Consider the following 136681-nt stretch of genomic DNA (forward strand, 5'->3'; position numbering starts at 1 on the left):
TGGGTCCACTTCTGGAATCCTGTCCAGAAGAAGCAGATGGAGCTGTTGGAATGAGTCCAGAGGAGGCTCCAAGGATGATGCGAGGGCTGCAGAACCTCCTGTATGACGACGGGCTGAGAGAGTTGGAGTTGTTCAGCCTGGAGAAGAGAAGGCTCCAAGGAGACCTTAGAGAGACCTTCCAGTACCTACAGGGGCTCCAAGAAAGCTGGGGAGGGACTGTTCACAAAGGCTTTTGTGGATAGGACGAGGGGCAGTGGGGATAAACTGGAGAGGGGCAGAGTTAGACTGGACATGAGGAGGAATTCCATAGGGAATGGCTGGGTTTGCAGTCCACCACGCAACAGCGCTCAGCAGGGGCCGTGCTGGATAGGGGATCCCGGAATGGTGCAGGCTGGGAAAGCCTTTCGGTTCATACCATGCAATCACAGAATGGTTTGGGATGAAGGGACCTTAAAGACCATCCAGTTCCACCCCCCCTGCCATGGGCAGGGATGCCTCCCACTGGATCAGGCTGCTCTGTTGCTCAAAGCTGGATCTGGCTGCTCAAACTTCAAACAGCCTTGAGCGGGGAAGTATCAAATTCTAAACTAGATAAAAAGAGACCTGTAGGTTACAAAATGCATCGGAGAGTGCTTCTATCCAACGGTGACTGGGAGGTTGCTATAAGGTCTCTCTGGAGCCTTCTCTTCTCCAGGCTGAACCACCCCAACTCTCTCAGCCTCTCCTCACATGGGAGGTGCTCCTGATCTCGGATCATCTTCATAGCCTCCTCTGGCCCCGTTCCAACAGCTCCATCTCCTTCTCCTACTGAGGGTTCCAGCCCTGGCCCCAACCCTCCAGCTGAGGTCTCCCAGAGAGGAGCAGAGGGGACTATCCCCTCCCTCCCTGCTGGCCACGTTCTCTGGATGCAGCCCAGGAGGTTTCTGGGCTGGGAGCGCACGTTGTGGCTCATGTGGAGCTTCTCCTCCCCCATCACCCCAAGTCCTTCTCCTCAGGGCTACTCCCAATCTCCTCATGCCGTGTATTAAGGTGATACCCCACTTCCAAGCAAATGCCTGGACTGATTTGGAGACAAAGTTCGGACCATTGTCCGTTTTGATCTGATTAGGGACGCCAAGCCATGCCATAGCCGTCAGCCAATGTTGGATGGTCGCTTTGGAGTCGGTCTTAAGGTGTTGCGTAGCTACAATGACTCCGCTATATGTGTCTACGGTTACTGCTAGCCATGCTCGAGGTTTCAGCAACTGACAGAACGTGAAATCCGTCTGCCACACCTCGGAGGCCTTAAGGCCTCTGGGGTTGACTCCACTGGACCACAATGGCGCTTTCTGACAGTGGGGACACGTGGCTACTATGTGTTTCGTGTCAGTAACTGAAATCCCGCACCTCTTTGCTAGCGCTTTAGCTCCAATATGGAGAGACTCATGCAGCTGACAGGCATCTCTTAGCATCCACAGTCCTTTCGCTGCAGCGTCTGCTTTGTCATTACCGGTTTGGAAGAACCCTTTGATTGGGTTATGGCTATTGACGTGGATGACCGATATGGTACCCTTTCGGGAAAAAAGTGCTTCTTCTGACATTAAAGCTGCTGTGGATGTTGACACGCCAGGCCCCGACATGGCTAAGCAAAGCCTGGCCATGAACATCGAGTCAGTCACTATGTTGAGGTGTTCCATTGGGAACAGTCCGCACGCTAGTACTACGGCCGTCACTTCTAGCTGCTGGACTGAAAGCGCACGATGGTCATTTTAATGCAGTGCCATTCTCCTTCCGATTGCCATACTGCTGCTGCAGTTGAGGTCACTGAGGATGCGTCTGTGAAGATCGTTGGTCCTTGTTGGGGTCGGTCCATGATTTTCCGTGGGAGGTCAATGTCGACAATTGCCAGCATCTGAGTCCTTAATATCAAGGACAGCACAAGGTTGTCCTTCCGGTATCATAGAGTTCATGGGCAACAGCGTTTGGACAGGACCCATTGGTTGAATTTTCTTGTTTACCTCACGCAGGTCATGGAGGAGACTAAACCCCTCGCCGGTTCGTTTGGGTATTACGAAAACTGGGGTGTTCCATGGGCTAGTGGAAGGCTCTATATGACCTCGCTGTAGTTCACGGTCAATTAGCTCAAGAAGAGCATCCATTTGAGGCTTCAACAGGGGCCACTGCTCGACCCATACTGGGTCGGACGATTTCCACTTCAGTTTAATTGGTGGAAGTGGGTATGTGGCAGTGGCCCTTATGGTAAATTTGTCACTCTGGCTTTTAATAGGGCTAGAGCATCCCTTCCCAGCAGGGGTGGGACTCCCGACACAACATATGGGAAGAGGGTAATAGTTTTCTCCGGCCCCTTTTCAGTGTGAAGTGTTATTGCTATCGGTTGAGCGCTCTTCCGAGCTCGGGTTAATCCCCCAACTCCACCCACCATAGGGGCGTCTTCCAATTTCCAACGTGGGGGCCAACTCGTCTCGGGAATAACTGTAACGTTTGCTCTGGTATCGATCAAAAAGGGGACACTAATGGTGGTGCCATTTAGGGTATTATAAAGGGAACAAGTCCCCCACACCACTGGTGGGTTATCACACTTCACTGCCAGGGCCACCCTGGGGTCTCGCCCCCAGAGGGTGGTCCTTGCTGTCCCTGAGATAAGGGCAGGTTCGACTGGACCACTGGTTGAGCCATAAAGTTGGTTGCTTCTCGGGGGGGCTGCAGGTTCGGGGGCGCTTCGCCCCATTCGGGGTTGGCATAGTTGGGCCGCCTGGTGTCCCAAGTGGGAGAAGGCCGTGCGCGGCCCTGGTGCCCTCTCCCCACCCCGTTTCCCTGAGTTTTAGATCTGCATTCCTTGGCAAAATGCCCTTGCTTCCCGCAGACCCAACACGGTCCTCTGAGTCGATTCTGGCGCAGGGGGAATGCTGTTGGCAAGTCATGAAACCGAGGGCAGGTTGTTACAACGTGACCCACCTGGCCACATTTAGAGCATGCCATCACGTTGGCGATTGCAGTGCTAACGGCCATCTGGATTGGGGCTAGATGCTCTTCCTTCGCAACATGCTTGATCATGTCTGCGATACTTGACCCCAGCGGCAATGACCGCAGAATTTCTTTGGTTGCCGAGTTGCACTGCTGACGCAAGCATTCTGCTACCACCGGGCCTTTTGCTTCCGCGGGCAGGCTCGGAGAGTCGACTGCTGCCTGGAGACGGTCCACGAATTGTGTGAAACTCTCACTTTCACTTTGTTTTATCATGGACCATGGTGATGGCTTGGCGATAACTCTAGAAGCCGTGCGAATGGCTTCTCTGGCCGCACGGGTAGTTGCCGTGACTTCGTGGGCCCGCAGGCCCTGGGCTTGCGCCTGAGGGGTGATCATTGCTGGGGCTGTTCCCATGAGCCGCTGCAGGCTGGAGCCGTGCAGTGGGTGATCTGCCCCAGCGACTTGGGCCGCTTGCTTCACGCAGTTGTCCTCCCATTCTTGTTTGAACACAATCATCCCTGCCCCGTCCAATATTAATCTACAAGCTTGTTTTATATCAAAGGGCAGCATATCATCTCCACCGAAAACACTGTCTATGAGGGTGGAGACCATGGCAGAATTAAGCCCTTTATCCCTAATTGCTTTAACAATTGCTTGTACGTCCTGAGGGTTTATTGGTGAGTGGACCCTCTGTCCCCCGTCTGTCACCCGGACCGGGAACGCAGCGTGGCTGATGGGGCCCAATCGGCACACGCTATCTTTATTTTTCTCCAATCCGTGAGAGGGATTTGTCCCCCTCTCGGCTTTTCTTTAATTCGAGTGGGGATGTGTCGGCTTTTAACTCTATCCACCCCCACTCCCTCCTCCTCTGAGCTCGAGTCGGTTGTGACCCACCCGCCCCGACCAGCGTCTGAGCCGGAACCGGAACTCGACTGACCGGTCACTTCCGGTCCCCGCGCTGTTTTTGTTGGGCCCCAGCCCCGCCCCTTCCCTTGCGGAGGGGCCGCCCCCTCCCCCCGGCTCGCCCCGCCTGCTGCTCGGAGCAGACGGACGCTCTGATTGGCTGATTTGTCCAGACGGACGCTCTGATTGGCTCCCCGCCCCTCGCTCCCCCCGCCCTTCTCTTTCTCGTTCTCCTCCCCCTCACGCTCGCACGCGCCATTCAATTCCCGCGCTTCCTCCCTGTTCCCGCCGCGAGCGTTCCCGCCCCGCCTTTCCCTTTCCCGCCCGGCGCCATCTTGGGGCGCAGGAGGTGCCGCTCTCCCCGAGATCTCCTCGGGCTCCGCTTTCCCAGCGGCGCCCCCGGCCTCCTCGGCCAACCCCCCCCAGAAGGATTCCGCTCGTTTCTGTCCCTCCGCGAATGGGTCGGGGTTGGGGGATTGAGGGGACGTGTCACCCTCTCGCAAACATTTAGACTCGGCATGATCATCACCACGTGGGGGGTGCAGAGTCCGCGTGGCCGCCCCGACCCCCAATCCCGGGGTGGCCAGCAAACAGTCCCTGGCCGCCCTCCAGGTCTCCTGCTCCTGCGTGGCCTCCTGCAGGGCCTGTACGACTTTCCCCCACGACTTAAGGCTTTTCGCACAACCTGAGCACATCGCCTCCTCGGCTAACGCTTTGGTGCATTCATCCCGCACCTCGGGGTGGAGAATATCCACTGGCTGGTCAATGACCCCAAGCTCTAAAAGTCTCGCAATGGCGAGAATAAAATCTTTAGGCTTACAATCTGTCTCAAATAATAGTGATACGACCTTCACAAGGGCTTCCATCTTCCTTGCGGGTCCAGGAGCGTCCTCCCCGCTGGGCTGGTCCAGCCGCACCGGCCACCGTTCACCCGATTCCAAACGACTTCCCGATTCCCGGAGCTCCTTCCCGGCTCCCGGGTTTCGGCACCACTTGTTGCCTTCGGAGGGCGTTGCCTTCCGAGGCGTGGCGACCTGGTTCAGGAACGGCACGGTGACCAAATCCAGGTCACTCGCTCCATGAGCTCACAGACACCAATGTGGTGGATGGCAAATGGCGTTTATTGATACGTAACACAGCCTTATATAGCCTGGGCTTACGACGTCACTGCCGTCCACTTACATCATGAACTAATATGTAACTGGCTACTCGGAGGGGGTCCTACCTTTCCGTACATCGCGAGATATTCCGACCGCCGGGCCTTAGCTACCCACACTTCTCCATTCCCATGTGGTTCCTTCTCCAACCCCATGTGGTTCCTGACATTCTTCTCCATTTCCCAGGCTGCTAAGAGCACCTGAGAGCTAAAGCAGAGACACAGGTGGACACCTGGGTGCCCCACAGGGTTCCTTGGCTCCGTGCTCCACACAGCGATGCCAGGTCGGGAGAGAAGGTGCCTGCCCTTCAGCCCCAAGTCTCAAGCAGGACAGTAACGAGTTTCTGGTTTCCACAGGACCTGTGGACTCCGTCCCTTGGCTTACGGCACCGGGCGAGTGGTTGGAGGCAAAAATGCACAGCTGGGTTCCTGGCCATGGATTGTGAGTGTCCAGCAAGTGTTCAAGACACACTTGGCCCCCGTGTGCGGAGGGACCATCATCCACCCCCAGTGGGTGCTGACAGCCGCCCACTGCTTCGTCAATACCCAGTAAGGAGGAGCAGGGGACAGGGAGATTCCTCAAACCCTGGCAGACGCCCTTTTTCTGCATCCAGAAAAAGGCTGGGCTTGTGTCACTGCATTCCCGATGCCTCCATCTCCATGATTCTTCTCCTTCGGGCGCGTTGGGGCAGTCGCACCCTCCCTAGATGCTCTCCTCTCCCACTTGGGAAGCAGGAGGCAGGGAAGCTGCAGCGCGTGGCTCCTCTCCCTCTCACTTCTCTCTCCATCCACCTTTCAGGCACGTCCCAGCGTGGCGCGTGGTGGCCGGAACCACCTCGTTGACTCACCCGGGTCCCGAGGAACAAGTGCGCTATGTCAGGCGGATCATCATCCACGAAGACTATTACAACATCACTCAGAGGAACGACATCGCCCTGATGGAGCTCTACGAGCCCTTCCAGTGCGGCCTCTACGTGCAGCTCGCCTGCATCCCCGACTTCTCCCTGCAGCTCTGGCAGCTGAGGAGCTGCTACGTCAGCGGCTGGGGTGTCACCACGGCCAGATGTGAGTTCCCCAGACGTATTTGTATCCTGGGAGGTGGTGGAGTCCCCTCCCCTGGAGGAGTTTAAGGGACGGGTGGACGAGGTGCTGAGTGACATGGGTTAGTGTTTGATGGGAATGGTTGGACTCGATGATCCGATGGGTCTTTTCCAACCTGGTGATTCTATGATCTGCGTCTGGGGAGGTGGGAATGAGCTGCCAACCAGAGCAGGGTGGAAGGGGAACACCACAGCGATGCCGCTGCCGATGCAAAGCCAAGCCCTGGGGAAGAGAGGAGGAGAACTGGTGGCATCTGCTGGGGGTTCATTCCTGTCTTGTCCCCACAGCTTCTGGAGCACTGCCGGTGCTGCAGGAGGCCCGCGTCCACCTCATCGACACCCAAGTCTGTAACAGCAGCGGGTGGTACGGGGGCGCCGTCCACCCCCACAATCTGTGTGCGGGCTACGCGCAGGGCGGCATCGACACCTGCCAGGTAGGAGGGTGATCCCAGTCCCTAGCAAGTCCCCCTCCCACCGCGGGGTCCCCATCACTCCGGGGGTCTCCTCCTCATCTCCAGCTGCTGCTCCATGCTCAGCGTCCAGTTGTCCCACAGCACTGTGACTCTGCAAAAAAGCTCATCCCATGTTCTCAGCATGCAGGGACCAACCCTGGAACATCCCTCTGCCCCACAGCCAGGAGAGAACCTGCCCGAGAGTCCCACAAACACCTCCCCAACCACGTTCTGTTGGCTCCAGCACTCTAGGAGAACCTTTCTGGGCAGGGAACACAGCTCTGGCAACTGCTGGCAGAGAGCAGGAGCAGATCCCTGGTGCCTACGGAGCCCCCAGCACCCTCTGAATCCTCTTTTCTTCTCCGCAGGGGGACAGCGGGGGTCCTCTGGTCTGCCAAGATCCCTCTACTGACCACTTCTGGCTGGTGGGGGTGACCAGCTTTGGGACAGGCTGTGCCCGAGCCCATCGTCCCGGGGTCTACACCGCCACGCAGCATTTCCGCGACTGGATCCTGGGGGTGATGATGCGCTACTCGGCTCGAGCGGCAGCTGCTTCGGAACGCGATTGGAGACATTTTCCGACCACGACAAACCCTGCAGAGATAACCCCAGCGACGGAGCCGAGCGCTTTCAGCTCCTGCCTGTATCAGCTCAACAAGCTGGTGGACTTTTTCACTCAGGTGATGGAGCTCCTGCAGGTCCTGACGGGTCGAAGGACCTGAGAACAGGGGGAAGAGGACGCAGGGCAGGCTGAATGATGCCACCACCACGTTGTGCTGAGACGCTGGCTGCTGCTCCACAGGCAGCCTTGAGGTCCCAGACCTGCTTGGTCCTGCCCTCCCACCTCAAGCTCCCCATCCAAGCCTACGATGGCTGGTTGTGTTTTGTTAGGATGCTGTTTCTAGTCTGTTCTCTGGGTAGGAATAAATAGTTTTCACAGCAAACTCTGCTTCAGCCTCATTCTGTCTCCTGGGCGAGGCAAGGTCTCCATCCTGGTCGCTGCACACGGTGAGAAGGGCACGAAGGGGAAGACTCACTCCAAAGGGTGACCCCGTGCCTGGTTGGACAAGAGGGAGAGAAGAAGGGAATGGTGGTTCCAGGGGCTGGAGGTCTTCAGAGAATCATAGAATAACCAGGTTGGAAGAGACCCACTGGATCATCGAGTCCAACCATTCCTATCAAACACTAAACCATGCCCCTTAGCACCTCGTCTACCCGTGCCTTAAACACCTCCAGGGAAGGGGACTCAACCACCTCCCTGGGCTGCCTCGGACAGGGATCAGTGACCTTTTCTGTGAAAAAAATTTTCCTAATGTCCAGCCTAAACCTCCCCTGCCAGAGCTTGAGGCCATTCCCTCTCGTCCTGTCCCCTGTCACTTGGGAGAAGAGCCCAGCACCCTCCTCTCCACAACCTCCTTTCAGGTAGTTGTAGAGAGCAATGAGGTCTCCCCTCAGCCTCCTCTTCTCCAGGCTAAACACCCCCAGCTCTCTCAGCTGTTCCTCATAAGGCCTGTTCTCCAGCCCCTTCACCAGCTTCGTTGCTCTTCTCTGCACTTGCTCCAGAGCCTCAACATCCTTCTTGTGGTGAGGGGCCCAGAACTGAACACAGTATTCGAGGAGCGGTCTCCCCAGGGCCGAGTACAGAGGGAGAAGAACCTCCCTGGACCTGCTGGTCACGCCGTTTCTGATCCAAGCCAAGATGCCCTTGGCCTTCTTGGCCCCCTGGGCACACTGCTGGCTCATATTCAGTCGGTTGTCAACCAACACACCCAGGTCCCTCTCCTCCAGGCAGCTTTCTAGACAGACTTCTCCTAGTCTGTAGCACTGCCCAGGGTTGTTGTGCCCCAAGTGCAGGACCCGGCATTTGGCCTTGTTAAACTTCATGCCATTGGACTCTGCCCAGCGGTCCAGCCTGTTCAGATCCCTTTGCAGAGCCTCCCTACCCTCCAGCAGATCCACACTTCCACCCAGCTTAGTGTCGTCCGCAAACTTGCTCAGGGTGCACTCGATGCCTTCATCCAGGTCATTGATAAAGACATTGAACAGGGCTGGACCCAGCACTGAGCCCTGGGGACACCACTTGTCACTGGCCTCTAGCTGGATTTCACACCATTTACCACCACTCTCTGGGCCCTCCATCCAACCAGTTTTCCACCCAGGAGAGTGTGCGCCTGTCCAGCCCAGAGGCTGACAGTTTCTCAATCAGAATGCTGTGAGAAACTGTGTCCAAGGCTTTGCTGAAGTCCAGGAAGATCCATCCACAGCCTTTCCCTCATCCAGCAGCCGAGTCACTTTGTCATAGAAGTCGATCAGGTTAGTCTGGCAAGACCTGCCTTTTGTGAACCCGTGTTGACTGGGCCTGATCACCCGGTTCTCTTGCATGTGCTTCATGATAGCACTCAAGATCACCTGCTCCATGACTTTCCCTGGCACTGAGGTCAGACTTACAGGCCTGTAGTTCCCTGGGTCCTTCCTGCGACCTTTCTTGTAGATGGGCACTACATCAGCCTCCAGTCCAGTGGGACTTCCCCAGTCTTCCAGGACTGTTGGAAGATCTCGAACCCCAACGAGAGACACCAGCCAGAACCAACAGAATCCGCCTCATTTACTCCCTGCTCGTTTTGCCTGGACAAGCTGAAGGTGTTTTTGTCCCAGGTTCAGAAGGTCCTAATGTTCCTGAGCGGTGGCACGGGCTGAGCAGCAAGAAGAAGAGGATGCAGGATAGGGTGCATGATGCCACCACCATGTCCTCCTGGGGCAATGCCTGTTGCTCCAAAGGCAGCTTCAGGGTCCCAGGCCTGCTCCATCAATCAATAATAATAATAATAATAATAATAATAATAATAATTAAAAACCAAACAGTATTTGACAGGAATGGTTGGACTTGATGACCTGATGGCAGGTAGGTTGGAACTGGATCATCTTTAGGGTCCCTTCCAACCCAAACTATTCAAGGATTCTATGACAACCTAGGTAGAAAATACGTCTTATATTGCACTCACGTGCTCTTAAACCATCCCACTTTTCCCATCTGGAAGTGGATGGGAACCAAAGTCCTCTTGGACACAAGCTGAAACCTTCCCTCCAGCACGGCCAGCTTGCTCCTTGGTCTTTCTTGCATGTATTTACACCAGGTTGAGTCAAACGAAGCTGCTAACACATAAAAAGGCTGAAGCAGCGAGAAGCAAAAGGAGTTCATAAAAAACCCTCTAATTTAGTGTTTGTTTCTCCAGAAGGTCCCATTAAAGCATCTGGGCAGGTCCAAGCGTGACTGATCTTCAAGCCTCGAAGAAGCACGGAGTAACCAGAAATGATGTGGACATTCTCACCCTCTCCTTGGCCATGATGGGGAGCAGCTTGGGCTGAGCCAAGGAGAGTCGTAGCCAAGGAGCCTTCTACAAGAAGGGGAGAGGTCCAGCCACCACCCAGAGAGGTCTCAGGGCATGAGAACAATCCCTTTCCTCCAGGAAGACCAGCTCCAGACATCTGGAGCAAAGGGAAAGGACAGACTCCAGGTTCAGGGCTAGGCAGACGGGGGCTTCTCTTCAGGGCAGCTCTCCGATAAATCCTCCTTCTTCTCCTGCAGGTCAAAGCTCTGGAAAAGAGCAGGGTGAGGAACCACTGAGAGGCACGACAGCAAGAGCTACACTCTGCTACGGCTCTTTCCGTTGGAGCTGGGGCAGCGTGGGGTCTTCAGAGGTCACCACCACATGCCTTTAGCAGGACATGAACCCCACGCTGTCACCCCCATACGGCAAATCTTTCCACGCCTGCAAAGCTTCACCCTTTGCCACAGGCTCTGAGGTAAAAGAGAGCAGAGCCGCTAATCCCCTAATCCCTCAGGAGAAGAGCAATAAGGGAACCTTTCCTTACCTCCAGCTCTCGCATGACCTCGTCCATGAAGTCCCTTGAATTCTGCTTGTACCCAACGGCCAGTTTGATGGCATCGTTGAAGAGCTGATGAGAAGGAGAACGCTCGTCACTCCAAGTTAAGGGGCACTGGGTGTCTGTAACACACGGAAACTGTTCCCACGCCCCAAAATAAAAATCCCTTTGCAACTAGAGCTCCCAGGACCTCACAAGCAGCCAAACTCAGCCTGTTCCCTCCTGTCCATGCCCACATCTCATGGGATTTCATGGATGTTGAGCCAAAGAGCAACAAAGCTGGTGAAAGGGCTGGAGAACAGGCCTTATGAGGAGCGGCTGAGAGAGCTGGGGTTGTTTAGCCTGGAGAAGAGGAGGCTGAGGGGTGACCTCATTGCTCTCTACAACTACCTGAAAGGACGTTGTAGAGAGGAGGGTGCTGGCCTCTTCTCCCAAGTGACAGGGGACAGGACAAGAGGGAATGGCCTCAAGCTCCGACAGGGGAGGTTTAGGCTAGACGTTAGGAAAAAATTCTTTACAGAAAGGGTCATTGGGCACTGGAACAGGCTGCCCAGGGAGGTGGTTGAGTCACCTTCCCTGGAGGTGTTTAAGGCACGGGTGGACGAGGTGCTGAGGGATATGGTTTAGTGTTTGGTAGGAACGGTTGGACTCGGTGATCCGGTGGGTCTCTTCCAACCTGGTTATTCTGTGATTCTGTGATTCTGTGATTCTGTGGTTTACCTTCACGACATTGGTGCCGTCTGCAGCAGAGACGAAGTAAAAGGGCAAATCGAACTTGCGGGCAAAGTTGAAGCTTTTCTGGGTCATCTTCATATCGGCTGGGGGAGAAAAAAGGGTCAGTGAGGCAGAACGCCAATATCTGCAGAAGCTATGGAGGAGATGGAGACCAGAGCCCAACAGAGCTGTCAAGGCTTCATCCCTCCAGTACAAGGCCAGGAGAATCCTCTTCAAAACTTGTAGGGTTTTAAAAGCATCAGCAACATTTTGAAGAGACACAAAAAGCAAAGTGCTTGGTGGTTTATCCATGATGCTTGATTAGACGGACGAATTCTGATATGCTTTCCATCCCTGGTCAATGTCTTTATCAATGACCTGGATGAAGACATTGAGCGCACCCTGAGCAAGTTTGCGGACGACACTAAGCTGGGTGGAAGTGTGGATCTGCTGGAGGGTAGGGAGGCTCCAAAGGGATCTGAACAGGCTGGATCCATGGGCTGAGACCAACGGGATGAGGGTTAACAAGGCCAAATGGCGGGTCCTGCCCTTGGGGCCCTGGGCAGCTCCAGCCTAGGAGAAGGCTGGCTGGAAAGTGCCTGGACGAGAGGGACCTGGGGGGGCTGGTTGAACAGGAGCCAGCAGGGGCCCAGGGGGCCAAGAAGGCCAAGGGCATCTTGGCTTGGATCAGACACGGCGTGGCCAGCAGGGCCAGGGAGGTTCTTCTCCCTCTGGACTCAGCCCTGGGGAGACCGCTCCTCGAATCCTGGGGTCAGTTCTGGGCCCCTCCCCACAAGAAGGATGTTGAGGCTCTGGAGCGAGTGCAGAGAAGAGCAACAAAGATGGGGAAGGGGCTGGAGAAGAAGCCTGAGGGCCCTGGGGGTGTTTAGGCTGGAGAAGAGGAGGCTGAGGGGAGACCTCATTGCTCTCTCCAACTCCCTGAGAGGAGGTTGTAGAGAGGAGGGAGCTGGGCTCTTCTCCCAAGGGACAGGGGACAGGACAAGAGGGAATGGCCTCAAGCTCCACCAGGGGAGGCTCAGGCTGGACATCAGGAAAAAATTTTTCATGGAAAGGGTGATTGGGCAGTGGCAGAGGCTGCCCAGGGAGGGGGTTGAGTCACCTTCCCTGGAGGGGTTTAAGGGACGGGTGGATGAGGTGCTGAGGGACATGGGTTAGTGATTGATGGGAATGGTTGGACTCGATGATCCGGTGGGTCTCTTCCAACCTGGTGATTCTGTGATTCTATGAAATGAAGAAAGTGCTGCAGCTCAGAATTCATCACTTCATTCTCTGTGCAGCAACCCTGAATGTTTTCCAGGCACGCAGAATCATGGAAGGGTTTAGGCTGGAAGAAACCTCAAAACTCATCCAGTTCCAACCACCTCCCACCAGACGAGGCTGTTCAAAGCCCCATCCAACCTGGCCTTGAACACCTCCAGGGATGGGGCAGAAGACAATCACATCTCAGCCCTGAAAGGTTGAAAGAAAATATTACACTCACCATCAATTTTGTTGGCCACCACAATGCAAGGAATCTCTGGGCGGAATTCTCTCAGCTCCTGGTACCAGTTGTTTAGGTTCTTGTAGGTGACTTTCCGCTGCACATCAAACACCTTCCAAAGAAAGAACCAGCCACCATGAGGCCAACAGCAAGCGAGCTCCAATCAGGCCCAAGCACCAAAACCACATAGAGAACGAAGAGGACAGCAAGAAAGGGAACTGGCCTTTGGTGGAAAGGACCAAAGAGAAAAGGGAGAACATCCAGCAAGGCCTGAACCAGGCAGCCAGGCCGTTTCTCTACACGATGCTGAAAACAGTCCCTTATTTTCCTTTATCAAAGGATTACAGAATCACCAGGTTGGAAAAGACCCACAGGATCATTGAGTCCAACCATCCCCATCAATCACTAACCCATGTCCCTCAGCACCTCAGCCACCCGTCCCTTAAACCCCTCCACGGAAGGGGACTCAACTCCCTCCATGGGCAGCCTCGGACAGGGACCAATCACCCTTTCCAAGAAATATTTCATCCTGATGCCCAGTCTAAACCTCCCCTGTTGGAGCTTGAGGCCATTCCCTCTCGTCCTGTCCCCTGTCCCTCGGGAGAAGAGCCCAGCTCCCTCCTCTCCACAACCTCCTCTCAGGGAGCTGGAGAGAGCAATGAGGTCTCCCCTCAGCCTCCTCTTCTCCAGGCTAAACACCCCCAGGGCCCTCAGACTTGTTCTCACTGGTCAAGCTTCTGCTGGGATGGGGATCGGTGAAAACACCATCATATCACGATGTCCTTACCATGATGCACGCGTGAGCCTTGTGGTAGTAGGATGCGTGCATGCTCTGGAACCTCTCCTGTCCAGCTGTGTCCCAGAAATCTGCAAGACACACAAAACAAGCTCAGAATGACAGCAACCCTCCACATTCTGTTCTCCTCACAGCTTAAACCCAGGACGCAAAGCCCAGTCCACCTACTCAGGGTCACAAATAAGGTTTCACCTCACTGAGCTGAAACATCCCAGAAGAAAGAGGCTGTGCAGAACTGGGCACTTGGGGCACAACAACCCTGGGCAGCTCCAGCCTAGGAGAAGGCTGGCTGGAAAGTGCCTGGAGGAGAAGGACCTGGGGGGGTTGGTTGAACAGGAGCCAGCAGGGACCCAGGGGGCCAAGAAGGCCAAGGGCATCTTGGCTTGGATCAGACCCGGCGTGGCCAGCAGGGCCAGGGAGGTTCTTCTCCCTCTGGCCTCGGCCCTGGAGAGACCGCTCCTCGAATCCTGGGATCAGTTCTGGGCCCCTCCCCACCAGAAGGATGTTGAGGCTCTGGAGTGAGTCCAGAGAAGAGAACGGAGCTGGGGAAGGGGCTGGAGAACAAGCCTGAGGGCCCTGGGGGTGTTTAGGCTGGAGAAGAGGAGGCTGAGGGGAGACCTCATTGCTCTCTCCAACTCCCTGAGAGGAGGTTGTGGAGAGGAGGGAGCTGGGCTCTTCTCCCAAGGGCCAGGGGACAGGACGAGAGGGAATGGCCTCAAGCTCCACCAGGGGAGGCTCAGGCTGGACATCAGGAAGAAATATTTCACGGAAAGGCTCATTGGGCACTGGAACAGGCTGCCCAGAGAGGGGTTTAAGGGCCGGGTGGACGAGGTGCTGAGGGACATGGGTTAGTGATTGATGGGAGTGGTTGGACTCAATGATCCGGTGGGTCCTTTCCAACCTGGTGATTCTGTGATTCTATGACCCCCAGATCTCCCTTCCCACCCCAACCATGCTGCGAGTCTGCGATCCCTTCATTTTCCCATCCCCTGCCTCCAAAGCGCTGCTGCTATCTCCTGGCTCACTCCTCAGGATCTCCCCTCGTGTGGTATTGGGTCCATATCTCGTGCCAGCACCCTCCTCGCTGTTTCCCTCTCGGGGTGCGGCCCCATCCCGTGTCCCAGGACCTTCACTCACCCACTTGGACTGGGCGCCCGTCCACCCAGGCGTGGTGCTGGTAGAGCGTCACAGCGAAGGTTGAGAGCAGCTGCGGGCGGCTGCGTGGGTTAAGGAGTCACCGGGAGAACACGGACCCATCTCCTGCTTCCATCCCATTCCCACCGGGGCTGAGGTTGCCCCTCATCCCACTCCAGAGCTCGCGCACCTCGGATCCCGGCTGGGAGAGGGTCTGGAGCACCAAGGCACAAGGATACAACGCGTCGAGCAGGAACCGCTCCAGTAGCCTGTGGGGAGAACAGCACCGTGAGGCCATGGGATCAGGACCAGGACCGAGAGCAAGATTGGGACTGAGACAGGGATCAGGGCAGGGACTGACACTGAGATCGATACTGGGACTGGGACTGGGACTGACACGGGGACCAGGACCAGAAACAGGACCAGGAGCAAGATCAGAAACAAGACCAAGACCAGGACCAAATCAGGACTAAGACAAGGACCAAGACAGGGACTAAGACCAGGACTAAGACTGGGACCAAGACAGGGACTAGGGCTGGGACTGGGATCAAGACCAGGACCAAGACCTAAACCAAGACTGCGACAGGGACTGGGATCAGGACTGAGACCAATACCAAGACCAAAACTGAGACCAAGACAAGGATGGGGACCGAGATCAGGACAGGGACCAGGACAGAGACTGGGACTGCGATCGAGACTGGGACCAGGACCAGGAATGAGACCAAGAAAAGGACCAAGACCAGGACTGAGACTGGGACTGGGATCAAGACCAGGACTGGGACTGAGACCGGGACCAAGACTGCGACCATGACTGGGAACATGCCTGAGACCAGGACAGTGACAAGGACTGCGACTGGGTTGGAGGCTGATACTGGGACCAAGACTGGAGGCCAGTGACAAGTGGGGTTCCCCAGGGCTCAGAGCTGGGTCCAGCCCTGGTCAATGTCTTTATCAATGACCTGGATGAAGGCATCGAGCGCGCCCTGAGCAAGTTTGGGGACGACACTAAGCTGGGTGGAAGCTGGATCTGCTGGAGGGTCGGGAGGCTCCAAAGGGATCTGAACAGGCTGGATCCATGGGCTGAGACCAACAGGATGAGGGTTAACGAGGCCAAAGGGCGCGTCCTGCCCTTGGGGCACAACAACCCTGGGCAGCTCCAGCCTAGGAGAAGTCTGGCTGGAAAGTGCCTGGAGGAGAAGGACCTGGGGGGGTTGGTTGAACAAGAGCCAGCAGGGGCCCAGGGGGCCAAGAAGGCCAAGGGCATCTTGGCTTGGATCAGAGCCGGCGTGACCAGCAGGGCCAGGGAGGTTCTTCTCCCGCTGGCCTCGGCCCTGGGGAGACCACTCCTCGAATCCTGGGGTCAGGTCTGGGCCCCTCCCCACCAGAAGGATGTTGAGGCTCTGGAGAGAGTGCAGAGAAGAGCAACGAAGCTGGGGAAGGGGCTGGAGAAGAAGCCTGAGGGCCCTGGGGGTGTTTAGGCTGGAGAAGAGGAGGCTGAGGGGAGAGCTCATTGCTCTCTCCAGCTCCCTGAGAGGAGGTTGTGGAGAGGAGGGAGACCGGGCCCGGGCCCGAACCCCAGAGCAGGGTGGGGACCGAGAGCTGAGCGGGCCCGGCCCCCCCCCGCACGCACTTGGACTTGCCCACGGCGCTGTCGCCCAGGCAGATGATCTTCACGGTCTCCTCGGGGCTCTCCGCGGCCTCTCCCCGGGCTGCATCCCCCTCAGCCGCCATCGCGGCCCCAACGCGGCTGCGCGACCCGGGCCCGCACAGGCCCCGCCCCCTCAGCACCAGACCCCAGCCCACCTCCATTTCGAGGCCACGCCCCCTCCCACCCGAGGCCTTTCCCTTTTATCTTTCCCTTTCCCTTTCCCTTTCCCTTTCCCTTTCCCTTTCCCTTTCCCTTTTCCCTTTCCCCTTTTCCCTTTCCCCTTTTCCCTTTCCCCTTTTCCCTTTCCCCTTTTCCCTTTTCCCTTTCCTTCTCCCTTCCCCTCTTCCCTTTCCCTTTTCCCTTTTCCCTTTTCCCTTTCCCTTTCCCTTTTCCCTTTCCCTTTTCCCTTTCCCTTTTCCCTTTCCCTTTTCCCTTTCCCTTTTCCCTTTTCCCTTTTCCCTTTTCCTTTTCCCTTTCCCTTTTCCCTTTCCCTTTTCCCTTTCCCTTTTCCCTTTTCCCTTTACCTTTTCCTTTTCCCTTTCCCTTTTCCCTTTCCCTTTTCCCTTTCCCTTTTCCCTTTTCCCTTTTCCTTTTCCCTTTCCCTTTTCCCTTTCCCTTTTCCCTTTCCCTTTTCCCTTTTCCCTTTACCTTTTCCTTTTCCCTTTCCCTTTTCCCTTTCCCTTTTCCCTTTCCCTTCTCCCTTTTCCTTCTCCCTTCCCCTCTTCCCTTTCCCTTTCCCTTTCCCTTTTCCCTTTTCCCTTTTCCCTTTTCCCTTTTCCCTTTCCCTTTCCCTTTTCCCTTTCCCTTTCCCTTTTCCCTTTCCCTTTTCCCTTTCCCTTTTCCCTTTCCCTTTTCCCTTTTCCCTTTTCCCTTTTCCCTTTCCCTTTTCCCTTTCCCTTTCCCTTTTCCCTTTTCCCTTTCCCTTTTCCCTTTTCCCTTTCCCTTTTCTCTTTCCCTTTTCTCTTTCCCTTTTCTCTTTCCCTTTCCCTTTTCCCTTTTCCCTTTTCCCTTTTCCCCTCTCCCTTTTCCCTTTTCCCCTCTCCCTCTCCCTCTCCCTCTCCCTTTTCCCTTTCCCTTTCCCGTTGGATTGTGTTGTGTCTCTTATTTTAAAGGACTCTTTACTTCATAGAATCATAGAATGATTTGGGTTGGAAGGGACCTCAAAGCCCATCCAGTTCCAACCCCCCTGCCCTGGGCATGGACGCCTCCCACTGGATCAAGTTGCTCCAAGCTCCATCCAACCTGGCCTTGAACTTGGAGAAGAGAAGGCTCCAAGGAAACCTTATAGTGACCTTCCAGTACCTGAAGGGGCTCCAAGCAAGCTGAGGAGGTTCATAAAGTCTTGTGGTGATAGGACGAGGGGAAACAGGGATAAACTGGAGAGGGACAGAGTTAGACTGGACATTAGGAAGAACTTCTTCACTGTGAGGGTGGTGAGACCCTGGAACAGGTTTCCCAGGGAAGTTGTGGCTGCCCCGTCCCTGGAGGGGTTCAAGGCCAGGTTGGATGGGGCTTGGGCAGGGAAATGGAGTTAACTCCAGCTGGAGGCCAGTTCCAACTGGTGTCCCCAGGGCTCGGTGCTGGGTCCAGCCCTGGTCAATGTCTTTATCAATGACCTGGATGAAGGCATCGAGCGCACCCTGAGCAAGTTTGGAGATGACACTGAGCTGGGTGGAAGTGTGGATCTGCTGGAGGGTCGGGAGGCTCCAAAGGGATCTGAACAGGCTGGATCCATGGGCTGAGACCAACAGGATGAGGGTTAACGAGGCCAAATGGCGGGTCCTGCCCTTGGGGCACAACAACCCTGGGCAGCTCCAGCCTAGGAGAAGTCTGGCTGGAAAGTGCCTGGAGGAGAAGGACCTCGGGGGGGTTGGTTGAACAGGAGCCAGCAGGGGCCCAGGGGGCCAAGAAGGCCAAGGGCATCTTGGCTTGGATCAGAGCCGGCGTGGCCAGCAGGGCCAGGGAGGTTCTTCTCCCTCTGGCCTCGGCCCTGGGGAGACCCTCCTCGAATCCTGGGGTCAGTTCCAGCCCCCTAGCTCTGTGGATTGCTGCATTTCCCTGTGCAAGGACAGTCAGAAGGGTCCTGCAGCCACAGAAGAACCAAGATGTGATTTTCGTCAGGGTACAACAGCAGAGGTTTATTCCTACTCCATGAAGAAGAGCCCTGCGAAGGGCTGGAGGGTTGGGAGGAGTAGAGGGATGGAGGGATGGGAGGAGTAGAGGGATGGAGGGATGGGAGGAGTAGAGGGATGGAGGGATGGAAACTGTTGCTATGGGGCAGTTTTTCTACCTTTCAGTTACGCGTGTTCTTCCCCAAACTGTGTCAGACAAGCAGGATATTGTAAATAACCACAGCACTTTTCAGATCTGGAAGCTCAAGCCTGCACACCTCTTAACAAATAATTTACTCCTTCACTAATTAAAGTGGAAACCTGTAAATCACAGAATCATGGAATGGTTTGGGTTGGAAGGGACCTCCAATTCCCCTTCCAATTTAAAGACATTCACCTCATCCTACCCCTGTAAAAAGTCCCTCCCCAGCTTTCCTGGAGCCTCTTCATGTCCTCAAAGGCTGCTCTAAGGTGTCCCCAGAGGCTTGGCTTCTCAAGGCTGAACAACCCCAACACTCTCTTCTTCACGATGAGGGTGGTGAGCCACCGGAGCAGGTTTTCCAGGGAAATTGTGGCTGCCCCATCCCTGGAGGGGTTCAAGGCCAGGTTGGATGGAGCCTTGGGCAGCCTGGTCCAGTTGGAGGTGTCTCTGCGCACAGCAGGAGGTGGAACTGGATGATCTTTAAGGTCCCTTCCAACCCAAACTATTCAAGGATTCTATGATTCAATGGCAGCCTAGGTAGAAAACGTGTCTCATATTGCACTCATGTACTCTTAAACCATCCCACTTTTCCCATCTGGAAGTGGATGGGAACCGAAGTCCTTTTGGACACAGAATAAAACCTTCCCTCCAGCACGGCCAGTTTGCTCCTTGGTCTTTCTTGCATGTAGATACTCCAGGCTGAGTCAAATGAAGCTGCTAACACATTAAAAAAAGGCTGAAGCAGAGAGAAGCAAAAGTTTGGAAGGAAGCAGCTTGGGGACGATGCTGGTTTTACTGCAGAAGCTTCACATAATTTGCTGGGAAGAGGCCAACTCGGCCCCGGCACTGTCCCCGCCACCAGCCTTCATCTACCATCTCGATGTTTGTGATTGTGTCGTCAGGATCGAATGAAATCTCATCGTCTCCTTCTGCAAAAAATTGTTCATAAAAGATAGTCACAGCGTGAAGGTCACCCTAGTTTTTCATCCCTACTTCCCAGGAGGAAAATACAGAATCAGCTTTCTGATAACCCTCAACATTCATCTCATCCAACCTCCAGAGAACAGAACAGGTAGAGGGGAGAAAGAACAAGACTTCAAAGATGGAAAAGGAAGCTTCTGCCTTTCCAGGCCAGGTCTTGTTCTGCTTTCCAAGAGGAATAAATTGAACCCCCCAACTAGAAATCTTTTCATCGCTACTGATGGTGTAAGTCACCACCTCCCTGTTGCACCAACCCAGGGAGCTCCCAGCACCTCTCCAACAGCCCAGGTGGAAGTCTTACCTCCTTGGTAATCGTAGAGAGCAACTGCACAGGTCCCAGGGCTCTCCACGTCATAAACATGGTCCATTTCCCCTGCAGAAGACAGGATGGGAAGGTGAGGAAGTTGGTGAAACTGCCATATAGAGTCATAGAACCATAGAATCACCTGGTTGGAAGAGACCCACCAGATCATCGAGTCCAACCATTCCCATCAATCACTAACCCATGTCCCTCAGCACCTCGGCCACCCGGCCCTTAAACCCCTCCAGGGAAGGGGACTCAACCCCCTCCCTGGGCAGCCTCGGACAGGGACCAATCACCCTTTCCTCGAAATATTTCATCCTGATGTCCAGCCTGAGCCTCCCCTGGTGGAGCTTGAGGCCATTCCCTCTCGTCCTGTCCCCTGTCCCTTGGGAGAAGAGCCCAGCTCCCTCCTCTCCACAACCTCCTCTCAGGGAGTTGGAGAGAGCAATGAGGTCTCCCCTCAGCCCCCTCTTCTCCAGGGCCCTCAGGCTTCTTCTCCAGCCCCTTCCCCAGCTTCGTTGCTCTTCTCTGCACTCGCTCCAGAGCCTCAACATCCTTCTTGTGGGGAGGGGCCCAGAACTGACCCCAGGATTCGAGGAGCGCTCTCCCCAGGGCCGAGGCCAGAGGGAGAAGAACCTCCCTGGCCCTGCTGGCCACGCCGGGTCTGATCCAAGCCAAGATGCCCTTGGCCTTCTTGGCCCCCTGGGCCCCTGCTGGCTCCTCTTCAACCAACCCCGCCAGGTCCTTCTCCTCCAGGCACTTTCCAGCCAGACTTCTCCTAGGCTGGAGCTGCCCAGGGTTGTTGTGCCCCAAGGGCAGGACCCGCCCTTTGGCCTCGTTAACCCTCATCCCGTTGGTCTCAGCCCATGGATCCAGCCTGTTCAGATCCCTTTGGAGCCTCCCGACCCTCCAGCAGATCCAGCTTCCACCCAGCTTAGTGTCATCTCCAAACTTGCTCAGGGTGCGCTCGATGCCTTCATCCAGGTCATCGATGAAGACATTGAACAGGTCTATGTTGTTTGCTTATGTGCTTGGAGGAAGACCACCCTGCATTCCTCAGGCCAAGGAGACACCCCCAGGTGAGGTCTCATGAGCACCAGCCGTGGAGCGAGAGGCTGAATTAAGAAGGTTCCCCTAGTGCTCAGTGCAGCACCAAGACTCTCAGTCCAAGCCAGTGAGGTGACCAGACAGACACAAGCTCCCCTAGACATTATTTCTTCCCTCAGTACTCACCCAGGTGGGGCTGGCTCTGGCTGGGCTCCCCTGGAAGGATGTTCTCGTAGTCCTCACCTTCATCTCCTCCGTAGTCATAGGTAGCATCTGGCTTTTCCAAGGGTTCTGGCAGCTCCTCATAGAGAGCACCTCCACTGGTGCTGTCGCAGTAGTCAGAGGGCTCTATGAGCTCCTCATAGTCTCCACCGACATCTGGATCTTCATTGTAGTTGGGCTGATCTTGGCTGGGGATCTTGCACAGCTCTTCGCCAAGATCTGCTGGTCTTGATGGCAAAGCGGGTGGTGTTTCCTCATCCTCCCTTTCTGTCTCCTGCCACAAAGTGAGAAAGCGACTGGAAGGTCACCTGCAAAGCATCCACTGCAAGCAGCTCTCCCATGACCACAGAGCTTCTGACACAGCCCGCTCTACTGCAGGTGCCTTTCATGCTACCAGGACACAAATGGAACGTCCTCCTCCGCACAAGGAGGCAACAGCTCAGCCATTAGGGTCTGTGCTGAACTGGGATTGCCATGAAGACCCTCATGGCTTGTGTATTTCAACTTCTCCCATGTGCTTAGCTACAGCTCACTGTCCCACCACCACGCTGTCCATCTCTAAGAGCCCATCTCGCAGCGCAAGGTACTGTGGAGCCCTGTTTTAGCATCGAAGAATCATAGAATCATAGAATCACCAGGTTGGAAAAGACCCACTGGATCATCGAGTCCAACTATTCCCATCAATCACTAACCCATGTCCCTCAGCACCTCGGCCACCCGGCCCTTAAACCCCTCCAGGGAAGGGGACTCAACCCCCTCCCTGGGCAGCCTCGCACAGGGACCAATCACACTTTCTGTGAAGAATTTCATCCTGATGTCCAGCCTGACCCTCCCCTGGTGGAGCTTGAGGCCATTCCCTCTCGTCCTGTCCCCTATCCCCTGGGAGAAGAGCCCAGCTCCCTCCTCTCCACAACCTCCTCTCAGGGAGTTGGAGAGAGCAATGAGGTCTCCCCTCAGCCTCCTCTTCTCCAGGCTAAACACCCCCAGGGCCCTCAGGCTTCTTCTCCAGCCCCTTCACCAGCTTCGTTGCTCTTCTCTGCACTCACTCCAGAGCCTCAACATCCTTCTTGTGGGGAGGGGCCCAGCACTGACCCCAGGATTCGAGGAGCGGTCTCCCCAGGGCCGAGGCCAGAGGGAGAAGAACCTCCCTGGCCCTGCTGGCCACGCCGGCTCTGATCCAAGCCAAGATGCCCTTGGCCTTCTTGGCCCCCTGGGCCCCTGCTGGCTCCTCTTCAACCAACCCCCCCAGGTCCTTCTCCTCCAGGCACTTTCCAGCCAGACTTCTCCTAGGCTGGAGCTGCCCAGGGTTGTTGTGCCCCAAGGGCAGGACCCGCCATTTGGCCTCGTTAACCCTCATCCCGTTGGTCTCAGCCCATGGATCCAGCCTGTTCAGAATCATTCAGGGTGGAAAAGACCTCTAAGATCATCAAGTCCAACCATCATTGTGTCTACTAAATCATGTCCTGAAATGCCACGCCTACGTGGTTTTTGAAGGTCTGTAGGGATGGAGACTCCACCACTCCCTTCAGCGGCATATCCCATCGCCATCCCAATGTTTCTCCTTCATCCTTCCAAAGCCTCTTCCATGCCGTGACTGCACCAAGCTTCCTCCTTCAGCAGGACAATCTGTAAATCACAGCTCCCTCTGCCTGCTCCCCTTCTGGCTCTCCTCAGCCCCTCTCGGTACCTGCAGCCCCCATGACGTAGGTCTCTCTTGCTCAGCTCTCCTTGCTGGCACGGTGGGCGGCGCTGCCTCTGTGTGCTCCTTCTCTCTTTGTGGGATTTCCTGCTGGAAAAGAAGTTGAGATTGCCTCAATCCCTTCATAGAATCAGAGAATCATCATGGTTGGAAAAGACCTCGAAGATCATCAAGTCCAACCATCCACACAACCCCACGGTGTCTACTAAACCAGGTCCCAGAGCACCACATCTATTTTTTTTTGAACACCTCCAAGGATGATGACTCCACCGCTTCCCTGGGCAGCCTCTTCCAACACTTCACCGCTCTTTCTATAAATAATTTTTTTCTAATATCCAATCTAAACATCCCCTGCCACAACTTGAAGCCATTTCCTCTCATCCTATCGCCTCTGACTTGGGAGAAGTATGACTTTCGAATGAGGTCCAGAGGAATGGAATCATTAAGGTTGGAGAAAAGCCTCTAAGATCATCCAGTACAACCATGTAGACTGAACATTAGGAAAAGATTTTTCCCAGAAAGGGTGATTGGTCCCTGTCCGAGGCTGCCCAGAGAGGGGGTTGAGTCCCCTTCCCTGGACAGGTTTAAGGAACGGGTGGCCGAGGTGCTGAGGGACATGGGTTAGTGATTGATGGGAATGGTTGGACTTGATGATCCGGTGGGTCTCTTCCAACCTGGTGACTCTATGATTCTATGATACTAGAGGCAAGAGGGAGCCTTGGCTAAAGCACAGGAGATCATGGCTGGGTGAGGGCACACCCTTAACTGGTGCTGGAAGGGAAAATCTGGTGACAACTGTGAAGTTCAATAGAATCAGAGAATCAGAGAATAGTCTGGGTTGGAAGGGACATTAAAGATCATCCGGTTCCAACCCCCCTGTCATGGGCAGGGACACCTCCCTCTGGATCAGGCTGCTCAAAGCCTCATTTAACCTGGCTTTGAACACCTCCAGGGATGGGGCAGCCACAACTTCCCTGGACAACCTGCTCCAGGGCCTCCCCACCCTCATGGTGAAGAAATTCTTCCTGATGTCCAGTCTAACTCTGCCCCTCTCCAGTTTATCCCCATTGCTCCTCGTCCTATCACTCCAAGCCTTTGGGAACAGTCCCTCCCCAGCTTTCCTGGAGCCCCTTCAAGTACTGGAAGGTCAGTACGAGGTCTCCTCGGAGCCTTCTCCTCTCCAGACTGAACAACCCCAACTCTGTTAGCCTGTCCTCATATGGAAGATGCTCCAGCCCTCAGATCAACATTGTAGTCTCCTCTGGTCCCGTTCCAACAGCTCCTTCTTCTGTTGAGGATTCCAGAACTAGACACAGTCCTCCAGATGAGGACTCACAAGAGAGGAGCAGAGGAGCAAAGACCCTGGCAGCTGCGGGGAAGCACTTTAGGCAGGAGGTTACTGTAAAGAGATCAGGTGGAAGGAGATGGAGCTGAAAGGAAAAGTCTGCTTCACAAGCCCTGGAGGACACCGCAGGATGGCCATGGCTCACCTTCCACCGAGCTGGCTGGCTCTCCCGAACCTGACGCCTCACTCGCTCCTCCTCCGCCTGCCTTCTGCTCTCCTCCTCTGCTAACTTAGCCATGTTCTCAAAGCGTGATCGCAGGCTGCCGGTGCCGCTGGAAGCTCCTGTGGAGAAGACAAGACAGCTGATCAAGCCTGTGCAGCGGCTCCCTTCCACCAAGCATCCAGGAGAAACCCAGATCTCTGCCTCTCCCGGAGAAACACGCAGCTCAACCACCTTCTTCTGCCCCTCCAAGCAAGTTAATCCACATCCCACCACAGCACGTGCCACAGGGGGACCACGGGGCTCACAGCTTCCCACCAAGCCCAGGGTTGGTTATCAGTTGTCTCACCTGCCTCCACTGGTCTCGTTTTCTCATACGAGGAGGTGGGAGCTGCCATCTCATTAAAGCCAGCAGCACTCTGCAAGGGGAAGCAAAAGAATGGTCCAGCTTGATAGGCAAGGACAGTGCTGAGATCGTAGAATCATAGAATCACCAGGTTGGAAGAGACCCATGGGATCATTGAGTCCAACCATTCCCATCGATCACTAACCCATGGCCCTCAGCACCTCGGCCACCCGGCCCTTAAACCCATCCAGGGAAGGGGACTCAACCACCTCCCTGGGCAGCCTCAGACAGGGACCAATCACCCTTTCCATGAAATATTTCATCCTGATGTCCAGCTTGACCCTCCCCTGGTGGAGCTTGAGGCCATTCCCTCTCGTCCTGTCCCCTGTCCCTTGGGAGAAGAGGCCAGAACCATGGAATGTCGTGAGTTGGAAGGGACCTGCAAGGACCATCCAGTCCAACTCCTGGTTCTGCACAGGACAACCCCAACATTCACACCATGAGCCTGAGGGAGTTGGCCAAATGCTTCTGGAATATTATCAGGCTTGGAGCCGTGATGGCTTCCCTGGGCAGGTGTTCCAGTGCTCCATCACCTATGGGAGAAGAACCTTTTCCTAATATCCAACCTAACCCTCCCCTGGCATCTTCCTGCCATTCCCCCGTGTCCTGTCAACAGTCACCAGAGAGAAGAGCTCAGTGCCTGTTTCTCCTCCTTCCCTCATGAGGAAGCTCTAGACCATGACAAGGTCTCACCTCAGCCTCCTCCAGAATGAACAGACCAGGTGATTTTAGCTGCTTCTCATACGATTTCCCTCTAAACCCTCCACTGACTTTGTGGCCTCCTCTGGACCCTGGCCTTGAACACCTCCAGGGAGGGGGCAGCCACAATTTCCCTGGGCAACCTGTGCCAGGGCCTCCCCACCTTCCTCATGAAGAAGAGAGAGTTGGGGTGGTTCAGCCTGGAGAAGACAAGGCTCTGTGAAGAACTTAGAGCAGCCTTCTAGTACCTGATGGGGCTCCAGGAAAGCTGGGGAGGGTCTTCTTACAAGGGCCTGGAGTGGTAGGATGAAGGAGAATGTCTTTAAATTGGAAGAGGGAAGGTTTAGATTAGTCATTAGGAAGAAATTCTTCACGATGAGGGTGGTGAGGCCCTGGTAGAGGTTCCCCAGGGAAGCTGTGGCTGCCCCATCCCTGGAGATGTTGAAGGCCAGGTTGGGTGGGGCTTGGGCAGCCTGATCTAGTTGGACGTGTTGGAACGGGATGGGCTTTAAGGTCCCTTCCAACCCAAACTATTCTATGATTCTATGATCCCTGGGGCGTTTGCAGCAAAAAAAGAAGTGGGATCAAGGGGTTTTATCTACTTTCATACAAAAAGGAAAGTGCGGGTGGGATCCAGCCTTCAGTGATCCAGAGAAAGAGGTGGGTGATGGTTCAGTCTGAGAGTGGAATGGTTCAAAAGCAGCTGAGTATGGAAAAAAAATCTGTTCCCCCAGTCTGGACTCCTCCACACCCTCTTCTATTTAAACCACACGAGTTCCCTTTCCCTCGCAGTAGTGCACATGCAGCACTGGGGTCACATCTCCAGCTTGGAAGCTTCTTCCCTTGTAGCAACGCAAAGAGCATTGATGAGCAGGAAACAATTTCAAGCGGCAGCACGCAGTCTTACCTTATCCACCCTGTCCTTCTGGACCCCATAGCGGCCTCCAAACCCCTTGGAATAGTCTGTATGGGAAAAAAAAAATGAGGTTGGACTTCACGATAAGTCTGATGAGGCACCGGCCCAGGTTGTCCAGTGAAGTGGTGGCTGCCCCATCCCTGGAGGGGTTCAAGGCCAGGCTGGATGGGGCTTTGAGCAGCCTGATCCAGTGGGAGGTGTCCCTGCCCATGGCAGGGGCTCGGAACTGGATGATCTTTAAGATCCCTTCCAACCTGAACTATTCTATGGTTCAATGACTTGATGATCTCAAAGGTCTTTTCCAACCAAGCAATTCTATGATTCGACTCTTATCACACATGGAACTAAACAGAGATAACACACACAAAATTATATGGACAAGAGCTTTTAAGGCTTATTCTTAATTCTTTTGCGTGAAATTTTTACCCCATCCCTGGAGGTGTTCAAGGCCAGGTTGGATGGGCTTGGAGCAACCTGATCCAGTGGGAGGTGTCCCTGCTCATGGCAGGAGGTGGAACTGGATGGGCTTTGAGGTCTCTTCCAACCCAAACCACTCCGTGATTCTATGAAGTGCACAGGTTTCAGTGCTGGAGGTTGGCAAATCTGCTTCCAGGAACTGGGATGAGAAGCCAGTCAAGCTGCTCCTAGAACCTGCTTTGCTTGGTTCCCATGTACTCACCTGTCTGATGAGCTTATAACCAGGAACGAACCTATCTGAGAAAGCACAATATGGTCTAGGAAGCTTGGATTCAGGGTCTTGCATTCAATATCCCCCACCGATCCAAGCATGCGCCTTCTCTGGGAAAGCTCATGCTTGTGTTTTGGTGGTTCCACAACGTGGTGTCCACATTCAGCTTTCAGCAGGAGGAACTCTCTCAGGTATGAACCACTGGCTATAGGTCTGTGTGTGCTCCAAGGAAATCGTGCTCTTGCAGCATTGTCCTACCTGTTTGGGATGCATGGGGTTGAAGTTCCTCCTGGTGGTCCCAGCCAAGGGCACTCTTGTCTTGACGATCCCTCTGGACCCCGAACTTCCCACCAAAGCCCACAGAATAATCTTCAGCCGCAGGCATCCAGGTCGTGGCATGGAACAGAACAAACAAGGGAGGGAAAGAGAGAAGTAGCAGCACTGTGAAGCTCAGGTGTAACAGTTTTCCCTGCCCAGGACTTAGAGAAAGACATGGAGCAAGTCCAGGTTTCCCCACTGGTGGCTGCAGTGATAGCTTTTTGGGATGCCACCTGCTATGAGCAGCCACCTGGGCTTCCCTGCACCCTCCCTTTGGTGACTACGGAATCATAGAACCATAGAATCACCAGGTTGGAAAAGACCCACCGGATCATCGAGTCCAACCATTCCCATCAATCACTAACCCATGTCCCTCAGCACCTCATCCACCCGTCCCTTAAACCCCTCCAGGGATGGAGAATCCACCACCTCCATGGGCATATAGTCTCTATACTGCCCAGGAGATCCCTGTGCCCATAGAAATCTGCTGCTCCTCTTCATCCAGCGGCTTTCCTCACCTGTCCCATCCCCTTGCTCCAAGCATTGAGCAACCAACATCCCCCTGTGGTTTTTCCACCATTCATGGAAACCTCAAGTGCTCCACAACCCCACTAAGAAGAGTCCCAAGCTCCAGTCCTGACGTTGCCTGCAGCACTGGGCTCCCCCAGCTCACCTTTCTGAGAGTCGTGCTTCTCCGCCTGGCTCTTGTAGTCAAAACCCACGGCTGCTTTGTCCACCTTGTCCTTCTCCACGCCGTAGCGGCCACCGAAGCCCTTGGAGTAATCTGAGGTGGTGCACGGAGTGAAATGGTGCCCTGAGCATGGGGTGGGTGAGGGAAGGGGGAGAAGATGGGGAGCAGCACCGGGGAGGAGCTCCAAGGAGGAGGAAGAGCAGCAGGGACATAAGAAAAAGCTAGGAAATGGGGTTTGGAAGGGGCACAGTGGATGGTAGGAAGCACCGTGAGGACCATGGAGGATGACAGTCTATTAGAATGGGCGCACAAAGCAAGTGTGAGTCATGGGGGCTGTGGCAGCAGGAGACAGAGGGGACGAGAGGGCAAGGAAGAAAAGTAACATGGCAAGGGTGGTTGGGGAGACAGTGGGAGCTCAGCCAGGCAAGGACATAAAACCAAAGCAAGACTCATAGAATCATAGAATCACCAGGTTGGAAAGGACCCACTGGATCATCGAGTCCAACCACTCCCATCAATCGCTAACCCATGTCCCTCAGCACCTCGGCCACCCGGCCCTTAAACCCCTCCAGGGAAGGGGACTCAACCGCCTCCCTGGGCAGCCTTGAACAGGGACCAATTACCCTTTCCGGGAAAGATTTCATCCTGCTGTCCATCCTGACCCTCCCCTGATGGAGCTTGAGGCCATTCCCTCTCGTCCTGTCCCCTGGCCCTTGGGAGAAGAGCCCAGCTCCCTCCTCTCCACAACCTCCTCTCAGGGAGTTGGAGAGAGCAATGAGGTCTCCCCTCAGCCTCCTCTTCTCCAGGCTAAACACCCCCAGGGCCCTCACGCTTCTTCTCCAGCCCCTTCCCCAGCTTCGTTGCTCTTCTCTGCACTCACTCCAGAGCCTCAACATCTCAACATCCTTCTTGTGGGGAGGGGGATGACTCGGGCAATGACAGCTTAGCCACCCCCCTACTCAGGCATCTCCAGATCAAAGACTTCAACCTGTGGTCTTCCAGTCTCTAAAAAGGTCTGTGAATGAGAATATTGAGCCCTTGAAAGCACAGAAGAAATGGGAAACCTGTTGTGGGATTTACCTTTGTTATAATGAAAACATGAAAACCACGGACTCTGGGAGCTGCAGAAAGGGCTGAAACCCACATTTCAGAGGATCATGGAATGGTTTGGGTTGGAAGGGACCTTCAAGATCATCCAGTTCCAAGCCACCTGCCATGGGCAGGGACACCTCCCACTGGATCAGGGGCTCCAAGCTGCATCCAACCTGGCCTTGAACACCTCCAGGGATGGGGCATCCATGATTTCTCTGATCAGCCTGTGCCAGGGCCTCCCCACCCTCACAGGAAAACATTTCTTCCTAAGATCTTATCTCAGTCTCTCCTACTTTAGCTTAAAACCATCCACCCTTGTTCTATCCCTGCACTCCCTGATGAAGAGCCCCTCCCCAGCTTTCAGTCCTGGAAGCTGCTCTAAGGTCTCCTCGGAGCCTTCCCTTCTCCAGGCTGAACAAACCCAATTCTCTCAGCCTGTCCTCATACAGAAGTCCATCAGAGACCTCATCACCAGTCTCTGCTTGGACTTTGAGCCATTGACCACGACTCTTTGAGTGCGACCATCCAGTCTATTTCTTCTCCACCAAGTGGTTCATCTGTCATCTCCTTATCTCTCCAATTTAGAGACCAGAACGTGGAGCTGGACAGTGACAGTTCCCGTCAAAGCCAAACGTAGACCAGTGGAGGGTACAACAAGAAGGGTGGTGATGGGACAGCAGGGAATGGAGCTACAAGAGTGACCAACTTGGAACTGGACTCTGAAAAAATTAAGAGGAGGGCGATAGCAAAAGGAGCTGCCCCACAGCAGACAGTACAGGGTATGGACTTGCCTTTCTGGGATGAGTGTTTCTCCACCTCACCCTTGTATTCAAACCCCAGCGCTGACTGGAAGAAGAAGAGAAGGAATGTCAGTTGTCCTGAGGGACAAGACTGGTCCCACCAACCCTCCTCCTGGGGCTCAGCTGGGCTCCTGCTCCTCGTCTGGTGGTGCAACACGCAGGTGCCTCCCCACTCCTGGACTGATAGAGGCTCCTCAGCCCTTCACACCACCCCTGCTGCCCACAGAATCATAAAGTTTGGAAAAGACCTCCAAGATAAAGTCCAACCATCAGCCCAACACCACTAAACCGTGTCCCAAAGTGCCACATCTGCACGTTTTTTGAATCGCAGAATCATAGAATAAGTAGGTTGGAAGAGACCTATTGGATCATTGAGTCCAACCATTCCCATCAATCACTAACCCGTGTCCCTCAGCACCTCGGCCACCCGGCCCTTAAACCCCTCCAGGGAAGGGGACTCAACCCCCTCCCTGGGCAGCCTCTGCCAAGGACCAATCACCCTTTCCAGGAAAAATTTCATCCTGATGTCCAGCCTGACCCTCCCCTGGTGGAGCTTGAGGCCATTCCCTCTCGTCCTGTCCCCTGTCCCTTGGGAGAAGAGCCCAGCTCCCTCCTCTCCACAACCTCCTCTCAGGGAGTTGGAGAGAGCAATGAGGTCTCCCCTCAGCCTCCTCTTCTCCAGGCTAAACACCCCCAGGGCCCTCAGGCTTCTTCTCCAGCCCCTTCCCCAGCTCCGTTGCTCTTCTCTGCACTCGCTCCAGAGCCTCAACATCCTTCTTGTGGGGAGGGGCCCACAACTGACCCCAGGATTCCAGGAGCAGTTTAGGGGCAGGACTAAGCAAAGGGACACATCGTGGCCACCTTGTCCAACACACCTTGTCAGCTCGGTCCCGCTGGACTCCGTACTTCCCTCCAAAGCCCTTGGCTGCATCCGTCTGCGAGGAGTGCTTCCCGACCTCAGCAACGTACTCGTGGCCCACCGCGCACTGAGAAGAAATTGTTGCAAGAGAGGGTGATGTTCTGATCATCACACTAAGCAAACTAATATTTCACAGAATCACCACGTTGGAAGAGACCCACGGGATCATCGAGTCCAACCATTCCCATCAATCACTAACCCATGTCTCTCAGCACCTCGTCCACCCATCTTTGAAACTCCTCCAAGGATGGTGACTCAACCCCCTCCCTGGCAGCCTCTGCCGATGCCCAAATTTCATAATATTAAATCAAACATCAGGGCAAACTTTGTGCTGATCAAAAGAATGAAGCGCCCAGGGAAGCTGATCAAGCACCTCCTGAAAAATTAGGTCCTGCGCATACAATCATCAAATCTTTAAACGGTCTGAGTTGGAAGGGACCTTAAAGATCATCCAGTCCCAACCCTCCTGCTGTGAGCAGGGACACCTCCCACTGCACCAGGCTGCTTGAGACCCCATCCAACCTGGCCTTGAGCACCTCCAGGGATGGAAACTCCATCACTGCTCCTCAAGGCAGCCTCTTCCAATGCTTCCCCACTCTTCCAGTAAAGAAATTTTTCCTAATATCCAATCTAAACCTCTCCTGGAGGAACCTGAGGCCATTTTCTCACGTCTTAATCCTTGTTCCTTGTTACTCGCTGCTGAAAAAATTGAAGTCTTGAATGCTGAAAGGCATGGGAAGAAGTGTAATGAGGATTATTAGAAAAGATATGATGTGAGAACAGGGAATATGAAGAACGGCTCCACCCTGGGGAGATGATAGAGATCTGGAATGGAGAATTTGAGGGGGAGTTAATCATTAGTTCTCCAAGCACAAGTAGGAAGGCACCAGATTTAATTGTTACGCAGCAGGTTGAAAACAAGCCAGAAGAAAGTTCTTCTTCACTAAGGGGAACTTTGAGTGGAAGCTGAAGAGATAAATTACACCCATGGGTTCAAATAGATCGCAGATACAGATTATGGGATGGTTAGAATGTGCGAATCTGTGAAGTCATGGAAGGTCTCCAGGACACAATTCAGGGAAGCTCCTTCCTTTGTGAGGAAAAGATCTTCCCACTAGGACCCAAGGAAGCCTCCTATGATTGTTACCTTATCCATCCGGTCTCGCTCTGTTCCAAATTTCCCCCCGTAGCCATAGGAAGCCTTGGGACCAGTCTCCAGCTCCTTCTTCTTGATGACCTCATGCTCCTCTGACACCTTGCTCCTCAGCTGATGGATGCTGGTGAGACACAGAGCCAGGGAAGGTCACGGTGGGATCGTGCAGAGCTACATGGAGCATCTATGTGCCACCAGAGCCCAGCACAGAGCAGGGCACCAACCCTCCACCTGTCAGTGTGCCCACACTGGGCTCTGCTGGGCAGCACTGAGGCACGAGGTAGAATCATGGAATCATAGAATCGCCAGGTTGGAGAAGACCTCTTAGATTATCAAGTCCAACCATTCCTATCAAACACTAAACCATGTCCCTGAGCACCTCGGCCACCTGTCTTTTAAACACCTCCAGGGATGGGGACTCCACCACCTCCCTGGGCAGCCTCGGACAGGGACCAATCACCCTTTCCGGGAAAGATTTCATCCTGATGTCCAGCCTGAGCCTCCCCTGGTGCAGTTTGAGGCCATTAGCATTGTCCTATCACCTGTCACCTGGGAGAAGAGCCCAGCTCCCTCCTCTCCACAACCTCCTCTCAGGGAGTTGGAGAGAGCAATGAGGTCTCCCCTCAGCCTCCTCTTCTCCAGCCTAAACACCCCCAGGGCCCTCAGGCTTGTTCTCCAGCCCCTTCCCCAGCTTTGTTGCTCTTCTCTGCACTCGCTCCAGAGCCTCAACATCCTTCTGGTGGGGAGGGGCCCAGCACTGACCCCAGGATTCGAGGAGCGGTCTCCCCAGGGCCGAGTCCAGGGGGAGAAGAACCTCCCTGGCCCTGCTGGCCACGCCGGGTCTGCTCCAAGCCAAGATGCCCTTGGCCTTCTTGGCCCCCTGGGCCCCTGCTGGCTCCTGTTCAACCAACCCCCCCAGGTCCTTCTCCTCCAGGAATGATGATGCTGCCCTGAGATGGAGACCCAGGTGAGGAAATTCCAGGTATGGGAAGCTCAGAGGAGGAAGCCCCAGGCGAGTTGATCCAGAAGAGGAGCCCCAGATGTGGAGCCCCAGTCACAATAGCCCCAGGTATAGAAGCCCCAGGTGACAAAGACCCAGGTGACAAAGACCTAGGTGAGGAAGCCCCAAGCCTGAGAGCCTCAGGTGAGGGAGCTCCAGGCATGGAAGTCCCATATGTGGAGCCCCAGGTGCAAGAGCTCCAGGTGCAGAGCCCCAGGTGTGAAGCCCCATGCACAGAAGCCGCAAGCGTGGAAGCCTCTCTGCATGCCCTGATTCCCACACTCACTTGATGTGCTCGGCACGGCCGGAGCCCTCGATGGTTTTGGCTCCCCAGCGCTGCTCCTTCTCAGAGATGTCGTTCTGCAAGAGCAAAGCACAGATATCAGTCCCCACCCCAAGGAAAGGGGCTCTGTCCCCAGAGAAAAGCCATGGACAACCTCCAGGCATGGCGAGGAAGGAGGTGTCTGTGGGGAACCCCAACCACTGCCTTGGAGACGGTGGCAAGAACTGCTGTGGGAATTAATGGCTCAGGAAAATGCTGGAGGAACAGTGAAGTCAGTGTCTTGCTTGAGGTCATAGAATCATTAGAGTTGGAAAAGAAGTATATTTTTAGCTTTAAATTAGGAAAGAGTTTGCTGATGCTCCAGTTTCTCAAATAGATGTTTGGACTTTCCAAAGAGAAAACAAAACGAGTGTTGCTGTAACAAAGCTGAGGTGGAAGAGTGGAGCTGCTGTGGGTGTTGGTCTCTTCTCCCAAGTAACAAGGGACAGAGGAAACGGCCTCGTTTCCCTAGTGGAGGTTTAGATTGGATATCAGGAAAAATTTCTTTACTAAAGAGTGGTGAAGCGCTGGAAGAAGCTGTCTAGAGGAATGATGGTGTCACCATTCCTGGAGGGATTCAGAAAGCTTGTAGATGTGGTGCTTCAGGACATGGTTTAGTAGGTGTGTTGGTGTTGTGTTCAACTTGATGATCTTAGAGGGCTTTGCAACCTTAATGATTCTATGAGGCACCCCTTAAGTGGTGTTACTTGTAGTCAAATGTGGGAACGTGGGTGTAGGATGTTGTGGAGACAACACGTGGATATAATAGAATCATAGATTCACCAGGTTGGAAAGGACCCACTGGATCATCGAGTCCAACCATTCCTATCAATCGCTAACCCGTGTCCCTCAGCACCTCGTCCACCTGGCCCTTAAACCCCTCCAGGGAAGGGGACTCAACCCCCTCCCTGGGCAGCCTCGCACAGGGACCAATCACCCTTTCTGGGAAAGATTTCATCCTAACATTCATCCTGAACTTCACCTCATGGAGCTTGAGGCCATTCCCTCTCGTCCTGTACCCTGTCCCTTGGGAGAAGAGCCCAGCTCCCTCCTCTCCACAACCTCCTCTCAGGGACTTGGAGAGAGCAATGAGGTCTCCCCTCAGCCTCCTCTTCTCCAGCCTAAACACCCCCAGGGCCCTCAGGCTTCTTCTCCAGCCCCTTCCCCAGCTCCGTTGCTCTTCTCTGCACTCGCTCCAGAGCCTCAACATCCTTCTGGTGGGGAGGGGCCCAGCACTGACCCCAGGATTCGAGGAGCGGTCTCCCCAGGGCCGAGGCCAGAGGGAGAAGAACCTCCCTGGCCCTGCTGGCCACGCCGGCTCTGCTCCAAGCCAAGATGCCCTTGGCCTTCTTGGCCACCTGGGCCCCTGCTGCCTCCTCTTCAACCAACCCCCCCAGGTCCTTCTCCTCCAGGCACTTTCCAGCCAGACTTCTCCTAGGCTGGAGCTGCCCAGGGTTGTTGTGCCCCAAGGGCAGGACTCGCCATTTGGCCTCGTTAACCCTCATCCTGTTGGTCTCAGCCCATGGATCCAGCCTGTTCAGATCCCTTTGGAGCCTCCCAACCCTCCAGCAGATCCAGCTTCCACCCAGCTTAGTGTCACCCGCAAACTTGCTGAGGGTCAGAAACACCTTAGACACACGACCTGGCTGGAACCCTGGAGGGCTGGTGGCACTTAGCTGCTCCTGTATGGCCAGTGTTGCTGTATTGTACATGGTGCTGTGCTAAACACCTCGTCCCAGCCCAGCTGACCAGCAGATGCCATGGGCCAGCGAACCCTTCATACCACCAACCAGCACGGATTGACACCCCAGATACTCACCACAAAATCAGGGTCGGTGTCCCAGTCATCTCCCTCAGCCTCCACCTTCACGGACACGTCATGTCCCACGACTGCTTTCCACATCTGGACAAGGACATGGTGTCATCCGGGTGCTGCGGGCGCGTGGCCACGGGCACCTCCAACCTCTCCAGTCATGACCCAACTCGGACTGGAAGGGACCTTTGCAGGATGTCCCCCCTGCTGATCTCTCCATCCCTCATACAGCGTGGGGCACCCCATAATAGGTGCTCTAGAGCCCTCTTGCAGCAAAGCACAAGAGGATCTTATGTGCAAACCACAGGTTTCATGCACGTCGTATTTTAAGGTGAGTTCATGCAAGCATCAAGCAGCCAGAGTCCGCTTTTCCAAGATATGGAGGGTTTCCGAGCTCATAGAATCATAGAATGATCTGAGTTGGAAGGGTCCCACGAGAACCATAGAGCAGTTTGGGTTGGAAGGGACCTTAAAGCCCATCCAGTTCCACCCCTGCCATGGGCAGAGACACCTCCTGCTAGATCAGGGTGATCAAAGCCCCATCCAACCTGGCCTTGAACACCTCCAGGGACGGGGCAGCCACAGCTTCCCTGGGCAACCTGTTCCAGGGTCTCATCACTCTCATTGTGAAGAATTTCCTCCTTATGTCTAGCTTAAATCTTCTCCTCTTCAGTTTATCCCCATTGCCCCTCGTCCTACCACTACAGGCATTTGGAAAAAGTTCCTCCCCAGCTTTCTTGGAGCCCCTTCAGGGACTGGAAGGTCTCTCTAAGGTCTCCTCAGAGCCTTCTCTTCTCCAGGCTGAACAACCCCAACTCTCTCAGCCTGTCCTCGTACGGGAGGTTCTCCAGCCCTCTGTTCAACCTTTTAGCCTCCTCTGGCCCCGTTTCAACAGCTCCATCTCCTTCTTCTGGTGAGGATTCCAGAACTGGACACAATCCTCCAGATGAGGTCTCTCCAGAGAGGAGCAGAGGGGACAATCCCCTCCAGCTCCTGTCCTTGAATAAGGCAGCCCCAATATTCACACCATTTGGCAGAGGGTGTTGGTCAAATGCTTCTTGAATGCTGTCAAGCTTGGTACCATGGTCATTGGTCCCTGCCCGAGGCTGCCCAGGCAGGGGGTTGAGTCCCCTTCCCTGGAGGGGTTTAAGGGCCGGGTGGCTGAGGTGCTGAGGGACATGGGTTAGTGACTGATGGGAACGGTTGGACTCAATCATCTAAGGATTTTGTAGACCTTAGAGCAGCCTTCCAGTAGTGAAAGGACACCTGGGGACAGGCTCTTTGTCGGGGAGGGCAGGGATAGGATGAGGGGACTGGTTTTAAGATGAAAGAGGGGAGATTGAGAGGAGATCTTAGGAAGAAATTCTTTAGTGTGAGGGTGGGGAGACCCTGGCCCAGGTTGCCCAGAGAAGTCGTGGCTGCCCCATCCCTGGAGGTGTTCAAGGCCAGGTTGGATGGGGCTTGGAGCCCATGATCCAGTGGGAGGTGTCCCTGCTCGTGGCAGGGGCTTGGAACTGGATGGGCTTTGAGGTCCCTTCCAACCCAACCCATTCTTTGATTCTATGAGTTAATCACTGCCTAAAGAAGGTTCAAAGAGCTACGTCCTAGTCTGATGCTGCTGGTAAACGATGTTCTTGGGTTTTTCTGGCTGTCACAGGGTAAAAACATGAACTGGGGCTGAAATCGTTGAGCGTGCTGGGCTGAAAAGGCTGGAGCTGTGGTGGTACGGCTGGTTCAGGCTGTCCAAAAAGGCCTGGGGGAAGTGATAGACCCAGGAAGAGGAAGTTAAAGAAAAGTAATGCGAAATCTACAACTCTTTCAGTTTGTTTTCAAGGTGACGGTGGAAAAAAAGATGATGAAAAAAAACCCTCCTGAACATGCTTTCAACAAAATAAGAGAGAAAAGAAAGATTCCATGTCTTGCGTGACCTTATGCAACAGAGGAATGGTTATCGGCAAAGCTTTTCCATCCCACCTGGGGTGTCAAGGAGCCCCAGATTGGTGCAGAGGAGCCTCAAATTGGTATCAAGGAGCAAATCAAGGAGGGAAGGGAACTTCTTCAGACTGGATCCTCATTGAACAACACGTTTCTCAGAGGCACTAACCCATTCCTGTCCCACAACTTCCATCCAGGGGGCTACAAGAAAGCTGGGAAGAGGCTCTTGATCAGGGGGTGCAGGGGTAGGATGAAGAGTATGGGTTTAAGCTGAAAGAGGGGAGATTGAGATGAGATCTTAGGAAGAAATTCTTTACTGTGAGGGTGGGGAGACCCTGGAAGAGGTTGCCTAGATAAGTTGTGGTTGCCCCATCCCTGGAGGTGTTCAAGACCAGGTTGGATGGGGCTTGGAGCAACTTAATCCACTGGGAGGTGTCTAACAGCAAAGAGAAGCAGGAGCAGCAGGAAGGCTCATATGGACATCATTGCACTATCTAACAATATCTTCCTTCTCCTTTTCCCCTCCCTAATTTATGAACGTCCAGAGATCTTTAAAGTTTGTGCCTCATTTCTCTTAACGATAAAACTGCAGCATTGACCAGCTTGCAAGGGGCTGTTCAACAGGGCAGATGATTTGAGCTGATTTGAGGTTCAGGGTTGTAAATCCTGCTGGAAATGGTTCTTGACCACCTACTCTCCAAAGCCACCCACCACGTATCCTGGGAAACACAACAAACCACAGGCTGTGATCCCACCACAAGGCTCCAGACACAGAATCACAGAATCACTAGGTTGGAAAAGACCCTCGGGATCATTGAGTCCAACCATTCCCATCAATCCCATGTCCCTCAGCACCTCAGCCACCCGTCCCTTAAACCCCTCCAGGGAAGGGGACTCAACCCCCTCCCTGGGCAGCCTCGGACAGGGACCAATCACCCTTTCCAGGAAAGATTTCTTCCTAACATTCATCCTGAACTTCACCTCATGGAGCTTGAGGCCATTCCTTCTCGTCCTGTCCCCTGTCCCTTGGGAGAAGAGCCCAGCTCCCTCCTCTCCACAACCTCCTCTCAGGGACTTGGAGAGAGCAATGAGGTCTCCCCTCAGCCTCCTCTTCTCCAGGCTAAACACCCCCAGGGCCCTCAGGCTTCTTCTCCAGCCCCTTCCCCAGCTTCGTTGCTCTTCTCTGCACTCGTTCCAGAGCCTCAACATCCTTCTTGTGGGGAGGGGCCCAGAACTGACCCCAGGATTCGAGGAGCGGTCTCCCCAGGGCCAAGTTTGTTGCTGCTTCTCACTTTCCACTCTCAAAACACACTCGGCTTTCTTACCTTAAAAGTTTCACCAGCTCCTGCTAGAAAACTTGCTGGTTTTTGCTCAGGCACTTGTTGCCAGCGACAGCTTTCGGACTGTTGTGAGCTCCGAGTTCCTCTTTTAACTTCAGTTCTTCACTTCCTTCCTCCCAGCCCCCAGCTCTGCTCGTGTCCTGATACCAAAACCTGCCCCAGCGGAACGCTGGAGATTGCTGACGGCATGAGAAGTGCTTGATGGAACAACTCTGTCTCTTAGTGTGCAAAACCAGGTTGTCATCTCCATTTTCAAGAAATCCTTCTGCCATAAAAGCATGAAAAAGATAAAAAGCTGAAGCCTCTGGGCTTGATGAGGACCTGGGGGTGGTGGTCAGCAGTGGCCCAGGTGGCCAAGAAGGTCAGGAGCATCTTGGCTTGGATCAGTCATGGTGTGGCCACCAGGAGCAGGGAAGGGATCATGCACTCGACTTGGAACTGCTGAGGTCGCACCTCGAATCCTGGGGTCAAGTTTGAGCCCCTCAGTCCAAGAAGGACATTGAGTGTCTGGAGCGTGTCCAGAGAAGGGAATGGAGCTGGGGAAGGGGCTGGAGAACAAGAGTTCTGGGATTGGTTGAGGGATCTGGGGTTGTTTATTCTGGAGAAGGAGGCTGAGGGGAGACCTCATCGCTCTCCTGATCTCATCCAGATCTCATCCTGAAAGGATGTTGGAGCCGTGCAGGATTTGGACTCTGCTCCCATGTAACAAGCGACAGGATGAGAGGAAACAGCCTCCAGCTGCACCAGGGGAGGTTTAGATGGGATATTAGGAAAAAATTCTTTACTGAAAGAGTGGTGAAGCCCTGGAAGAGGCTGCCCAGGGCAGTGGTGGAGTCCTTATTCCTGGAGGGCTCCAAAAACTTGTGTCCATGGCACTTCAGGACTTGGTTTAGCAGCCTCAGAGGGTTGGGATGATGGTTGGAGTGGGTGAGCCTGGAGGTCTCTTCCAACCATCACGATTCTATGATTTTATGATAATTGCAATGAGTTCCAAAGAAAGCAACCTACTGCTTACAGAACTCATGATAAAATTTGACTCATTACTTGACAGTACAATTAAAAATACATAAAACCACGCAGACACACACATATCTGTACGTACAAATATGAAAGGGCTTCCAGGACCATAAAAATCCCCACAAATACCTTGAACTAGGAAGATGGAGAACACGTAGTTAATGAATCCTAAGCACTTACAGATCAAGCGCTCTGGTACGTTGCTTGTTGGTGGGAAGAGCAAATACTTGGAGTGAGGAGCACGAATCACACTAGTTTGATAGTCGAAAAGCATCTCAAACCAAAATAACTTCCTTTCTGAAAAAAGCTAGTGAAGCAAAAAAGGCTCCTAGAGCAGCCACTTCCGTTTGACACAACAGCAAGACACACGGGGCTTAGAGTAGAATAGTTCAGCTGGAAGGGACCTGCAACCACCATCCAGTCCATCTGCTGGACCACTTCAGGGCTGACCAGAAGTCAGAGCATCTTCTTAGAATCACAGAATCACCACGTTGGAAAAGACCCACCAGATCATCGAGTCCAACCATTCCCATCAATCACTAACCCATGTCCCTCAGCACCTCGGCCACTCGGCCCTTAAACCCCTCCAGGGAAGGGGACTCAACCCCCTCCCTGGGCAGCCTCGGACAGGGACCAATCACCCTTTCCAGGAAAAATTTCTTCCTGATGTCCAGCCTGAGCCTCCCCTGGCAGAGCTTGAGGCCATTCCCTCTCGTCCTGTCCCCTGTCCCTTGGGAGAAGAGTCCAGCTCCCTCCTCTCCACAACCTCCTCTCAGGGAGTTGGAGAGAGCAATGAGGTCTCCCCTCAGCCTCCTCTTCTCCAGCCTAAACACCCCCAGGGCCCTCAGGCTTCTTCTCCAGCCCCTTCCCCAGCTCCGTTGCTCTTCTCTGCACTCGCTCCAGAGCCTCAACATCCTTCTGGTGGGGAGGGGCCCAGCACTGACCCCAGGATTCGAGGAGCAGTCTCCCCAGGGCCGAGGCCAGAGGGAGAAGAACCTCCCTGGCCCTGCTGGCCACGCCGGCTCTGATCCAAGCCAAGATGCCCTTGGCCTTCTTGGCCCCCTGGGCCCCTGCTGGCTCCTGTTCAACCAACCCCCCCAGGTCCTTCTCCTCCAGGCACTTTCCAGCCAGACTTCTCCTAGTCTGGAGCTGCCCAGGGTTGTTGTGCCCCAAGGGCAAGACCCGCCATTTGGCCTCGTTAACCCTCATCCCGCTGGTCTCAGCCCATGGATCCAGCCTGTTCAGATCCCTTTGGAGCCTCCCTACTCTCCATCACATCAACACTTCCACCCAGCTTAATGTCATCTCCAAACTTGCTCAGGGTGCACTCGATGCCTTCATCCAGGTCATTGATAAAGACATTGAACAGGGCTGGACCCAGCACTGAGCCCTGGGGAACCCCACTTGTCACTGGCCTCCAGCTGGATTTCACACCATTTCCCACCACTCTCTGGGCCCGGCCATCCAACCAGTTTTCCACCCAGGAAAGCGTGCGCCTGGCCAGGCCAGAGGTGACAGTTTCTGAAGCAGAATGCTGGGAGAAACTGTCTCAACGGCTTTACTGAAGTCCAGGAAGATCCATCCACAGGGCATTAAGGGTATTGCCAAACCCTGACAGGCTTGAGGCATCAACCACCTCTCCAGGAAGCCTCTTCCAGGGTTTCACCACCCTCTTGGTAAAGAAACGCTCCCTCATGTCCAGTTTGACCCTCCCCAATGCTCCAAGCTGTCTTGATCCCTCTACAAAGTCTCTTGTCAACAGAAGTCAACAGAACATCCCAGTCTATTCCCACCAGCAAACTCCTGCATCCAGATCATGGATGAAAATATCATAGAATCATGGAATGGGTTGGGTTGGAAGGGACCTCAAAGCCCATCCAGTTCCAACCCCTCTGCCATAGGCAGGGACACCTCCAACCATACCAGGCTCCTCAAAGCCTCATCCAACCTGGTCTTCAACACCTTCAGGGACGGGGCAGCCACAGCTTTCCTGGGCAACTTGTACCTCACCACCCTCAGCATGAAGAATTCCTTCCCAATGTCTAATCTAAATCATCCCCCTCCCAATTTAAAGCCACTCCCCTTCATCCTATCACTCCAGGCCCTTGGAAAAAGCCCCTCCCCAGCTTTCCTGGAGCCCCTTCAGGTGCTAGAAGCTGCTCTAAGGTCTCCTTGGAGCCTTCTCTTCTCCAGGCTGAACAACCCCAACTCTCGTCTTCTTACGGGAGGTTCTGCAGCCCTTGGATCATCTCCGTGGCCTCTTCTGGTCTCCCTCCAACAGATCCGTTTGGCTTTCTGGGTTGCAAGAGCACAGAAAGCATCGTTCAAGAAGCCACCTGGTGGTCCTGTAAAAGATAGAGCACTACTCTACCTTTCAGACCTCTGACATGACAGCTCTACACAAATTTCATCTGAAAAATAATCTTTATTATATATACAGGAGCACAAGCCCCGGGAAGCTACAGGCAAATTATTTGGTCTCTGATTTTGCTATAGTTGAGGAAGCCCACCCAGACAACCCAAGGTAGTGCAGAAACGGAGACGTTAGTGTCGATGTTCTGGATCTACCAGAGATCCAGCTAAAAAGCGACCGTGATGAAATCGATCCATCCTCAAGTAGGCTAAAAAAGTCTTTAGTTTATCAGCAATAGCAAAAGAATTACCTCTTTCCCATGGGAAAAACGTGCCTGTTGGTGCTCGAGCAAGAGGCAGATACAATCCTTCTGGTGAGTGCTCCGAAGAGAATGACCATAAGGAGGAACTCAACTGGAAGCATCTTCTTTAGAAGAGGCAGTCTTAATTCTAGGAGTCCTTTAGAAAACAGCTTTCCATATATCCCATAAGCTCCAATCCGTTTGCATCAGATTCAAACAAATCCAATGACCAGCACCAGCTTTCTACACCAGCTTTTTCCTGAAGCAGAGATGCCAGAAGGTTTCAGAGCGTCGTTCCCTTCCTCAGCACAAGGGAAACCGTTAATTTCTTTGATTTGGACCCAAATCCACATCACGGAACCCTCCACCACAGCTCATACAGGTTTAATCCTGGGATGGGTTCAGAGGAGGAGGATGCGGGAACGTAGTCGCTCTCATTTCAAGAGGGATGCAAGCACCTTCCATCACGAGAGGAGCACAAATGCTGTAAGCAGCAAGGTTATTAACTTAAGAGTTAAAAAGTTTGTTTCTTCTTCCTTTTCAATAACTAAATTACATTAATTTACAAGTTGTCAGGGCAGACATAGGATTGTTTTTAAATGGAATGCTGAGCAGGTCCAGATATATCAATTTTGGTCTTCAACAGGAGATGCAACTGAGCAGGAAATGATTTTGAAGCACAATTCACGTTCTTTAAAGTGTTCACAACTCTCTTAGGATGCGCATTTCCAACAGCACTGAGCCACGGAGCAAATTGAAGGGATAGAAGAGAGAAAAAACCAGCTTCTCTTTCCTATATCTACCTACAGGGTTTCCCCGAGACTGATTTCAGTCCAAGAGGGAGAAGATCCTACAGTTCCTGGAAGTGTTGAAGCACTGCAGCAACTCAAGAATGTTTTTTGGATTCCTACCACAGCACAACCCTGTAGAAAATGAGTGGTGCTACCTCCAGCTACAGGAACAGATGCTGCTCTTGAAGCATCAGGATCCTGGCTTGGAAAACGAACCATTCATTAAAAAATATTGAAGTAACAGCAGATCCCAAGCACCAGCACTGGTTTCTGCATCCTTAGCAAGCAACCGAGGTGCAAGTTGATGGATGTAGCTTCTCCCTAAGGGTTGATCTGGAAGAAGAAGGCAGCTGGATGAAGTGCGACCCTCTCGATATGGAATGTGGAGCTGTGGCTCAAGGAAAGGCTGGTATTCCTGGTTCAGAGGTGGCCTGTAAAGCACAGGAAGAGCAGGACGTGGAGAGCAAGCAAATACGTGGCTGCTAGCAGAGGCAAACGGGTCCGGGAATGGAAGAGAGAGCGGAACAGGCGCCGTAATCCAAGGATATTCCGAGTCTGGAAGAGTAAAAGAGAGATCAGTCAGTACCACGAAAGGATGTGACCCCAGATGCCTTCACCCCGACCATGAAAAGAAGATTGTTTAAGCTAACAGAATCATAGAATCATAGAATAGTTTGGGTTGGAAGGGACCTTCAAGATCATCCAGTTCCAACCCCTCTGCCATGGGCAGGGACACCTCCCACTGGATCAGGGTGATCAAAGCCCCATCCAACCTGGCCTTGAACACCTCCAGGGATGGGGCAGCCACAACTTCCCCGGGAAACCTCTTCCAGGGCCTCACAACCCTCATGGTGAAGAAATATCCTCCTAATGTCCAGTCTAACTCTGTCCCTCTCCAGTTTATCCACACTGCCCCTCGTCCTATCACTCCAAGCCTTTGGAAAAAGTCTCTCCCCAGCTTTCTTGGAGCCCCTTCAGGTACTGGAAGGTCACTATAAGGTCTCCTCAGAGCCTGCTCTTCTCCAGGCTGAACAACCCCAACTCTCTCAGCCTGTCCTTGTACGGGAGGTTCTCCAGCCCTCGCATCACCCTTGTAGCCTCCTCTGGTCCCGTTCCAACAGCTCCATCTCCTTCTTCCGTTGAAGATTCCAGACCTGGACCCAACCCTCCAGCTGAGGTCTCACAAGAGAGGAGCAGAGGGGCAGAATCACCTCCCCTGACTTGCTGGCCACGCTATTTGCTCACCACCGAAGCCTCAAATATTTCAGAAGGAACCTGGGAGCACATTTTTGGCACAGATAACGCTGGTCTATGGTTTAGTAACCTCTGAAATTCAGTCTGTTTATGCAGGGCCACAATCATAGACTCATAGAATCACCAGGTTGGAAGAGACCCACCGGATCATCGAGTCCAACCATGGAATCATAGAATCATCGAACCACAGAATCATAGAATCATAGAATAGTTTGGGTTAGAAGGGACCTCAAAGATCATCTAGTTCCAACTCCCCTGCCATGGGCAGGGACACCTCCCACTAGATCAGGCTCCCCAAGGACCATCCAAGGAGAACAACACGTGGCTCTTGGCATGGAAAACAGAGCAAGACAAGAGCGGAAACCTAGACAAACCCAAGCAGATTTAAATGTTCCTACAGAAGGATTCGGCTGCTACAGGTTCACAGGAAGGGACGGGTGGACGAGGCGCTGAGGGACATGGGTTAGTGATTGATGGGAATGGTTGGACTCAATGATCCGGTGGGTCTCTTCCAACCTGGTGATTCTACGATTCTACGATCAGCCAGGGCTGAGATCATCGGCAACTGTGAATGTGAATTCTTACTTTGCTGAAATGATTATCCACGGGATCCATCAGCAAGGGATGCTCATGATCCGGAGTCATATCGATGCTGGCGCTCGAGGAAGACGTCCACTCACTCGACTGCAACCTGCCACAAAGAACATAAAATGAAATTCAGTTTCTTATGGTCTAAATTCAGTTTCACGATGAGGATGGTGACACCCTGGAGCAGGTTTCCCAGGGAAGTTGTGGCTGCCCCATCCCTGGAGGTGTTGAAGGCCAGGTTGGATGGGCCTTGAGCAGCCTGATCCAGTCTTGGAAAAGACCTTTGACATCATTGAGTCCAACCGTGCCTGTCCACTACTAAATAATATCCCTAAGCACTTCATCTCCCCGTCTTTTAAACACCTCCAGGGACTGGGACTCCACCACCTCCCTGGGCAGCCTCTGCCAGGACCTGAGAACCCTTTTGGTGAAGAAATATTTCCTGATGTCCAATCTGAACCTGCCCTGGTGGAGCTTGAGGCCATTTCCTCTCATCCTATCACCTCTCACTTGGGAGAAGAGATCAACACCCACCTTTCTACAACCTCCTTTCAGATGGTTGTGGACAGTGATGAGGTCTCCCCTCAGCCTCCTCTTCTCCAGGCTAAACAACTCCAGCTCCCTCAGCCGCTCCTTACTCGTTCTCCAGCTTCTTCACCAGCTTTGCTCCTCTTCTCTGGACTCGCTCCAGAGCCTCAATGTCCTTCTTGTAGTGAGAAGCCCAAAACTGAACCCAGGATTCAAGATGCAGCAAGGTTGGAGGAGACCTCTAAGCTCATCCAGTCCAACCATCACCTGAACCCCACTGTGCTACTAAACCACTGCTGGCAGTGGTTCTTCTTACCTAATTTATACCTCATCACTTCAAAACTCGTATTTTTTTTTTGGTGCTGCTTTGTTCCTTTTGTCTTTCAGGAATTTCAAACTCTTGAACTTAACTGAGGTCTCTGTGTTCCACGTGGGAGAAGAAGCAGCATTTTCTCTAAGCGTTTAATTGCTTCTCAGTACTCAAATGAATTAAAAGTTTATGTTAATGGGCATCACATTCAAATTGAGTGACATTCTTCAAGCCAAGACTGGTTTCCCCATGACAGACAGGTGCTAACTTAAGAGACAAATCCCTTGGAAGTATGAAAACTCCTCTTCTGCCTCCACCTAATTCCCTGTCTCCAAATATATTTTCCACTAGTTAATTTAACTCATTGAGAAAGCCGGCATCTCATTTCTAGTCAGAACTTCTCTTGATGGCTCAGCGGTTGTCCCATTCTATCTTCATCTACAACTGAAGGAACATCAGGAAATGCTTCCTTTACTGGGAAGGTGACTGAACGTGGGCACAGGTTGCCCAGAGAGGTTGTGAAGTCTCCATCCTTGGAGATATTCAAAAGTCACCTGGACATGGTCCTGGGCTTTAGGTAGCCCTGCTTGAGCAAGGGTATTGGACCAGATGACCTCCAGAGGCCCCTTCCAACCTCAACCATTCTGTAACGGACACGTTATAGAATCATAGAATCACTAGGTTGGAAGAGACCCACCGGATCATCGAGTCCAACCATCCCCATCAATCACTAACCCATGTCCCTCAGCACCTCGGCCACCCGGCCCTTAAACCCCTCCAGGGAAGGGAACTCAACCCTCTCCCTGGGCAGCCTCGGACAGGTACCAATCACCCTTTCTGGGAAAAATTTCTTCCTGATGTCCAGCCTGAGCCTCCCCTGGTGGAGCTTGAGGCCATTCCCTCTCATCCTGTCCCTTGTCCCTTGGGAGAAGAGCCCAGCTCCCTCCTCTCCACAACCTCCTCTCAGGGAGTTGGAGAGAGCAATGAGGTCTCCCCTCAGCCTCCTCTTCTCCAGCCTAAACACCCCCAGGGCCCTCAGGCTTCTTCTCCAGCCCCTTCCCCAGCTCCGTTGCTCTTCTCTGCACTCGCTCCAGAGCCTCAACATCCTTCTGGTGGGGAGGGGCCCAGAACTGACCCCAGGATTCGAGGAGCGGTCTCCCCAGGGCCGAGGCCAGAGGGAGAAGAACCTCCCTGGCCCTGCTGGCCACGCCGGGTCTGATCCAAGCCAAGATGCCCTTGGCCTTCTTGGCCCCCTGGGCCCCTGCTGGCTCCTGTTCAACCAACCCCCCCAGGTCCTTCTCCTCCAGGCACTTTCCAGCCAGACTTCTCCTAGGCTGGAGCTGCCCAGGGTTGTTGTGCCCCAAGGGCAGGACCCGCCATTTGGCCTCGTTAACCCTCATCCCGTTGGCCTCAGCCCATGGATCCAGCCTGTTCAGATCCCTTTGGAGCCTCCCGACCCTCCAGCAGATCCAGCTCCCACCCAGCTTAGTGTCATCTCCAAACCTGCTCAGGGTGCGCTCGATGCCTTCATCCAGGTCATTGATAAAGACATTGAACAGGGCTGGACCCAGCTCTGAGCCCTGGGGACACCACTTATAGTCATTTCTACGCCCCCAGTGACACTGGAGACAAGGCCGGAACAAAATTCAGATGAACACAGAGCTAGGATCACCACACTTTTACGGTCAAGCTCCCTCACCTCCTGATTTGATCCTGCGCTGCAGAAAGCGCCTCCTCTACAGCGAGACGACGCTCCCGTTCTTCCTCCAGCTGCTCCTCTAAATACCTCAGATCCTGCTTTGTGCTGCTGTGTAAATGTTCCGTTTCAGACAACCTGTCAGAGAACAACCAAGTGTACGTCAAAAAAAGAGTTAACTCGTGGACTATTTCATTTCTCTGTAGGTGTAGAGACTTCAGTTCCCTTCCACTTCATAGTCAACTTTTATTAAAATATATAAATTATTTGGAGAGCAAGAGAGAAGATAAATCTCTTGAAGCTTCCATGTCACACAGAAGGAGTTCCTTGGCTCTGCCTTCCACACCTCCTGAAAATTACTTTGAGTGGTGTGAGGAACCATGTGGTAGATCCTTGTTCCAGAAGGTTACAAGGAATCTCGTGCTGGGTCTCAATTCCAGACACTTTTGGGCTAGTGGCCTTGGGACCAGGACCACTGATATAATTAAAGCAGCTAAGAAGGACCCAGCCCATCAAATCAAAGATGTTAGTTTGGCTGGTGATGATCAACTGGAATTGCTGCTCTGTGTTGTCTTGTCATTTGTGGAAGATCTATCCAAAGAGAAAACTCAAAACAGCTTCTCAAGTGCATATTACAGCTCCTCCACTTCCACAAGCGTGGAATGAAGTTCTTCCAACACTTTGATAGAGAACAACAGAACCAGGCTCATCACCACCCCAAAGATCTCCACCAGGAGTAACATCCCCACCCCTGTTTCCTCAGGTTTTCTTTACCTCAGCTGCAACTCCTGCAGTTCTGGTGTGTAACTCCCTCTCGGAGGCTCGTTCTTTTCTTGAGGTGCTCCTGGAGCAGCATCTGTTGCAAACAACTCCTGCAAGAAATGGATGGGAGACAGCACTGAACGAAGAGGACAGAAAGTAGCTACGGGGCTGCACAATTAGTGGAACCATCTACAATAAGCTCTTCCCTCCCTTAGACCAAGAAGACCACCCCTACCATGCCCTTGTCTGCCGAATGCAGCTCCTGGAGTTGCTTCTCAAGCTCCAAGCAGCGGTTCAGAACCTCATTGTAGTGCTGATGGCTCTCGCAGATGCTCCGACTGCTGCTACGTAGCTGGAGGGAGAGGGCGTTCTTCTCCTCAAAGACTTGAGAGAGCTGAGGAGAGAACACAACTGCTAAGTCAAGAACTCCTCAGGTTTCCAAAACAAGAGTTTCCAAAACCTCAACACAATGTACAGAACGACACGCTTCCAAAACAAGATTTCTACAGCGCTGAGGTTGACTTAAACCTTTCAGCAAGAACCTCCTAAATGCTTCTCAAATGGACAAAGAGATGGGAAGGAGACCAGGAAAAGGCTGTGAAGAATGTTGAGGGGTAGGAACATGATGCTCGTGAGAGCTGGGCTGCTTTAACAGAAGGCTAAAAGGTTATTTTACAATAGCTTAAACCCATAAAATAGCATCTCCCACCCGAGGACAGGCTGAGAGAGTTGGGGTTGTTCAGCCTGGAGAAGAGAAGGCTCCAAGGAGACCTTAGAGTGACCTTCCAGCACCTGAAGGGGCTCCAAGAAGGATGGGGAGGGGCTGTTCCCAAAGGCTTGGAGTGATAGGACGAGGAGAAATGGGGATAAACCGGAGAGAAGCAGATTTAGACTGGACATCAGGAGGAATTTCTTCATGAGGAGAGTGGGGAGGCCCTGGAACAGGTTGTCCAGTGAAGTCATGGCTGCCAAATCCCTCAAGGTGTTCAAAACCAGGTTGGATGGAGCCTTGGGGAGCCGGATCTAGTGGGAGGTGTCCCTGCCCATGGGGGGTGGCTGGAACTAGATGATCTTTAAGGTCCCTTCCAACCCAAACTACTCTGATTCTATCATCTCCAGAAGTCCACATGAACAGAAAGACTCATTCCTGCTCTCCAAGCCTTGTTCAACTCTTCCCCGGTCTCCTCATCCCAAACTATATGAAATTATAAGATACAATCAGTACCTTGCTGTTTAACTGCTGAATTCTGAGCTCTTTTTGGTGCAGTTCTTTCAGGCTGTCACTTAGCTGGGTCTGGAGATGTTTGGTCTCCGTTTCTAGGCTTGAAAAGTCCCCTCTCAGAACTTCTGAAGGAATCTGCCAGGTTAAAAAAAAATAAAATGAAAAATACACTGCAGACACAGCAACTTGCTCTCATATTAGTCCCCACCCAACGTGGACAATCCAGGGCTCACCAGGGTAAGACCCTGGGTCTTTCCATAAAATTTATGGGTTCAACACCCAACAAAGGCAAAATGATGTCAAACAATTGGTCAAAAATGGAATTTATATGTTCCGGAACTCTCAGGAATAAGATCAGCATTGACTGCAAATTCTGTGCTAGGGGAGAAGAATGAAAGAGAGAAAGGGAGGAAAGGGAGAAAGAAAGAGAGAGAGAGAAAAAGAGATAGAGAGAAGTGTGGAGCAGGTGTCACACCAGAAGGATGAGATGTCATCCAGAGAGACCTGGATGAGCTGGAGAAGTGGGGCTGGGAGAACCTCATGAGGTCCCACAAGGCCAAGGGCAAAGTCCTCCATCTGGGTCAGAGCAATCTGCGGTTTCAGTCCAGGATGGGGGATGGTGTGATTGGAGCAGCCCTGAGGAGAAGGACTTGAGGGGCTGGAGGAGGAGAAGCTCCACAGGAGCCACAACGTGCGCTCACAGCCCAGAAACCCCCCATGTCCTGGGCTGCATCCAGAGAACGTGGCCAGCAGAGAGGGAGGGGATTGTCCCCTCTGCTGCTCTCTTGTGAGACCTCAGCTGGAGTGTCATGTCCAGTTCTGGAGCCCCCAACATAAGAAGGAGATGGAGCTGTTGGAACAGCTCCAGAGGAGGCTACAAGGCTGATGCGAGGGCTGAAGAACCTCCTGTATGAGGACAAGCTGAGAGAGTTGGGGTTGTTCAGCCTGGAGAAGAGAAGGCTCCAAGGAGACCTTAGACCAACCTTCCAATACCTGAAGGGGCTCCAAGAAAGCTGAGGAGGGACTGTTCACAAAGGCTTGGAGTGATAGGATGAGGGACAACGGGGATAAACTGGAGAGGGGCAGAGTTAGACTGGACGTAAGGAGGATATTTCTTCACCATGAGGGTGATGAGGCCCTGGAAGAGGTTTCCCAGGGAAGTTGTGGCTGCCCCATCCCTGGAGGTGTTCAAGGCCAGGTTGGATGGGGCTTTGAGAAGCTTGATCTAGTGGGAGGTGTCCTTGCCCATGGACTTGGAACTGGATGATCTTGAAGGTCCCTTCCAACCCAAACCACTCTATGATTCTATGATAAAAGCCCAACGACACCACCTGGGCTCTGGTCCTTCTCCTCTCTTCCACGATGGTGGCTGCGCTGCTGCAAATGCCCCCCTGGCACAGTATTATTTATAATTTTTTGGTGGTCCTGCACAGAGCTTCTCCTAGGAAAGTTTTGGAACTGAATTTGCAGGGAGGGGAGCTTAGGGGAGAGCTCTGAGGTCCAAGGTGAGTCCGAGCTATCATCCAAAGTATCTTTCTGCCCCTGCTCTCCCTACCAGCAAGACTGCAGCAGGACCTCTCTGGGCACCACACGCTGCATCCGATTGCGCTTCAGCTGAATTTCAAGCCTTGATTTTCCATGAATTAAAGAATCTGTGTATTTCCACCCACCTTCGGTTGGTCCCGCTCCTCTCCAACTCGAGGCTTGTTCTGGAGCAGCTTCATTTCTTGCACGATTCTTTGTAAATGGTTCAGTTCCTTGTCTTTGTCTGCGATGACCATCAGGTATTGCTCCTTCAGGCCACTGTTCTGCTTTTCCCAGGTAGTTTTCTCTTGCCTGTCCAGTACAACACAAAGGAAATTACCAGTATTACTTATGGTATAGAATCACAGAATGGTTTGGCTTGGAAGGGACCTTCAAGATCATCCAGTTCCAACCCCGCTGCCATGGGCAGGGACACCTCCCACTAGATCAGGTTGCCCAAGGCTCCATCCAACCTGGCCTTGAACACCTCCAGGGATGGGGCAGCCACAACTTCCCTCGGAAACCTGTTCCAGGGCCTCCCCACCCTCATTGTGAAGAAATTACACCTTATGTCCAGTCTAAATCCGCTGCTCTTCAATTTAAAGCCGTTCCCCATTGTCCTATCACTCCAGGCCCTTGGAAACAGTCCCTCCCAAGGTTTCTTGGAGCCCCTTCAGGAACTGGAAGGTCGCTATAAGGTCTCCTTGGAGCCTTCTCTTCTCCAGGATGAACAACCCCAACTCTCTCAGCCTGGCCTCGTACGGGAGGTTCTCCAGCCCTCGGATCACCCTTGTAGCCTCCTCTGGCCCCGTTCCAACAGCTCCATCTCCTTCTCCTGCTGAGGATTCCAGCCCTGGACCCAACCCACCAGCTGAGGTCTCACAAGAGAGGAATAGAGGAGCCCTTACCACCATGTACCAGTACATAAAGTGTGTCTTCCAAGAGGATGGAGACTCCTCTTCTTACAAGGAGTCAAATGGAGAAGACAAGGTGCAATGGTATAAGTTGCTCCTGGGGAGACTCTGATTGGATTCCAGAAGAAAATGTTTCACCATAGAAGAGTTAAACATTGGAATAATCTGCCTAGGGAAGTGGTGGATTCCTCTACTTTTAAGGCTCAGCTTGACAGGGTGCTGAGCCATCTCTTTCAAACTACAGATCACCTCAAAAGGGTGGACCTAGATGATTCTAGAGGTCCCTTCCAACCTGGCATTCTATGATTCCTTTCAGGTTGTTGTAGAGAGTGATAAGGTCTCCCCTCAGCCTCCTCTTCTCCAGGCTAAACACCCCCAGGGCCCTCAGGCTTGTTCTCCAGCCCCTTCCCCAGCTTCGTTGCTCTTCTCTGGACTCGCTCCAGAGCATCAACATCCTTCCTGTAGTGAGAGGCACCATGTTCTACGTTGTAGAAGCTGGAGAGGAAATAAACATCCTTTTCTTTGGCTACAGATTGGAGAGGGGAAGATTTAGACTGGACATAAGGAGGAATTTCTTCACTCTGAGGGTGGGGAGGCCCTGGAACAGGTTTCCCAGGGAAGCTGCAGCTGCCCCATTCCTGGAGGTGTTCAAGGCCAGGTTGGATGGGGCTTGGAGCCCCTGATCCAGTGGGAGGTGTCCCTGCCCAGGGCAGGGATGGAACTGGATGGACTTTGAGGTCTCTTCCAACCCAAAACATTCAGTGATTCTATGAATTACTGACTTCTTTAAAATAGAAGACACAGAGCAAGTGAAATGGAGGTTTAGACAGTTTCCTCTCAAACAGATGACATTGGCCACCACTGGATGAAGGAGATAGAAATTAAAAGGTCATTATCTATTTCACGCAGGCATTTCCTTCACCTCTTCGGGGCTGTAACCCTTCCCCTGAATTTTGAGGCCAAAGCTGAACAAGGGAAAGGCGTTCCCACTCCTGAACACGGCAAAGGGGTTTAGAGACAGCCAAGGCTGAAGTTCCCAACGCTTTCTGTGTCTTCTGCCCACAGTTGCTCTTTGAATGAAAGAAATAGTAGAGAGGAGAATAGAATCATAGAATCATGAGGTTGGAAAGGACCCACTGGATCATCGAGTCCAACCATTCCCCTCAATCACTAACCCATGTCCCTCAGCACCTCGGCCACCCGGCCCTTAAACCCCTCCCGGGAAGGGGACTCAAACCCCTCCCTGGGCAGCCTCGGACAGGGACCAATCACCCTTTCCAGGAAAGATTCCTAATGTTCAGCATGATCCTCCCCTGGTGGAGCTTGAGGCCATTCCCTCTCGTCCTGTCCCCTGGCCCTTGGGAGAAGAGCCCAGCTCCCTCCTCTCCACAACCTCCTCTCAGGGAGTTGGAGAGAGCAATGAGGTCTCCCCTCAGCCTCCTCTTCTCCAGCCTAAACACCCCCAGGGCTCTCAGGCTTCTTCTCCAGCCCCTTTCCCAGCTCCGTTGCTCTTCTCTGCACTCGCTCCAGAGCCTCAACATCCTTCTGGTGGGGAGGGGCCCAGAACTGATCCCAGGATTCGAGGAGCGGTCTCCCCAGGGCTGAGGCCAGAGGGAGAAGAACCTCCCTGGCCCTGCTGGCCACACCGGGTCTGATCCAAGCCAAGATGCCCTTGGCCTTTTTGGTCCCCTGGGCCCCTGCTGGCTCCTGTTAAACCAACCCCACCATGTCCTTCTCCTCCAGGCCCTTTCCAGCCAGACTTCTCCTAGGCTGGAGCTGCCCAGGGTTGTTGTGCCCCAAGGGCAGGACCTGCCATTTGGCCTCATTAACCCACATCCCGTGTCTCAGCCCATGGATCCAGCCTGTTCAGATCCCTTTGCAGAGCCTCCAATTCTCACCTAAGCTGCTGGAGCTCCTGCTGGTAGGAAACACTTTCCTGCTTCAGCTCTTCTAAGAGAAGATGCTCTTTATCCATGTCTTGCTGATACTCCTGCAGTTGAGCTTTTAAGCGAGCGTTTTCAGCTGATTCCACCCCAACCAGGATGTATTGCTGCTGCAGGTTCTTCAGCTCTCTTACCTTCAAATAAAGGGAGATATTAGAGTGTGAGACAACTGAGCAAGCCCTCCCCAGCTTTCCTGGAGCCCCTTTCAGTACTGGAGGCTGCTCTAAGGTCTCCCTGGAGCCTCCTCCTCTCCAGGCTGAACAACCCCAACTCCCTCAGCCTCACGTGACTGGGTCACTGGGTGGCAACTCGATTACCTTTGAAAGGTCCTGGTGACTTCAAGAGGTTCCTGAAGACTGGATGAAAGCAAACGTCATCCCTACATAGAGAAGGAGGAGGAACTGGGGAACTGCAGGCTGATCTGTCTCACCTCCATCCCCAGGAGGGTGATGAAGCAACTAACGGTGGAAGCTGCCCAGGGAGGGGGTTGAGTCCCCTTCCCTGGTGGGGTTTAAGGGACGGGTGGACGAGGTGCTGAGGGACAGGGGTTAGTGACTGATGGGAATGGTTGGACTCGATGATCTGGTGGGTCTCTTCCAACCTGGTTATTCTATGATTCTATGATTCTAATTTTAAGCTATGAAGGCCCAAATCTCCTGTGGGGCTTTAAATAAGAATAGGAAGAGAGAGCAAGGACTTACTACTCTGTCTCTGTCATCTTGCAAGGAGGACAGCGCCTTCTTTAGACTCTGCACTTCTGGAAGAGTGGTGGACGTGCTCCCTTCTGCTTGTTGCTTCACTTCTTCCGTCTTACGTGTTTTGTCCAATTCATTCAGCAGCCGGTCACGCTCGTTCTGCAGGCTTCCCATAGCCTTGGAGAAGGATTTGAGTTGGTTGGAAGAGCTTTCCAGTTCAGAAGACAAACGGAGAAGCTCATCTTCTTTGGCTCTGAGCTTCTGATTAAGTTGCTCAATTTGAGCCAAGAGGCCTCTTTCATCAGTGGTTTTCTGCAGTTCTATCAGCTCAGACCTCACCGTATCTCGCTCTCTGGCAGTGGATTGTTGCTCCTCTTGTAGCTGAACCATCTGTTTCTGAAGATTTTGCACCAGACTCTTCTGTTCCTCTAAGTCCACAGAGTATTTCTGTTTCAAAACATGAAGCTCTTCATTGGCCTGGTCCCGGCTGTCCTGAAGAGAGCTCATGGACTTCCCAAAAGACTGAATTTGAGCTCTGAGATCTTTGTTTTCATCTGTGACTTCGAGAAATTTCTGCTCCATTTCCATCAAGTCCCGCGCCAACTCTGCTACTCTCTCTTCTGCTGTTTCTGTTTCATTCCTCATGATCCCCGCATCGTGATGTAGGTGCTTCAATTCCTTTCGAAGCTTGTCCTCAGCCTCTCCCACCTTCTTGGACGCATCGTTTTGAACGCATAGAAGTTGCTCCTCAAGTTCTGTTATTCTTTGTTGTGAAAGGGAAAGTTTATGACTCAGTTCTTGGGCCTCTTCCTCTCGAGCCTTCAGCTGCGCTTGACACTCTACGATAGGAGTCCCCTCAAGTAATGCTGCCATCTCATTCTTCACCCGAGACAAAGAAGACGTAAGCGTTTCAATCTCTTGAGACACAGTGACTTTCTCCTCTCTCAAGGCTTCCATGCCCTTCCTGAGATCATCCTGAGCATGTTCAGACTCTTTCAGCCGCGTTTCTACCATTGTCTTCTCCTTTTCCAGAGTCTGGATGCGCTGAAGCTGCGTTTTGAGAAGCTGCTTCTGCTGAGAGTCCTTTATTGAAATCACTTGGTTCAGGTCTTCTCTATATCGCACCAACTCCGCACTCAGCTTGGCGTTCTCAGAGTTGAGATCATCCATCCGGCTATGAAAACTTCTCATTTCTTCCTTGAGCTTATTGTTTTCAGCAGCAGCCTCCTGAATCAGCTGGTCTTTCTCCAAGATGATCACAAGATGACGTTCCTCAAGCTGCTTGTAGTCTCTGAGGACGCGGTCCCTGTCATCTTGCAACGAGGACATGGACTTGGTGAAGGAGTCCAGTTGTGCCTTGTGTTTCTTACTTTCTTCTCTGCTTGTCTTCATCTTTTCGGTGAGATGATCAAGTTGGCCAAGATATTTGTTCTTCTCCTTTTCCAAAGCTTGTTTAGCTTCTTCCTCCTTCCTCAGCCTCTGCTCCAACTCTTTCATCTCTTCAGCGTGTTGCTGCTGTAGTTCAGATAGAGCAGCCACAACCGCTTCCTCCTTGGCCGACAACAAACTCAGGATCTTCTGCTCCTTGGCACTAATTTCTTCATGCAGCTTATCCGTTAGGTCCTTGGAAGCCTGCAGATCAGCCTCAAGCTGTTGGCAGCTGAATTTAAAGTTCTGGATACTGGTCTCGTGTTGCTTCACCAAACTGCTCAGCTCTTCTCTGGCCAATTCACAGTCGGTGAAGGAGCTCTGGAGGTCAGCAAGTTGGTGTCTCAGGCTGCTGATTTCTGACTCCAGTTTCTGCTGCTCATCCTGAGACTGGCTGGACAGCCTCTGAGATTCTTCAAGCTGCATCAGAAGTTCCTTTTTTTCCTCCCGCAACATTTGACATGTTGTTTGATGGTGCTGAATCTCCTTCTTGGATTGAGACTCCAAGTCTTTCTTGCTGTGTTCCAGCCTAAAAAAGAGAAGAAGAGAAGAGGAGGAGAAGAAGAGGAGGAGAAGAAGAGGAGAGGAGGAGGAGGAGAGGAGGAGAAGAGGAGGAGAAGAGGAGGAGAAGAGGAGGAGAAGAGGAGGAGAAGAGGAGGAGAAGAGGAGGAGAAGAAGGAGGAGAAGAAGGAGGAGAAGAAGGAGAAGGAGAAGAAGGAGAAGGAGAAGTCACAAATTGATCTCAGTATCCAAAACCATAGATATCATTGATTATATTGACTTTGCTAATCCCATATCACGTTTAGCATATTTACATACTCAAAATTCTTTCCTTCTAGAACACAGCAAAAGGAAGAGGAATCCCACCCCACCTCTGGCTTGTCAAAAGGCAATACGACACCAATGGGGTCACCATCACCTTCTTTACCTGGATATCTGAGCCTGAAGTTCTTCCACGTGCAGGGCCATCTGCTTCATCTGGTCCTTCAGCACGATGCAAGTTTCCTCTTTGGAACGTATTTCTTCCTCCTTCTTTTGAATAGTTTCCGTGAATTTCTTCTCCCAGGTCTTCGCTTCATCGATCACTCGATCCCGGTCGTCCTGAAGAGACGACATGCTCCTGGTGAAGGCTGCAAGCTGGGCCAGTGTTTTATTCAGGTGGCCTTCCAACTGCTTGGCTTCTTGATCCTTTCTTTCCAACGCGTCTTGAAGGTCACCAAGAGCACTTTCCACGTGGTCTTTCTCCCTCTGCAAAGCCACCAGCCTCTCCTCAATGTTTTTAACTTCCTTTGAGTGCTTCTCTCTTTCTTCTTCCAGTCTCCTCTCCAAGTCCTCATCTTTTTTCTTCAGTTGAATGACAATATTCTCTTTGTTCGCCTGCAACTCTTCCTTCACTTTGACTCCCTCTGCTACAACCCTTGCTGCCTCGCTCTGGGTATCGTCCAACGTCACTTTGCAGAGAGCAAGCTCCGCTTGGGCTTTCTTGGTGTCTTCAACTGCTTTAGCTAAAGCCTCTTTGGCTGCTTCTACCTCTTTCTGAGCCTCGCTCTGCACAAATTCCAGAGCTTTAATAGTTCTTTCTAAACTACTGTTCTTCTCCTGGCTTTTAATACATTCCTTCTGCAGCTGCTTAATCTCCTGCTGCTTCTGTTTCAGCAGCTCTTGAAGCTCCTTTACGTGTGTGCTGGTGTCTCCCCTCCAACTGCACTTCAGCTTTTCTACAAATTCCTTCTGCTTTTCTGAACCGGCTTTGCTTTTCTCCATCGCCATGTGACGTTTCTCCTCCTCCAGCTCATGCACCACTCTCTGCAGGCTCTGAAGCTCACGTTTCAGCTGCTCATTTTCCATCTGGGAGTCCGTTGCATCTTGCTGATAGTTTCCGATACTCCCATTAAGCTCTGCCAGCTGATTCATGAGCCTTTCTTCCAAATCATCCTTCTCAGCCTCTAGCGCGTCCTTCAATTCCGTCATCCTGACCAGGTCATCTTTGGTTTTTTGGGCTGTTTGCTCCATCTTCGCTAGTGTGTCCTGAAGAACATCCAATTCATGGAGTTTCTCTTCCATTTGGGTCTCTAAAGCCTTTTTCTCGCTTGCTAACGTCTCAACACGCATGCGGATGTCACCCAGCTCTTGCTCTGAAGCCCTCCTGTTATCTTCTAACTCTCTGATTCGCTCCGTGAGCTCGGCTACCTGCTCTATGTAGGTACCAAGATCTTCACGTGGGCTACTACCATCCAATACTCTTTGTTCCAGCTCTGCAGGAGGAGACTCTGGTCCAAAACTTATATCCACTTGGTTTTCAGTCCTCTCCACCGGTGGTGGTGCCCCAACTGCTTGATTAGCCACCTCCTCTGTTGTCTTCTGAGCAACATATTTGTCTACCAGTTCTCTGCTTTCCTTCAGCTTCGATTCTGTTACCTGCAAGTGACACTTTAAGTCTGTGATCTCTTGATTAAGACGCTCCTTTTCAGCAATTACCACCTCAAGTTGAGTAGAAAGAGACTGGCAATCCCTCCTAGAGCTCTCCAGATCCCTCCTAGAGCTCTCCAGATCTTCCTTCAAGCTACTATCTGTACTGACATCTCCAGTTCTGCGAAGCTCTCCATCTGCTCTAAGCTTCTCATTCTCCTCCTCCAGTTCCAGGATCTTTTGTTGCTTGGATTTGGCGAATTTCCTCATTTTCTCCTTCATTCCATCAATTTCTTGCCCGGCTTCCTGGAGCTGCTTCTCCGTTTCCTCTTTTTTCGCTTCCGCGCTTTTCAGCTTCATGAAAACGTCCTGCTTCTCCTGCCTCACCGTCTCCAAAACCCGCTGAATCCGCTCAGCCTCGTTACTCACATTCTCGTACGACTGCAGGAGCGTTTCGTATTCTTTCTGAAGGTCCCCGTATTTCTCGCGCCACTCGGAACTCTCAGCAGCTTGAAAGCTCTTCAAGGATTCCACCTCCTTCTCCAGCTTCTCCTTCTCTAGAAGAAATCCATCTAGAGTATTTTTCAGGTTTTTACAGCATCCCTCAAGATTCTGGTTTTCTCCAAGTACTTTATCCACCTCTGCAATAAGTTTTTCTCGCTCTTCGGTGAGTCTTGCTGACTTCTCAGTTAAAGCATCTCTATCTTTAACATGACCCCATATTTGGGTTTCCATATCTGCCACCTTCACAGAAAGGTTTTCAATAGTGATTTTAGCACCAGCCAGCTCCTCTTTGAGAGATTTGCTCTCCTTTAGTGCTTCTTTTCTAGAAATAAGAGCAGCTTGCAACTTTCTCTGCATTTGATGCTTCTCTTTAGCTGCTTCTGCACCGTCATCCTGCTTCTCCTGAACTTCAAGCAACTCCGTTTGCAGCCTCTTGCTTTGCTCCTCGTGCGCCTGAGCTTGAGCTTCCAACTGACGACACAGGCTCTTGACTGAACCCTCTTTTTCCAGCAACTCTGCCTGCACGTTAGCAAGAGCTTCGCTTTTCTCCCTTAACTGCAAGTTAAGAAACTTGATTTCTTCATCCTTTTGGTCCATAAGTGTTTTCAGGTCTTCCAGAGCACCTTCTCTAGAAATCCTTGCTAGATTCTCCTCCAGTTGCGTTTGAAGACTCGCTGCCTTAGCTTCAGCTTGCTCAGAGCTTCTCTTCAGCCCCTCTATCTCCTCAAACAACCGTGCTACGTGCTCTTGCAACTGGAAGACTAATTCTGATTTGCAAGCAAGTTCGCTTTGCATGTGGCTAACGATATCTTCCAATTTCTCCTTCTCCATCTGCAGCTCCTCAAGTTTCTCAACCTCTTCCTCAGAAACACCTGCAACTCGCACAAGTGCGTTATTCGTTGTATTTTCTGCTCCCACGCATGAAGAATCCAACCCAGCTCGATTCCCAAGAACAGTCTCTGTCGATGCTTTTTCTTCTTGGAGCTGTCTGAGCTGAGCTTGGATGCTCTCCTTCTCTTTGCTTTGCTTATCAAATTGTTCTTGGAGGACGTTATAATCATCTTTCTGCTGTTTCAGCTGCTCCCTGTGGTGTCTGTCCTTTTCTTGAGCCTTTTTTATAGTGTCTTTGCGAGACACCAGAGCTTCTTGAAGTTTCTTTTGAAGTTGTTCTTTTTCTTGCTCCAGAGTTGAAATTCTCTCTTTCAGGACAAACTTTTGGTTTTCATCGAGATTTACAGCCGACAAACTATTTTTTTTGTTTTCTTCATCATCTTTGAGGCTTTTATTGGTTTCGGTGACCTTGTCATCATTTGTCTGTCTCTCCACGAGTTCATCTTTACCCGAAATATTCGTTTCACCTTGCAAACTTCGCCTCATTTCCTCAATCACCGCCTGCAATTGTGCTTCGGTGGCTTCTTTCTCCACCAAGTCCTTCCTGATGCTTCGCAGCTCAGATTCCTTTTCAGAAAGCAACTGGATTAGATGCTCCTCACTGGGTTGGCTTTCAAGATTCACGTCTTTGCTTATCACGCTCATCACATTTTCCTCCCCTTCAGCATCTCGAGCCACCAAGGTCTCCGATCCAGGTTCTTTTTTCAATCGTACTAATTCATCCTCCAATTTTCCAACCTTCTTCAGAAGCTCCTTTCTGTTAACAAGCGCCGCTTGTAGCTTCCGCTTTACTTGCTCATTTTCTTTTTTCAGAAGCTCAAGTTGATTTACTAAAACCTCATTTTCTTTACTCGCTGGCTCAAACTGCTGCTCAGACTCCTCACGTTTCTGAGATGCATCTTTTTCTTCGATGTCTTTATCCTTTTCTTCCTGGGCTTTTACTAACAGTCTTGTTTGCTCTTTAAGACTCTTCAGCTCGTTTTCTAGAGAAAATTTCTCTTCATTCAGCAGAACCATCTTCTCAGACATGCTGAGACTGACCTCTGTCATCTGCTGGTCCTTCTCCAGCAAGGTTTGTTGCAGGTTCTCTATGGACCTGGTCTGTTCAGCAACAACCTGTTCTAGGTTTGCTGCTTCATGTCCCTTAGAGGTTAATTTTTGGGAAAGCTCCTCTCTCTCAGCTGTGTTCCTCCTCAGAAGTTCTTCTAGATCAAGTACTTCACATTCCCTCTTCTCAATCTGGCTTCTCAGACCTTTCAGCTGCATGTCCTGGTTGGAGAGTTGAAGTTGCGCTTCATCCAAGTCTTTTTGCAAAGCTTCGATTTTATTCTCCTTGGATTTAAACTCATTTTTAAGGCTCTGGATTTGCTCTTTCAGAAGGTTGCTTTGATTGTCTGACAGTCTCTGCCTTTCTGAGAGAGCCAGATTTTCCTCAAGCTGCTTCACTTGCTCTTTCAGTTCTGTTAGAGCAGAAAGTTCCTTCATCTGACACAGGAGCTGATCTCGTTCTTCACTCAAAACACAAAAAGCATCATCCGCATCCTCTATTTTTTTTCTGTATTCCTCAGCCAGCTGCTTTAACCTATTTATTTCTGCACCTTTTTCTCCTAGATCTTTCTTATAGGATTCTTCTGATTGCTGAAGAATTATTTGCAGCTCAGCAATTTGGTTCTGTAACTTCAGCAGCTCTTGAGATTGACAGACATCAGATTCGGGATCTGCTGTAGGAACTTCTCGCACCTCTTGAAGGCGGCTTCCCTGAAGCACCCCGATACGCTGAATTTCTGTGCCTCCCTGCAATGAGCCACTACCCAACTCATTTTGTGTATCCGAAACCTTTTGCTCTTCCCTCTCAAGAAACCGAACCTGGGAACCATCTTCCAGTTGGGTCGTTGCTTCTCCTGTTTGGCTGCCTGTAGAGGTTTGGCTGCTTGGGTCCTTGAGCTGGCTTTTCAGAAAATCTATTTCTTCTTGGGCTTCTTTCAGTTCCAGCAGCAAGACTGACAGCTCCTTCTGTTTCTCTGCAGCAACATAGTCTAGAATTCCAGGCTGACAGCTTTCTATTCTTGTCTAAAAAGAAAATAATAGGTTACAGAGTGAATTCCGTGAAAGGGTCACTTTTGGAAGCATCTGCTTTCCATATTCTGTAGTTTAAAGATGTTCCTTCTTAGGAGAAATTAGTAGCCTAACCAAGAAGAAGACAACTCCTCAGGGTCATTCCTGCTTATTTTGGATTCTGAAGTTCATAGAATCATAGAATCACCAGGTTGGAAAAGACCCACCCAACCATCAAGTCCAACCATCTCATTAATCACTACCCCATGTCCCTCAGCACCTCGCTCACCCATCCCTTAAACCCCTCCAGGGAGCACAAAAGATTTTGGCTTTAGGATTAGACCATAAATCTTACTTAGAAACAGAGAATGTTTTAGAGGTTGGAAGGGACCTTCACAGGGACGCTTTCCACTGGATCAGGTTACTCAGAGGTCCATCCAACCTGACCTTGAATGTTTCATAGAATCGTAGAACAGTTCGGGTTGGAAGAGACCTTAAAGATCATCCAGTTCCAACCCCCCTGCCATGGGCAGGGACACCTCCCTCTGGATCAGGGTGATCAAAGCCCCATCCAACCTCGCCTTGAACACCTCCAGGGATGGGGCAGACACAACTTCCCTGGGAAACCTCTTCCAGGGCCTCCCCACCCTCATCGTGAAGAAATATCCTCCTTACGTCCAGTCTAACTCTGCCCCTCTCCAGTTTATCCCCATTGTCCCTCATCCTATCACTCCAAGACTTTGTGAACAGTCCCTCCTCAGCTTTCTTGGAGCCTCTTCAGGTACTGGAAGTTGCTCTAAGGTCTCCTCAGAGCCTTCTCTTCTCAGCTCCATCTCCTTCTTCTGTTGAGGACTCCAGCCCTGGCCCCAACCCTCCAGCTGAGCTCTCCCCAGAGAGGAGCAGAGGGGACAATCCCCTCCCTCCCTGCTGGCCACGTTCTTCGGATGCAGCCCAGGACACGGGTGGCCTTCTCTGCAGATACACGGTCATCTCCATCACCTTGAAGACTGAGAATAAAGCAAAGCAGCAGGGATCTCATCCTGTACCCTCCTCCTGACTGCAATTGCACCTTGAGGCTGTTCACAGTGGAAAAGCCCAAGGTTAAAGCCTTCTTGTCTCCCACTTAAAGAGAACTCGGCTTCCTCCACTCTGTCTGAGGGATCCCCATGAGTGGAAGTGGGTTGGGTTGGTTTGACAGGTGTCCTGTGACAGTTGAGCCTTTGGAACTGTGTTTTTTAAGAATTCCCTCAGCTCAGCCTGTGGTTTTGCTGAAGAACTAACTCCCAAGAGGGAGAAAATAACATGAATATGGACTGGGTGGATGAAGGACACAAGAATTCCATGCTGCCAGCAAAGAGAAATACAGTCCAAGCAGTATTTGGAAGCTATTTCTGTCTTTCCTCATTAATCCAGTTAATAATAACCTTCCAAAGAGGATCGTTAAAAAAGGCTGCAACAGCTTAAGCTGTTTTAAAGACCAGCCCTTGACCTATTTTAGTTCTTGCTTAATTCAGCTGCTTAATCGTTACCTGCTTCGCGTTTTCGGCCACCACCACGGCTTCCTGCTGGGGCTCCTGGAGAAGAAGTTGCAAGTGGGGTGTTTCTGAAACATTCAAACACAAATAATTTGTTTGACAATTAAAACATTGGATTAGAGAGCAATGGGATGTTCTTCCAGGAGCTTTAGAGAACAGGGCACGTTGCTGTTAGTAACATCAGTTGGACTCGATGATCTGGTGGGTCTCTTCCAACCTGGTGATTCTATGATTCCATGATCTAGAACATTGTCATTGGAAAACATGTGTTCAGGGGTTTTTTGAGGGCTGGAGAACCTCTGCTATGAGGACAAGCTGAGAGAGTTGGGGTTGTTCCACCTGGAGAAGGCTCCAGGGAGACCTTAGAGTGACCTAGTACTAAAGGGGCTCCAGGAAAGCTGGGGAGGAGCCCTTGATCTGGGAGAGGAGGGATAGGTCGAGGGGGAACGGTTTTAAGCTGAAAGAAGGAGAATGAGATGAGATTTTAGGAAGAAATGTTCTCCTGTGAGGGTGGGGAGGCCCTGCAACAGATTGCCCAGAGAAGTCGTGGCTGCTCCATCCCTGGAGGTGTTCAAGGCCAGGTTGGATGGGGCTTGGAGCAACCTGATCCAGCGGAGGCATCCCTGCCCATGGAACTGGACGGGCTTTGAGGTCCCTTCCAATCCAAACCATTCTATCATTCAACGATTCTATGATTAATTCCCATTGTGTCACAGAATAACAGAATGCTTTGGGTTGGAAGCGATCTTAAAGGTCACCTAGCGACTATCAAAGATCATACCAAACATATGTTAATTCATAAGCAAAATAAAATACTGGATGAAGTAAAATAGTTCTGTTAGGAATAGAAATTTTTCTACATTCCAATTCAGAGCACGCAGAGCGAATGCAGCAATCACTCTGCCCCTCGTCCTATCACTCCAAGACTTTGTGAACAGTCCCTCCCCAGCTTTCCTGGAGCCCCTTCAGGTACTGGAAGGTCTCTCTAAGGTCTCCTCAGAGCCTTCTCTTCTCCAGGCTGAACAATCCCAACTCTCTCAGCCCGTCGTCGTACAGGAGGTTCTCCAGCCCTCGCATCATCCTTGGAACCTCCTCTGGCCCCGTTCCAACAGCTCCATCTCCTTCTCCTGCTGAGGATTCCAGCCCTGGCCCCAACCCTCCAGCTGAGGTCTCCCCAGAGAGGAGCAGAGGGGACAATCCCCTCCCTCCCTGCTGGCCACGTTCTCTGGATGCAGCCCAGGACACGGGGGGTTTCTGGGCTGCGAGCACACGTTGTGGCTCCTGTGGAGCTTCTCCTCCCCCAGCCCCCCAAGTCCTTCTCCTCAGGGCTGCTCCCAATCTCATCATCCCCCAGCCTGGATTGAAACCACGAATACTAAAATAGGTTGAGATAATCACACCACCTTCACTCTGCTGCTTTTCCAAGGTTTCTGTGGGTAGAAGTGAAGTTTCATTCTGCTCTTCACAATCTACTATTTTTTCCAGTGTTGTTTCATCCTGTTTAAAAAAGGGACGGAGAGGACAAAGATAAATTTCAATACAGTTTATACACGCATTAGTCTTTGATCTTTCAGTTAACCTTTTAATAAATCAATTAGCAACTTTTAAAGGACTCATATGGACTCCTATTTCTTCCCAGGCTTCTATAGTCATGTCATATCTGCCCACCAAAGAGAGAACCCATCAAAGCCTTTGTCATGCACATTGGGGAGCGAGAGGCTGGAGAGCAGCCCTGCAGAGAGGGGTCCAGGGGTTCTGGTTGATGGCGAGTTGAACGTGAGCCAACAGTGAGCCCCGGTAGCCAAGAGGGCAACCGTGTCCTGGGGTGCATCAAGGGAGGTGATTCTCCCACTCTACTCCACGCTGGTGCAGCCCCACCTTGAGTTCTGGGGGCAGCTTTGGGCACCACAGTATAAAAAGGATCTAAATCTACTGGAGAGGGTCCAGACACAAAGTTAATCAAGAATTTAGAGAAGTCGTATGAGGAGCGGCTGAAGTCACTCAGTCTCTTCAGCCTGGAGGAGACTCAGAGGAGACCTCGTTGTGGTCTAAAGCTTCCTCAGAAGGGGAAGAGGAGCAGATGCTGAGCTCTTCTCTCTGGTGACCAATGATAGGACCTGGGGGAATGACAGGAAGATGCTCCAGGGGAGGGTTAGGTGGGATATTAGGAGAAGGGACTTCATTCAGAGGGTGGTGGAGCACTGGAAGAGCTCCCCAGGGAAGTGGCCATGACCCCAAGCCTGACAATATTCCAGAAGCACTTGGCCAATGCCTCTAGCCACATGATGTGAATGTTGGGGTTCTCCTGCGCAGGGACAGGAGTTGGATTCGATGATCCCTGTGGGTCCTTTCCAACTCAGGTCATTCTATGGTTCTAGGAAGCAACACATTAAAAAAAAGAATTCCAAATGCTTCACTTAGTTTTGCTTCCTCAACATACGGGAAAAACACCAGGAGATTCATATGAAAAGATCATACCTGCTTCTTCAATTCAGCGTCCTGCACAGCCTGGGAGCTCAGCTCATTCTGACAGTAGACAAATTCTTCAGGTTTCTGTGCAAGTTCGTCTAACAGAGGAGAAAAAAAGAAGTGAAGGTGCGTTCCTCACCTTTCTTGGTGTCTACATGTAGGCACAACAGTAAATGAGACATATCTCTCAGTCTCTCCTTCTGTTCCAGGCCATAAAGGACCTGGAAGTAAATCAATTTGAAATAATATCTTGAGGCAAGATGGTTCTAAATGGTTTCAATACATACAAGCCTACAGAGAAAATGGATTGGTTTGTTTTCCTTGGTTGTTTCACTTCTAAGTTCAGTAGGAATTAAGACTCTGAAGAACGTGGCACATCTAAAAGGATCATAGAACGGTTTGGGTTGGAAGGGACATTAAAGATCATCCAGTTCCAATGCCCTGACATGGGCAGGGACACCTCCCACTGGATGAGGGCGATCAAAGCCCCATCCAACGATAACAAGGCCAAATGGCGGGTCCTGCCCTTGGGGCACAACAACACTGAGCAGCTCCAGCCTAGGAGAAGTCTGGCTGGAAACTGCCTGGAGGAGAAGGACCTGGGGGGGTTGGTTGAACAGGAGCCAGCAGGGGCCCAGGGGGCCAAGAAGGCCAAGGGCATCTTGGCTTGTATCAGAGCCGGCGTGGCCAGCAGGGCCAGGGAGGTTCTTCTCCCTCTGGCCTCAGCCCTGGGGAGAACGCTCCTCGAATCCTGGGGTCAGTTCTGGGCCCCTCCCCACCAGAAGGATGTTGAGGCTCTGGAGCGAGTGCAGAGAAGAGCAACGAAGCTGGGGAAGGGGCTGGAGAAGAAGCCTGAGGGCCCTGGGGGTGTTTAGGCTGGAGAAGAGGAGGCTGAGGGGAGACCTCATTGCTCTCTCCAACTCCCTGAGAGGAGGTTGTGGAGAGGAGGGAGCTGGGCTCTTCTCCCAAGGGACAGGGGACAGGACGAGAGGGAATGGCCTCAAGCTCCACCAGGGGAGGCTCAGGCTGGACATCGGGAAAAAATCTTTCCTGGAAAGGGTGATTGGTCCCTGTGCGAGGCTGCCCAGGGAGGGGGTTGAGTCCCCTTCCCTGGAGGGGTTTAAGGGCCGGGTGGCCGAGGTGCTGAGGGACATGGGTTAGTGACTGATGGGAATGGTTGGACTCGATGACCCAGTGGGTCCCTTCTGACCTAGTGATTCTATGATTCTATAAGGGATTGGCTGGATGGTCACACTCAAAGAGTTGTGCTCAACAGCTCGATGTCAAAGTGGAGACCAGTGATGAGCGGCGTTCCACAAGGGTCGGGATTGGGATTGGTGCTGTTTAACATCTTTATCAGAGACATGGACAGGGGGACTAAGGGCACCTTCAGCAAGTGTGCTCAGGACACCAAGCTGTGTGGCACGGTTGATATGCTGGAGAGAAGGGATGCCATCCAGAGGGACGTGGGCAGGCTGGAGAGATGGGCCTGTATGGACCTCCTGAGATTCAACAAGGCCAACTGCAAAATCCTACGCCTGGTTCATAGAATCATAGAATCACCAGGTTGGAAAGGACCCACTGGATCATCGAGTCCAACCGTTCCCATCAATCACTAACCCATGTCCCTCAGCACCTCGGCCACCCCTCCAGGGAAGGGGACTCAACCCCCTCCCTGGGCAGCCTCGGACAGGGACCAGTCACCCTTTCCCTGAAAAATTTTTCCCTAATGTCAAGTCTAAACCTCCCCTGGTGGAGCTTGAGGCCATTCCCTCTCATCTGTCCACTGTCACTTGGGAGAAGAGCCCAGCTCCCTCCTCTCCACAACCTCCTTTCAGGACAATCCCCAGAACCAGTACTGGAGGATGAATGAATTGAGGGCAGCCCTGCTGAGGAGGACTTGGAGGCACCTGTGGACGAACAGCTGGACATGAGCCAGCAATGTGCACTCCCAGCCCAGAAAGCCAACCGTGTCCTGGGCTGCATCCAGAGAAGCGTGGCCAGCAGGCTGAGGGAGGGGATTCTGCTCCTCTACTCTACTCTGGTGAGACCTCACCTGGAGTCTCATGTCCAGCTGTGAGGCCCCCTAACAGAAGAAGGACATAGACCTGTTGGAGTGAGTCCAGACAAGGGCTACAAAGGTGATCAGAGGCATGGAGCACCTCTGCTATGAACCTCTCCGAGACTGAGAGAGTTGGGCTTGTTCAGTCTGAAGAGAAGAAGACTCCAAGGAGACCTTATAGTGGCCTTTCAGTACCTGAAGGGGCTACAGAAACGCTGGAGAGAGACTTTTTCCAAGGGCCTGGAGTGACAGGACAAGGGGAAATGGCTTTAAATTGGAAGGGAGAAGATTTAGATTAAATATTAGGAGGAATTTCTTCACCGTGAGGGTGGGGAGGCCCTGGCCCAGGTTGCCCAGGGACGTCGTGGCTGCCCCATCCCTGGAGGTGTTCAAGGCCAGGTTGGATGGGGCTTGGAGCAACCTGATCCAGTAGGAGGTGGCGCTGCCTGTGGCAGAAGGGCTGGAAATGGATGATCTTTGAGTTCCCTTCCAACCCAAGCCATTCCATTGACTTTCTTATGAGCTACTGAAAGACAAGGCTAAGTAGAAGGCAATCCAACAAGCCTCAGGCTCTTGAGAACCTCCTTCACCAAACTTCTGTGCTTGCTCACCTTGCAGTTTCTGTATCGTAGCGCTGTTTTCAGCAGATAAGACCAACAGTCGATCAACATCCAGCTTCAGCCGATCATTTTCACCTACGAGTGCAGCAACGCTTGTTTGCAGCTCTTGCTCAACCACCTTAAGACAACTGATCTGCCGGTTTTTCTCTTCCACCTCCAGCTTCTGTTCCTGCTCCAGGTCTTTATACTTCACCTCTAATCCAGTTTGTGCTCTTCTTGCCTCTTCCAGCTGCTCCGAGAGACACTGCACCTCGTCCTGCAAGCGATGGGTGAACATCTTCCTCTCAGCTAGTTCCAGCTCCATCTTCTCTCTGAGATCCTGAGATTCTCGTCTCTCAGCATCCAGTACATCCCTGTGGGAGCTTAGCTCCACTTCCATCTTCTGGCACTGGTCTCGGAGCGTCTGGAAATGGATATGGAAATTAATTTAACTCTTGAGATTCCCAAACGGGTTGAAGGACCACAACAAAGAGGTGGAATTCAACAATTATACAGTACAATTAAAAAATCAGAAGAAAAGAGCGTAAAGGAAAAGGGGTCAAAAATGCTGAAATAGGAAACCAGAGGGAACACAGTGTCCACTGCTTCAAGAAAGATCCCTAAGTTGGTCAACGCTGACTAGATGTAAGAGACAACGAAGGAACAGAAACAAACCCTACACTTGTCAAAATTCCTCCTCCTGGAGCTGCGGATGGTCAGCATAGATAGTTTCAGAAGGCTGGTGAGGAGCTTTCTGTGAGTAGGAAAAGAAGCTTCAGCCACATGGCCTCCAGTTGATACAGAATCACAGAATCACCAGGTTGGAAAAGACCCACCGGATCATCGAGTCCAACCATCCCCATCAATCACTAACCCATGTCCCTCAGCACCTCGGCCACCCGGCCCTTAAACCCCTCCAGGGAAGGGGACTCAACCACCTCCCTGGGAAGCCTCGGACAGGGACCAGTGACACTTTCCATGAAAATTTTTTTCCTTATCTTCATCCTGACCCTCCCCTGGTGGAGCTTGAGGCCATTCCCTCTCGTCCTGTCCCCTGGGCCTTGGGAGAAGAGCCCAGCTCCCTCCTCTCCACAACCTCCTCTCAGGGAGTTGGAGAGAGCAATGAGGTCTCCCCTCAGCCTCCTCTTCTCCAGCCTAAACACCCCCAGGGCCCTCAGGCTTCTTCTCCAGCCCCTTCCCCAGCTTCGTTGCTCTTCTCTGCACTCGCTCCAGAGCCTCAACATCCTTCTTGTGGGGAGGGGCCCAGAACTGAACCCAGGATTCAAGAAGCGGTCTCCCCAGGGCCGAGGCCAGAGGGAGAAGAACCTCCCTGGACCTGCTGGCCAGCTGCTCAGTTGATTCCATGTTGGAAAACTGGTACCAGAAATAGGCTAATCTGGTAATTTTGGAGCTACTGAGAAAGGCCCCATCCACCACTTGCACATCAGAGTAGGACAACATGCAAAGCATGAAGAAGTACCTGGTTTTGCTGTTCAGCAGCACGTAATTCCTGCTGCAGCAACTCCACCACCTGAGTTCGTCCTAGCAGAGCTTCTTCCTGCTCCTCCAGCTTCCTTTGAAGCGTACGCAGGTTCTGTGAGAGAGACAGTGCTGTACCAGTAGAGTCACAGAATGGTTTGGGTTGGAAGGGACCTCAAAGCCCATCCAGTTCCACCCCCCTGCCAAGGGCAGGGACACCTCCCACTGGATCAGGGGCTCCAAGCCCCATCCAACCTGGCCTTCAACACCTCCAGGGATGGGGCATCCATGACTTCTCTGAGCAACCTCTTCCAGGGCCTCCCCACCCTCACAGGAAAACATTTCTTCCTAAGATCTCATCTCAACTTCCCCTCTTTCAGCTCAAAACCATTCCCCCTTGTCCTATCCTGATCAAGAGCCCCTCCCAGCTTTCCTGGAGCCCCTTTCAGTACTGGAAGGTGCTCTAAGGTCTCCCTGGAACCTTCTCTTCTCCAGGCTGAACAACCCCAACTCTCTCAGCCTGTCCTGGTATGAGAGGTGCTCCAGACCTTGGATCATCTTTGTGTCCTCCCCTGGACAGTCTCCAGGAGGCTAACATAAGGAAGCTTGATATCCTGGTTTCATCCATACATCTTATTTTCATAACACAGTTACTTTAATAGCCTGAATAACTTAATTTTTGTTGACATTTATTCTGGAATCCTGGTGGAGTAGGAAGATCTCAATACTGCTTCAAAAATAGGGAACTGGAACAAGATCATAGAATCATAGAATCACCAGGTTGGAAAGGACCCACTGGATCATCGAGTCCAACCATTCCCACAAATCACTAACCCATGTCCCTCAGCACCTCGGCCACCCGGCCCTTAAACCCCTCCAGGGAAGGGGACTCAACCCCCTCCCTGGGCAGCCTCGGACAGGGACCAATCACCCTTTCCATGAAATACTTTTTTCCTGATTTCCTGATGGAGCTTGAGGCCATTCCCTCTCGTTCTTTCCCCTGTCCCTTGGGAGAAGAGCCCAGCTCCCTCCTCTCCACAACCTCCTCTCAGGGAGTTGGAGAGAGCAATGAGGTCTCCCCTCAGCCTCCTCTTCTCCAGGCTAAACAACCCCAGGTCCCTCAGCTGCTCCTCTTAACACTTGTTCTCCAACTCCTTCCCCAGCTTCGTTGCTCTTTTCTGGACACACTCCAGGACCTCAATGTCCTCCTTATAGTGAGGGACACAAAATCGCAACATTTTTAACTAATAGCAAATCAGCAGATTAAATCTACGACTCTTAAAGTTCAAACTACCATCCCCAAAACCTCCAACCAATCAAATCACGTCTCTTCTCACCCCTTCTGAGACACTTTGATGAGAACTCGGGGTGTCTTCAAACTGGTCAAATCTCTTTTCCCATAATGAGATTATTAGATCAAATATACCTGCTGCATCTCTACTTCCAGATCTGACTGAGCTGTTATCTTGAGCAATTCAGCTTGGTGTTGGTGAGCTTGCTCTTCTAGGAGAGCTTCCTTCTCCTGAATCGCTTCCTGCAGGGAGCTCACCTGAAAATATAAGCCATAAAATATAAAGAAGCAAAGTTATGAACCTGATAGACCTGCAGGCTTGTTTTCAATGTTATATGTGTGATGAGGTCTTCATCTTGACCTCAATCCTATTGTCACCTTGGTCAAAAGGTACCTTTGTTTTTTTATCAGGCTTTGAGCAACCTGATCCAGTGGGAGGTGTCCCTACACATGGTGGGGGGTGGAACTGGATGGGCTTTAAAGTCCCTTCCAACCCAAACCGTTCCATGAGGTTATGATTTATCCTACTATGTGTATTTTAAGGGCTAACATTTCAGCCACAAAGAGTATCCAAGAGCTAGAGCACCTCTGCGATGAGGCCAGGCTGAGAGAGTTGGGGTTGTTCAGCCTGGAGAAGGTTCCAGGGAGACCTTAGAGTAGCTTCCAGGAAAGCTGGGGATGGACTTTTTCCAAGGGCCTGGAGTGATAAGATGAGGAGAAATCGCTTTAAATTGGAAGGGGGAAGAATTAGATTAGATGTTAGGAAGAACAACGCCCTATTTAACTTTCAGTCAGTCCTGAAGTGGTCCAGCAGATGGATTGGATGATCCTTGTAGCTCCCTTCTTCTTCTATCCATGCCAGGGGAAGCGGCGCAGTGGGAAACACAGATCGATGAATAGAAACATTTTTTCCATACCTGTGTTGTGTGCTTGATTTCAGCATCTTTGAGATTCACGTTGGCTTGAGCCAGCTGCTCCTTCAGGTCCTGAACAGCCTCCTCTCGCTCCCTGAGCTGCTCCTTGAGTGCTTCGACTTCCTCGCTTTGCCCTTCACTTGTATTTTGGTCATTCTGACACTAGGAGTGGAGAGAAACGGGAAGAAAAGGAACAGAAAATAAAGTGATTGCTATTACTGGTCACTTAAAAAAATTAGTTAGAATGCTACAGCACTTCGGACTTGTAACAAGATGCTTATTTCTACCACAATTCTTAAATTTCATAGAATCATAGAATCACCAGGTTGGAAAAGACCCACCAGATCATCGAGTCCAACCATCCCCATCAGTCACTAACCCATGTCCCTCAGCACCTCGGCCACCCGGACCTTAAACCCCTCCCGGGAAGGGGACTCAACCCCCTCCCTGGGCAGCCTCGGACACGGACCAATCACCCTTTCTGTGAAGAACTTTTTCCTAATGTCCAGCCTGAGCCTCCCCTGGTGGAGCTTGAGGCCATTCCCTCTCGTCCTGTCCCCTGTCCCTTGGGAGAAGAGCCCAGCTCCCTCCTCTCCACAACCTCCTCTCAGGAAGCTGGAGAGAGCAATGAGGTCTCCCCTCAGCCTCCTCTTCTCCAGCCTAAACACCCCCAGGGCCCTCAGGCTTCTTCTCCAGCCCCTTCCCCAGCTTCGTTGCTCTTCTCTGCACTCGCTCCAGAGCCTCAACATCCTTCTGGTGGGGAGGGGCCCAGAACTGACCCCAGGATTCGAGGAGCGGTCTCCCCAGGGCTGAGGCCAGCGGGAGAAGAACCTCCCTGGCCCTGCTGGCCACGCCGGCTCTGATCCAAGCCAAGATGCCCTTGGCCTTCTTGGCCCCCTGGGCCCCTGCTGGCTCCTGTTCAACCAACCCCCCCAGGTCCTTCTCCTCCAGGCACTTTCCAGGCAGACTTCTCCTAGGCTGGAGCTGCCCGGGGTTGTTGTGCCCCAAGGGAAGGACCCACCCTTTGGCCTCGTTAAACCTCATCCCGTTGGACTCAGCCCAGGGGTCCATCATATCATATCATATCATATTGTATCGTATCGTACCGTATCATAATCTAAGTCCCTGCCCATAACAGGGGCGTGGAACTGGATGATCTTTAAGGTCCCTTCCAACCCAAACCATTCCATGGCTCTATGATCCCTCAAAAGATGCGTCACCAGCACTGAAGGTCTTTGGAAGGAGGCAGAACAGACACACAAGGAAAGCTTTAATTGCACTTAAGCTTAGAAGAAGAACAGGGAGAAAAAAAAGAAACAACAGAAGTGCTGGAAGCTTTAGGAAGCTAAGGATATACCCAAGGCCGGGGCAAAGCAGTTGCTACGACTGGAAGACGGGTGGATTAGTTTACTTACTTGGGATTAGCTTTCAGGATTGGTATTTACAGTCAGATTTGGAAAAGCTTCTAATAAAGTCCTTGCACATTGACCACTCCATGTAGTATTACATGGAACGAGGTGCCCAGAGCTCAAGCTCCACGTTTTCCCAAAATTTACAAACGCTCATATCTGAAGATTTTGAGGCACAACAACCCTGGGCAGCTCCAGCCTAGGAGAAGGCTGGCTGGAAACTGCCTGGAGGAGAAGGACCTGGGGGGGTTGGTTGAACAGGAGCCAGCAGGGGCCAAGGGGGCCAAGAAGGCCAAGGGCATCTTGGCTTGGAGCAGAGCCGGCGTGGCCAGCAGGGCCAGGGAGGTTCTTCTCCCTCTGGCCTCGGCCCTGGGGAGACCGCTCCTCGAATCCTGGGGTCAGTTCTGGGCCCCTCCCCACCAGAAGGATGTTGAGGCTCTGGAGCAAGTCCAGAGGAGAGCAAAGGAGCTGGGGAAGGGGTTGGAGAAGAAGCCTGAGGGCCCTGGGAGTGTTCAGCCTGGAGGAGGCTGAGGGGAGACCTCATTGCTCTCTCCAACTCCCTGAGAGGAGGTTGTGGAGAGGAGGGAGCTGGGCTCTTCTCCCAAGGGGCAGGGGACAGGACGAGAGGGAATGGCCTCAAGCTCCACCAGGGGAGATTTAGGCTGAACATTAGGAGAATATTTTTCATGGAGAGGGTCATTGATCCCTGGCAGAGGCTGCCCAGGGAGGGGGTTGAGTCCCCTTCCCTGGAGGGGTTTAAGGGACAGGTGGACGAGGTGCTGAGGGACATGGGTTAGTGATTGATAGGAATGGTCCTTTCCAACCTAGTGATTCGATGATTCTATGGCTTTTAAACCCCTCCAGGCATGGGAACTCCACCACTGCCCTAGGTAGCCTCTTCCAGTGTCTACCACCTCTTTCCATATAAGAATATTTCCTACTATCCAATGCAAACCAACCCTGGGCCAACTTGAGGCTGCTTTCTCTTGTCAAATCACTTCTTACTTGAGAGAAGAGACCAGCACCCACCTCACCACAGCCTCCTTTCAGGGAGCTGCAGAAAGTGATAAGGTCTCCCTTCAGCCTCCTCTTCTCCAGGCTAAACAATCCCAGGTCCCTCAGCCACTCCCAGAGCCCTTGCTCTCCAGACCCTTCCCCAGCTCTGATCCCCTTCTCGGTACACACTTCAGCCCCTCAATGTTTTTTTTGGAGTGAGGGGCCCAGAACTGAACCCAGGATTCAAGGTGCGATCCCACCAGCACCAAGTCTATGGGGATTATCTCTTCCCTGCTCCTCCTGGCCACCCCATGGCTGATTCAAGCCAGGAAACTGTTGGCCTTCTTGGCCACCTGGGCCACACATGGCGCTGCTGGGTTTGCTGCTGTGGGATCTACCACAGGGCCAGATAGATTCACCATAAGACTGAAGCTCAAAAAAAATTCAGAAGCCTTCTCGGAACATAATTCATGCCTACACAGTGTTAAAATGGAAGAGCTTTTAGTGCCCCTCTGCTCCTCTCTGGCGAGACCTCAGTTGGAGGATTGGGTCCAGATCTGGAATCCTCAACAGAAGAAGGAGATGGAGCTGTTGGAACAGGTCCAGAGGAGCCTACAAGGATGATGCAAGCGCTGGAGAACCTCCCGTACCAGGACAGGCTGAGAGAGTTGGGGTTGTTCAGCCTGGAGAAGAGAAGGCTCCAAGGAGACCTTAGAGCGACCTTCCAGTACCTGAAGGGGCTCCAAGAAAGCTGGGGAGGGACTGTTCACAAAGGCTTGCGGGGATAGGATGAGGGGCAATGGGGATAAACTGGAGAGGGGCAGAGTTAGACTGGACATAAGGAGGAATTTCTTCCTGATGGAAGTGGTGAGGCCCTGGAACAGGTTTCCCAGGGAAGTTGTGGCTGCCCCATCCCTGGAGGTGTTCAAGGCCAGGTTGGATGGAGCTTTGATCACTCTGATCCAGTGGGAGGTGTCCCTGCCCATGGCAGGGGGGTTGGAACTGGATGATCTTTAAGGTCCCTTCCAACCCAAACTATTCTATGATTTTATGATTCTATGATAACAAGCCAACACCCTTGAGGAGACCAAGTTGTGTCCTCCAAGGGCACATGCAGTACAAGGAAGCCGGACAGACTGGTCTCCTACAGCACAGACACCCTTGCTGAAACTATGAAAGTCCTGCTAACGAGAGAGACGGGACCAGGTGGCTTACTGGGACCTAAAACGTAGGGTGGCACCAGATTATCAGTAGAGGTGAACACCTTTTAAGTAGCCCTGCTTTCCCAACCTTGGGGCACGTTTGCTCTTCTGATGAGGTCGGGGCAGGCAATGACGATCCTTTCTCCGTCAGCTCCTCAATGCGTTTGTTCAGAGAGGCCAGTTTGGCTTTGGCTTGAAGTTTAAGCTTCATGAGTTTCGCATCTGCAGCTTCTCGTTCTTCCTGTAAAAGCAGGACACAAATTGATTGGACTCGATGGCCCAGTGGGTCCTTTCCAACCTAGTGATTCTATGATTGCACTTAAAATTCCAGTGCTATCGCGCGGAAAGCATCACTTGAGAAGTTCCACAATTCATCAGGCTATCTTTGTTCAGACCTGCCTCCCCAGTAACTGCGTTAATTAAAATGCATCCTGGAAACAAATTAACTCTGAAACACTAGATAGTTTGCTTCTGTCTGAGTCCTTTCTCTTCAGGAGTTAGAAGGGACCCACAAGGACCACGGAGTCCAGCTCCTGTCCCTGCATAGAACAATCCCACCGTTCACACCGTGTTTCTGAGGGTGTTGGCCAAATGCTTCTGGAATACTGTCCAGCTTGATGCTGTGATTGCTCCCCTGGGGAGCTCTTCCAGTGCTCCACCACCCTCTGGGTGGAGAACCTTTTCCTAATATCCAACCTAACCCTCCCCTGGAGCATCTTCCTGCCATGCCCTGAGGTCCTATCATCAGTCACCAGAGAGAAGAGCTCAGCACCAGCTCCTCTTCCCCTTATGAGGAAGGTGTAGACCACAACGAGGTCTCGCCTGAGCCTCCTCTTCTCCAGGTTGAACGGATCAAGTAACCTGCAAGGAGGTTGTGGAGAGGAGGGAGCTGGGCTCTTCTCCCAAGGGCCAGGGGACAGGACGAGAGGGAATGGCCTCAAGCTCCACCACGGGAGGCTCAGGCTGGACATTAGGAAAAAATATTTCATGAAAAGGGCCACTGGACACTGGAAGAGACTGTCCAGGGAGGGGGTTGAGTCCCCTTCCCTGGAGGGGTTTAAGGGCCGGGTGGACGAGGTGCTGAGGGACATGGGTTAGTGATTGATGGGGATGGTTGGACTCGATGATCCAGTGGGTTCTTTCCAACCTAGTGATTCTGTGATTCTATGATTAGTGGCCCCTCAACATTATGTCAGGTAATTGCACTTTCATGTCCTGCATCAGAGTAACAAATACGTATCTTTGGTTACAGACCATAAACCCACCGGACTGCCTTGTGACTGCAGCACAACCTACTCTTTGCCTCAAACACTCTGGAGTAGCGAGAGGAAAACCTCACACAGGAGATATTAGTACTTATTAGAGCCACCAGGAATCTGCACAGGCCTTGAGGAGCTCCAAGACAAAACGTTGCAGAACGTCGATGTAACTTCTCTACTCTAGAAGGAATCAGCCCTAAGCAAACTGAACAGGAGCTACAACTCTGGGGTTAGGGTTCATTCTTTGCGTTCCAACAATTGAATGAATACATTGTGACCATGACATGGTGGAGTTCAGGATCCTGCATGGGAGAAGCAGGATTAGAACCCTGCTTTAGCAGGATGAGCTCCAGAGGGCCCTTCCAATCCCCACCATTCTGGGATTCTATGATTTAGTAGCACACGTGTCTCAGATTTCAAAAGAAACCAGAGACTGGTTGGCACAGAAAGCTGAAGCAGCATTCTGGAATCTTCAAAATAAGAAGGAGATGGAGCTGTTGGAACGGGGCCAGAGGAGGCTACAAGGATGATGCGAGGGCTGGAGAACACCCCATCCAAGGACAGGCTGAGAGAGTTGGGGTTGTTCAGCTGGAGAAGAGAAAGCTCCGAGGAGACCTTAGAGCGACCTTCCAGTACCTGAAGGGGCTCCAAGAAAGCTGGAGAGGGACTTTCACAAAGGCTTGTGGTGATGGGACGAGGGGCAATGGGGACAAACTGGAGAGAGGCAAGAGTTAGACTGGACATAGGGAGGAATTTCTTCACGATGAGAGTGGTGAGACCCTGGAACAGGTTTCCTAGGGAAGTGGTGGCTGCCCCATCCCTGGAGGTGTTCAAGGCCAGGTTGGATGGAGCCTTGGGCAGCCTGATCCAGCGGGAGGTGTCCCTGCCCATGGCAGGAGGTGGAACTGGATGGGCTTTAAGGTCCCTTTCAACTCAAATGATTCTATGATTTTACTCTTCCTCCCAGGTCCTTAGTGAAAGAAATCGTACCTTGAGCACCGTTTCTTTTTGCTGAAGGAGGGCATCCTTTTCTCGGATCAAATCCTTCAGCTGAACAACAAGTTTTTCCGTTTGGGCTAGGCGCTCCAAGAGGTCCTCAGGTGCCTCCTCCATGCTTTCCACTTCTGGCTCTAAAGCCTGTACCTGAAACAGTGAAACAACATAGCATCCAAATTATATTTTCAGCTCTACATCTAAATGTTGCACTTCATTCCTTGCAAGCATTTCATGTAGCCTATAGAGCTCACAGAATAAGGATATGGAGCTGTTGGAGGGAGTCCAGGGGAGGCCACCAAGATGATGTGAGGGCTGGAGCACCTCCCATATGAGGACAGGCTGAGAGAGTTGGGGTTGTTCAGCCTGGAGAAGAGAAGACTCCACAGAGACCTTACAGCAGCTTCCAGTATCTGAAGGGACTCCAGGAAAGCTGGGGAGGGACTTTTTCCAAGGGTCTGGAGTGATAGGATGAGGGGGAATCTCTTTAAATTAGAAGGAGGAAGAATTAGATTAGACATTAGGAAGAAATTCTTCACGATGAGGGTGGTGAGGCGCTGGAAGAGGTTGCTCAGAGAAGATGTGGCTGCTCCATCTCTGGAGGTGTCCAAGGCGAGGTTGGATGGGGCTTGGAGCAACCTGGTCTGGCGAGAGGTGTCCCTGCCCATAGCAGAAGGTTGGAACTGGACGGACTTTAAGGTCCCTTCCAATCCAAACCATTCTATGATGCTATGATTCTATGAATTAAGTGAAAGGAGGAGAAAAGCCCAGAACACCCACGAGCCGATATCTAACAGCACCTTTGCCAAATACAACCTCAGAAATACGAGACGAGAAGCACTGGAAAGACTCCACTGCTCCCATGCCGCCCCTTGTCTCAGTAACAAAGGGCAACAGATGGATCGTGCCTTCCACCAAATCATAGAATCATAGAATCACCAGGTTGGAAGAGACCCACCGGATCATCGAGTCCAACCATTCCCATCAATCACTAACCCATGTCCCTCAGCACCTCGGCCACCCGGCCCTTAAACCCCTCCAGGGAAGGGGACTCAACCCCCTCCCTGGGCAGCCTGGGCCACTGCCCAATCACCCTTTCCATGAAAAATTTCATCCTGATGTCCAGCCTGACCCTCCCCTGGTGGAGCTTGAGGCCATTCCCTCTCGTCCTGTCCCCTGTCCCTTGGGAGAAGAGCCCAGCTCCCTCCTCTCCACAACCTCCTCTCAGGGAGTTGGAGAGAGCAATGAGGTCTCCCCTCAGCAGAGCTTCCCCTTCTCTCACACAGAATCATTAGTCCTCTTAAAAGTCTTTCTTCCCCCTAATTCTAGTTGGTTTTCTAGGATCACCTTGAGCGGCGGAAAGTAAGGAGATTATGGTCTGTCCCACAAAAGCGCTGACTTAAGGGGTCAGGAATACAGGAGAAGCAGAGCGGAACGACAGCTCGGTCTCATGCTCAGCAAAAAAGAAGCAGAGAACAGTTCTCACTGTAGTTACATGATTCACACTCCCCAAATTAACTCCCAACAAGATCTAAAAGTCATAGTATCATAATAGTATCATAGTATCACCAGGTTGGAAGAGACCCACGGGGTCATCGAGTCCAACTCTTTTGATTAAAGACTGTACTTACAGCAGCAGTGGATTCAGTAACCGCATCCCCATCGTCACCCGAAAGCTCTTGTAGAACGGTACTTGCCAAACCAGACAAACGGCTCAGCATCTTCAGCCTAAAGGAAAACAAAGAGTCAAAATCCAGTCACAGAGTCAAAGCTGCTAAGAAGAAGCATCTCTTCACGCTGATCTCGACGTCGGGGCAATTCCCAGGCCAGGGATGATGAGATTGAGAGCAGCCCTGAGGAGAAGGACTTGGGGTGATGGGGGAGGAGAAGCTCCACAGGAGCCACAATGTTCACTCACAGCCCAGAAACCCACCGTGTCCTGGGCTGCATCCAGAGAACGTGGCCAGCAGGGAGGGAGGGGATTGTCCCCTCTGCTCCTCTCGGGGAGACCTCAGCTGGAGGGTTGGGGCCAGGGCTGGAATCCTCAGCAGAAGAAGGAGATGGAGCTGTTGGAACGGGACCAGAGGAGCCTACAAGGATGATGTGAGGGCTGGAGAACCTCCTGTATGAGGACAGGCTGAGAGAGTTGGGGTTGTTCAGCCTGGAGAAGAGAAGGCTCCAAGGAGACCTTAGAGCGACCTTCCAGTACCTGAAGGGGCTCCAGGAAAGCTGGGGAGGGACTGTTCACAAAGGTTTGTGGGGATGGGACGAGGGGCAATGGGGATAAACTGGAGAGGGGCAGAGTTAGACTGGACACAGGGAGGAATTTCTTCACGATGAGGTTGGGGAGGCCCTGGAACAGGTTTCCCAGGGAAGCTGCAGCTGCCCCATCCCTGGAGGTGTTCAAGGCCAGGTTGGACGGGGCTTTGGGCAGCCTGGTCTGGTGGGAGGTATCCCTGCTCATGGCAAGGGGTTGGTATTAGATGATCTTTAAGGTCCCTTCCAATCCAAACTATTCCAAGACTCTATATTTGAAGTCCAGTGCCCGCTTTTCAGCTCCCCAGTACATAAAAATGACAGGGACAAAGTGAAGCAAGTCCTGTTGAAAGCTCCAAGGTGGCCTAGGGGGTGGATTAGAAGACATCTGGAGAGGCTAAGAATGCTGGGCTTGTTCAGCTTTGAGGGGGATATAATTCCTGTCTTCCCTATAATCACCTATTAGGAAGCTAAAGATGGAGCCAGACGCTTCTTAGGAGGGATGCCCAGCAGATAGACACAAGGGAGCAAACATGAGATGCAGCAAGAGAAATTTCAGTTAGGAAAAACAAATGCACAGGGAAGATGATAAAAACCACTGGAATAGATCCACAGCAACCTGATTTGACTTTGAAATGGGCCTTGCCAAGAGCAGAGAGTTTGATCAAATCAACTCGCAAGGTCCTTCAGACCCAAGTCATTCTAATGTTCTTTGAAGAAAGGTCATGGGTGATACTTGACAGATTTTTTGAATGAAAAGCTTTGGATCTCGCTCAGCTCTAAGTCCGTGCCTGTAAATGGCAACGCGAGTCGGAAAAATGTAAAAAGAGCTTCAAGAGTGCAACTTTTCATAGAACAACCAGGTTGGAAAAGACCCACTGGATCATCGAGTCCAACCATCACAATCAAAACTCGAAAATAGGCAAACTCACGTTTGGACTCTGAGGGGCTGGAGCGTGTCCAGAGGAGGGCAATGAAGCTGGAGAAGGGTCTGGAGAACATGGGTTAGGGGAGCAACAGAGGGAACCAGGTTGTTTAGCCTGAAGGAGGTTGATGACATTGAGCGCACGCTTAGCAAGTTTGCGGATGACACTAAGCTGGGTGGCAGTGTCCATCTGCTTGAGGGTCGGGAGGCTCCAAAGGGATCTGAACAGGCTGGATCCATGGGCTGAGACCAACGGGATGAGGGTTAACGAGGCCAAAGGGCGGGTCCTGCCCTTGGGGCACAACAACCCTGGGCAGCTCCAGCCTAGGAGAAGGCTGGCTGGAAAGTGCCTGGAGGAGAAGGACCTGGGGGGGTTGGTTGAACAGGAGGCAGCAGGGGCCCAGGGGGCCAAGAAGGCCAAGGGCATCTTGGCTTGGATCAGACCCGGAGTGGCCAGCAGGGCCAGGGAGGTTCTTCTCCCGCTGGCCTCAGCCCTGGGGAGACCGCTCCTCGAATCCTGGGGTCAGTTCTGGCCCCTCCTCACAAGAAGGATGTTGAGGCTCTGGAGCGAGTGCAGAGAAGAGCAACGAAGCAGGGGAAGGGGCTGGAGAACAAACCTGAGGGCCCTGGGGGTGTTTAGGCTGGAGAAGAGGAGACTGAGGGGAGACCTCATTGCTCTCTCCAACTCCCTGAGAGGAGGTTGTGGAGAGGAGGGAGCTGGGCTCTTCTCCCAAGGGACAGGGGACAGGACGAGAGGGAATGGCCTCAAGCTCCACCAGGGGAAGCTCAGGCTGGACATCAGGAGGAAATCTTTCCTGGAAAGGGTGATTGGTCCCTGTGCGAGGCTGCCCAGGGAGGGGGTTGAGTCCCCTTCCCTGGAGGGGTTTAAGGGCCGGGTGGCCGAGGTGCTGAGGGACATGGGTTAGTGATTGATGGGAATGGTTGGACTCGATGATCCAATGGGTCTCTTCCAACCTGGTGATTCTATGACTCTATGATGGGAGACCTTACCACCCTCTACAATTGAAAGGAGGTTGTAGCAAGGTGAGAGTCGATCTCTTCTCCCAAGTAACAAGCAGTAGGAAGAGAGGAAATGGCCTCAAGTTGCACCAGGGGAGGTTTAGATCGGATATAAGGAAAAATTTCTCTACTGAAAGAGTGGTGAAGTGTTGGAAGAGGCTGCCCAGAGCAGAGGTGGAGTCTCCATGCCTGGAAGGCTTCAAATAACATGTGGACACGGTACTTTGGGACATGGTTTAGTCGGCTCAGTTGTGTTGGGCTGTCGGTTGGAGGTCTTAGAGGTCTTTTCCAACCTTAATGATTCTATGACACCAGCCATAAGATCAAGGTAACTTCACAATAATTGTCTCCATCAAATGGAATCTTCCAACATGAAAAGATTTCTCTGTTTAGTTTCTCAGTTCCAACCCCCATCCAGTTCCACAGGCAGGGACACCTCCCACTAGACCAGGTTGCTCCAAGCCCCATCCAACCCGGCCTTGAACACCTCCAGAGATGAGGCAGCCACAACCATCCTGGGCAACCTTTTTTAGGGCCTCACCACCCTCACAGTAACAAATTTCTTCCTAAGATCTCTTTTAAACCTCCCCTACTTCAGCTTAAAACCGTTCCCCTTGTCCTATCCCTGCCCTCCTCGATCAAGAGGCCCTCCCCAGCTTTCCTGTAGCTCCTTTCAGTGCTGGAAGCTGCTCTAAGGTCTCCCTGGAGCCTTCTCTTCTCCAGGTTGAACAACCCCAACTCTTTCAGCCTCTTAGTAACAGTCTCTTTTAATTAAAAGCAGTTCCTTTTAATCACTTCATTCTCCAGAAGCAGAAAATGTCACAATTAGCCTATAGACAGCAGAACAGGGCACGTGAACACCAACCTCTTTTATGCACCAAGTAGCTCATCGGTCTCTTTACTCAGTAACAAAGAGGTTTCCAATGCAGAGCAGACGTAGGCAGGTCCTTCACGTCATTCTTTATCTCTTGGGTCCTGCAGGAACCAAGACTCTTGATGAGAGAAAAAAAAAAGAGGATAGAATCACCAGGTTGGAAGAGACCCAACGGATCATCGAGTCCAACCATTCCCATCAGTCACTAACCCATGTCCCTCAGCACCTCAGCCACCCGGCCCTTAAGCCCCTCCAGGGAAGGGGACTCAACCCCCTCCCTGGGCATGAATTCGATGAAGGACAACCAAGACAAGGCTTAGGGAGGATCTTATCACAGAGTGGGTGAGGACAGAAGAAACATCAGAGGTCCGGCCCAGCCTCCCTGCTCAATCCAAGCCACGCACAGCCAGTTATCCAGGACCACATCAGATGGCTTTGGAATATCTCCAAGGATGGAGGCTCCACAACCTCCCTGGGAAGCCTATGCCCATGCTCAGTAATCCACGCTGCAAAAAAAAAAGAATTTCCTGAAGCTCAGATGGAACCTCCTGTGTTTCAATTTGTGCTCGTTCCCTCTCAGCCTGTCATTGGACACGTAGAATCATAGAATGGTTTGGGTTGGAAGGGACCTTAAAGATCATCCAGTTCCAACCCCCCCACCATGGGCAGGGACACCTCCCACTGGATCAGGCTGCCCAAGGCTCCATCCAACCTGGCCTTGAACCTCTCCAGGGATGGGGCAGCCACAGCTTCCCTGGGAAACCTATTCCAGGGCCTTCCCATCCTCAGCATGATGAAATTCCTCCTTATGTCCAGTCTAACTCTGCCCCTCTCCAGTTCATAGACACCACGACAAAGAGCTTGGCTCAGGTTTCTCTGAACCCTCCCAGAGGATAAATCCAGGAACAAGCCCAACACAGCTTTAAATACTGTCCCAAAGCCAACAGTCCCCACACAAGGTGGTAGTCATCTTCAGTGTTAGCCGCAAGGACTCGAGCACCTCGAATACGGTGTGCACCTCGAACCCTGGGGTCAGTTCTGGGCCCCTCCCCACCAGAAGGATGTTGAGGCTCTGGAGTGAGTCCAGAGAAGAGCAACGGAGCTGGGGAAGGGGCTGGAGAACAAGCCTGAGGGCCCTGGGGGTGTTTAGCCTGGAGAAGAGGAGGCTGAGGGGAGACCTCACTGCTCTCTGCAACTCCCTGAGAGGAGGTTGTGGAGAGGAGGGAGCTGGGCTCTTCTCCCAAGGGCCAGGGGACAGGACGAGAGGGAATGGCCTCAAGCTCCACCAGGGGAGGCTCAGGCTGGACAGCAGGAGGAAATCTTTCCCGGAAAGTGTGATTGGTCCCTGTCCGAGGCTGCCCAGGGAGGGGGTTGAGTCCCCTTCCCTGGAGGGGTTTAAGGGCCGGGTGGCCGAGGTGCTGAGGGACATGGGTTAGTGATTGACGGGGATGGTTGGACTCGATCATCTGGTGGGTCCTTTCCAACCTGGTGATTCAATGACTCGTGGCAGGATACTCTGGGGCTTGCACTTCATATTTACTTCCGAGCTCATGGCAGGAAAGCTTTATACAATGCTGACCAGTTCACTCAGAAGGTAGACAAACACCAAAGGGCAGGTTATTGAGTCCTCCACTGCCTCACCCAAATAAAGTAAACAGTATTGAGGCTGAGACAGGCTGAGAGAGTTGGGGTTGTTCAACCTGGAGAACAGAAGGCTCCACAGAGACCTCAGAACAGCTTCCAGGACCTGAAGGAGCTCCAAGACAACTGGGGAGGGACTTTTTCCAAGGGCATAGAGTGATAGGATGAGGGGGAATGGCTTTAAATTGGAAGGGGGAAGATTTAGATTAGACATCAGGAAGAAATTCTTCACAAGGAAGGTGCTGAGGCCCTGGCACAGGTTGCCCAGATTCTGTAGATTACCCCTTCTTGGAGGTGCTCAAGTCCCCATTGGATGGAGCTTTGAGCAGCCTGGTCTGGTTAGAGGGGAGACATTAAAGATCATCCAGTTTCACCTCCTGCCATGGGCAGGGACACCTCCCACTGGATCAGGCTGCCCAAGGCGCCATCCAACCTGGCCTTGAACACCTCCAGGGATGAAGCATCCACAGTTTATCTAGGCAACCTGGGCCAGTGCCTCACCACCCTCACAGGACAACATTTCTTCCTAAGAGCTCATATCTCAATCTCCCCTTTTTCACCTTTAAACTATTCCCTCTCTTATCATTCCTACACTTTCTGATTAAGAGCCCTCCCAACTTTCTTGGAGCCCCTTTCCACACTGGAAGCTGCTCTAAGGTCTCCCCAGAGCCTTCTCCAGGCTGAACAACCCCAACTCTCTCAGCCTGCCCTCATCAGGGAGGTTCTCCAGCCCTTGGATCATCTTTGTGGCCTCCTCTGGACTTGCTCCAAAAGCTCCATCTCCTTTCTGTGCTGAGGAGTCAACAGCTGAATCCTGGGTGAGATCGCGGCGGTGCCTGAGGCTGCACCAGCGCCCGGAATGGCACCCCCAGTTGTTCTAGGACCCGGGGCCGTGCTGGTGCAAGGGGACTGCACTGGTGCTCGAGGTTGCGCCGGTGCCCAGGGTTGCATCAGTGCCCAAGGTTTGATCCAAGGTGGCACTGGTGCATGGGCATGAATGGTGTACTGGGCTGCACTGGTGCTCAAGATCGCACCAGTGCTCAAGGTTGTGCAGGTAGACGGGGTCACACTGGTGCACGGAGTCACGGCGGTGTATGGGGTTGTGCTGGTGCATGGGGTTCTTCTCCCTCTGGACTCAGCCCTGGGGAGACCGCTCCTCGAATCCTGGGGTCAGTGCTGGGCCCCTCCCCACCAGAAGGATGTTGAGGCTCTGGAGCGAGTGCAGAGAAGAGCAACGAAGCTGGGGAAGGGGCTGGAGAACAAGCCTGAGGGCCCTGGGGGTGTTTAGCCTGGAGAAGAGGAGGCTGAGGGGAGACCTCATTGCTCTCTCCAACTCCCTGAGAGGAGGTTGTGGAGAGGAGGGAGCTGGGCTCTTCTCCCAAGGGACAGGGGACAGGATGAGAGGGAATGGCCTCAAGCTCCACCAGGGGAGGCTCAGGCTGGACGTTAGGAAAAAAATTTTCCATAGAAAGGGTGATTGGTCCCTGTCCGAGGCTGCCCAGGGAGGGGGTTGAGTCCCCTTCCCTGGAGGGGTTTAAGGGCCGGGTGGCCGAGGTGCTGAGGGACATGGGTTAGTGAGTGATGGGGATGGTTGGACTCAACAATCTGGTGGGTCTCTTCCAACCTGGTGATTCTATGATTCCATGATCCTTCTGCACCCACACATCCCTGTTCAGCCCCCAGCACTGGTGCATCCCCGGGCACCCACATATCCCCGTGCACCGGTGCAACCCCATGATCTGAAGCAACCCCTGTGCCCTGGTGTGACCCCATGCACCAGTGCAGCCTCTGGCACCGGCGTGACCCCGTGCACCGGTGTGATCACAGGTACCGGTGCAGCCCTGTGCACTGGTGTGACCCCATGAATCAGAGCTGCCCCGTGCACCAGCACAACCCCAGGCATCGTTTAGCCCCGGGCGCCCACGCATCTTCAGGTACCTTTCAGCCCTGGGAACCAGCGTGACCCCGTGCCCTGGTGTGACCCCGTGCACCAGCGCAACCTCTGGCACCGGTGTGACCCCAAGCAGCGGAGCAGCCCTGGGCACCGTTCAGCGCCGTGCACAGGCGCATCCCTGTCCACCCATTCAACCCTGTCCACCTGTTTAGCCTGATCATAGAATCATAGAATCATAGAATCACCAGGTTGGAAAGGACCTTCAACCTATCACTCCAGGCCCTTGGAAAAAGTCCCTCCCCAGTTGTCTTGGAGCTCCTTCAGGTCCTGGAAGCTGTTCTGAGGTCTCTGTGGAGCCTTCTGTTCTCCAGGTTGAACAACCTCAACTCTCTCAGCCTGTCTCAGCCTCAGTACTGTTTACTTTATTTGGGTGAGGCAGTGGAGGACTCAATAACCTGCCCTTTGGTGTTTGTCTACCTTCTGAGTGAACTGGTCAGCATTGTGTAAAGCTTTCCTGCCATGAGCTCGGAAGTAAATACGAAGTGCAAGCCCCAGAGTATCCTGCCACGAGTCATAGAATCACCAGGTTGGAAAGGACCCACCGGATCATCGAGTCCAACCATTCCCATCAATCACTAACCCATGTCCCTCAGCACCTTGGCCACCCGGCCCTTAAACCCCTCCAGGGAAGGGGACTCAACCCCCTCCCTGGGCAGCCTCTGCCAAGGACCAATCACCCTTCCCGGGAAATATTTCATCCTGATGCCCAGCCTGACCCTCCCCTGGTGGAGCTTGAGGCCATTCCCTCTCGTCCTGTCCCCTGGCCCTTGGGAGAAGAGCCCAGCTCCCTCCTCTCCACAACCTCCTCTCAGGGAGTTGGAGAGAGCAATGAGGTCTCCCCTCAGCCTCCTCTTCTCCAGCCTAAACACCCCCAGGGCCCTCAGGCTTCTTCTCCAGCCCCTTCCCCAGCTTCGTTGCTCTTCTCTGCACTCGCTCCAGAGCCTCAACATCCTTCTGGTGGGGAGGGGCCCAGCACTGACCCCAGGATTCGAGGAGCGGTCTCCCCAGGGCCGAGGCCAGAGGGAGAAGAACCTCCCTGGCCCTGCTGGCCACGCCGGGTCTGATCCAAGCCCAGATGCCCTTGGCCTTCTTGGCCCCCTGGGCCCCTGCTGGCTCCTGGTCAACCAACCCCCCCAGGTCCTTCTCCTCCAGGCACTTTCCAGCCAGCCTTCTCCTAGGCTGGAGCTGCCCAGGGTTGTTGTGCCCCCAGTGCAGGCCGCGCCGGTGCCCGAGGCTGAACGATGCGGGGGGGGTGGGACGGGGATGAACGGCGCCCGCGGCGGCCCCCGAGGTCGCTCCGGTGCCCCGAGCCGCTCGATCCGGCTCGGCCGCTCCCCACGGGCCTAGCAGAGCCCGCTCCCTCCCGCCGAGCCCTACGGAACGTGTAACACCGAGAGAACGCACTAACCTGCCGCAATCCGCCCCCTTCCTCCTCCTCCTCCTCCTCGTCGCCGCCGCCACCTCATCACCGGAACGGGCGCCGCTTCCGCCTCCCGCCAGGCCCCGCCCCTCCTTGGGGAGCAGCCAATCAGGTGCGAGAACGCTGAGGCGGGCGAGAGCAGCAGCCAATCAGATGTGAGGGAGGCGGGACTGGCGCGAGTATCAGCCAATCAGACGCGAGAGAGGCGGGACTGGCGCGAGTATCAGCCAATCAGACGCGAGGGAGGCGGGACTGGCGCGAGCCGCAGCCAATTGCGGTGAAGGAGCCGCCGCGGAGCCGCGTTGGTCCTGCCACACGGCACCAAAGGGCCTGTTGCGAACGGGGCGAGGGGTTCTGAGGCATCAAAAGCGAGGAAAAAGGGTTTAAGAGACGTCAGGGGCGGGATTAGAGGGGGATGGGGCGGTGTGGGCTTTCAGGCGGCTCCTTCATCCATCCAGACAGCCCCTTCGTCCCCCCTCCAGGCGGCTCTTTCATCTCCCCTCCAGGCAGCCCCTTTATCCTCCTCAGGCAGCCCCTTCATCCCCCTCCAGGCGGCTCCTTCATCCCCCTCCAGGCGGCTCCTTGATCCCACCAGGCGGCTCCTTCATCCCCCTCCAGGCGGCTCCTTCATCCCCCTCCAGGCGGCTCCTTGATCCCACCAGGCGGCTCCTTCATCCCCCTTCCAGGCGGCTCCTTCATCCTCCTCCAGGCGGCTCCTTCATCCCCCTCCAGGCGGCTCCTTCATCCCCCTTCCAGGCGGCTCCTTCATCCTCCTCCAGGCGGCTCCTTCATCCCCCCTCCAGGCGGCTCCTTGATCCCCTCCAGGCGGCTCCTTCATCCTCCTCCAGGCGGCTCCTTCATCCTCCTCCAGGCGGCTCCTTCATCCCCCTTCCAGGCGGCTCCTTCATCCTCCTCCAGGCGGCTCCTTCGTCCTTTCCAGGCGGCTCCTTCATCCCCCTCCAGGCGGCTCCTTCGTCCCCCTTCCAGGCGGCTCCTTCATCCCCCTTCCAGGCGGCTCCTTCATCCTCCTCCAGGCAGCTCCTTCATCCCCCCTCCAGGCGGCTCCTTGATCCCCTCCAGGCGGCTCCTTCATCCTCCTCCAGGCGGCTCCTTCATCCCCCTCCAGGCGGCTCCTTGATCCCCTCCAGGCGGCTCCTTCATCCTCCTCCAGGCGGCTCCTTCATCTCCCCTCCAGGCGGCTCCTTCGTCCCCCTCCAGGCGGCTCCTTGATCCCCTCCAGGCGGCTCCTTCATCCTCCTCCAGGCGGCTCCTTCATCTCCCCTCCAGGCGGCTCCTTCATCCCCCTTCCAGGCGGCTCCTTCATCCTCCTCCAGGCGGCTCCTTCATCCCCCCTCCAGGCGGCTCCTTGATCCCCTCCAGGCGGCTCCTTCATCCTCCTCCAGGCGGCTCCTTCATCCCCCCTCCAGGCGGCTCCTTGATCCCCTCCAGGCGGCTCCTTCATCCCCCCTCCAGGCGGCTCCTTGATCCCCTCCAGGCGGCTCCTTCATCTCCCCTCCAGGCGGCTCCTTCGTCCCCCTCCAGGCGGCTCCTTGATCCCCTCCAGGCGGCTCCTTGATCCCCTCCAGGCGGCTCCTTCGTCCCCCTCCAGGCGGCTCCTTCGTCCTTTCCAGGCGGCTCCTTCATCCCCCTCCAGGCGGCTCCTTCGTCCCCCTTCCAGGCAGCTCCTTCATCCCCCTCCAGGCGGCTCCTTCATCCCACCAGGCGGCTCCTTCGTCCCCCTTCCAGGTGGCTCCTTCGTCCCCCTCCAGGCGGCTCCTTCATCCCACCAGGCGGCTCCTTCGTCCCCCTTCCAGGTGGCTCCTTCGTCCCCCTCCAGGCGGCTCCTTCGTCCCCCTCCAGGCGGCTCCTTCATCCCTCCAGGCGGCTCCTTCGTCCCCTTCCAGGCGGCTCCTTCGTCCCGCTGGGTAGGAGCCCTTATCCCACCAGACAGCACCTCAAGCCCCTCCACAAGTGCCCTCACTCACCGATCTCCACTTGGACATTGAACCGTTGACCACAATTCTCTGAGTCCAGCTGTCCAGCCAATTCTTCATCCACCAAGTCGTCCATCTGTCAAATCTGTGCCTCTCCAATCTCCACTTGGACATTGGGCCATTGACCACAACTCTTTGAGTGTGACCATCCAGCCAATTCCTCATTGGCCACGTGGTCTATCCATCAAATCCACATCTCTCCATCTCCTCTTGGACACTGAGCCGTTGACCGCAACTCTTCGAGTGCGACCAACCAGCCAATTCCTCATCCACCAAGTGGTCCATTGGTCAAATCCCTGTCTCTCCAATTTTATGGGTTGATGGTCCTGGGTTCTGTGGTGGTCCTGGCATAAGCCAGGTCAGGGGATTATTTGTCCTCCCCACCTGCTGTTGTTTCTCTGTGTCCCTTTGTCTGTGTGAAGATGAGCTTGTTCCCACGTGGTCTAACATTTGCCCCATCCCTGCAGATGTTCAAGACCCGGTTGGACGAGGCTTTGAGCGACATGACCCAGTGGGAGGTGTCCCTGCCTGTGGAAGAGGGGTTGGATGGGTTTTGAGGTTCCTTCCAACCCAAACCATTTACGATTTAGGATGTGCTACTTCTTTAATGCTTTCTGCTCCTGTACCCCCAGTTATGCAACATTTCTGTCTGAGACAAGAGCCTCTCAAATCCAGTTAGAGGAGCAAATCTTTACTCCACCTCAAATCCACATCTTGTAGCCTTTTGCTCTTATCTTCATGTATAATTATATCAAAGTTAAAAATAGAGTAATGTACCGAGCCACTAGAGCTCCTGCTGCCAGCGTCTGATTAACCTTCTCACCCTTTCTGATTTGGCTCCTGAAATAGGTCTAATTTCCTAGATTATCTGGCACCTCTTTTCTATTCTAAGATGCCTGTTTGTATCATTTCAGCATTCAGGTTTGTAAATCAGCCTCTGAGCAGATTAACATTTATAATTGGCTTGTGGAAAGCTTGATCCCTCATTTAACTGACATTGATGTTGACCGTGGGCAGGAGCAGGTGGGCAGTGCGGCGAGAGCTACGGGAGGAAGAGAGTCATCCCTGTAACATCATCCTTCTGCCCACGCACACGCATGGGGAGCAATAGCAGCTCCACAGTGGATGATCTGCAAGCTGTTGAGATCCACCACTGGTATAAAAAGTTCATGACGGAGTGTCCTTCTGGGCAGCTGACGGAGCATGAATTTAAACAGTTCTTTGGGCTTCGAGGGCTGGATCCAGAGGCCAATGAGTACATCGAGCAGATGTTCCGCACGTTTGATATGAACAAGGTGAGTCCTCCAGCAAGGCAGGTGGCCAAGAAGGCCAAAGGCATCTTGGCTTGGATCAGACCCGGCGTGGTCAGCAGGGCCAGGGAGGTTCTTCTCCCTCTGGCCTCGGCCCTGGGGAGACCGCTTCTCGAATCCTGGGGTCAGTTCTGGGCCCCTCCCCACCAGAAGGATGTTGAGGCTCTGGAGCGAGTGCAGAGAAGAGCAACGAAGCTGGGGAAGGGGCTGGAGAACAAGTCTGAGGGCCCTGGGTGTGTTTAGGCTGGAGAAGAGGAGGCTGAGGGGAGACCTCATTGCTCTCTCCAACTGCCTGAGAGGAGGTTGCGGAGAGGAGGGTGCTGGCCTGTGACAGGTGATAGGACAAGGAAGAATGGCCTCAAATTCCTGGACAGCGAACATATGGACAATGCTGATTGCTCCAGTAGCTGGCTCTGGGTGCCTGGTCTTCTCCGCTACTTCTCTTCTTCCAAGAAACAGGTGATAGGACGAGAGGAAATGGACTCAAGTTGCACCAGGGGAGGTTCAGACTAGACATCAGGAAAAAAATTTTCACAGAAAGGATCATCAGGCCCTGGCAGAGGCTGCACAGGGAGGTAGTGGAGTTCTTATCCCTGGAGGAATATAGAAGACAGGTAGACAAGGTGCTCAGGGACTTGAAGAGACCTTGGTCCTCTCTGACAATCGGTGGTGTGGAAAGCTGCCGAGGGACACTCCTGTAAAGTAGCTGAATGCAAGGAGCAAATTAATGTGCATAGATAATGGCTTAGATAACGTAAATAACGTCTTATCTACCTTGTGCAAGTTCGTCTTTGAATTTTGAGACTGCCTTCTCGTGTATCAATCGACTTGGCCTCAATTAGAAATAGGTGACTAGATTAGAAAGGTGAATAGATGTGTCTCAAGAGAGAAGTGACTTTTATGATGGGAGGAGGGACATTGGCCTTGATTAGAAAATACTGATGCAAGGAGATTTCATTCTTATTATTCAAATATTATAGAAACAGAGAATAGTCTGGGTTGGAAGGGACCTTGAAGATCATCCAGTTCCAACCCCTCTACCATGGGCAGGGACACCTCCCAGTAGATCAGGGGCTCCAAGCCCCATCCAACCTGGCCTTGAACTCCTCCAGGGATGGAGCAGCCACAACTTCTCGGGGCAGAAAAATACACCTGTATTAGATAGTAGAGACTGCAGCATCCAAACATGATAGAAATCATGAGATTCAGAAAAGAAATAATTTCTAGGTGTTTGGCAGCTGAATTTTGTTTCAGTGACACAGAAATTTGGGTTTATGGCAGCTCCAGGGGTCTGAAATGGTTGGAGCAGTTGCCTGAGAGTCAAGGAGGAGCCAGTCACAGAGATGTGAAGTAGGTGGGAAATCACAGGGTCAGTTTCGAAGGAAAGTCCAAGGCCTGAGCAAAGAACATTGGTTTTGACGACACGTGAGAAGGCATAGAAAGAGTTAAAGAATTAAGGAACTTAAAGCATTAAGGAATATTACAAAATTCTTAAAAGGAAGAGTGGAGCAACCAGGCTCTGTTAGGGTAGCTGAGGTCTTGTGGTGGATGTAAGGACTGGAAATGACCGCAAATCTCAGAGAAGATCCTTTCTCATCCTCAAGTTCTCTTTGCCCTGGGTGAGGATTGCATTGAGAAGCAGTTTTATAAACTAAACCCACATATTTACAGCTCGTGAACAAGTCTTTCCCTGTCATCTTAAGGGAAATGAGGAGATATGATAAATATACCCATATAGGACTTCGATATTATTGATAGTTGATTGTGATAAATAGGGTATCGTATTAATAAAAGAATAAGAGTAAGTTTGGGAAATTAGCCTTTATGGCAACTACAAGAATCCTGCTCTGTTGTCCCATGGGCAGCCCCTTCCTTGGCTGGTTTGAAATCCAGTCCAGCTGAATCAACAGATTGTTTAAGAAATATCAGAACATCGAATCATAGAATCACCAGGTTGGAAAAGACCCATCGGATCATCAAGTCCAACCATTCCTATCCTATAGGTTTTAGATGTGATGGTGATTGAAAGGTCACCTACTTTTGAGTATGGTCGTAGACTACATGTAGGTATAAGAACAGCTTGACATTTATATTTGAAGTTTGAAGGTGTATAGATGTGTCTCAAGAGAGAAGATAATTGACTTTGATGACCGGAGGAGGACCGTGACCAAGACCAGGGAAGGTTCAGATTGGAAATTAGGAAAATTTTTTTCACCTAAATGGTTCTCAGGCCCTGGCAGAGGCTGCCCAGGAAGGTGGTTGAGTCCCCATCCCTGGAGGGGTTTAAAAGATGGGGAGATGAGGTGTTTAAGAGTATGGTTTAGTGGCAGATAGGTATGGTTGGACTCGATGACCTCAGAGGTCTCCAACCTGGTGGTTCTATGACCTGTTGAAGCATCATTCTGAGGAAAAACCGAAATGAGACAGGGGAGATGAATTATCAAGGTGGACTTCCAAGTTAATGAAGAATAAAGAACTAGGAGCATGTGGAAAAACACCAAGAACTTTTCAAATTAGGTACCTATTGTACAATGCTCTATAAATATCTGATGATTTTGTGGGGGCCTTTGCCACTCACTGAGGTGATGGCCCTACTCTGAGTTGTAAATAAAGCAAGCTTAGAGTTACAAAATCCTTTGAGAATCATTTCTTGGGGTGTTTAAGGACTTAAAACGTTGTTCAAGGCTGTTAGGCTTTCCAAAGTTCTCCTGTGAGCCTCATGTTATGCAGTAAACAATGTTTTAAGAAGACAAATTTGAGTTTGTATTGAGATAAGAAGGTATCTTCTAACTAAAGTGACAGTGATCTCAAGGGGAATGAAGTAAGAGTGTGGAGATGGACCCACATTCGTTAATCTTAGCCTGTTAAGAGGCAGCCACTTAAGAAACAAAGCTCCTTTTGTAAACAAGGGCAAGGAACAAGAGCGCCCGGAGGAACAGCCACCCTGCAGGAACACAGACATTGACCATGGATGGAAACATCAGCCCTCTTGACCTTCAGAACCTGAGAACTCAGCTGAGGACAGAGAAGATGAATTTTCAGTAGAGTTCTTTTATAAATTGCAATCGTGCCCTCCTTTCTGCCTTTCGAGCTGGTCAGATTTGTTTTCTGTGACTTCGCTCTACAAAGTTATGAAAACTCGGGTAAGGAGAGTACAGCAATGATGCTGAATTAATATTTTAGTGCTCTGCTAGTCCACCTACATTTGCTTTTTACATATATTGATTTGCATCTGTTCCAGAAAGGTGCCTGACTTTGTTTATATCCCTCAATAAATGAAAGTTTCACTATTTTTTGCTCCATAATTTGATGAAGCGGTTATTCATAATCTTTGATAGAGTTGGGGTTGGTCAGCCTAGAGAAGAGAAGGCTCTGGGGAGACCTTATAGCAGCTTCCAGTACGGAAAGGGGCTCCAGGAAAGCTGGGGAGGGGCTCTTGATCAAGGAGTACCAGGATAGGACAAGGGAGAGCAGTTTGAAGCTGAAAGAGGGGATATTGAGATGAGATCTTGGGAAGAAATATTTTGCTGTGAGGATGGGGAGACCCTGGCTTAGGTTCCCCAGAGAATTAGTGGCTGCCCCATCCCTGGAGGTGTTCAAGGCCAGCTTGGATGGGGCTTGGAGCAGCCTGATCCAGTGGGAGGTGTCCCTGCCCATGGCAGGGGGGTTGGAATTAGATATCTTTAAGGTCCCTTCCGACTCAAACCGTTCTACGATTCCAAGTATTTAGGAGATCGTGAAGGTACCAGAGAAATTGTGTGTGTGTGTGACTTTTTTCTAAGTCCAAGTCTCCATGCTCTTGTTTTTCTTTCTCATGTAGCTGTGAATCTAAAGAGCAATAAAAGCAGCTCCAAAACCATAACTCCCTCCATTTGTTCCTGTCACAATTTAGTTCTCCTTTTTCCCCCAGGATGGTTATATTGACTTCATGGAATATGTGGCTGCCCTCAGCCTCGTTCTCCGCGGGAAGATGGAGCAGAAATTACGATGGTATTTCAAGCTCTATGATGTAGATGGCAACGGCTGCATTGATCGACATGAATTGCTCAACATCATTAAGGTGAGTCTGTAGAGACCTCTGTGTTCTTTCTTCTTTCCTTAAAGATGAATTCCACCACACAAGTAAGAATTTCACTCTTTTCCATCTGGATGATCATGGATGAGACCTGTTTTAACAGCACTTTTGCTTTTAGCAGCACGATCACAGCATTCTGCTTGAGAAACTGTCACCTCTGGCCTGGCCAAGCGCACACTCTCCTGGGTGGAAAACTGGTTGGCTGGAGGGCCCAGAGAGTGGTGGGAGATGGAGTTAACTCCAGCTGGAGGCCAGTGACAAGTAGTGTCCCCAGGGCTCAGTGCTGGGTCCAGCCCTGTTCAGTGTCTTTATCAATGACCTGGATGAGGGCATCGAGTGCACCCTTAGCAAGTTTGGGGATGACACTAAGCTGGGTGGAAGTGTGGATCTGCTGGAGGGTCGGGAGGCTCCAAAGGGATCTGAACAGGCTGGATCCATGGGCTGAGACCAGCGGCATGAGGTTTAACAAGGCCAAATGCCGGGTCCTGCACTTGGGGCACAACAACCCTGTGCAGTGCTACAGACTAGGAGAAGTCTGTCTAGAAAGCTGCCTGGAGGAGAGGGACCTGGGTGTGTTGGTTGACAGCGACTGAACATGAGCCAGCAGTGGCCCAGGTGGCCAAGAAGGCCAATGGCATCTTGGCTTGGATCAGACACGGCGTGGTCAGCAGGGCCAGGGAGGTTCTTCTCCCTCTGGCCTCGGCCCTGGGGAGACCGCTCCTCGAATCCTGGGGTCAGTTCTGGGCACCTCCCCACAAGAAGGATGTTGAGGCTCTGGGGCGAGTCCAGAGAAGAGCAACAAAGCTGGTGAAGGGGCTGGAGAACAAGCCTGAGGGCCCTGGGGGTGTTTAGGCTGGAGAAGAGGAGGCTGAGGGGAGACCTCATTGCTCTCTATAACTACCTGAAAGGAGGTTGTTGAGAGGAGGGTGCTGGCCTCTTCTCCCAAGTGACGGGGGACAGGATGAGAGGGAATGGCCTCAAGCTCCGCCAGGGGAGGTTTAGGCTGGACATTAGGAAAAAATTCGTCACAGAAGGGGTCATTGGGCACTGGAACAGGCTGCCCAGGGAGGGGGTTGAGTCCCCTTCCCTGGAGGTGTTTAAGGCACGGGTGGACGAGGTGCTGAGGGACATGGTTTAGTGTTTGATAGGAATGGTTGGACTCGATGATCCGGTGGGTCTCTTCCAACCTGGTTATTCTATGATTCTATGATTCTATGACCCACCATCCCATAGTCCAGTAAGCAGACTTGATAAGTTCTTCTCTACCATCACGGCGCGTGTTACATCACAGCTAACTCCGTACAACACTTTTATCTGCCTAGGACCTAAATAGCACATTCCAAGATTTCAGGCTCCATGACTGGATTAATGGATTGAGAGCAGTCCTGAAGAGAGAAGGATTTGGAAGGGTTGGTGGCTGAGAAGCTCATCAGGAGCTGGCAATGGGCACTCTCAGCTCAGAAAGCCAAAATAATCCTGGGCCTGCGGCCAAAGCAGTGCGACCAGCTGATTGAGAGAGGGAATTCTGCCCCTCTGTTCTGCTCTGCTGAGACCCCACCCGGAGTCCTGAGTCCAGTTCTGGAGTCCTCAGCACAGGAAGGGCATGGAGCTGTTGGAGCAAGTCCAGAGGAGGCCACAAAAATGATCTGAGGGCTGGAGCACATCTAATATGAGGACAAGCTGAGAGAGTTGGCGTTGTTCAGCCTGGAGAAGACTTCAGGAAGATCTTCTAGCAACCTTCCAGTCCTTAAAGGGGGTCTTCGGGAATGCTGGGGAGGGGCTCTTGATGAGGGAGAACAGGCAGAGGGCGAGGGGGAATAGTTTAAAGCTGAAAGAGGGGAGATTGATATGACATCTTAGGAAGAAATATTTTACTGTGAAGGTGATAAGGCACTGGTCCCGGTCGCCCGGAGAAGTTCCCTGGGAAACCAGGGCCTCACCACTCTCATCATGAAGAAATTCCACCTTATGTCCAGTCTAAATCTGCCCCTCTCCAGTTTATCCCCACTGCCCCTCGTCCTATCGCCACAAGCCTTTGGGAACAGTCCCTCCCCAGCTTTCTTGGAGACCCTTCAAGTACTGGAAGGTTGTTTTAAGGTCTCCTCGGAGCCTTCTCTTCTCCAGGCTGAACAACCCCAACTCTCTCAGCCTGGCCTCTTATGGGAGTTGCTCCAGCCCTCACATCATCCTTGTAGCCTCCTCTGGACCCGTTCCAACAGCTCCATCTCCTTCTTATGTTGAAGACTCCAGAACTGGACACAGAACTCCAGCTGAGGTCTCACAAGAGAGGAATAGAGGGGCAGAATCACCTCATATACAGCCTCCTACCAATAACTTGCAACAGAAATAACGAGACATCATAGTGAAGCAGCAGATACTCATTGCTCAGCACAAAACTCTTGAGAAAATGGTCCTATGGGTGACAATTGGTGGCACCCTATTTACCGCTCTTTGATTTTTATGAGTGTAGTTCAGTGTGGGTTTTTGCAGCCATAGGGGGTTGCTGAGGTGGTGCTTAGTTTTAGTAAAACAGCATTTGAAAAGGAACGAAGAGTCTTGTCAAATATCAGAAGGTAAGAGCTAGAAAAGGAATAGTCCTAGAGTGAGTATGAAGGCTCTCGAATCACATATTTCATGGACATCCATTAAAAAAAAAAAAAAAGGAACAATTAAGCATGGAACTGTGTATGGTTATGGATAAGCTGACTTGTACTACACTTGTACTACATTTGTTTGGTGAAGGTACAAGGCAAGACTGACTTGTTGCACCTCTACACTGTCAGGCTGCAGGAGCCACGAAGCAGCTTCCTATTCTTGCTCTTTTCTTTTAGGCTATTCGAGCTATTAACGGTGGCGACCATGAAACTAGCGCAGAAGAGTTCACCAACCGAGTCTTCAACAAAATTGATGTGAATGGAGATGGTAAGATGGTCTTTGTCATCCAACTCAGATGGTCTCTGTGCGACAGAGAGACATCTGTGTCTTCCTCTCTTAGAATCATAGAATAGTTTGGGTTGGAAGGGAACTTAAAACCCATCCAGTTCCACCCCCTGCCATGGGTAGGGACACCTCCCACTAGATCAGGCTGCCCAAGGCTCCATCCAAGCTGGCCTTCAACACCTCCAGGGATGGGGCAGCCACAACTTCCCTGGACAACCTCTTCCACTCTCTTACCACTCTCATCAGGAAGAAATTCTTCCTTATGACTAGTCTAAATTTGCCCCTCTCCAGTTTAAATGCGTTTCCCCTCATCGTATCACCACAAGCCTTCGCAAAAAGTCTCTCCCCAGCTTTCTTGTAGGCCCCCTACAGGTACTGGAAGGTCGCTATTAGGTCTGCTCCTTTCTATGCCTTTTCATTTTGTATTTACTTTTTACATGAGCCATCAGGGGCCCAGGTGGCCAAGAAGGCCAATGGCATCTTGGCTTGGATCAGACACGGCGTGGTCAGCAGGGCCAGGGAGGTTCTTCTCCCTCTGGCCTCGGCCCTGGGGAGACCGCTCCTCGAATCCTGGGGTCAGTTCTGGGCCCCTCACCACTAGAAGGATGTTGAGGCTCTGGGGTGAGTCCAGAGAAGAGCAACGGAGCTGGGGAAGGGGCTGGAGAAGAAGCCTGAGGGCCCTGGGGGTGTTTAGGCTGGAGAAGAGGAGGCTGAGGGGAGACCTCATTGTTCTCTTCAACTCCCCAGGATTTGAGGAGCGGTCTCACCAGTGCTGAGTCCAGAGGGAGAAGAACATCCTTGGACCTGCTGGCCACGCCGTTTCTGATCCAAGCCAAGATGCCCTTGGCCTTCTTGGCCACCTGGGCCACTGCTGGCTCGTGTTCAACCAACCCCCCCAGGTCCTTCTCCTCCAGGCAGTTTCCAGCCAGACTTCTCCTAGGCTGGAGCTGCCCAGGGTTGTTGTGCCCCAAGGGCAGGACCCGCCCTTTGGCCTCGTTAACCCTCATCCCGCTGGTCTCAGCCCATGGATCCAGCCTGTTCAGATCCCTTTGGAGCCTCCCGACCCTCCAGCAGATCCATCTTCCACCCAGCTTAGTGTCATCTCCAAACTCGCTCAGGGTGCGTTCGATGCCTTCATCCAGGTCATTGATAAAGACACTGACCAGAGCTGGACCCAGCACTGAGCCCTGGAGACACCACTTGGAACTGTTGGGGTTGTCCTGTGCAGGGACAGGAGTTGGACTCAGTGATCCTCGTGGGTCCCTTCCAACTCAGGACATTCTATCATTCTAAGTGCTGTGTCAGTCAAACGCTGGTCAACACCAACAGCAGTTGCTGTATGTCCATGAGAGATAAACCTTCCCTTGCTACTCCGTGTGCTCGTTACCTTAGAATCGTAGAATCATAGAATCACCAGGTTGGAAGAGACCCACCGGATCATCGAGTCCAACCATTCCTATCTTTTCCTATTCTTGCATGCTCTTTTGTTATTCCAGAAGAACTCTGCTGAGCTGCTTCCTTGCACCAGGGCGTTGTGGCCTGGGACAGTAAAAACTATTTCTATCTGTCACAGCTTCCATCAGCTGCTTTTTCTAACCATGAAAAGCAGCAAGTATGGGGCAGGTGAGGAGCATGACGAGTTAGACCAGAAGGAAGTGGCTAATCCAGCCTTATTTACAGGGCAGATTTAGATTAGACATTAGGAAGAAATATTTTCTTGTGAGGGTGTTGAGACATTAGGACAGAGAAGTTGTGGCTGCCCCATCCCTGGAGATGTTCAAGGCCATGTTGGATGGGGCTTGGAGCAACCTGATCCAGTGGGAGGTGTCCCTGCCCACTGCAAGGGGGTGGAACTGGATGATCTTTAAGGTCCCTTCCAACACAAACCAAGCTGTGATTCTATGATTCTCAGCTATGATCCCACTCTGAGATGGCCTCTGAGATCATCCAGTCCAACCATCAGCCCGATACCACCGTGCCTTCTAAACCATGTCCCAAAGTGCCATATCTACACATTTTTTTTTAACACCTCCAGGGAAGGAAACTCCACCGCTTCCCTGGGCAGCTTGTTGTGATGTTTGACCACTATTTTGGTAAAGTAATTCGGTAAAGAAAGACTCTCCGAGGCCTCCTGGTGGTTTCGAACAGTGCTTGTAGAGTCAGCGTATCTCTGAAGTTGGCACCAAGCTGAGTGGTGTAGTTGCCACAGTGGAAGGACAGGATGTCATCCAGAGGGACCTGGACAGGCTGGAGAAGTGGGGCTGGGAGAACCTCATGAGGTTCAACAAGGTCAAGGGTAAAGTCCTACACCTGGATCAGAGCAATCCCTGATTTCAGTACACGGTGGAGGATGATGTGATTGAGAGCAGCCCTGAGGAGAAGGACTTGGGGTGCTGGAGGAGAAGCTCAATATGAGCCATCAACATGTGCTTACAGCCTAGAAGGGCAACCGTGTCCTGGGCTGCATCCAAAGCAGCGTGGCCAGCAGGGCGAGGGAGGTGATGCTGCCCCTCTATTCCTCTCTTGTGAGACCTCATCTGGAATCCAGTGTCCAGTTCTGGAATCCTCAATATAAGAAGGAGATGGAGCTGTTGGAATGGGTCCAGAGGAGGCTACAAGGATGATGTGAAGGCTGGAGAACCTCCCACGTGAGGACAGGCTGAGAGAGTTGGGGTTGTTCAGCCTGGAGAAGAGAAGGCTCCAAGGAGACCTTAGAACAACCTTCCAGTACCTGAAAGGGACCTACAAGCAAGCTGGGGAGGGACTGTTCATAAAGGCTTGTGGTGATAGGACGAGGGACAATGAGGATAAACTGAAGCAGTTTTAGGAACAGATTTAGGCTTGAGATAAGGAAGAATTTCTTCATTATGAGAGTGATGAGACTCTGGAACAGGTTTCCCAGGGAAGTTGTGGCTGCCCCATCCCTGGAGGTGTTGAAGGCCACGTTGGATGGGGCCTTGGGCAGCTTGATCCAGTGGGAGGTGTCCCTGCCCATGACAGGGGGGTTGAAACTAGATGACCTTTAAGGTCCCTTCCAACCCAAACCGTTCTATGATTCTAAAGTTAGATTGCTCTGCTCCTTTTTCTCTTTAAATTGTGGATTGCAATGAGTCTGATGCCTTCTGTCCGCGTCTGCCACAGGTGAACTTTCTCTGGAAGAATTTGTGGAAGGAGCGAGGAAAGATGAGGAGTTCATGGAGGTTCTGATGAAAAGTTTGGACCTGTCGCACATCGTGGCCATGATCAACAACCGTCGGCACAGTGTCTAAACCGAGGTGGGAGAAAACGCTCTGCCAAGAGACAGAAGGGTGTGCACGGGCCAGAAGGAAGAGACGGTGTTTTTTTTAAAGCAAACAAAACGTCTGTAAACACGGATTTGGAATTAGGACCAGAAAGACGCTGCCGTGTTTGTGTGTCTGAGCGCATGTTCCTGTATAAACACTGAGGCTCAGCCACAACCATGCAGAGCGGGTTCAGAAAAACTGGATCCGGGTGGTGGTATTTGACTTGATTTCATATTTAAAGGCTAAATTTCCGGGCACAAATTTCCCCTTCGCTCTGTGTCCCAGACTGCCACCTTGCAGCAGGCTTAAAAAAGTCACGCAAAGTTTGTGAAGAGCACCAGCAGAGCTGGATGACGGAGCGTGGAGGACTTCTAGTGTGTACAAAAGAAGACCTTCAAACGGTTATCAGCGTGGAGAACTATCAAAAGAACGTGACCTCCATGGTTCTTATGGTATTTGATCATAAACACCAGCATATTTGCCCATACTGGATGTGTTTAGATTTGGTCAGCTCTACAGGAGCAGCTTTGTCTGGAAGATCTCAAGAGCTGAAAGAAAAATCAGTCGTTAAGGCTGAGAGTGATCAAGCTGTTCCCAGCTGCTCTGTCAGTAATTCTGCTGTTTGCAGCTTTTAAAATACAATCCGAGCGTGTCCTGAGTTGGAAGAGACCCACAAGGATCATTGAGTCCAGCTCCTGTCCCTGCATGGGACAACCCCACCCTTAACATCGTGAGACTGAGGGCGTTGGCCAAATGCTTCTGGAATATTGTCAGCTCAAAGAACTCTTTAGCAAACAAGTCAACACTTTAGGAGCCGCTTTTTTATCCGGAGAAAATATGCTCCTCAGTTTCCTGAAGCAGATGGACTTCCTGAGAGCTCAAATCTTTTTTACACTTATCCTGCTCCTCCCCTTTCTTCCAACTGAATAAATGAAGTGTGTGGAGATGATCCTAACGTTGTTGCTTCACCCCTCCTTTATTGATCTTTCTTTTTATTCTTGGGGAGAAAACCTAAGAGGCAAAAGAAACATCTCAGCAAGGTGACTTGTAAAGTTTGCTGTTCATGTGAACCCTGGCGTGAAGTTGGTATTCGAGATCATAGAATCATAGAATCACCAGGTTGGAAGAGACCCACCGGATCATCGAGTCCAACCGTTCCTATCAAACACTAAACCATGTCTCTCAGTGGTACGTGATGGGAGGAGGGATGCAGCATGGATAGAAACCAAGCAAAACATCTCGTTCAGTAACGTTGGGTAAGGTCATTGTGGGAAAATAAGGGAAGATTGGTGAGGATGATTGTAAACACGCTCAAGTGACTCAAGCCGGGGTGGAGAAAAACCCATCTAGCGCACTGATTGTTGTTTAGCCTTGTGTGTTGAACGAGTAGAACATCCACATTTAGATAACACGGGGCCGTGATAGACTCGGACGCGCCCCAGCCAACCTCCTTGAGATTCCTGCTCTGCGCTGTGCGAAAGGTCAAAGCACAGCGGGAAACTCTGGGTGAATCCTTGAGATAGAGGCAAACCCAGGAGGTCTGGTGATTCTTTAGCATGAACCGAGCTCCACGGTGCCTGCCTCCTCGCTCTGTGCCTCTGCCTGGGTGATGCTTCAGGGATCCCCCGGTTGGCAAGGTAATGAAAATAAATTTACTCTTTGCATTCTGTCTGTGGTTCGTGGTTGTTCCTGCGCCAGACGCTCGCAAGAAGCTCATTTGAAGCTGTAGAGAGAACCAAGAAGGTAAGAAGAACGCAGGAGAAGTTCAGCAGAGCGCCTGTGATGCAGCTGGGAAGGGTTTTCATGTGCAGGAGGAAGAACACTTCAAGGTGGACTTAATCTTGCTTATATTTAAGCTACAATGATGTTCTTATCTACAGTGAACAAAGTGTCCAGGCTTTCATCTAGGTCAAGGGAGATTCAGCCTGTGTCCATGGAGCTTGGAAGAGTGAGAGATTGTTTTTAGAGTAGAATCATAGAATGGTTTGTGTTGGAAGGGACCATAAAGATCATCCAGTTCCACCCCGCTGCCACGGGCAGGGACACCTCCCACTGGATCAGGGGCTCCAAGCCCCATCCAACCTGGCCTTGAACACCTCCAGGGATGGGGCAGCCACAGCTTCCCTGGGCAACATGTTCCAGGGCCTCCCAACCCTCACAGGAAAACGTTTCTTCCTAAGATCACATCTCAATGTCTCAATGTCTCTCTCAGCTGAAAACTATTCCCCTTCACCCTATTCCTGCTCTCCCTTATAAAGAGTTGCTCCCGAGCTTTCTTGTAGCCCCCTTGAAGAAAAGACCTCCAAGCTCATCCAGTCCGACCATCAGCCCAACCCCACCGTGCTGACTAAACCAGGTCCCAAATTGCCATGGTCACACATTTTTTGAACCCCTCCAGGGATGGAGACTCCACAACTACCCTGGGCAGCCTCTGCCAGGGCTTCACCACGCTGGGGTGACACACGCCAGGGGAGGGTCAGGCTGGACATCAAGAAGAAATCTTTCCCGGAAAGGGTGATTGGTCCCTGTCCGAGGCTGCCCAGGGAGGGGGTTGAGTCCCCTTCCCTGGAGGGGTTTAAGGGCCGGGTGGACGAGGTGCTGAGGGATGTTGTTTAGTGGTGAACACGTGCGGATGGACTTGATGATCTCAAAGGTCTTTTCCAACCCAGTGATTCCATGGATGGCTTGGCCCCTGCTCACTGCTGGCACCTGGTGGCCAAAATGCGGTACTGCACCTCGGGGGGGCTTGTGCCCCTCACGCCTCGGTGCTGCCACCATGTGGTCATATGGTGGAACTGCAGCCCAAGGGGAATCATAGAATCACCAGGTTGGAAAAGACCCACGGGATCATCGAGTCCAACCATCCCCATCAATCACTAACCCATGTCCCTCAGCACCTCGGCCACCCGGCCCTTAAACCCCTCCAGGGAAGGGGACTCAACCCCCTCCCTGGGCAGCCTCGCACAGGGACCAATCACCCTTTCTGTGAAAAACTTTTTCCTGCTGTCCAGCCTGAGCCTCCCCTGGTGGAGCTTGAGGCCATTCCCTCTCGTCCTGTCCCCTGGCCCTTGGGAGAAGAGCCCAGCTCCCTCCTCTCCACAACCTCCTCTCAGGGAGTTGGAGAGAGCAATGAGGTCTCCCCTCAGCCTCCTCTTCTCCGGCCTAAACACCCCCAGGGCCCTCAGGCTTCTTCTCCAGCCCCTTCCCCAGCTCCGTTGCTCTTCTCTGCACTCGCTCCAGAGCCTCAACATCCTTCTGGTGGGGAGGGGCCCAGCACTGACCCCAGGATTCGAGGAGCGGTCTCCCCAGGGCCGAGTTCAGAGGGAGAAGAACCTCCCTGGCCCTGCTGGCCATGCCGGGTCTGATCCAAGCCAAGATATAAGGTTTCCTCAGAGCCTTCTCCTCTCCAGGCTGAACAACCCCAACTCTCTCAGCCTGGCCTCGGACGGGAGGTTCTCCAGCCCTCGCATCATCCTTGGAGCCTCCTGTGGCCCCGTTCCAACAGCTCCATCTCCTTCTCCTGCTGAGGATTCCAGCCCTGGCCCCAACCCTCCAGCTGAGGTCTCCCCGAGAGGAGCAGAGGGGACAATCCCCTCCCTCCCTGCTGGCCACGTTCTCTGGATGCAGCCCAGGACACGGGGGGTTTCTGGGCTGCGAGTGCACGTTGTGGTGCATGTGGAGCTTCTCCTCCCCCAGCCCCCAGGTCCTTCTCCTCAGAGCTGCTCCCATCACATCACCCCCTATGCTGTATTAAACCCTGGGATTGCCCTGACCCAGGTGTAGGACCTTGGCCTTGGCCTTGTTGAATTTCATTCTGTTTGCTGCTGACATCTGCTGGCCCTTAGAAGAAGGTCCTCGTGGTCCTCACACAAAACTTGCCAGCCTAAAAGCCTTTCACAACCTCGGATGGTGTTATTACCTCTAACTATCTCATGGGATGATGTCACTGTTGGAACCGGTCTTTAATCTCCAGGTATAGGTGAATGATTGCATCCCTCCCAGTACCCTTCCCATCCTCTTCTTGTTATTCCCAGTTCATCCAGATGTCCTAAAACTCAAAACCTCTTCTCTGCTCTCATGAGACCTCACCTGGAATCCTGTATCCAGTCCCTTGCCCTGCTGGTCCCGTTTCTTTGGATGCAGCCCAGGACACGGGTGGTTTCTGGGCTGTGAGTGCACGTTGTGGCTCATGTTGAGCTTCTCATCCACCTGCACCCCAAGTCCTTCTCCTCAGGGCTGCTCCTAATCCATTCTCCACCCAGTCTGGATTTGTGATTGGGATTTTCTTGAGACAGATCCTCCAGAAAGGCGCTGAGGGACATGGTTTAGTGTTTGAGAGGAATGGTTGGACTCAATGATCTGATGGGTCTTCTCCAGCCTGCTGGTTCTATGATTCTATGAAAGCCCAAGATGCACGATTCTATTCTGAAGAAAGGGAGAGCAGTTCAAAAAGGTAAATTAGACCTTCTGAAGTTATGTGTAGGGCTCAAAGATCAATCTAGAAAATGCCCAGGACCCTGTGAGAGAGCAGGAGGTGATGAAGAATAGATGGGGAGAGGGCAGAGGGGACAAGTGAGGCACCAGGAGCACCAGGAAGCCTCGGTCCAGCATGGGTCGCCCCTTCCCATTTCCTTCTGAATCGCTGAATACTTATTTTGAGAGGATGAGAGACGAAGAGGACCACAAACCATGGGCTTGCTCACCCTTTCCATGTGATTGTAGAGACTATCGTGTGGCATCTTGGTTGCAAGAACCTTTTTTAGACAGGAGACACCAACAGAGGATCCAGACCTTACAGGAAAGGACTGACTCCCCCATCACAGGGGGGTTGGAACTGGATGACCTTGAAGTTCCCTTCCAACCCAAACAATTCTATGTTTCTGTGACTAAATCTGATGACTTTTAAGACCTTTCTAGTTGGCGGGGTGAGGTTCATATCCATTCTGTCCCTCCATCAATGACAACACAGGCAAATTTTAGGTCGGTATCGCAATTATAAGCAACAAGACGAAGCTTGGTTAGATGAAGTTCATTTAATGTGTCACTAAGGTGTTTGTGATTCGTTATAGACTCATAGAATCATAGAATCACCAGGTTGGAAAAGACCCTCCAGATCATTGAGTCCAACCATTCCCATCAATCACTAATCCATGTCCCTCAGCACCTCGTCCACCTGTCCCTTAAGCCCCTCCAGGGAAGGTGACAACACCTCCAGGGAAGGTTATGTGATACCACAGCCTCTTAGGACTGTGCAGAGCATCTGTCCCCGCCCAGATTAATGTGTCAGGGCCCCGAGAGCACTAATTGTCCCAACTGAGCTTGTGTAGGACACACACCCTCCGCCCCCTGATGTCAGAGCTGCCTTTAAGCCGAGGCCGTTTAGGTTTGGGCCCTGTTTGAGCTGCAGTGAGCGCACGGTGGACTCGTCGTTCTTGACATCCTGGCTGTGGACCTGTTGCATCACTTACCTGAGGACCTGCATGTGGCCGTCCCTGGTCAGTGCCATCAGACCTGCTCTGCTCCTCTAGTTTGGGTCCCGTGGGCTGTGCTGCTTGTGGTGAGCTCTCTATCCCTGCCTTGCTGTCAGCTTCAGCTTCTGGCTTGCTGGGGTGGTGCATCCCTGCTCCGGCAGCTCCTGAATTTGCTCAGGTGCTTCAGCCTGTGAAGGGCTTCACACATAGGACTTACTCTGTGAATTGTAGAATCGTAGAATCATAGAATAACCAGGTTGGAAAAGACCCTCTGGAGTCCAACCATTCCCATCAATCGCTAACCCACGTCCCTCCTCTCCACAACCTCCTCTCAGCGAGTTGCAGAGAGCAATGAGGTCTCCCCTCAGCCTCCTCTTCTCCAGCCTAAACACCCCCAGGGCCCTCAGGCTTCTTCTCCAGCCCCTTCCCCAGCTCTGTTGCTCTTCTCTGGACTCACTCCAGAGCCTCAACAGGTTCTGCTCAAGGCTGTGGTTCAAGGCTTGATCCTAGCTTGAGGCCTTGAGCAACCAGATCCCATGGGAGATGTCCCTGCCCATGGAACTGGATGGTATTTAACGTCATTTCCAATCCAAACCATTCTATGATTTTATGATTCTATGTTCTCCAGACCCTCCAGGATCTCATGGCTACAGGAGGAGGTCACAGTGCTGCAGGATTCTCTAGGGAAGCCTTCAGCAGGGATTGGGGGTAGGTTCAAAGGTTTGAGTTTAAATGCAATTCCTTAACTGCAATGGGTGGAGGCCCCAGAGGAGGCTGGTCAGGGCACTTGGAGTTGTTGATGTGCTTTACACCCTGACGTCATGTTTGGCGAGATCTCTTGGCAGCCTGCAAATCCCTGCAGGATGTAGCATGAGTAATGAAGCAAGCTATAATTTCACCCTAAATTAAGTCCCTCTTTCCTGTTTTCAAAGAGCGAGCCTGTCGGTGCCTTGTAGAAAGTTGAAGGCCATAAGCTACAGGTGGGATTTGGTTTCCACCAGAATTATTGTGGTGCCCGAAGCTGGGAAATCTCACAGAATCATGGAATAGTTTGGCTTCCAACCTGGCCTTCAACACTTCCAGGGATGGAGCAGCCACAACATCCCTGGGCAACCTCTTGCAGGGCTTCACCACCTTCATCGTGAAGAAATTGTTCCTTATGTCTAGTCTAAATCTGCCCCTCATCCTATCACCACATGATGGTTTCCATCTCTTAAGATCATAGAATAGTTTGGGTTGGAAGGGACCTTCAAGATCATCCAGTTCCCACCCGCCTGCCCACTAGAGATAAACTTAAGTTGAACGGTTTATATTGAGGGGAGTGGAGATCTTGTTTCCCCAAGACTGGGTTATGTTCAACCTCGAAGACCTGGGGACTCGCAGGAACATCCTTAACTCCCTGCAGAGTGTACATTATCCTCCTCACCGTGCCTCCAAGTGACAACAACTGCAGGATGACTAATTCCTATATGTCAAAGCAAGGAGAATCCCTGCCTGAGGCTCCTTTTGTTCCCCAAAACACGAGACTTGTCCGTATAAAAGGCTTACCTGGAGTCTGCTGGAGAAGCCCCTGTCCCAGCCGTAGAGGGAGGCTCCTAGGAAGGTGCCGACAAATGTTGAGAGTGGCTGAGATCCTCTGGGAATTGTCAGGCTTCCTTTCCTAAGGAAAAACTTCTTCAATGAAAAGGTTCTCAAGCACTGGAACAAGCTGCCTGGGGAGGTGGTTGAGTCCCCATCCTGGAGGTGTTTAAAAGGCAGGGAGATGAGGTGCTTGGGGACATGATTTAATAGTAGACAGCTACGGTCGGAGTTGATGATCTCAAAGGTCTTTTCAAATTTAATGATTTTATGATCATAGGGAGGCTCAGGCTGGACATCAGGAAAAAGTTTTTCACAGAAAGGGCGACTGGTCCCTGTCTGAGGCTGCCCAGGGAGGGGGTTGAGTCCCCTTCCCTGGAGGGGTTTAAGGGACAGGTGGCCGAGGTGCTGAGGGACATGGGTTAGTGATTGATGGGGATGGTTGGACTCGATGATCCCGTGGGTCTCTTCCAACCTGGTGATTCTATGATTCTATGAGTCTATGATGATCGCTGTGGTGATAGCACGCAGACTCTGGTTCCTCCCTGCTGCACAGCAAGTTCTCTCTGATAGCCTAGGCCAAGCCCATGCTATAAATTCCCTCTTATATACAAGTTATGCACTTATAGATAGAAGCCAGATGCTTGCGAACCCTTTCATTGAAGAAGTTTTTCCTAATATCCCTTCTGAACTTCCCCTGACCCAGCTTAAGGTCATGCCCTCTTGTCCTATCACCTCTTACTTGGGTGAAGAGACCAACACCCACCTCACTACAACCTCTTTTCAGGGAGTCGTAGACAGTGATGAGGGTTCAGCCTCCTCTTCTCTAGGCTGAACATCCCCAGGTCCCTCAGACTTGTTCTCCAGCCCCTTCACCAGCTTCGTCACTCTTATCTGGACATGCTCTAGGACCTCAACGTCTTTTTTATAGTGGGGGAGGCAACTGGTGGAGCTCCTCACCCCATTGAAAACTGGGATGATGCTCAGTTTGACTCTGTCTTCCTCTGCGTAGAAGAATATGTAGAAGGACACTGAGGAGCTTTGTCAGCAAAGCTTTGAAAACAACTCCCACCTTACAGGTTTAAATGTGTAAGTGGAAAATACTTTTTTTTAGAGGTGAAATCAGCCTCCTAATCTCTTGGTTGCCTTGAAAGCGCTGATAAATCTGAGAACGTAGTCACATGGAATGCAGATGCGTGTTATCAGAAAAAAGGGTTTCTTAACAATTTCTGTATAAATTCACCTTCGCTAGGCTGAGTTGAACTCCATATCAACCATGAAGCTGATTTTGATCTTCAGTGCCCTCCTCGGGGCTTCCTTGTGCTTGGAAACTTTTGTCGGGTGAGTTGTGCTTTTGGGGGAGATCTTTTCTTTAAGGCCACGTTTTCCAGTTGTTTTTCACGATCTTAACTTTACAAAACCCTCCTGGGGCATATTCTTTGCATTTTTTATGACTGACTTGTCTTGCAGCTTTTGTACTCCAGTGTTTGAAGGAACCTTCTATGTTCATTTGAGGTTTGTAAGGAGAAGAATCTGACTTCCTAAGCTCATGTTCACCCAAGGCTTTGTTCTGGCTTTGATTGTACCTAGAAAATGGTCTCAAGACTTGATCTAGAGCTGAGCTTCTCTGCAGAACTCGAGTGGTCAGCTTGACAGAGCAGGTCTGGCACAGATTAAATCAGAATCTGCCTTCAGATCAGACAGGTCACTAGTTTCTCTCAGCATTTGAAGTTGCTTATTTCTCTTTAAATGCTTAATTCTCACTTTTTGAAGCCATTTGAATCCTCATTTCCAACCATTGTCTGTATGGTGCATTGTAAATTTATCTTCTTCCACTGTAGTTAGAATCATAGAATCATGGAATGGTTTGGGTTGGAAGGGACCTTAAAGCCCATCCAGTTCCACCCCTGCCATGGGCAGGGACACCTCCCTCTGGACCAGGTGGCTCAAGGTCCCATCCAACCTGGCCTTGAACACCTCCAGGGATGGGGCAGCCACAACTTCCCTGGGAAACCTGGGCCAGGGCCTCATCACCCTCATAATGAAAAAATTCTTCTTGATGTCCAGTCTAACTCTGCCCCCTCCAGTTTATCCCCATTGCCCCTCGTCCTATCACTCCAAGCCTTTGTGAACAGTCCCTCCCCAGCTTTCCTGGAGCCCCTTCAGGTGCTGGAAGGTCACTCTAAGGTCTTCTCGGACCCTTCTCTTCTCCAGGCTGAACAACCTCAACTCTCTCAGCCTGTCCTCATACGCCAGGTGCTCCAGTCTTAGTTATTTCCTCGCAGTCTTAGTGACTGCGTAAAAAGCTCCATAGAAGACAATAAAAACATGTATGTAGTTCAACAGAAGACGGTAAAAAGCCCTAATAGATACTTCCAAAAGATGTAGTAAGTGAGCATGAGAACCTAGTCAATAAATCTGTAAATGAAGATGTAATGATTGAGAAAAAGAAATAATATACATAATTTACTAAAAACCTAGGGTTTGTAAAGCCAGAGGAAGCCAGAGGAAGTTGTTTTGATCATTGGTTGAGTCCCCATCCCTGGAGGTGTTTAAAAGGTGGTTAGATGAGGTGCTAGGGGACATGATTTAGTAGTAGACAGGAACAGTTGGAGTTGATGATCTCTAAGGTCTTTTCGAACCTAATGAGTCTATGATTCTGATTTAATCTGGGCTCTGATATAACATAGGCTGGATTCTCATTAATTCATTAGCATAGAATCATAGAACAGTTTGTGTTGGAAGGAACCTTAAAGATCATCCAGTTCCAACCCCCCTGCCATGGGCTGGGACACCTCCCACTGGATCAGGGGCTCCAAGCCCCATCCAACCTGGCCTTGAACCCCTCCAGGGACGGGGCAGCCACAAATTCTCTGGTCACCCTGTGCCAGATCCTCACAGGAAAACATTTCTTCCTAATCTCTAATCTAAATCTCCCCTCTTTCAGCTCCAAACCGTTCCCTCCTGTCCTATCACTGCACTTTCCGATAAAGAACCTCACCCTAGATTTCCTGTGGGCTGTGATGAGATCAGTCAAAACAAGCCTGAGCTCATCAGCCTCTCCTCATGGTGCTGTTTGTTTGTAGCTGTTTCACCAACAGCCTGAAACGCTACGTATTTGGGTGGGAAATATGGTTTTAGTGATCTAAAAACCATTCTAGAGACCTTAGAGTAGACTCATAGAATCATAGAATAGTTTGCGTTGGAAGAGACCTTCAAGATCATCCAGTTCCAACCCCCCTGCCATGGGCAGGGACACCTCCCACTGGATCAGGTTGCCCAAAGCCCCATCCAACCTGGCCTTGAACACCTCCAGGGATGGAGCAGCCACAGCTTCCCTGGACAACCTGTTTCAGGGCTTCACCAACCTCACCATGAAGAAATTTCTCCTTACGTCCTGTCTAACTCTGCCCCTCTCCAGTTTATCCCCGTTGCTCCTCATCCCATCCCCACAAGCCTTTGGGAACAGCCCCTCCTCAGCTTTCCTGGAGACCCTTCAGGTGCTGGAAGGTCGCTCTAAGGTCTCCTCGGAGCCTTCTCTTCTCCAGGCTGAACAACCCCAACTCTCTCAGGCTGTCCTCGGACAGGAGGTTCTCCAGCCCTCACATCATCCTTGGAGCCTCCTCTGCCCCGTTCCTTACATCGTTATCACCATCTGCTGTACAACACATAGTCTGAGTTAATCACTGAATTTACCTCTGTAATGAGAAGAATGAGGTGATTCCAGACTATGATTCATTCCACGGAATTGTGCAAGCCACCCTCTGATGGTATCAGCTTCTGACAACATGGGGAAGTTCATCAACTGTCTGAATGAAGAAAGGTGGAATGAAACAGGACATTGAGGCACTGGAGCTCGTCCAGAGAAGGGCAACAAAGCTGGCAAAGGGGCTGGAGAACAAGGGTTATGAGAGGTGGCTGAAGGAATAGGGGTTCTTGAGCTTGGAGAAGAAGAGGCTGAGAGGAGATCTCATCGCTCTCTGCAGCTCCTGGAAAGGAGGTTGTAGAGAGGTGAGTGTTGGTCTCTTCTCCCAAGTAACAAGATGTAGGATGAGAGGAAACAGCCTCAAGTTGCACCAGGGCAGGTTCAGGTTGGACATCAGGAAAGATTTCTTCACCAAAAGGGTTCTCAAGCCCTGGAAGAGGCTGCTAAGGGAAGTGGTGTAGCCTCCATCCCTGGATGTGCTGAAAATATTGTAGATGTGTTGCTTTGGGGTATGATTTAGTGGGCATGGGTGTGTTGTATTGATGGTTGAACTGGATAACCTTAGAGACCTTTTCCGACCTTAACGATTCTATGATTCTATTGCAGGCACCAGGTTCTCCGAATCAAGACAAAAAATGAGGAAGAGGTTAAGAAGTTGCAGCTTTTGGAATCACTGGAACATCTTAAGGTATGTTCTTCCCATGAAGCTGGTTTCTAACATTTTGTATTGATGTAGGACTTACTAAGGTAGGACTTTGCGTCACGTTTACAGGGTTCATACCAAACCGTGGCAGCTGCCATGAGTACATTTACTGTCTCAAGCTTGATCTGCAAGTTCAAGTACCAGCTGGGCATTCAGGAGTTCCTGCACTTGTATTTTCTTCCTGCTTGGATTACAATCATGTTCTTAGAATAGTTTGGGTTGGAAGGGACCTTCAAGATCATCCAGTTCCAACCCTCCTGCCATGGGCAGGGACACCTCCCACTGGATCAGGGTGATCAAAGCCTCATCCAGCCTGGCCTTGAGCACCTCCAGGGATGGGGCAGCCACAACTTCCTTGGACAACCTGTTCCAGGGCCTCTCCATCCTCATCATGAACAAATCCCTCCTTATGTCCAGTCTAAATCTGCCCCTCTTCACTTTATCCCCACTGCCCCTCGTCCTATCCCCACAAGCCTTCATGAACAGTCCCTCCCCAGCTTTCTTGGAGCCCCTTCAGGTACTGGAAGGTCGCTATAAGGTCTCCTCGGAGCCTTCTCTTCTCCAGGCTGAACAACCCCAACTCTCTCAGGCTGTAAAAAGAATGTTTCATATTCGCTAATACTGTAATACAGAGCTTTTCTTGAAACTGTATCTGGTAAAAGAGACGCTTCCCAAGATCCGTTCCCTTCCATGGACGCGCTCCAGCCCCTCATGGTCTTTCTTGGAGTGAGGGGCCCAAAACTGAACCCAGGATTCGAGGTGCAGCTTCCCCAGCACCAAGTTCAGAAGGACAATCCCTTCCCTGCTCCTGCTGGCCACCCCATGGCTGATCCAAGCCAAGATGCTGTGGTCCTTCTTGGCCACCCGGGCCACTGCTAATTCACGCTCAGCCACTGTGAACAAGCACCCTCATCACAGAAGACTAAAATTTCCTCTTGCTTATGTGACTGAAGCTCTGAAGTCTGTGAAGAAGCTGACTTGAGCTTCCTGTGGATCTTGATCACATTAGAAGATACAAGGTTGTGGTGAGGCCAAGCTAAGGGTCATTGGTCCCTGTCTGAGGCTGCCCAGGGAGGGGGTTGAGTCCCCTTCCCTGGAGGGGTTTAAGGGACGGGTTAGTGATTGATGGGAATGGTTGGACTCGATGATCCCATGGGTCTCTTCCAACCTGATGATTCTATGGTTCTATAAAGAAGGGAGCGTGCTGTAAGCTTGATGAGACACAACACTGCAGGAGTTGTTCAATCTAGGAGAAATCAGCATCTCTAAAGCTTTAGAAGAGCTCTTTGCAGAACGTTTTCCCCAAATCAAATCCATTTTCCTTTCTCTTTTCAGCTTGATTTCTGGATACATCCCGCCACCCCTTCCCTCCCTGTGGATGTGCGAATCCCCGCTAACAGTGTCCAAGCAGTCAAAGCCTTCCTGGAGTCCTGCGGGATTGAGTACTCCATCCTGATTGAAGATCTGCAGGTGGGCATCGCCGTTGGCTCATGACTGGCTTTTATATCCTCTGGAAACAAACAGTGATTCATAATTTGGCCTCATTCATTCATTCATGGACTCTTTTATATTCCACTTTCATGGAATTATAGAATTGGCAACCTGATCTAGTGGGATGTCCCTGCCCATGGCAGGGGAGTTGGAACTAGATGATCTTTAAGGTCCCTTCCAAGCCAAACAATTCTATGTTTGCTCCATAGCTGCTTGAAGTTTGGAGCCAGTACGCAGCGCACCATTTCGTTTTTTGAGATAAATGTTTGCTTAGAAGTTTACAAATCGATCAGGCTTTTCTCAACATTTGGAGGTCTCCTTTTAGGTTGTGCTGGATAAAGAAAAGCAAGATATGGCCTGCGATCAACAAAAGGAGCGCACCAGAAACACCTTCAACTATGGAACTTACCATTCTTTAGATGAGGTGAGTACCTCAGCTTTGGGAGAAGAGGATTCTCTTTTCTTGCCTCTTCTCATGGTGTCTTCAACCCAACATCCTAGATTAGGATCTGAAATATCTTTCCAGTTTCCTTCAGCACGTGGTTTCATTGTTAAATGGATCAATTTTGTGGTCAGCACAATGAGCCAGTTCTTTCCAGGACAGACCGCTGGAATCATAGAATGATTTGAGTTGGAAGAGACCTTGGATCATGTCGTTCCAACTCCCCTGTGATGGGAAGGGACACCTCCCACTAGATCAGGCTGCCCAGTCATAGAATCCTAGAATCCTAGAATCCTTGAATCCTAGATCCTTGAATCCTTGAATCCTAGAATCCTAGAATCCTTGAATCCTAGATCCTTGAATCCTTGAATCCTAGAATACTAGAATCCTTGAATCCTAGAATCCTTGAATCCTAGAATCCTTGAATCCTAGAATCCTTGAATCCTAGAATCCTAGAATCCTTGAATCACAGAATCCTAGAATCACAGAATCCTAGAATCATACAATCATAGAATCACAGAATCATAGAATGGTTTGGGTTGGAAGGAACCTCAAAGCCCACCCAGTTCCAACCAGAGAGTGAATTTGGAGCACACCAGAGTGGATTCTACTCTTTCATAAGGTCTTCTGCAGAGCTCTGGCAAAACCCTTCCTTCTGGCCTTCAGAAGATATCGAGAGACAAATGAATCTTGAAGTAAGGAAATACAGGAAGCCAGTAACCATCAAATAGAGCAGAGGATAAAGTGGTTTTACTACCAGAAGTTCATAAAGAGGGGTTTGAACCTGAAATAAGTGGATCCTGATGACACAGTGTTGCTTCCTTCTACTATGTGACATCAGGAACAGCATTGACTACGCTCTAAGGCGAGATGGAGCTTTGAAGAGGTCACAGTAATGAAGGCAAAGGAGAGAAGAGCAGGTTTAGTCAAGTCCTACAGCTGATCTGGGCAGGGCTATATGGAAGCGAAATGTGGTGTCATCGCGGCTTTTCATTGCAGATTTATGCGCAACTGGATAATCTTGCATCTGAGTTCAGCAACGTTGTCAGTAAGATCCAGATTGGGGAATCCTACGAGAAGCGGCCTTTGTACGGGCTCAAGGTACGACACAGGTCACAGGGCATGTGTGTATCATAGAAAGGTCAGAAAGGACCTTAAAGCCCATCCAGTTCCACCCCTGCCATGGACAGGGACACCTCCCACTGGATCAGGTTGCTCCAAGCCCCATCCAACCTGGCCTTCAACACCTCTAGGGATGGGGCAGCCACCACTTTTATGAGCAACCTCTTCCAGGGTCTCACCATCCTCACAGGAAAACATTTCTTCCCAAGATCTCATCTCAATCTCCCCTCTTTCAGCTTTAAAACCGTGCCCCCTCGTCCTACCCCTGCACTCCTTGATCGAGAGCCCCTCCCCAGCTTTCCTGGAGACCCTTCAGGTCCTGGAAGGTCTCTCTAAGGTCTCCCTGGAGCCTTCTCTTCTCCAGGCTGAACAACCCCAACTCTCTCAGCCTGTCTACACGCACTATAGATACAATTCAATCTAAAGCATCCCAAGGTGTTCTTGACTCAAAGGTGTCAGTGAGAGTTTTAACACTTTCTCTTCTGTTTGACAGTTCAGCACCGGAGGAAGCCACCGTCCTGCGATCTGGTTGGATGCCGGTATCCATTCCCGAGAGTGGGTAACCCAAGCGAGCGCGATGTGGATAGCTCAGAAGGTCATTTCAGCAGGGATTGAGTCTTCTTTTCCCTTGGGAACACCTCTAACTAATTAAAAGTAGAATAATAGAATGTCCTGAGTTGGAAGGGACCCATAAGGATCATCAAGTCCAACTCCTGTCCCTGCACAGGACAACCCCAACATTCCCACCGTGTGGCTGAGGGCGTTGGCCAAATGCTTCTGGAATATTGTCCAGCTTGGTGCCGTAACTGCTTCGCTGGGGAGCTGTTTCAGTGCTCCACCACCCTCTGGAGAGGAGGAGACCTTATAGTGACTTTCCAGTACCTGAAAGGGGCTACAAGAAAGCTGGGGAGGGATTGTTTATGAAGGTTTGGAGTGATAGGATGAGGAGCAATGGGTATAAACCAGAGAGGGGCAGATTCAGACTAGATATAAGGTGGAATTTCTTCACCATGAGGGTGGGGAGGCCCTGGAACAGGGGAATGACCTCAAGAGGGAATGGCCTCAAGCTCCACCAGGGGAGGGTCAGGATGAAGATAAGGAAAAAATTTTTCATGGAAAGGGTCACTGGGCACTGGCAGAGGCTGCCCAGGGAGGGGGTTGAGTCCCCTTCCCTGGAGGGGTTTAAGGGCCGGGTGGACGAGGTGCTGTGGGACATGGGTTAGTGATTGATGGGAATGGTTGGACTCGATGATCCAGTGGGTCTCTTCCAACCTGGTTATTCTATGATTCTATGAAAGAAACGTGCTGATACTTCATGGTATGTCATGTTGTCTCTGCTTAGATTGCATCAGACTACGGGAAGGATCCTTCCGTCACGTCTCTGCTGAATAAAATGGACATTTTCCTGCTTCCAGTCGCAAACCCCGATGGATACGTGTTCACACACACCCAGGTGAGTGAGCGTGCTCTGTGCCTGAACTGATTTAGAAAGCTGTCACGCTCTTCCAAGTGAACAATAAATGCAAGGGGAGTAGGCTCTCGAAGTTCATTTTTTCATGGAATTGTAGAATGGTTTGGGATGGAAGAGACCTTGAAGATCAGGAGGAATTTCTTCACTATGAGAGCGATGAGGCCCCGGCCCAGGTTGCCCAGGGAAGCTGTGGCTGCCCCATCCCTGGAGGTGTTCAAGGCCAGGTTGGATGGGGCCTTGGGCAGCCTGATCTACTGGGAGGTGTCCCTGCCCATGGCAGGGGTGGAACTGGATGATCTTTAAGGTCCCTTCCAACCCAAACTATTCTATGGTTCTATGATTGTTCAGTTCTGACCGTCCCCTGCCACGGGCACGGACACCTCCAACTGGATCAGGTTGCTCCAAGCCCCAACCCTCTGCCACGGACAGGGATACTTCCCACCAGACCAGGCTGTTGAAGGCCCCGTCCAACCTGGCCTTCAACACCTCCAGGGATGAGGCAGCCACAACTTCCCTGGGCAACCTGTGTCAGGGCCTCACCACACTCATTGGGAAGAACATCTTCGTAACATCTAATCTAAATCTTCCCCCTTCTGATTTAAAGCTGTTCTCCCTCACCCTGTCACTCCATGTTCTTGGAAAAAGTCCTTCCCCAGCTTTCCTGTTGCCTCTTCAGGTACTGGAAGCTGCTCTAAGGTCTTCCCAGAGCCTTCTCTTCTCCAAGCTGAACAACCCCACCTCTCTCAACCTGTCCTCATAGCAGAGACGCTCCAGCCCTCGCATCATCTTCATAGCCCTAGAATTTCAAGCCTTGTGCTTGTGCCTAGATTCGTTTCTTGGTGGACGGCAACTATTTCTGGGTGGCGGCTTTAACACAAGGACTGAGAGCTGCTCTTCTTCACACTCACAGGTTGGTTTTGTTCTAGAATCGCATGTGGCGCAAGACCCGCTCCAAGAATCGTCGCAGTCTGTGTATTGGAGTTGATCCAAACCGCAACTGGGATGCAGGTTTCGGAGGTAGGAAGAAAATTCCTGGTTTCTGGCTGCAGCTAAGAGGAAAGTTCCTTTTTGCGTTCCCAGATCCTGTTATACTGGATCAATTGCCTTCAGAAATGGGATGAAGAAAGGAAATGGTCAAACTGGATGGTTCTGTCTTTTGCAAAGCCAACTAATTAAATTCACTTAAACATATTAAATGTATTAATTGCTAGTGAACACAAGATGAAGGTAGTAATCTCTACCACCTAGAAATTTGCCCCTTGAGTATTCGTGCTCTTCGAGCACTTCTCAGCACTTGTGAACTTGCCTTTGGCTGAAGATCTAGTCTTAGGGAACCATAGAATGATAGAATCATAGCGTGTTCTCAGTTGGAAAGGACCCACAAGGATCATCAAGTCCAGCTCCTGTTCCTGCGTAGGACAATCCCGACATTCACACCTTGTGTCTGAGGGCGTTGGTCAAATATATTAGGCTTGGCACCTTGACTCTGCTTCCCTGGGGAGCTGTTCCAGAGCTCCACCACCCTCTGAGTGAAGAACCTTTTCCTAATACCCAACCTAACCCTCCCCTGGCATCTTCCTGCTATTCCCTCAGGTCACCAGAAAGAAGAGCTCAGCACTTGCTCCTCCTCCTCCTCCCCTTGTGAGGAGGTTGTAGACCGCGATGAGCCCTCCCTACAGTCTCCTCTTCTCCATGCTGAACACACCAAGTGACTTCAGCCACTCTTCTTAGGGCTTCCCCTCTAAATCCTTCACCAACTTTGTGGCCCTCTCTGGCCACTCTCATAGACTCATAGAATAGTTCGGGTTGGAAGGGACCTTCAAGATCATCTAGTTCCAACCCCCCTACCATGGGCAGGGAAATCCCACTAGATCAGGTTACCCAAGGCTCCATCCAACCTGGCCTTGAACACCTCCAGGGATGGGGCAGCCACAACTTCCCTTGGCAACCTGTTCCAGTGTCTCCCCACTCTCATGGTGAAGAAATTCTTCCTAATATCTAGTCTAAACCTGTCCCTCTCCAGTTTATATCCGTTCCCCCTTGTCCTATCACCACAAGGCTTTATGAATAGCCCCTCTCCAGCTTTCTTGTAGGCTCCTTTCAGGTACTGGAAGGTTGCTATAAGATCACCTTGGAGCCTTCTCTTCTCCAGGCTGAACAACCCCAACTCTCTCAGCCTGTCCTCGTACGGGAGGTTCTCCAGCCCTTGGATCATCCTTGTAGCCTCCTCTGGACCCGTTCCAACAGCTCCATCTCCTTCATATCTTGAGGATTCCAGAACTGGACACAGAACTCCAGCTGAGTTCTCATAAGAGAGGAACAGAGGGGCAGAATAACTTCTCATGACCTTCTCTTCAGCAGCTTTAGATCCTTTTTATCCTGTGGTGCCCAAAACTGCACCCAATACTCCAGGTGGGGCCACAATGTGGAGCAGGACAATCACCTCCCTTGACTAGCAAGCAAGGGGAAGCCCAGCTTTGTGTTGCTTTGCTTTGACCTTTCACGAATGGTTGGACTCGATGATCCAGTGGGTCTCTTCCAACCTGGTTATTCTATGATTCTATGAATGTCAATTCTTACAGGTTTCCCTTTGTCCCCCCAACAGGTCCTGGCGCCAGCAGTAATCCCTGTTCCGACTCTTACCATGGGCCCAGCGCCAACTCAGAGGTGGAAGTCAGATCCATTGTTGACTTTATTAAGAACCATGGAAACATCCAGGCCTTCCTCACCCTCCACAGTTACTCTCAGCTCCTGATGTATCCTTATGGCTATAAATGCACTGAACCTGCAGACTACGCCGAGCTGGTGAGACATCGTAATTTGGCTTTAGTTTCGTCTGTTCTGTCTGGTTTTCTGTACTCAAGGGTTACAATGAGATATCAAAATAAAACCAAGAGGCAAAACTCTGCTGTCCAAACCGACAATCATCCATGAGAGCCAAACGAATCCCAGTGCGATGAGAAAGTCTTCAAAAGAGAAGTGTTTGTCCTACAACAGCAGCACCTGGGGCACAACAACCCAGGGAAGAGTGGCTGGAAAGTGCCTGGAGGAGAAGGACCTGGGGGGGTTGGTTGAACAGGAGCCAGCAGGGGCCCAGGGGGCCAAGAAGGCCAAGGGCATCTTGGCTTGGAGCAGACCCGGCGTGGCCAGCACGGCCAGGGAGGTTCTTCTCCCTCTGGCCTGGGCCCTGGGGAGACCGCTCCTCGAATCCTGGGGTCAGTTTTGGCCCCTCCCCACAAGAAAGACCTTGAGATGTTGGAACACGTCTGGAGAAGAGCACCGAAGCTGGGGAAGTGGCTGGAGAAGAAGCCTGAGGGCCCTGGGGGTGTTTAGGCTGGAGAAGAGGAGGCTGAGGGGAGACCTCATTGCTCTCTCCAACTCCCTGAGAGGAGGTTGTGGAGAAGAGGGAGCTGGGCTCTTCTCCCAAGGGACAGGGGACAGGACGAGAGGGAATGGCCTCAAGCTCCACCAGGGGAGGCTCAGGCTGGACAGCAGGATGAAATTTTTCCTGGAAAGGGTGATTGGTCCCTGTCCGAGGCTGCCCAGGGAGGGGGTTGAGTCCCCTTCCCTGGAGGGGTTTAAGGGCCGGGTGGCCGAGGTGCTGAGGGACATGGGTTAGTGATTGATGGGAATGGTTCGACTCGATGATCCAAGAGGTCTTTTCCAACCTGGTGATTCTATGATTCTATGATATGGGTGCCCATGCCATTTCCACCCCTTCTCAGCCCTCTTTGCTCATCCGTGTTTCCGTCTTTCTGCTGTAATGACAGCGTCACATCTGCAGTGACGTGGCTTAGTCGGCACGGTGGTGTTGGACTTGATCTTAGAGGTCTTTTCCAACCTTCCATGATGTCTTTGAGGTGATATGGATCTCACAATTTAAGTGGGAAGGACCCCGGAGGTCTCCAGACCAACAAGCAGGAAGGTTTTGAAGGCAGAACCGACTTCAAGGTTGGCTTGGGTTGCTCAGGGCCTTTCCCAGCTGAATTTTGCTTAATGGCTTTGGTATTTCTAATGAAAAATCCCACAGCTTCTTCAAGCTTTTCCCAAAGTTTCCCTGCTGTCATGGGGATTTTCTTTTTCCCTAATACCTAAAAGCCTAAATACCTAAAACACCCCTTGTGACAACTTGTTTGTCACCCCTTATCTATTTACCCTACACCTCCAGGCAGGGCCTGGCTCTGTTTTCTCCACAACCACTCGTTATGTAGATGAAGTGAGACCAACACTGGCCATTGAGTATCAGAAGATCTCCAGCTGCCTTTGGATTTTCTGCTCTCTCTTCAACTGTCTCGTCAAGAGAAGGTTCATGAGATGAAACCCAATGATCAGCTATAGAACCTGCTGTGATTTAATCCACCTACAGTGTCACCTCCCAAAGATACCGTGGAAGCTGAGTGTTGTCCCTAGTGTGAGTGATTGACTCATGGATTGACTCAAGGCCACGTTGGATGAGGCTTTGAGCAACTTGATTCAATAGAAGGTGTTCCTGCCCATGGCAGAAGGTTGGAACTGGATGATCTTTAAGGTCCCTTCCAACCCAAACGATTCCACGATTCTATGATTTTAGTTTTTTGAGGTGTGTGAAAGATTGGGGGGGTGGTTTGGAAGACTGTGGAGGTTTCACTGAGGTTCAGGTTGGTGAAATCATCTTCTCCTCTCCAGGATGCTGTGGGAAAAGCTGCTGCCAGGTCCATCCATTCCCTGTATGGAACCACCTTTAAAGTGGGGAGCATTTGCACGACCATCTGTGAGTATTTTGCTAGGCTGAGCTTTTCTGGGATGTCCCAGGGCAACAGTCCCTGTCCCTAACCATGTCCTCTCCCTCTTGGAAGCAACGATGCTTCTATACGGTGGCACCACCAGTCAAATACCAGAGCTGAGGTTCACAGAAGAGTCCAAAATGTGTCCCTCACAAATACAAAAAGTAGGGCAGCAGAACTCTTCACCCAAGTAACAAGCAGTAGGATGAGAGGAAATGGCCTCAAGTTGTGCTGGGGGAGGTTTAGGTTGGATATTAGAAAAAAAAACCTTCACTTAAAGAGTGGCGAAGCAGTGGAAGAGGCTTCCCAGGGCAGCGGTGGAGTCTCCATCCCCAGAGGGGCTCAAAAAGCATGGAGATGTGGCACTTTGGGACATGGTTTAGTAGGCACAGCGGGGTTGGGGTGACTGGATGATCTTAGAGGTCTTTTCCCATCTTAATGATTCCTGGGCTGCATCAGAACCTCAGGAGAAGCGTGGCCAACAGGGCAAAGGAGGGGATTCTGCTCTTCTACTCTTCTCTCATGAGACTCGACGTGGACTCCATGTGTCCAGTTCTGGAATCACCAAGAGAAGAAGGATACGGAACTGTTGGAACGCGTCCAGAGGAGGCCATGGAGATGATGCGAGGGCTGGAGCACTTCTGCTATGAGGACAGGCTGAGAGAGTTGGGGTTCTTCAGCCTGGAGAAGAGAAAGCTCTGGGGAGAACTCAGAGCAACTTCCAGTGCCTCAAGGGGCTCCAGGAAAGCTGGGGAGAGACTTTTTCCAAGGACCTGGAGTGATGGGATGAGGAGGAATGGCTTTAAATTGGAAAGGGAAGCTTTAGATTAGACATTAGGAAGAAATTCAAGGTGTTCAAGGGCAGGTTGGATGGGGCTTGGGCACCCTGATCTAATGGGAGGTGTCCCTGCCCATGACAGGGGGTTGGAACTGGATGGTCTTTGAGGTCCCTTCCAACCCAACCCATTCCACGATTCTAACTCAGATCAACCCTCTGTTGACCCCTCTGGCTCTTCCCCCTTTCTCTTTCAGACCAGGCCAGTGGAGGCAGCATCGACTGGAGCTACGATTACGGCATCAAATACTCTTTCGCCTTTGAGCTGCGAGACACGGGTCGCTATGGCTTCCTCCTGCCAGCCAACCAAATCATCCCAACAGCAGAGGAGACCTGGTTGGGTCTGAAAACAATCATGGAGCACGTGCGAGACAACTCATATTAAAAGCTGGGGTGGGAATCATCTGGCTGTAGCAGCAAGCTCAGAACTTCTCTTCCCTTGATGCGCTTGAGATAGATGTGGCACCTGGCTGAATAAAAACCCCACAAGCATTTCTCCTACAGCAACGTGTGTCTGGTTCTAAGAGGTTCTTCGTGCTTGTCTTGTTCACTGCATGCATGGTAGATCCCTCAGAAGGTGGCACACATCAGAGAATTTGGTTGAGGTCCACTTCAAGGAGACATAGTAGGAAGACGGACATGGTTTAGTGTTTGATAGGAATGGTTGGACTCGATGATCCTGTGGGTCTCTTCCAACCTGGTGATTCTATTATTCTATGATTCTAAGAAGGCAAGAGGAGGATGGATGATGCACCCACTGATATGGCTATAGAGATCATAGAATAGAATCATAGACTGGTTTGGGTTGGAAGGGACCTCAAAGCCCATCCAGTTCCAACTCCCTGGACACTTCCCACTGGATCAGGCTGCCCAAGGCCCCATCCAACCTGGCCCTGAACACCTCCAGGGATGGGGCAGCCACCACTTCTGTAGGCAACCTGGGCCAGGGCCTCCCCACCCTCACAGGAAACAATTTCTACCCAAGATCTCATCTAAATCTCTGCTCTTTCAGCTTAAAACCGTTCTCCCTTGTCCTATGCTGGTACTCCTTGATCAAAAGCCCCTCCCCAGCTTCCCTGTAGGACCCCTTTAAGGACTGAAAGGTCTCTAGAAGGTTGCTATAAGGTCTTCCTGGAGCCTTCTCTTCTCCAGGCTGAACAAGCCCAACTCTCTCAGCCTGTCCTTGTAGCAGAGGTGATCCAGGCCTTGGATCGTCTCCGTGGCCTCCTCTGGACTCTTTCCACCTCCTTCATTTGCTGAGGACTCCAGAACTGAATGCAAGACTTGAGGTGGGGTGTCACCAGAGTGGAGCAGAGGGGTAGAATCCCCTCCCTTGCCCTGCTGGTCCCACTGCTTTGGATGCAGCCCAGGACACGGGTGGTTTCTGGGCTGGGAGCACACGTTGCTGGCTCACGTGGAGCTTCTCATCCACCTGCACCTCAAGTCCTTCTCCTCGGGGCTGCTCCCAATCCATTCTCCACCCAACCTCTATCTGTGCTTGGGATTGCCGTGACCCAGGTGCAGGAGCTGGTCAGAGATTTCAGAGGGACCTCCAGTGGGACAAAGATACACCAGATACACCACAAGCTAGCGGAGGGACTCACGTCAGTGTGGAGTTGAGGAGCGATGGAACCTCAGATCAAGAGGGTGTGCTGGGAGAGGAGGACGTGCTCATCCCATAGCTCATGACCACTGCAAACTGTCCTGCCTTGCGCTGTCTGCACCTCCACCGCTGTTCCCAAACACAAAAGGTGTGGGTTGGAGGTGGTGAGAAGTCTTCAGAGATGATGAATTATAAATTAATCATCTGGGAATTAATTGCTTCACTACTGCAGTGTAGCCGCAGGGAGGACATGGGCTTACGCTCTGCTCTGGTAGCATCCAGAGGCTCTTGAGAGAGGACAGGGAAGGAGTTCTGGTTTCATAGAATCGTAGAATCACCAGGTTGGAAAAGACCCACTGGATCATCGAGTCCAACCATTGGAGCACAACAGCTCCGTGTCACCGCTCTGCAAAACCTGGAGCTCTGACTGAGCTCAGTTCTAGGGACAGAACAGGCTGGTGCAGAGGACCTGATGTCAGGCAGCATAATCCAGGCTTTGAGACCCAGGAAAGGAGTTTAATTCCCTTTAACAAGCCTCAGACCACTAACCACTGCTGGAAATGGGTTCTCCTGGCCTAATGTCCCCATATATTCATCCAGCCTCTTTTCTTCCTCCTAGATTTACCTGGTGGACGTGGTTAGAGGGAGGATGGAGGTGGGAGAACGCCTACTCTCATCCAGCCTGGCAAGTTTGCAGGTTCTCAAGAGCCTCCCCACCTTGTTCTGTGGTTCAACCTCCTCATTTCTTGGGGATTAAGAGCCAACCGACCAGGGCCGCGCACGGGAACCACCGCGGGATCGGAGATTAGCAATCCCTGCTGCTCTTGCAGCGATTATCAAGTCCAGCAGGTTTATCTCGATGCCCTGCGATCCCCCCAGCAGCTGGTGAGTTACTCACTCCTCCCCGAGCTTGGCAGGAGAGCAAACACACCTGACACTGCAGGGAAAATGTTGGGTCAGACAGGACCTGTGCAGCCCAAGGACCCTCTGGCCTCACCCTGGCTTTGAAGCTTATTCCAACCACCCCAGCTCTGAGGCCACCTGAGCCCTCTTCTTGTAAGCATGCGGCTTGATGACAACTGAATCCAAGTTTTTGGACCCCTGGCACCAAAGAAACCTGGAGCAAGACCGATGGAGGCCACCAAGAGGAAGAGAAGGACATGGCCCATGATGGGATGCTGAGGGAGATGGGCTGGTTTGGCCTAGAGACCAGAGAGCTTTGGGGTGGGAGGATCTAGCAAGGAGGTAATGAAGAAAATGGAGTCAAGCTCATCACCTCCAAGCAAAAAAAAAGGATATGAGGCTGGACCCCTGGGCTGAGACCAACGGGATGAGGGTTAACGAGGCCAAAGGGCGGGTCCTGCCCTTGGGGCACAACAACCCTGGGCAGCTCCAGCCTAGGAGAAGGCTGGCTGGAAAGTGCCTGGAGGAGAAGGACCTGGGGGGTTGGTTGAACAGGAGCCAGCAGGGGCCCAGGGGGCCAAGAAGGCCAAGGGCATCTTGGCTTGGATCAGACCCAGCGTGGCCAGCAGGGCCAGGGAGGTTCTTCTCCCTCTGGCCTCGGCCCTGGGGAGACCGCTCCTCGAATCCTGGGGTCAGTTCTGGGCCCCTCCCCACAAGGAGGATGTTGAGGCTCTGGAGCGAGTGCAGAGAAGAGCAACGAAGCTGGGGAAGGGGCTGGAGAAGAAGCCTGAGGGCCCTGGGGGTGTTTAGGCTGGAGAAGAGGAGGCTGAGGGGAGACCTCATTGCTCTCTGCAACTCCCTGAGAGGAGGTTGTGGAGAGGAGGGAGCTGGGCTCTTCTCCCAAGGGCCAGGGGACAGGACGAGAGGGAATGGCCTCAAGCTCCACCAGGGGAGGTTCAGGCTGGACATCGGGAAAAAATTTTTCATGGAAAGGGTGATTGGTCCCTGTCCGAGGCTGCCCAGGGAGGGGGTTGAGTCCCCTTCCCTGGAGGGGTTTAAGGGCCGGGTGGCCGAGGTGCTGAGGGACATGGGTTAGTGATTGATGGGGATGGTTGGACTCGATGATCTGATGGGTCTTTTCGCAGCCTGGCGATTCTATGATTCTATGATGGGAGAGACAATGTCATCAGCTGAAACAAGAGATACCCAGGCTGGACATGGGAAAATGCTTTTAAACCATGAGGAGAGACCAGCAGTGGGACACGTTGCCCACAGAGGCCGTGCAGCCATTATCCTTGGAGGACTCCAAAACCCAACGTGGAGGGACATGGTCTGCCCCTAGAGCTGGCCTCGCTTCATCCAGAAGGTCAGATACAGATCTCCTGCGGTCCCTTCCCACTTCAGCATCCTGTGATGCTGCCTCAAGCAAGATCTCTACCCTGGCAGCACCAGCTCACCAACATCACCGGATCCACATTATGAAGCTCTGACGGATCTCTGACCACAACACATTCCCTGTGGCACACCCAGAAGGATGACCTGGCTGATGAGAAGCTCGATATGAGCCAGCAACATGCACTCACAACCCAGAAGGCCAACAGCAGCCTGGGCTGCATCCAAAGAATGTGGCCAACAGGTCTAGGGAAGTGATTCTGCCCCTATGTTCTTCTCTTGGGACACCTCAGCTGGAGGGTTGGGTCCAGTCCTGGAATCCTCAGCAGGAGAGGGAGATGGAGCTGTCGGAACGGGTCCAGAGAAGGCTACAAAGATGATGCGAGGGCTGGAGAACCTCCCGTATGAGGACAGGCTGAGAGAGTTGGGGTTGTTCAGCCTGGAGAGGAGAAGGCTCCAGGGAGACCTTCGAGAGACCTTCCAGTACCTGCAGGGGCTCCAAGAAAGCTGAGGAGGGACTGTTCACACAGGCTTGTGGTGACAGGACGAGGGGCAATGGGGATAAACTGGAGAGGGGCAGAGTTAGACTGGACATAAGAAGCAATTTCTTCGTGGTGAGGGAAGCGAAGCACTGGCACAGGTTGTCCAAGGAAGCTGTGGCTGCCCCATCCCTGGAGGTGTTCAAGGCCAGGTTGGATGGAGCTTTGGGCAGCCTGGTCTGGTGGGAGGTGTCCCTGCCCATGGCAGGGGGGTTGGAACTGGATGATCTTGAAGGTCCCTTCCAACCCAAACTATTCTTTGATTCCATGATTCTATGAATCTATGACTTTCTGTCTTCTAAAAAGACGGCTGAGATGCCATCTGCCAAGCTGGGAACGCGGCCCAGGAACCCGGAGCATCCTTGTCAAGCGCGGGCAGGTGGCTTTGGTAGAAAGGTGCACAACAAAGACGCTGCTATAACCCGCAGAACAAAGCCACCGCTATAACCCGCGGAACAAAGAAACCACTGTACCAAACTGACCTTCTAAGGCAGCAGAAGTCAGCAACCGCTGCTCCAGGAGCCACCGTCCTGCCCCCCCGCCTCACGTATCGACACAAAAGACAGAAAAATAACTCACATTCTACTCAAAACTGAGCCTCTTTTTCTCATCTTGAACATCCTTATGTGACCCCCTCGGACCTTCGCCGGGGACTCCGTGCCACCCATCGTCTTTGAAGTGAGGTTTCATCCATCATCAGCTGGGATGGGGTTTGATGAACGACACCGGTAATGATTTGAGTGATATATAGTGAGCTTTTTATACATCTAAACGTGCGCATAGAAGTAATTAATCATAAATATATATCTATATGTTTATTTGCTTGCCTTTCTGCTATTAATATTGTAGTAACTGGTAATACACACTCGTTTAACTACTCGTAATTATACTTGACTTACTAATAATAAGTTGCAATAAAGAAATTTATGGAAACCAAGCACCGTGGCTTTGTGCGCTCCGAGATCCTCCATCCCACGCCTGCGGGTTGGGTGGGGATGGTGACCATGTCACCTACTCACACCGAGCTGGGTGCACAGCCACACGTCCTCCCCAACCACCGAGGGAGACGTTATCGGATCCTCCCTGAGTTGGCGGCTCTTTTATCGACTTCGCCAAATAAAGCAAACATTTGGGCTCCCGGGAGCCGTTCCTGGCTTATCTCTTTGTCGCTGCCGGCTCCGCGGGGCCAGCAGATGTGGCCTTGCTGAGAAGGTCCACGAGCGCCCCCGGAGCGCTATATAGGGGGGCTGTATATGCCCTCGGGGGCTGAGGTTCATCTGCGTCCACGCACCATGAAGATCCTCCTGGTCTTCGCTGCCCTCGTGGCGGCCGCCGGCAGCGAGAAGCTCTTCGTGGGGTGAGTCCTGCTGAAGGCAGGGGGTGGGGGACACCCTGGTTGGGGATGGGGGAGAGAGAGGGACACCCAAGCCCATCCACCCTCCTTTGGGGGTCAATGAGAAGGGTGACATCCCAAAAGAGGGAAATCCATCAGCTTTTGGCACCTTGAAACTGAGAAAGATGTGGTTTCAACCCCAGCTTTGGAAGGAGGTTTGGAGCACCCTCCTGGCTTCTCTGGAGGGTGGAAATTAGGGGATGCTGGATCCTGAGAGCATCACCCTGAGCTTTGCCGTGGGAAGGATTGAGCTGAGGTGGGGAAACCTTGTTGATGGGGGAAGAAGAGAGTTTCCTTCTTGGCTGGAGGCTCTATCTGTCCCCAGGTGAAGCCCAACCAGGCTGGAGCAGAAGCTGTGTTAGGAAACACCTAGTGTATCGATAGACATAGAACATATCTGTATGTTAACCCTTTCCTGACATTTTGGGAGCTCTCACGATCAAAAGAAGGATGGAGACCACTGTAGGCTCTCCAACACCTGCTCTTTTTCCCACCGTGGCTCCTCTGAACCTGCTTTTTTCCACTTTCAACACCAAACCTCCAGCAATTGCTGCACTTTCCAACCCACCAAACCCATGTAGACCTTCCCCAGCCCACAACGGGGACACGTCAGCTTTGGAGGCTCAGCTCCTTCCCTCATCCCGCACGTGCTGACGGTTCTACCTCCTTGCAGGGACCAGGTCCTCCGCGTCACGGCCAGCAACGAGGAGCAGATCGCGCTGCTCAGGACGCTCGGAGAGCAGGCAGAGCTGCAGGTGAGCTGTGACGGGGCCCCAGGCATTTCTCAGCGAAGAACGGAAACCCTGGTGACATTCAGGGCTCCCTCTTTCAACCTCACATCCGATTTCCCTTCCCATTCCGGATATTTATAATTTAGAGCTATACCAATACAATATTGAGCTTGGGCCACCTTGAGCTCTTCCATTTCAGATGAAGCAGGAACACCTCGGGAATGGCCTCAAGCTCCACCAGGGGAGGGTCAGGCTGGACGTTAGGAAAAAATTCTTCCCGGAAAGGGTGATTGGTCCCTGTCCGAGGTTGAGTCCCCTTCCCTGGAGGGGTTTAAGGGCCGGGTGGACGAGGTGCTGAGGGACATGGGTTAGTGATTGATGGGGATTGTTGGACTCAATGATCCAATGGGTCTTTTCCAACCTGGTGATTCTGTGATTCTATGAGGAGATGCTGTCTCACCACATCTGCTCAAGTCATAAATATTCATCATTCCAAGGGACATTTGCAGCCAACAAGGAAGTTGGTCTGCAATGTGTTTCTGTAGGAGAACCATTGAGTGAGGAAAAAGGACCCTGATCCATCCTGGTACTTGTCTAAAGGCCTTTTTAGATCATAGAATCATGGGTTGGTTTGGGTTGGAAGGGACATCAAAGCCCATTCAGTTCCAGCCCCCTGCCATGGGTATGGACACCTCCTACTGGATCAGGGGCTCCAAGCCCCATCCAACCTGGCCTTGAACACCTCCAGGGATGGGGCAGCCACAACTTCTCTGGAACCTGGGCCAGGACCTCACCATTTTCACAGGAAAACACTTCTTATCATAGAATCATCAGGTTGGAAAAGGCCTCTTGGATCATCGAGTCCAACCATTCCCATCAATCACTAACCCATGTCCCTCAGCACCTCGTCCACCCGGCCCTTAAACCCCTCCAGGGAAGGGGACTCAACCCCCTCCCTGGGCAGCCTCGCACAGGGACCAATCACCCTTTCCAGGAAAATTTTTTTCCTAAAGTCCAGCCTGACCCTCCCCTGGTGGAGCTTGAGGCCATTCCCTCTCGTCCTGTCCCCTGTCCCTTGGGAGAAGAGCCCAGCTCCCTCCTCTCCACAACCTCCTCTCAGGGAGTTGGAGAGAGCAATGAGGTCTCCCCTCAGCCTCCTCTTCTCCAGCCTAAACACCCCCAGGGCCCTCAGGCTTCTTCTCCAGCCCCTTCCCCAGCTCCGTTGCTCTTCTCTGCACTCGCTCCAGAGCCTCAACATCCTTCTGGTGGGGAGGGGCCCAGAACTGACCCCAGGATTCGAGGAGCGGTCTCCCCAGGGCCGAGGCCAGAGGGAGAAGAACCTCCCTGGCCCTGCTGGCCACGCCGGGTCTGATCCAAGCCAAGATGCCCTTGGCCTTCTTGGCCCCCTGGGCCCCTGCTGGCTCCTGTTCAACCAACCCCCCCAGGTCCTTCTCCTCCAGGCCCCCTCTAAGTACTGGATGGTCACTCTAAGGATCTTTCATGGAACACTCTTACCCTTTTGGTGCTGGGGATCTCAGCAGACGAGCACCAGCACAGGATGGGGACCAGCTCTCTCCTTCACACCAGGTTGACTTTTGGCGTGACCCCACCATCCCCGGCCGCCCAGCTGACCTGCGGGTGCCTTTCTCCAGCCTCCAAGCGGTCAAAATCTTCCTGGAGTCCAACAGCATTTCCTACAGCATCATGATCGAGGACGTGCAGGTGAGAGCTGCAGTGGGGAGCGGGATGATCTCCTGCAGTTCAGACCCAAGACAAGGTTCAAAAAGTTGGAAATCATGAGGAGAAACCAACCCCTGCTCCCTCCAATCGATTTGATGTTGGTTTTTTCCCCCTCTTTTAAACAGGAATTATTGGATGAGGAAAAGAGAACCATGATGAGGTCCAGGAGGCTAGAGAGAAGCACCAGCACATTTGATTTTGCCTCCTACCACACAATAGATGAGGTATTTTGCTCTTCAGAGCATTTGCTTCGTATTTCTGGGGTCATGCTCAGGCTATGCCATGTTTGCATCCATGGAGTCACGTTTGTGGTGGGAATAAGACCCCTTGGGACGTGCTTCTCCCTCTTGGGTGGAGGCTTTAGCTGAGCCAGGAGACTCGGCATCCTTCCACGTGGCCTCTCCACGCGGCCTCCCTCCACGTGGCCTCTCCTGGCACCTCCCCACCTCACTGGAAGACGCCTTTAACTTCATTTTGGGGGGTCAAACCCTGGGCTTGGAGCCCACAGGGTGGCTGATGGAGGCTGTGATGGTGTTGGGGCATCTCAGAGCTTCACCCCCACCCCTGTTCGTTTTGCTCTTACAAAAGCCTTTGCGATGGGCACCTCCCTGCTCGCACAGAGCTCTTCTCCAGGGAAGCATCAGATCTTCTCCAGCAAAGAACTAGGTTCTTCTCCAGGGAAGAACCAGGTCTTCTCCAGGAGAGCTCTACATGTTTCTTCTGGTCCTGGATACCCTAAAAACCAACTGGAAAGCCAGGGTGAGCTTTGTGATCCAGCAGCTCCTCCTTTCAGATCTACGACTGGATGGACACGCTGGTAGATGATCATCCCGGCCTCGTTAGCAAGATCCAGATTGGGCAGAGCTATGAGAACAGACCCCTGTACGTGCTGAAGGTGGGTACCAGCAGCACCTTCACCCTTACCAGCCCTGGGAGGACACGGGGTTGAAAAATCCTCCTTCTCCATATAGTTCAGCACCGGTGGATCGAATCGACCAGCCATCTGGCTGGACACTGGCATCCACTCCCGGGAATGGATCACCCAGGCCACCGGCATCTGGACAGCCAACAAGGTAACGAGGTGCCCTGGGACCCCAATTCTTACCTCAAGCCTTATTTCACACCTCCTGCAGTGCCACCCGCTCGCACCCCTCATCCCCGAGGGTCTCTCCAAAGCAGCTCCCGCTCCCCTTCCACGCAGATCGCCCAGGAGTACGGCCAGGATTCAGCCGTCACCGCCATCCTGGACAGCATGGACATCTTCTTCGAGATTGTCACCAACCCTGATGGCTTTGCCTTCACCCACAGCTCTGTGAGTGCAGGGACACTGAGGGGAGAACTTGTCCAAGCACTTGTCTCCAGCAGCCACGGATGGTTGTGGCTTTTTGGGTGGGGAGGGATAACCCCATGTGGGACAGCGAGGGAGTGGAGGCGTTTTTCCACGTTTTCCAGGTGGAGATGCTTGGGCAGGAGCGTGTCCAGAGAAGAGCACCGAAGCTGGGGAAGGGGCTGGAGAAGAAGCCTGAGGGCCCTGGGGGTGTTTAGGCTGGAGAAGAGGAGGCTGAGGGGAGACCTCATTGCTCTCTCCAACTCCCTGAGAGGAGGTTGTGGAGAGGAGGGAGCTGGGCTCTTCTCCCAAGGGACAGGGGACAGGATGAGAGGGAATGGCCTCAAGCTCCACCAGGGGAGGGTCAGGCTGGACAGCAGGAAAAAAATTTTCATGGAAAGGGTGATTGGTCCCTGTCCGAGGCTGCTCAGGGAGGGGGTTGAGTCCCCTTCCCTGGAGGGGTTTAAGGGCAGGGTGGCCGAGGTGCTGAGGGACATGGGTTAGTGATTGATGGGGATGGTTGGACTCGATGATCCAGTGGGTCCTTTCCAACCTGATGATTCTATGATTCGATGATCTGTCCCCCAAGCAGGGGGGATTCAAATCTCTATCATGATCTTGCCCCCAAATGCTCCTAGAACCGCATGTGGCGCAAGACGAGATCCATCAACGCTGGCTCCCTCTGCGTTGGCGTGGACCCCAACCGAAACTGGGACGCGGGCTTTGGAGGTGAGAGCTGGGCCACGGGATCCCCACATTGCTCATGCCTCAAAGCATCAAAGCCTCCTGCTAGAGGGGAGAAACCTGGGGACTAGAAACGTGTCCCCAGGGCATCTCTCATCGTGGTGCCTCCTCTGCCACGTCCCAGGCTCTGGCTCCAGCAGCAACCCCTGCTCCGAGACCTATCATGGCCCTTACGCCCACTCCGAGAGTGAAGTGAAAGCCATTGTGGACTTCATCCTCGGGCACGGGAACGTGAAATCAGTCATCTCCATCCACAGCTACTCCCAGATGCTGCTTTATCCCTACGGCTACAAGACAGCACCGGCACCCGACCACCAGGAACTGGTGAGATGGCCCCAAACTCTAAACACGGGGCTGTGAGCACCAGCCTCGCTGCAAGAGTCGGGTCGGATCGTCCCAGAACCCTCCCTGCTCCTCTCGTTAGATGCAACCTGCACATTGAAGCCCATCACCTGATTCTTGGTGGAAGGGTAGTTGAAGGATGGAGCTGAGATCCACCAAAATTTAAGGGTGTTTTGGGGAAAAGCAAGAGCACAGGGGGTGGGAAAAGACGCTGGGCTCTAAATCCTGCTACCCTGGGGTATCTACTGCCCCAAAGACCTGGCCACTAAGTCTTTGATAGGAATGGTTGGACTCGATGATCCGGTGGGTCTCTTCCAACCTGGTGAGTCTACGATTCACCACTTTGGGGCTCTCCCTTGCAGAATGAACTGGCTAAAAAGGCGGTGAGCGACTTGGCCGCTGTCTATGGGACAAAATACACCTACGGCAGCATCGTGGACACCATCTGTAAGTGTCTCTGCCCTTTCCTGTGGCTCCACGTCCACCAGGAACATTCCGTGGGGAGATCTCACCGCCCTTCCTCTCCCTGCAGACAAGGCCGACGGCACCACCGTCGACTGGGCCTACGACAACGGGGTGAAATATTCCTTCACGTTCGAGCTGAGGGACACCGGGCGCTATGGTTTCCTCTTGCCCAGCTCCCAGATCATCCCCACCGCTACCGAGACCTGGCCAGCGCTGCTGGACATCATGGTCCACGTCCTGGAGCATCCGTACTGAGCTTGATGCCGCCCACGGCATCCCCCTCATCTCAATAAATAATCGTGGAGACTCTTCATGCTTTGAGGCTTTAATTTTTCAGGCTAGACTTCATGGTGAAAAAGGATCCCTAGTCCTGGGGGTGTTTATTTGTGGCTTTGGCCTCACAAGTCTCCATCCTTTGGTGCCAACGGCCCTGAAGGATCTGGGAGGGGATGGGTGGGTTTTGGGGCCACCATACCCAAATTTGTGAGGTTTTCCTAGAATGGTTTGGGCTGGAAGGGACTGTAAAGCCCACCCAGTTCCATCCTGCCATGAGCAGGGACACCTCCCACTGGATCAGGTGGATCAAAGCCTCATCCAACCTCATCTTGAATGTTTCCAGGGATGGGGCAGCCACAACTTCTCTGGGACAACCTGGGCCAGGGCCTCCCCACCCTCACAGCAAAACATTTCTTCCTAAAATCTCATCACAATTCCCCTCTTTCAGCTTCAAAACCTTCCCCCTTCATCCCATCCCTGCTCTCCATGATCAAGAGCCCCTCCCCAGCTTTCCTGGAGCCTTTTTCACTATCGGAAGCTGCTCTAAGTTCTCTCTGGAGCCCTCTCTTCACCAAGCTGAACAATCCCAACTCTCTCAGCCCTCAGACCATCTCCGTGGCCTCCTCTGGACTCACTCCAACACCTCCATGTCCTTCCTGAGCTGAGGACTCCAGAACCAAGCAAGCAGCATTGCTCCATCACCTCTTTCCTGGGGGCTGAGAGAGAGGACACCAGGCACAGCAGGGACACCGCTGAGAGCAAAGTGCTTCCAAGAATTTGCTAGTCTATTTTTTTTGCCACCAAGAATGACCTTCACCCACTCCAACCTCGATCCTGAGCCAAACTTTAAACCAATTTCCTCACCACCCTCAACGCGGCCACGATTTAGGTCCCTTGCTGCGTCCTTCACGCTAAAATCCACATCTTGCACCTCCTTGAGCCAATTTCGACCCCGTTTCCCTCCCCCTTCAGCTCTGAGCCCCAACCACCGCTGCGGGAGGTGGGATTTTGTCACCTCCACGCCTCTCACCCAACTCAACCGACGGCCCTGGCTGGTTCCCAGGACAGGTTTGGCCAGCGCTGGGAACACCGCAGAGGAGGGAGGGCAAGGCTACGGTGTCCAACCTTGGCCGGTGCCACTTGGAGCCTTCCCACGGCCCTGGGAAAGGGGGCAGCTGGGGTGGGCGGGCTGGAGGCCACCATCCCGATGGGATTTAAGAAGCCCCGGGGTGCTGTTGGGACACAGGACGAGCTCTTTCGGCTGACGATGAGGACCCTCGTGCTGCTGGCTGCCCTGGTGGCAGTGGCCGCTGGCACCGAGACTTTTGTTGGGTAGGAGGTTTGGCTGGCGGGGGGTGGCCGGGAGGGAGGTGGTGGGATGGGTTGGGGCAGATGGAGTTGGTTCAACTCCAAGGGGACATAGACACCCCCAGGAAGAGACTCGGTAAATCCTCAGGATGGGGCGAGGGTTAAGCTGGATCCATGGAGGTGGGAGCTTGGCCCCACGCCCTCCAGCACCTCCTGATCCCACAGGCACCAGGTGCTGCGCATCATCCCCGGCAACGATGAGGAGCTGCGGAAGGTACAGGAGCTACAGGACCTCGAGGAGCTACAGGTACAGGGGTGGAATTTATGGAAACCCTCCAGCCCACATCCCTTTCTTTGCATCCCCGAAATCATGCAGGGCTGGGGCTGGGACGATGGAGACCAGCTGGTGAAGAGCAAGAAGCTGGTGCTGCGGGGAGCAGCCCAAGGTTGGATCTGACACCTCCTCTGGTGGCGTTTTCTCCCCCTCCAGCTGGATTTCTGGCTGGCACCTCGCACCCTCGGCTACCCGGTGGATGTCCGCGTGCCCTTCCCCAGCCTGCAACCCCTCAAAGCCCACCTGGAGGCCAACGGTATCTCCTATTCCATCATGATCGAGGACGTGCAGGTCAGCAGTGGGGGACGGCAGGTGAGACACAGAGTCTCCGCGGGGCAGAGGACAAGGTCTCATCTTGCCCCGTGTCCCCCAGGCGCTGGTGGACCACGAGAAGATGGAGATGCTCCGGAGGAGCCGCAGCCACCTGCCGCTCTCCACCAGCACCTTTGACTACTCCTCCTACCACACCCTGGATGAGGTGAGAAGGCACGAGATTT

General features: G+C 52.2%; 7 protein-coding genes across 11 annotated transcripts in view; 4 read left to right on the forward strand and 3 right to left on the reverse strand.

Moving 5' to 3' along the window:
• Positions 1–9442: 9442 nt before the first annotated feature.
• Positions 9443–16344, reverse strand: LOC138716563 (rab-like protein 2A). 2 transcript variants are annotated; one of them, XM_069849733.1, is made up of 8 exons: positions 16239–16344; positions 14848–14877; positions 14612–14691; positions 13466–13545; positions 12679–12790; positions 11184–11281; positions 10452–10535; positions 9443–10173 (listed from the first exon to the last, which is right to left on the reverse strand). In XM_069849733.1, exons 1-8 carry the CDS (start codon positions 16337–16339, stop codon positions 10102–10104), a joined length of 657 nt encoding a protein of 218 aa, XP_069705834.1. In that variant the 5' UTR covers positions 16340–16344; the 3' UTR covers positions 9443–10101. The 2 variants fall into 2 exon arrangements, with proteins under 2 accessions (XP_069705834.1, XP_069705835.1); XM_069849734.1 differs by lacking the exons at positions 14612–14691; positions 14848–14877 and having other exon boundaries at positions 16239–16337.
• Positions 16345–18379: 2035 nt separating this feature from the next.
• LOC138723822 (hematopoietic lineage cell-specific protein-like) lies at positions 18380–38558 on the reverse strand. 3 transcript variants are annotated; one of them, XM_069863412.1, is made up of 15 exons: positions 38405–38558; positions 35151–35234; positions 33296–33369; positions 32004–32133; positions 30813–30923; positions 29929–29983; positions 28028–28138; positions 27295–27405; positions 26340–26395; positions 24677–24746; positions 24313–24449; positions 22811–22909; positions 21088–21397; positions 19852–19923; positions 18380–19498 (listed from the first exon to the last, which is right to left on the reverse strand). In XM_069863412.1, exons 2-15 carry the CDS (start codon positions 35232–35234, stop codon positions 19362–19364), a joined length of 1557 nt encoding a protein of 518 aa, XP_069719513.1. In that variant the 5' UTR covers positions 38405–38558; the 3' UTR covers positions 18380–19361. The 3 variants fall into 3 exon arrangements, with proteins under 3 accessions (XP_069719513.1, XP_069719328.1, XP_069719422.1); XM_069863227.1 differs by having other exon boundaries at positions 22811–22912; XM_069863321.1 differs by lacking the exon at positions 38405–38558 and adding an exon at positions 37791–37828 and having other exon boundaries at positions 22811–22912.
• Positions 38559–41852: 3294 nt separating this feature from the next.
• GOLGB1 (golgin B1) lies at positions 41853–83007 on the reverse strand. The gene is made up of 21 exons (XM_069860247.1): positions 82879–83007; positions 79444–79540; positions 77810–77962; positions 75649–75801; positions 71957–72115; positions 71175–71297; positions 69750–69863; positions 68282–68693; positions 65618–65706; positions 64543–64636; positions 63134–63207; positions 56674–61619; positions 54324–56274; positions 53578–53756; positions 50912–51077; positions 49245–49376; positions 48255–48413; positions 48032–48129; positions 47261–47395; positions 44721–44826; positions 41853–43436 (listed from the first exon to the last, which is right to left on the reverse strand). Exons 2-21 carry the CDS (start codon positions 79531–79533, stop codon positions 43302–43304), a joined length of 9468 nt encoding a protein of 3155 aa, XP_069716348.1. The 5' UTR covers positions 79534–79540; positions 82879–83007; the 3' UTR covers positions 41853–43301.
• Positions 83008–89816: 6809 nt separating this feature from the next.
• LOC138725312 (guanylyl cyclase-activating protein 1-like) lies at positions 89817–101565 on the forward strand. Of its 2 annotated transcripts, XM_069866244.1 has the most exons (5): positions 89817–90817; positions 90914–91191; positions 95117–95266; positions 98113–98203; positions 101363–101565. In XM_069866244.1, the coding sequence occupies exons 2-5, from the start codon at positions 90994–90996 to the stop codon at positions 101488–101490; spliced, it is 567 nt and encodes a 188-aa protein (XP_069722345.1). In that variant the 5' UTR covers positions 89817–90817; positions 90914–90993; the 3' UTR covers positions 101491–101565. The 2 variants fall into 2 exon arrangements, with proteins under 2 accessions (XP_069722345.1, XP_069722250.1); XM_069866149.1 differs by having other exon boundaries at positions 89818–91191.
• A 5346-nt stretch (positions 101566–106911) lies between these two features.
• Positions 106912–123712, forward strand: LOC138724465 (carboxypeptidase A2-like). Its single transcript, XM_069864496.1, has 12 exons — positions 106912–107062; positions 109807–109895; positions 112867–112948; positions 114299–114433; positions 114780–114878; positions 115896–115997; positions 116512–116613; positions 117361–117471; positions 118416–118506; positions 120095–120294; positions 122155–122239; positions 123285–123712. The coding sequence occupies exons 2-12, from the start codon at positions 109831–109833 to the stop codon at positions 123470–123472; spliced, it is 1260 nt and encodes a 419-aa protein (XP_069720597.1). The 5' UTR covers positions 106912–107062; positions 109807–109830; the 3' UTR covers positions 123473–123712.
• A 4938-nt stretch (positions 123713–128650) lies between these two features.
• LOC138716564 (carboxypeptidase A1-like) lies at positions 128651–134540 on the forward strand. Its single transcript, XM_069849735.1, has 11 exons — positions 128651–128881; positions 129591–129672; positions 131236–131370; positions 131514–131612; positions 132182–132283; positions 132360–132461; positions 132590–132700; positions 133354–133444; positions 133584–133783; positions 134164–134248; positions 134334–134540. Exons 1-11 carry the CDS (start codon positions 128778–128780, stop codon positions 134519–134521), a joined length of 1299 nt encoding a protein of 432 aa, XP_069705836.1. The 5' UTR covers positions 128651–128777; the 3' UTR covers positions 134522–134540.
• Positions 134541–135634: 1094 nt separating this feature from the next.
• The window catches only part of LOC138724303 (carboxypeptidase A1-like), a 3978-nt gene continuing 2931 nt past the window's right edge, over positions 135635–136681 (forward strand). The window contains exons 1-4 of the mRNA XM_069864277.1: positions 135635–135874; positions 136076–136157; positions 136341–136475; positions 136558–136662. Of these exons, the coding sequence (XP_069720378.1) occupies positions 135750–135874; positions 136076–136157; positions 136341–136475; positions 136558–136662 (447 nt within the window). The 5' untranslated portion in view covers positions 135635–135749. The remainder of the gene's footprint in view (positions 135875–136075; positions 136158–136340; positions 136476–136557; positions 136663–136681) is intronic.

This window comes from Phaenicophaeus curvirostris, chromosome 1 (assembly GCF_032191515.1).
Source record: "Phaenicophaeus curvirostris isolate KB17595 chromosome 1, BPBGC_Pcur_1.0, whole genome shotgun sequence".
In the NCBI taxonomy this organism is placed as follows: Eukaryota; Metazoa; Chordata; class Aves; order Cuculiformes; family Cuculidae; genus Phaenicophaeus; species Phaenicophaeus curvirostris.

What these genes read in the sequence shown, in the direction of transcription:
- LOC138716563 (XM_069849733.1), bottom strand. Translation starts at nt 16,339, where the DNA reads ATGGCGGCTGAGGGGGATGCAGCCCGGGGAGAGGCCGCGGAGAGCCCC. An exon ending in CGGTTCCTGCTCGACGCGTT is followed by an intron (nt 14,692 to 14,847) that starts GTATCCTTGTGC and finishes TAACCCACGCAG; the next exon opens with CCGCCCGCAGCTGCTCTCAA. An exon ending in AGGCTCACGCGTGCATCATG is followed by an intron (nt 12,791 to 13,465) that starts GTAAGGACATCG and finishes TTTCTTTGGAAG; the next exon opens with GTGTTTGATGTGCAGCGGAA.
- LOC138724465 (XM_069864496.1), top strand. Translation starts at nt 109,831, where the DNA reads ATGAAGCTGATTTTGATCTTCAGTGCCCTCCTCGGGGCTTCCTTGTGC. An exon ending in AATCACTGGAACATCTTAAG is followed by an intron (nt 112,949 to 114,298) that starts GTATGTTCTTCC and finishes TTCTCTTTTCAG; the next exon opens with CTTGATTTCTGGATACATCC. An exon ending in CTGGGATGCAGGTTTCGGAG is followed by an intron (nt 118,507 to 120,094) that starts GTAGGAAGAAAA and finishes TCCCCCCAACAG; the next exon opens with GTCCTGGCGCCAGCAGTAAT.
- LOC138723822 (XM_069863227.1), bottom strand. Translation starts at nt 35,234, where the DNA reads ATGTGGAAAGCAGTCGTGGGACATGACGTGTCCGTGAAGGTGGAGGCT. An exon ending in AGCGAGACCGGATGGATAAG is followed by an intron (nt 30,924 to 32,003) that starts GTAACAATCATA and finishes ATTTCTTCTCAG; the next exon opens with TGCGCGGTGGGCCACGAGTA. An exon ending in CTACGTCATGGGGGCTGCAG is followed by an intron (nt 21,398 to 22,810) that starts GTACCGAGAGGG and finishes ACTTTGTGGCAG; the next exon opens with GAGACAGAAAGGGAGGATGA.
- GOLGB1 (XM_069860247.1), bottom strand. Translation starts at nt 79,533, where the DNA reads ATGCTGAGCCGTTTGTCTGGTTTGGCAAGTACCGTTCTACAAGAGCTT. An exon ending in TGGAAGTAGAGATGCAGCAG is followed by an intron (nt 69,864 to 71,174) that starts GTATATTTGATC and finishes TCTCTCTCACAG; the next exon opens with AACCTGCGTACGCTTCAAAG. An exon ending in GGAAAAGCAGCAGAGTGAAG is followed by an intron (nt 63,208 to 64,542) that starts GTGGTGTGATTA and finishes TGAATGTTTCAG; the next exon opens with AAACACCCCACTTGCAACTT.
- LOC138716564 (XM_069849735.1), top strand. Translation starts at nt 128,778, where the DNA reads ATGCCCTCGGGGGCTGAGGTTCATCTGCGTCCACGCACCATGAAGATC. An exon ending in CACCCGACCACCAGGAACTG is followed by an intron (nt 133,784 to 134,163) that starts GTGAGATGGCCC and finishes TCTCCCTTGCAG; the next exon opens with AATGAACTGGCTAAAAAGGC. An exon ending in CAGCATCGTGGACACCATCT is followed by an intron (nt 134,249 to 134,333) that starts GTAAGTGTCTCT and finishes CTCTCCCTGCAG; the next exon opens with ACAAGGCCGACGGCACCACC.
- LOC138725312 (XM_069866244.1), top strand. Translation starts at nt 90,994, where the DNA reads ATGGGGAGCAATAGCAGCTCCACAGTGGATGATCTGCAAGCTGTTGAG. An exon ending in GCACGTTTGATATGAACAAG is followed by an intron (nt 91,192 to 95,116) that starts GTGAGTCCTCCA and finishes TTTTTCCCCCAG; the next exon opens with GATGGTTATATTGACTTCAT. An exon ending in AATTGATGTGAATGGAGATG is followed by an intron (nt 98,204 to 101,362) that starts GTAAGATGGTCT and finishes CGTCTGCCACAG; the next exon opens with GTGAACTTTCTCTGGAAGAA.